General features: G+C 37.7%; 2 protein-coding genes and 1 long non-coding RNA gene across 4 annotated transcripts; 2 read left to right on the top strand and 1 right to left on the bottom strand.

The window, feature by feature from the left end:
* Window positions 1-11,761: 11,761 nt before the first annotated feature.
* LOC138840680 (uncharacterized) lies at window positions 11,762-50,677 on the top strand. Its single transcript, XR_011376203.1, has 6 exons — window positions 11,762-12,107; window positions 17,942-18,035; window positions 46,428-46,609; window positions 46,879-46,964; window positions 49,200-49,280; window positions 50,563-50,677. It is a non-coding gene; the product is annotated as an uncharacterized lncRNA (long non-coding RNA).
* Gapt (GRB2 binding adaptor protein, transmembrane) lies at window positions 21,609-27,203 on the bottom strand. Of its 2 annotated transcripts, XR_011376202.1 has the most exons (3): window positions 27,182-27,203; window positions 23,278-24,294; window positions 21,609-21,663 (listed from the first exon to the last, which is right to left on the bottom strand). XR_011376202.1 is itself a non-coding variant. In XM_070040946.1 (2 exons), the coding sequence occupies exon 2, from the start codon at window positions 23,890-23,892 to the stop codon at window positions 23,419-23,421; it is 474 nt and encodes a 157-aa protein (XP_069897047.1). In that variant the 5' UTR covers window positions 23,893-24,294; window positions 27,182-27,203; the 3' UTR covers window positions 22,615-23,418. The 2 variants fall into 2 exon arrangements, 1 of the variants encoding a protein (XP_069897047.1); XM_070040946.1 differs by lacking the exon at window positions 21,609-21,663 and having other exon boundaries at window positions 22,615-24,294.
* Window positions 50,678-52,873: 2,196 nt separating the features above from the next.
* Window positions 52,874-59,248, top strand: Plk2 (polo like kinase 2). Its single transcript, XM_070041213.1, has 14 exons — window positions 52,874-53,173; window positions 54,035-54,142; window positions 54,319-54,435; window positions 54,639-54,768; window positions 55,019-55,106; window positions 55,711-55,806; window positions 55,917-56,115; window positions 56,207-56,354; window positions 56,596-56,693; window positions 57,009-57,138; window positions 57,460-57,700; window positions 57,825-57,954; window positions 58,206-58,316; window positions 58,452-59,248. The coding sequence occupies exons 1-14, from the start codon at window positions 52,910-52,912 to the stop codon at window positions 58,641-58,643; spliced, it is 2,052 nt and encodes a 683-aa protein (XP_069897314.1). The 5' UTR covers window positions 52,874-52,909; the 3' UTR covers window positions 58,644-59,248.
* The last annotated feature ends 62,648 nt before the right edge of the window (window positions 59,249-121,896 follow it).

The raw sequence follows: 121,896 nt of genomic DNA, 5'->3' as shown, positions 1-121,896 counted from the left end.
AGTTCTTCCTGCTAGGACTTGTTTTCACTATTCTGGGTTTTCTATAATTCATATGAATTTTTTATTGCTTCTTCTATGTCAGTGAAGAATGTTATTTGGGTTTCGATGGGTATTGCATTGAAGTTGTAGATTGCTTTAGGCAGTATTGTCATTTTCATGTTTTTAATCCTTTCAAATCAGGGGCATGGGAGGTTTTTCCACTTCTTTAAATCTGCTTTAATTTTCTTTTTCAGGTTTTTAAAGTTTTCATTTTAGAGGTCCTTCACGTCTTTGGTTAAGTTAATTTCTAGGTATTTCAATTTCTAGCTATTAGAAAAGGAATTGCTTTCCTGATTTCAGTCTCACACTTCTCATTGTTGGTATACAGAAAAGCTATTGATTTTGTGGGGGTTAATTTTATACCCTAATACTTTGTCAAAGTTTTGGGTCAACTCACGTAGCTTACAAAGGAATCTGTGGGGTGCTTTAAATATAGGATCATGCCATCTGTGAAGAGGGGGAGATTTACTTCTTCTTTCCCTATTTAGACCTCTTTTAGGTTTGTCTTTTGCCTTATTGCTCTAGCTAGGAATTTCAATAATATATTGAAGAGGAGTGGAGAGAGATGGCATCCTTGTCTCATTCCTGATTTTAAAGGAAATGATTTTCACCATTAAGCAGAATGCTGGCTGTAGGTTTGTCATATACAGCCTTTATAATAATGAAGAATTTTCTATGGGTTCCAGGTTTCTACAGAGATTTCATCATAAAGCAGTGCTGGATCTTGTCAAATAATTTTTCTGAATCTATTGAGATAATCATGTGGTTCTTGTTCTTGCTCCTATTGCTGTGTTGAATTATATTAATTGACTTGTCTATATTGAACTGGCATTGCATCTTGAAATGAATTTAATTTTATCATAGTGTATGAATATTTGGTTAGCTGTTAAATTTGTTTGGCAAGATTTTTATTGACAAGTTTTGCATTGATGTTCATCAAGGAGAGGGTCTATAGTTCTCTTTCATTGATGAGCCCCCATCTGGTATTGAGATGAGGATTATACTGGCTTCATAGAATGAATTTGACATAATCTTCACTTTCAATTTCATTGAAGAGTTTGAGGAGAGTTGAAGTGAGTTCTCACATGAAGGCGTTATAGAATTTGGTTGTGAATCCATCTGGTCATGGGCTTTTCTTGGAATGAAGATCTTTTATTGTTATTTTCATTACATGTTATGAGCTTGTTTAGTTGGTTTAAATCTTCTTGTTTTAGTTTGGGTATATAAATATTTGCAAGAAATTCTTCCATTTCTTCTGGATTCTCCAATTTGTTTGCATAAAGGTTTGTAAAGTATTCCCTTACAATGTTCTGAATCTTGATTTTGTTCTGTCATGATGTTCCCATAATTATCTCTAATTTTATTTATTTTGGTGTATTTCTTCATTTTTTTAGTCAGATTTGGTCTGTCAATTTTGTTAAGTTTTTCAAAGAATCAATCTTTTGTTTTGTTGGTTCTATTTTTTTTGTCTCTAATTCATTTATTTCTGATTTAATTTTAAGTGTTTGTGTCTATACAGACAGTACATTTTAATATATGATGGAATAAGTTTTTCCATTATTCATTTGTTGAGTTTTGTTATTTAAATAACTTTTCATCTTAGAAGGTAGCTGTAATTTAAAATAATATTTCCCTCCTCAATTATACAGACTTCAGAAATACATGCACATACTCATACACAAAAATGTGTGACACATACACACAGAATCAACCTTCTTTTCTTTCTTTCTTTCCTTCCTTCTTTCTTTCTCTTTCCCTGTTTCTTTCTTTCTTTCTTTCTTCCTTCCTTCCTTCTTTCCTCCCTCTCTCTCTCCTTCTCTCTCTTTCTTTCTTTCCTTCCTTCTTTGCTTCCTTGCTTCCTTCCTTCCTTGCTTGCTTCCTTCCTTCCTTTCTCTCTTTTGCCAGTACTGGTGTTTAACTCAGGGCCTTGAGCTCTCACACAGATTTTTCTCTCAAGGATGGCACTGTACCACTGAGCCACACCTTCTCTTCCAAAAACGCATACTTTAAAGCAGATCCCTTGCAGAAATTATAAAGTAAAAAAACTTGGTTTCCAGCATTCTTCCACTCTTCTTCACAGAGGCTTCTCATTCTGGAAATTCTTCAAGATACTCAGTGTGCTCAGATCTCTCTTGCAGTTCACATTTGAATCTTTCCTTCAGTTGCTGGTCCAGTTTCTAGAAGATAAAGGCAATACCAGAACTTCCTTTTATGGACAATCAAAACCTACTTCTTTAGGAAAGTGTTTTCTTTTTGGGACAGGAACCACCAAGTGAGAAATTTTTAATGTTATGTGAGTAGCAATATATATTATGAACTGTGGGCCCATCTCTTATCTTGGAAATAGATAATCATATGTATGTCCTATGTCCATTTTTAAGTTTTGAAATTTTAACTTGGCATTAAAATTACTAACAAGTAATTTTCTCATCTATGCAAGTTAATGTGAAAACTGTTAGTAATGGCCCAATTTTGGGGAGCAAGTGAAGGGACTGAAAAGGAGAGTGATTGCATGCAACAGAGTTTGGGGCTTTTGTAAATCAGCATGCAAGGTAAACATGCAACAGAAATGGCTTCAAAGAAGGGAATTTCCTGAGTCGGAGGTTAGTATCTGTGGAGGCAAATCAGTACCATCTATGGAATATTAAGCAGATTTCTGTGCCATCCATGTAGGATCACAACATTAAAATAAGGGTGTTCATGTTTAAATTGTTTGCTGTAATGCTCTCCAGGTGACTTTTTAAATTAAAATGTATTATTATGGTAACATATATAAACACAAATATTAGAATTTTAATCATTTTAATACATGTCATTTCCCTCACAAGAAATAGGAAACATGGCCAGTTTGTTTTGAAGGAGAAGAATGTTAAATTGTTTTCAGAGAAAGGATTAAAAGGTGCACAGATGAGCCCAGTAATGTTTGTTGGTTTTCCATAACAGTGTACAGAAAAGAAGCTTGTGTGGACTGTGTAACAGATTGCAGGTGTTTAATATGCCAGTTGTGTACATCACTGGCAAAGATACACTTTCATGATGATAAATCGCCCCACTCTTAGCCTTGTGTTAACTGTGCTGCAGAATGCTGTTTAGCATTCCAGCTCCATCATTGAGCTCTGGACTTGGAGGGCCTCTAGTGGCTGCTGCCAGCCTCATTAGGAGAAAAAGGAGCAACTGCTTTGTCATCTGAAGAGCTTAATGGCCAGAATTTAAAAATGAAATAGTCCTAAGGCTGCTCTCTTTTGTGATAGTTAGGGAAATTTAGAGTGACTAATAGGCAAGAATAGTCTACAAAAACAAAACAGAAATAGTGGAATGTCTCAACTTTAATTGCATGTGCTATTGAATTAACACAAGATGAAAATAAAAAATGATCAATTTAGATTGTTCCAGAAAAAAATGTAATCCTATCTTCCTTTTAATGCTCATGTTAATATGTTGAGTAGATAATAAAAACATTTAAGTTCAAGCAGCCCAGTTATTGGTTATATAATCTTCCTATCTCTCATCAATATCCCAGTCAAAGAGTTTCTAAGGTAGAGACAAGTAATGATTCAGCCTTTAATGGGAAAGCAAATAGTACTGAAGCTTTCTTCTGACTCTTATTGGGACTTTGTGCTTTATCTCAGAAGTGTATTCTCCTCAGAACTGTTCAAGTTTAAAAAGCTGTTGAGAACCAGGTGAACCGACCAGGAGTTTTGTTATTTAAATAACTCTTCATTTTAGAAGGTAGCTGGAATTTAAAATAATATTTCCCTCCTCAATTATACAGACTTCAGAAATACATGCACAGAATGAAATTGAATATGAGAGGCACTGTGTCTTTCTGCTCCGTATTGTAGAACACAACCTATATCTCACAGCCAGAAAAATTGCAAAACATTTGCTTTCTAATTCTTTTAAATTAGAATTTCTTTCACTTTTTAAAATTAAAAAAACAGGTAAATGAATTGATCAGGGATATCTCAATTCGACTGAATGGAATGGTGCTTTAAACAGGGGAAAGGGAGATGGATAAAGGAAGGGTTAATCTTGAACAAGATGCATTGTATTCAAAACCTGACATGTTGAATTGAAACCTCTTTGTGAAACTTCTTTTTTTTTTTTTTTTTTTTGGTCTGGTTGTGGGGCCTGAACTCTGGGCCTGGGCGCTGTCCCTCAGCTCTTCAGCTCAAGGCTAGCGCTCTACCACTTGAGCCACAGTGCCACTTCCGGCTTTTTTCTTTTTGCTTATGTGGTGCTGAGGAATCGAACCCAGGGCCTCAGAGATACAAGGCAAATGCTCTACCACTGAGCTACCTTCCCAGCCCCTTTGTGAAACTTCTTAATTATGATACAAATATGATGATGATATCACCATCATAAGTTATTTGTTATCTAGCTGCTATAGTCGAGGTACAATGAACTAGAAAGGGCTCTGGGAAAGAGAGATAAGTCTTTCAGAATTAAAATGTACATATTATCACTATCACCAGAATTATATTTTCTTGGTGATACTTCATCAAAACAAGACTGAAAAAAAGAATGAATCCCAAAAGCTTTCTGACTCCAGAAGTAATAAGCTAGCTGGAAGTAGTAAGGGGTCCCTACATTCCTCAGTATTTCCAAACTCAAAATAAATGTCTTTATTCTTGACTGTTCCTCTTATACTTTATACCTGGGAAAGATGTGGAAACTCAATCAGTAAAATCAATGTATGTCAAAACAAGGTTCAGGAAAGCCAAGAAATTCTTTCAAATTCATCGCTAACAATGAAGGCTTATTTAAGATTGTAGATTGGACATCTGTATCTACCTCCTCCTCCATTTCCTAAGGACCAATTAAATCAGAAAGAAAGGATTACACACACGCATGCACACGCGCACACACATACACACACACACACATATGTAGAGAGAGAGAGAGAGAGAGAGAGAGAGAGAGAGAGAGAGAGAGAGAGAGAGATCTACTCATAAAACTAAAATGTGAGAGAGACTGTCAACTGAGGAGAGATTTTGAGAAGTTTCCAGAAGGTAGAGAGTAAGTGTGATGTTGAGTCTAGAGGCAGAGAGGGAGGAGGTTGCAGCTTATAATTCAGCCTGTATGTATTGCTACAAAGGAATAAACCATCTGTCCCCTAATAGGGCCTGGCAAGGCTTCAGCCTCACCACCCACTACAGACAGTGAAAAATGGGAATTAATGGGAGGTCTGACTACAGAATGGCTGTTTTCTCCAGTCCATCAATCCTGACAGCCAGATGATAGGCATTTATTCCAGAAGGAAGCTATGAGGGTTCTTTCTTAAAGAAAATTAACAAAAGCTAAGGGAGCTAGAGCAGCCAGTGTGAATAGTGTTTTACCAAGATTACTCAACATACCAGCTTTTTATTCATACCCTAATAAGCAATAGTAACAATTAATATATACTACTCTTGTTCACAAAGTTCAAATCAAACTTTATATAACTCTATTTTGAAATGCAAAATGACCAAGCAAAACTTATCAGGCCTTTTAAAATAGGCTTCTAAACTGTATTAAAAAGTAGACAATGAGGTTCAGATCCCACTACTATTATTTAAAAAAGGACAATAAACAAATTTTAAGAATTACTCATGCCAGGTACCAGTGGCTCACACCTGTAATCCTAGTTACTCTTGGGGTGAGATATGAGGATCAGGATTGAAGCCAGCCCAGGCAAGAAAGTTTGTGAAACTCTTATCTCCAAGAAACTGTTCAGAAAAAGCCAGAAGTGGCATTGTGGCTCAAGTGGTAAAGCTACCCTTGAGCCAAAGAAGCTCAGGGATAGCACCCAGTTCCTGAGTTTAAGACCCAGGACTGGCAAAAAAGAAGAATCTCTCATAAAGATATAAAATATATTGAAAAAGGTGTAAAATTAGTGCCTATGGAGAAATTTTGAGAAGATAGACAGAAAGTCCGAGTATGATTCATTTAAAAATGAACTATCAGAGAACATGAAAGTAAACTTGTAATTGAAAAATATAAAAGTCACTATTAAGTATTAAAGATCAAACAAAAAACTTTTCCAAATAACTCAAAAGTTTTGAATAGCCTGAAATTATTCTAAGCATTTTATTGACACAGCAAGGTCATTGTATAAATAAAAAATAAGTATGTAGCCATAGAATAGTGCAATTCAGCTATTTGCTCAAAGTCTTAGCTAAGGAACCACAATTAAACCTACTTAAGCATCTGTGTATAGTGACCCATTCCCGTAATTTCAAAACTCAGGAAGCAGAGGCTAAAGGACTGTTAACTTAAGGGCAACCTGGGCTACATAGTTCTAGGCCAGCGCAGACTACATAGCAAGACCTGTTTTCAAACAAACAACAACAAACTCAGTTTAGCTCTACAGTTAGTTAGTGAATTGCTCTGCTTTAATTGCCAGTAATGTTAGCTAATATTTATTGTGTGTTTTACATTGTAACAAATTATTCTCATTTAGTCCTCAGAACATTCTTCGTTGTAAACACTACTGTATACTGATTTTGAAATTGAGGAAACATAAACCAAACGGTTAAGAAAATCCTGTGGGTCACACAGGTGAGTGTGAAGGTGAGACTTCAATCCATGCCACTTGGTTCCTCCTCTAAAATATGAGGGTAAAAACACAAAAGGAAAGAGAGAATAAACTCTGCCACTGTGCAATTTAATAACTTAATAGATTTAGAAACTAAATAGAAATGAAGAAAATTTTAAAGGAAGTTTCTAAGCTGAAGTAGGACACAAAATTTCATCTGGAGAAGGTTTATTAGAATACCATGAGAATGTTTTAAGCTCTATCCTTAGATTTTCCACTGTGAAAAACTTAGCACAATAAAGAAAATTTTATATTGATGTTAGATTCATGATGATGGGGAAAAGCAGGGAAAACCAGATAAAATGATACTTGGTACTAGATACCATCTGATCTGCTGTCATGGTGCTAAAGAACTGTACAGCCAAGACTTAGAAATTTTTAAGGAAGGACATTTAATCTAGAATTTTGTTATCAGTTAACTATCAGTGAAGTTTGAAGGCAAAAAGGAGACAATTTAGATGTGTCAGAAATGAGATTTTACTTCTTCCTGTAAGTAGTTACTTGATACTCTGCTCAAACCTAGCTAAACAGACAGCAAATTAAAACAGAAAGATACAGGATCCAGGAAACAATGGCTTCAATCCAAAAAAACAATTTGCAATCAGAAGAACTCCCACATACAACAGATGCCAAGATCAATTAGTCTAGCCTGAAGCAAAGGTTGGAGGCCTCAAATGAGGAGCAAGAGAGAGAACAGGACAAGAAGGAAAATGAAAAATGGGCAATTTCAAGAGAAGCAAAAGCTACACGCTAGAAAAGAAATATCGTTCTAACTATTTCATCTGGTGAATATTAATAATATAATCAGTGTGATATTATATATCCTTTACATTAATATTCAGCCTAGGTACAGAGAACAGATGATTGTGGTACCAAATAGAATATAGGATTTAGATGTAAAATACAATTAATAATTATGGAAATGGAAGGAGGGGGGAAAAAGAGCTCCTACCAAGACATACTTTATGACTGTACATTTGGACCACATAGAAGAGCCCAGTTTGTGGTACAATGAGAACTGAAAACTAACACCTGAAGAAAGTAGTTATATTGTTCTTTATACAAAGGAGCACTTGGACACACCCACATGGACTGAGGTCTATCTGGAAGCAGTATCTTTTCCTAACTGACTCAAATATGCAATCTGATAAAATGCAGCAGTGGGGCTCACTGAACATTGATGAAAGTGAACTATGCAACTCGTGGGTGGACATGGGAAGGAGGGACTGGGAGAGATTGAAGGAAAGGGTGACATTGTTCAAATAGAAATACTCTCTTTATCTGACTCATGTAACTGTAACCCTTCTGTATATCATCTTTATATGATGATAAACTACTTTTTTAGAAAAATTTTATCTGTGTTTATAAGTGGCTTTAGGTGAAAGTAATCATGGAGACACTCAACTTAAATATGTTGAGATACTATTTATAGGTGATAAATTAAAAGAGTTAAGGTGCACTATTTAGTATTACAATGGCAGTAGAGAGCAAAAAACAACAACTAAACATGGGACAAAAGCAGAGGAATGATCAAGGGTATTAGTCCAGGTGAGATATCTATCATGTCAGCCAAAAAAATGTGGTATAAACATATTATTTAGATGTGTAATGGTGTTTATGAAATATTCTTTACACTTTTTCTAAATATACTTGAAGCTACTGAGGGTAACTTTTTCAGTGAGAAAAAAAAATAGATGTTAATTGGAATACAGTTAGGAAAAACAGACTCCACAGATGAGAAGTAGAAGAGGGGCACAACCCTGGGCTGCTGCAAAAAGTGGAAAATACTTTTTTTTTTTGGTCCAGTCATGGGGCCTGAACTCTGGGCCTGGGCGCTGTCCCTCAGCTCTTCAGCTCAAGGCTAGCGCTCTACCACTTGAGCCACAGCGCCACTTCTGGCTTTTTTCTTTTTGCTTATGTGGTGCTGAGGAATCGAACCCAGGGCCTGAGGCATGCAAGACAAGCGCTGTACCACTGAGCCACCTTCCCAGCCCCTACTTTTTTTTTTTTTGAGGAAAAAGAAAGTGTTTGGAGGAACCACAAACAAGTTTCAGAAGGAAGTGATGCCATGGTTTCACTTCAAAGAAATTAAAAAGAATTTCAAGAATGCATCCCAAAGTTCACAATGGAACTCGGGAAACATTTCCAGTTGCAGGCAGGATGAAGAAAGCAAAAAGCAAAGGAGAAAATATTAACGGTGAATTTTCACCAGGTGAATATTTGAAAGTTCCTGGTTAAAAGTTTCCTCCTGAGGATCTCTACTACTAGGATCTCTCTCTTGGTGTCTGAAGTATAAAAAGAAATCAACTGAGCTGTGATAGATTAAAAACCCATGAACACTTAATATGTCAGCTCATTTTGTCATATATTCATGTAAATAAGGTAACCTAAAACTACCAATAAGAATTTTTAAAATATGAATTTTGTCTAAGTTTACATAGATGTTAAATAAAGGTAATCTGAAAAAAATGTCATTAGTAATTTATAACATTTGTTTTTTAAAAAATATGTGTTTAATCTGCTGGTGTTACTTACTTTACATATTAAGTCATAAGTTTGTAAAGTTAAAAGCCTAAATTGAAGGTGGACACAAGTGACTCATACCTGTAATCCTATCTTCTTGAAGGGCTGAAAATGGTAGAATCATGGTTCAAGGGCAAATCTGGCAGAAAAGAACACACACACACACACACACACACACACACACACACACACACACTCACAAGATGCCTTCCCAATGCATGGCTGGGTGAAGTTGAATGGAGTGTGCCTATTATCTCACATTTCATGGGAAGCTGAGATTGAAAGGCTGACAGTTTCAAGCCAGTTCTGACATAAAGGTCTGTGAGACTTCATGTTAATGGAAGTCATCTTCCTTTCTCTCACTGCGTCGTTTTCTCTGTACTTTGTCTGCCTTTCATTTGTTGTCTGGTCTGTTTAATCTACCCATTACCATATTTTAAAATATTAGCTATTATACAAGTTTCTTTGAAATTTCCCACTGCCATGTAGAAGGTTGTGGTAGTTTTTACTAGATCAGTTATAATCTTACTGTTTTAAGTTTTATAGTTGAGCAGATATGAACCTCACAGCAATTGGTCCTAATAAGCCTGACTTAAGAACTTAATGGGCTCTTGGCATTCTTAAGTTTGATGATCTCTATATTTTATAATTAGAATACTGAAATTATTACTCCTCATATTTTATTTATTTAAATTTTTATTAAAGGATGTGTGAATGTCAATGTGAGCTCTATGATTATTCATATACTTTCTCACACACTGTCATGTATTCATAGGATTTCTCCCTCAGTATAGAAAAGGTAGCCTGCACATTACTTTTTTTTTTTTTTTTTTTTGGGTCCAGTTGTGGTGCCTGAACTCTGGGCCTGCGTGCTGTCCCTCCGCTCTTCAGCTCAAGGCTAGCACTCTACCACTTGAGCCACAGCGCCACTTCCAGCTTTTTTCTTTTTGCTTATGTGGTGCTGGGGAATCGAACCCAGGGCCTCATGCATTGCAAGGCAAGCACTCTACCACTGAGCCACCTTCCCAGCCCCACATTATTTTAAAATATAATATTTTTGTGATTATTAATACTAATAAGTAAGTAAAAATATATTACTGCTATATATTTGTTATTAGTTTTGATTTTGCCCTTTTGTTTAATACAGAGTCAAAATTCTCTTTCTTTGTTCTTTGAGATTCTGGTTTCTTGAAAAGCCCCTACACTGTAGATTCTGTAGCTAAATGAAAGTGCACAGGAGGAAGTGATCCACTCTTAAGTGGCGAGAATGCAGAATAATTATAAGAGGAGCATCAAGAACTTTGCAGGTGTCCTAAAGATGTGCCACTTCTGCTTCTGCTTTACAATTGTCTGCTGGTATTTTTTCCTTCCACAAAAATGCCACAGCCAAGCAGAAAAAAAGCAACAGTTGTAATTAAGATCAGATTCAATGAATAGAAAAGGGCATAAGTTGTAATGAATTGATCCCATATACATAATAATCATTGGAAACAGAACACAAGTGAGCAGGGGCATAGATAATACAACTAGAAATTTTAAAAAGCCTATCCTTCCAGTGTTTTTCTTTTTTCTTTTCTTTTTTTTTGTCTGTCATGTGACTGAACTCTGGGCCTGGGCGCTGTCCCTCAGCTCTTCAGCTCAAGGATAGTGCTCTACCACTTGAGTCATAATGCCACTTTCAGCATTTTTCTCCTTATGTGGTGCTGAGGAATTGAACCCAGGGCCTCAGGCATGCAAAGCAAGCACTCTACCAGTGAGCCAACTTCCCAGCCCTCAAGTGTTTTTCTTGAAGTGTTAGTTTAGAATGAGTTAAGAACTAGGGGATCTCATCTCTACAGTGGATGAGAACGTAGAAACCCCTTCTAATTAATATCTAATAGAAACAAAATTTGACAACCAAATCCCTCACATCATAAATATCAACAACCTAATGAAGTATCTTCCTTCACAACCTCCACCAGTTAAGAACTAATAAACCAACCTCTAGATTTTTTTATATATGTTTTTATTGTAAAGATACTGTACAGAGGGATTACAGTTACATGAGTAAGGTAATGAGTACATTTCCTATTGAGCATTGTTACTCCTCCTTTGTTTCTCCCTTACCATTCCTTCCCTTCCCACCTCCCCAAGTCCTCTCTCCTCCCCCCCGAAGTTGAGATTTTTAAAAGAAATACAGATGTCTTTGTTCTGGCTCAAGAGGTTTAGATTTTGTCTGTGGAAGAGCTCAAGAATCTGTGGTTTTATGTGACTTGGGAACTTTTAACAACTTGTCAGATGCTTAAAATATTCACTGTAGGCTGATTTTCCTCATTTTATAAAGAGATATTTTTGTATAGAATTAGAATCACTAGTGAAAAATTGTGAATCTCTAGGATTTTGTATAATTTTTGGAAGGATATACAATAAGAATTTTCCCTTTAGTTGGGATGAATAGGAAGAAAGGAGCCTGGACCATAAATTCTTTTTTTTTCTTTTATAAAGAAAAAAAGGTTTATTTAGCTTATAGTTTTGTAGGTTCAGGAGCATGAGGGCAACATTAGCATGACTAATGTTGTCATAATACAGATGATGGCATCATGGTGGGTGAGAGGAGGACTCAAGGGAAAAGGCACACTGATAACCATGAAGTCAGAGACCTGGATAGGCCAGTCTTGTTGGTTTAATAACAGCCTGATCTCTAACTAGAATCCACAAGAACTACACTAATTCAAAGATAAGAGACTCCAATGACCTAACTGCCTCTCTCTAGCTCCCGCTTCTTAAAGGTTTGACAGAGCAAACACACAGCAACCTAACCTGGTGGTGGAGCTTCCTCTTTGCTGCCTTTCTCTTTATTGAATCTCTTACTCTGAGCACATCTGGCACTAAGTCACCAAGTTGTTGCCACAGCCCTAGAGAGAAGCTGAGGTAATGTGGAATTTAGAGTCCGGCAAAAGCCTGGCACAGACTTCCTGCTCACAACCAGGTAAGGGGAACAACTTTGAAATGTATTTTCTAGCCTATGTCCTATCTTTATATGACTTTAGCTCCCCATGATAGACCCAAGTCACAGCACTCAGGTTCTGTCTTGTTTAAAGCCACTAAGTTTGGGGGTTGTGCAATGATGGGTAATCAATTCAATCTAGATCAACATATCCAGGATAAAATAGATCACTATCACCCTTGACTGTGTGGGGCCTCTGGTCCAGATCCCAATTTAGAAACATTAATGGAAGATCAATACATCTTCCCTGGACCTTAAATGTGAATTTAACAGCTCATGCATTACAAGCAACTGTGTAAAGGACAATGCACAATGAGAACTCAGTCTCTTCAAAATTAAACAGGAATTTTAAAATAGTAACAGCAGAGCCTTAACAAAATACAGGGCTCTTCTGAGTATTGAGTCCTGGAGCTGCCACCAGGGGTCCCATGAGTATCTTGAGAATAGGATTAAGATGCTGATAAAATAGATTCTGTACAGGAAGTAATCAGCTTCCAAAATCAAATTGCTTGCAGGATTAAAATTAGGCATAATCACTTAGCTGGGATAGTGTAAATACTGAACATTACCATAGCATAAGACTTTTCTTCTCTTGTAATTACCTAGCCATTGGAGAATTATACTATCTCTCAGGGTTGGAGTAAAACAGTAGCCTTATTGTGTCTATATATTCACATTAAAAAATCAGTGTGAACTCATGACTTAAAAAGAAACATATGTGTCTGCATACATATGTATACAAACATACATATACAGACCACTAATGGAAATAACTTACATGCAGAAGAAACACGTTATCGGTAGAGATGAGTTTTATTTGGGGTATTTATTAGGGATAGGGGTAGAAATTTAAGACAGGAGATCTTCTGTATCCCAGGCTGGTCTGGAACTTAATATGTAGCTCAGGCTTTCTTGATCTTATGATTCTCCTGTTTCATTCTCCAGAGTACTGAGATCATAGGCATGTGCCATAATACCCACCAGAAGAAACAAACTCTTGGGAAATCCAAGAACTCAATTTTTTATTGTCATACTGTTCCCCCCCGCCCCAAGAAAGGGTAAAGAAAGATCTGAACCTGAAATGGTTGTGCAGAAGAGGGCAATGGTGAAAGAATAATGAACCTGCATAATACCTTTCATGAGCCTGTTGTGATCATTTGATTTATTTTCATCAGTGTTATGTATGTGTATCCTTAATTCCTCATATCTTAGGAGGCAAAGCCCCTTTGATAATAAAATTCTTACAAATAATACATCAAATACATCAAATTTTAATAATGCTAAAAGTCTAGGTCAATGTGTCATAAATGCCAGGATATAAGCATTCCTTTGGATATAAGCCCAAGAATGGCATAATAGAATCATGTAGTAGCTCTAGTTCTAGTTTTTTAGAAAGAATCTCCAGCTTATTTTCATACTGAATACACTAATTTACATTTTCAACAACAGTGTAGAGGTACTTCATCCTATTCCTAACCTTGAGAACATTTGTTGTTTTTTTGTTTTCTTAATGATAATTATTCTGACTAGGGTGAGATGAAATCTCAAAGATGTTCTGATTGATATCTCTTTATGGGTAAGGAGGAATAATGACTATTTCTTTAGGTATTTCTTAGCCATTTCTTCTTTTGAAAACAGTGTTCATTTGCCTATTTGGATGCTTTGATCTTTTCTATTGTGTCTGTGGGAAGATACCAGGAGATAAAATAATGACAATAATAATAGACACACAAGAAGTGAAAACTGTAAAAGAAGTAGTGAAATATCAAATAAAATGGATCCTTAAGGGGAAAGTAGTCAAATTTTCTGTTAGTAATAAAAATCCTTGGCTGGTCTGAGAAAGTTGTAATTTTCATTTAATTTAGTAAAAGTATTTCAACCACTCCAAAAGTTGTTAAAAAATATTGTAAAAGCTTTTAACATGTATCAAAATTGTGTAGTGAGACCTCTATAAGGATATAAATGTCAACAGTGAAACAAAAAATTGAACAAATAATATCCAAGCAATAGAAGAGAATTAAGAGTAAGATAATAAATGTGCACCAATTGTGTGTGTAAATTTTGTTTTAGGGTGATTGTTGTACTTAAAGAATTGATTACAGTAAATTTATATTTTCAGTTTAAAAACAAAAAACCTTGCTATTTGACACACTTTTTATTTGACACACTTATTCATTCATTTTTTTGGTAACACTCAAAATTGGACTCTGGACCTTATTAGGCAAGAACTCTAGCACTCACTCCGCACCCCAATCTTGAGCTTACTTTACCAGGGCCAGCCTTGAACCACAATTGTCTTGTCTCTACCTTCTGAGTAGCCACCTTAAAGGCACACACCATTATGCCTGGCTATATTTGAATATCTTAGCCACCTTATTTTCAAAAGTACATTTATTAAGTATATTTGTCTTTAACTTAACATTAAACAAAATAGATAGTCATGGCTGTTCTTCTCTCCCTTAAGACAGTAAAAAGCTAGCCAAGTCCCTGAGTACATATAGTGGGTACTGATGGTAAGTAAGACAAATATGCAAGTAGCCTTCATGTTGTTTTTGTTGATGAAGACCAGAGGAGAGAAAGAGAAAAAAAGAGGAGAAAAAGGAGGGAAGCACAAGAGAATGTTGAAGACAGGCCGCGTGATCTAGAGATAGTGGCCCTTATCTCTCAAGTCCACAGCCAGTTTTCTGTACTCTCCTCTTCACTGGCAGGGATGGGAGCCTTCAAACGATTTCTCAAACTCCCTTGCCAGTTGGTGTTTTGTTGAATTAGAAAGAGAAGTGAAGGAAAAAAATAGTTCATTCTGCTTTGTGTTGGTGCCCCCTGCTGCAAAGGAACAACCATCTGGGATCTTGCTCACACAATTTTATTCCACCAGTGTGGTCTTGGGCTTGTGGTCACTGTGAGCTCTAGGCAGTTCCACTCAGTTGAGCTCCCCTGGCTCTATAAAAAGGGAATGGAATTTAGAGAGGGAAATGATGTGAAAGGAAAAGGGAGAGTGTTGGGAATATGGAAAGGAAAGGAGGTGAATATAATAACAGAACCTTATAGGAATGGATGGAAATGGCATAATGAAATCTATTGCTCTATACAATTAATATATCCTACTAATAAAAAGAAAACAGATTGCTGAAGCTGCTGATCTCTTGTTTCAGAGTCCTTTAACACCTTTGTGACCAATTCCTTTATTAAAATCCCTTCTACTTAATGTGTCTAACATACTTATTTCCTGTAAAATACTAAGAAAAAACGTACATTTCCGTGTCTTTTTTCAGCTTCTCTCCTCTCCTTCCGGAGTCTCCTGCATTTAGTGTTCAGCAAACATCAACACTCCCTCGAACCTCTGAAATGGTGGGATTTTCAGACTCTGGCACACAGGAAAGGTTATTAAGAAAGACCAGGGCTTATTAAAACTCTTACTAATTAAAAAGAGGTCCCCTTGTGCCATCCCACCCTGACCCAACCGAGGATATTATTTCTGCATCCATAGTGAAAATGCCTTGTGGAATGTAGTAATATTCCATGGAGAATCGCTTATGGAAAGTAGCATCCACAATGCATTTGAGCAGTGTTCACAAAATGCTGATGACTTTTGAGTAGAAATTTAGGTTGAACTTTGGTATATATCTTAATACCCTTTGTATTATATCTCATTAAACAATATACTACAACTTTTAGAAAATGAGAACTCACTTATAATCAAATCAGACCCAAGAGCCTAACAATAGAACCGTAGAAATCTTAGGGGAAAAAAATCTTGCGACTAAGAATTTAGCTTGATGGCTTAATGCTTAGCAGTAAATTGAAGGCTTCTCACCTGTTGGAAGGGCACATACCCCAGCCCAATCTCTTTGACCTCAGTATTCTTGCTCCTAATTTTCTTGGAAAGTAATGTGGGCAAAACCGTCATTAAAGGAACTTTTAACATGAGTACTAGTTTGGATTTTAAAAGCATGAAAACAGTGTTGGGAATTATTTTTGTTGTTGTTTTAGGGATTTGATGCACGTGTATTTGGTACTAGGGCTTGAACTTGACATTTTTGCATGAGGCTGCTGCTTCATCACTTGAGCCACACCTCCACTTCCAGTTAACTGGAGGTAAGACTCTCATGGACTTTTCTGTCTGGGCTGGCATCAAACCATAATCCTCAGATCTCAGAATTCCAAATAACTAGTATTACTGGCATGAGCCATAGAAGTCATTTCCTGCCCCCCCTCTTATCTTAATGTTTATGAGAACAGTGTAATCAGAATTTCTGAACTTCAGTTTTAAGTGCATGACTATAGAAAATATCAAAAATAACTTTTCTAAAATAAATGAAGCTTATTTTATTTAATAAAATATTAAAGATCATGAAATGTGGTATGGTAGTAGAAAAATCCAGCAATGATAGACAAGGAATGCAATTGAGATAAGAAATGCAGAAGTTAATTGAAAATTAATTGAAATACAGAAAGCTATTGAGTAATTTTCACTCAATTTTACAGCAACTTTGCAGGATTTTTATTATTTCTACATCTCTGTAGTGAATTTGCCAGTTCAGAAAGAATGAACAACTGTCCATATAGTATCAGAAGTTTGATTTAAATATAGGTACTGAATGTTTTATCATTTAGTTTTCCATTATATTGCTTTTACATATTTATTTGTGTTAGACAAGTGTAGAAAACTAGTCTCTGTGAAATTCACAGAACCACAATTTTTATGTTCTTTTCTTATTATTTTTTAGTGTCAAGGTGACGTATAGAGGGGTTAAAATCACATAAGGTAATAAGTACATTTCTTGTCAAACTTGTTACCCTTTCCCTCATTTTTCTCCTATTTTCCCTCCCCCCAGCCCCCACCAGTTGTACAGTTCATTTCCGACATATTGTCTTGTGGATGTTGCTGGTGCATTAGTTCATTATTTTTAGTAACAGCTCAATTGCTTTAAGTAATTTGATATTTGCCCTTTCTTTGAACAAACAAGCCAGAACAAATGATCAGGTCCTATAATAATGGGTCTCTTTTGTTGTAAGGCAGCCACTAATTCTTGTTTTTCTCTCTAGGTAAGCTCTGATTGTATACTTAGTACATTAATAATCTAGTTTAAGTGGCCTGCCCTGACTGTGAGTTCTTCTATTGTGAGCTTTCGTACCACCGTATTTCTTTGCTTCACAGCATTTAGTTAGGCTCCTAATTATGCATTTATTTGTTTATTTTGACATATCAGCTAGAGTAGATGTTTTTAATGTTTTTGACGTATGAGGTCCTCAATCTGTCACAACTTCCAGCAGCTAATAGCTATTAATGAATATTAACAGTGATTGAGTGGACAGTTAGACACATGGATGGCCTGAAAGACAAAGGAAAGAAATCCACAAGTGGGTAAAATACATTCAGACTGCTTGTATTGAGGATAGCTTCGTAAATGGCCTAGAATTTGATCTGGATTTTAAAAAGGAAACAGATGTAGGATCTCAAAAGTTCAGGGCCAGCCCTGGTAAAATTAGGGACATGTTACCTCACAAACACATTTTTTAATGGACTAGGGGCCTTGCTCAAATGACAGAGCACTTGTCCAACAAGTAGGAGGCTCTGGGTTCTCTTTCCAGTACTAGAAAAAGGGGAAGGGTGCAGTGAGGAGAGGAAGGGATCTAGGGGAAGGGAAAGAAGAAAAGCCATGTAATATGTGAGGGCCTCTAGAACCCTTTTCAGCTCTCCAATTTTTTTCTAATAAAGGTGATTTGTTAAGTAATTTTAAAAATAGCAAAGAAAAAAAAAAGAGTAAGATCTGGGAGTACACACTGAAGGTATGTGGTTTTGATTCATTTTACAGTTCTCCCCAGCAAGTGTTACTAAGAAGATTCATCCTAAATTAAACTTTGTAGCTATCTTTTTCAACATGCATGGAAGAAGATGATTTTTCTATGGTAAGTAAAGTAGCTAATTAAAAGAGGAAATGGAAATCAATTTTAAGCAAACTAAGTTTCACTTCCCCTCTGTGTTCTGGTATTACATATCTTTTGGACATACATATTCTTGAATATACTTAGGATAATATATCTTAGTAAGAGGTAAAATTAAATTCATTTTGCCCATTCTTCATACTTTCAAAAGCATGAGAAACATAAGAAACAAGCAATTGTTGGCACAGAGCTCAGGCACAGGTTTGTTTCATTATCACTTGGCTTCAATATCTGGAAAGACAACTAGAACAGCTGTAATGCTTGCTGAATGTACAAGACTCGTCAGCCCTACCTGACAGCAGGCCTAATGCACATCTGTGTCTGAATTTCCATCTTTCACAGGACTTTCTGTCTTTTGATTACACCTTTTCTATTGAGACCTACTTCATTTGTGCTTCTCTTCATTCCTCTTCTAAGATTTTTTTTCACCCTATGCACTTCCTTAGTCCTTTCCCAACCTTTTACTCTTGATGTTTTAATTAGCTGCTCTGGTAAATTAAGAAGTAGTTTTTTTAAAACTATATGTCTTTTGATTTTAAATAGAGTTGTATATTTCTTGCCTGGATATGGGAAAAATATATAAAAACAAACAAAAAACAAAGATGGCTTCCAGGCCATTCCTGTTCCTTCCCAGAGAGGATAACTACTTTGTCAATGAGTGCTCATTCAAGTAAGTCTCCAGCTTTCTTATTGTAGTGCTATTATTAAAGACATATCTCCTCTCGCTCCATCTCCCCTCACTTGGAATAACTCCTATACTGTTGGTTATGTTGTTCTCTTATCAGATAATTGAGTTGAAAGTATAGATAGTGTAGACAAATTCTGCCAGATGAAACAAGATGACAAAAGAGTATGCTTTAAGAAACAATGGCCAGAAGAGGACATACTGTATAACACTCCACTCATGATTGATTGTCTTCATTACTGAACTCCAGCCACCCAAGATCCACATGCATTAAGAAATCTGTAACTCAGCTCTCTTAGGACTATCTATACTTAACATTTGGAAAAATCAGCTTCCTTTGTACATGCAGAAAATAGAATGTTCAGCTAAACTAGAAAACTAAAAGACCTAAGAAAGGAGACTCAAATGATGTTATAAAGAAAACTATATCTGAGACAAGCAGAAAAGGTCAGATAAGGTGATATTAAGCGAAATGAACCCCAAGATAAGGACACAAGTGTTTTTGTTCTTGCTTGCTATTGTTTCTAACATATTTATAAGGTACCATGTGATTTTTTTGTTGCTTTGTATGTCCCTTCCCCACGGTATAATCCCTGTTTTCACTGTATTTGATGTTGGTATAATTTAGGGAGCAGAAGGGAAAAAACAAATTATTTAAATAGGGATACAGGTTGACCCATTGCAACAATGAGATGTACAAGAAGCTATGTCAAAAATGAACTGTACAATTTAGGCAGGGGACAGGGGGTGGGGGAGAATGTAGTTGTGGAGATGGGAGGGAAAGGATGGTAGGGTGAAAACAAAGGAGGAGGAAACAATGCTTGATAAGAAATGTACTCATTACCTTGCTCATGTAACCGTAACCCCTCTGTACAGTATTTTCATAATAAAAAACTTATTTAAAATAAAGAAAACTAGGGTTGAAAACAAAACACAACCAAACAAAATCCAAAAGTATTGGCCTTTATAAAGACAATAGAAATAGAGCAAGAATATGTTGAAAATTACCTGGGAGCTAGGAGCTCTAGATTCTAGTCCCAATTAATTGCTAATTCTCTGTGAAACCTCAGTAAAGCCACATTTGCATCCTGCAGCTCTGTATTCTCATATTCAAAGTGAAAGGGTCTGTCTCAATGATATCCAAGTTATTTTCTACAATTGAAGTTTCGTGTTGCTGATTGCTTCTTATTTGCTAATAATGCTCTAAAAAAATCTTATCCTGAGTAAATCACTCTCATCAGGAAAACTCATTTCAAACACTCCCTCCAGGTTTTTTTTTTCTCTAAAATTTTAACTTCTCTAAATTTCTGTCATCTCACCTATAAATGGGAAAATATAACAGATCTAAGAAACAGGCTTGTGAGTGAACTAAGAACCATGAATCTTATAAAGTGTATATTGCTTGGTACCAGTGCCAGCTACTTAAAGTGGTCTGAAGTTTTGGGGAATGCTCCATGAGGAGAGCCAAAAATATGTTTTGTTTTTGTTAGTTACCAATGCAGTATATTAAAAATCATGTTAATAGGTGAAACCCATTTAATTTGTTTCAATTCTAGCTGTCATTGACAAGTGATATGTCAAACATACAGTGGAGCTGGAGAATTTGCCTGAGACAACTGCTAAACTTTTTACCCTTTGCTGGGCTTCAATCTTATGCCTTTGACAGGCCCCTGGCCTTCAGGAGAGTTCACCTGAGGCCCATGTAAACATTGTCTCTGTCACTAACAAGAATTTAGAATAGATGTGGCAACTTCCATAATTTTCAGTCTTAACTATTCACTAAAGCCAATGGGTCCTATATAAGAGAATCCACTCTAGGACTGAAGCTCTAGTTTCCATGACAACAGCATAGGTCACTAGTTGCAGCCTCACCTTCATCAGACTTGATTGCACTTGACAATTTACCATCTACTGCATTTTTGTATGAGCCTCTCTCATTTACTTAAGTCTTCTCTCTATAGGGAGAAAGTTGGAGTATAAAACTCAAGAACTGAATATAGATAGAAAGCTGTGGAGGTCTTAATAAAAATGCTGGTGAAAACAGGGGTTATACCCTGGGGGAGAGACATTACAAAGCTGTTTTCACTGTATTTGATGTTGGTATAATTTGGGGAGGGGAAGGGAAAAAAACAAATTGTTTAAATAGGGATACAGGTGGACACATTGCAACAATGAGATGTACAAGAAGTTATGTCAAAAAACGAACTTTACAACTTTGGCCTTTGGCAGGGGTGGGGGAGGAAGATCAGGCAGGGATGGTAAGGGGACAAAAAGGAGGAGGCAACAATGCTTGATAACAAATGTACTCATTACCTTGCTCATGTAATTCTAACCCCTCTGTACGGTATTTTCACAATAAAAAAATTCTGGTGAATGCTGCTTATCTTATAACTCATAGATATGTCCTTTTTGAAATCAAGTACAATATCTTCAGAGTCAGAATCTTGTCTTCTACTATTCTACTGCAATGTGGAAATTCTTTGCTTCCCAAATGATGTTTTTCTGCCTCAAAGATTATGTTCTATTATCATAGGCATCAGATTGACTAGGATAAAATCCAAACTTCTTAACCTATCACAGAAGGCCTACATTATATCACATTTGTTTGCAGATATTGCCTTCCTCCTACCTTTCTCCATTTATATGTCATATGCAAGTGGTGTTGGTCTTCTTTGCATTTTTCAGGTTTCTGCTCACGTCCAATGGGCCCATGCTAATCCTTAGGGATGAAAATGACCAGAATTGCAGTGTCCTAGAGGGCTGGATTCTAGAGCTGTGAGATGTCACTGGTCTTCTGATGATACCTTGGGAGCTTTGAGGAAATCCTGGGAGCGTGTTCTGATTCTAAGGGAGGTGGCGTCATCTCTGTCAGAATAGACAATAAGACTGGTTCTGGGAAACCAGAAGCTGAAAAGGATTGGCAATTCAGGAGTTAATTACATGATTTTTTTCTTGCTAGGCGTAAACAAGGAACAAGTTTCTGTTGCTCCATATTGCTTTCTAATCTAATCTCCCCCCCCCTTCTCTTTCTCTCTTGTGTGCATTCCTGGGATTTGAACTCTGGGAAGAGTTTGGTAGGCAGGTGCTTTGCCACTTATACCACATTCTCATCCCTTTTCACCTAGTCATGCCTCCTACCTATCTAGGATCACAGGGGCACACAATCATAAATCCAGTCTTTTCTCTCTCTCTCTTATTTGGGGGTGTGGGGCTTGAATTCAGGCCCTGGGCTCTGTTCCTGAGCTTTTCTACTCAAGGCTCTACTCTACCACTTTGAGCCATAACTTTGGTGGTTAATTGGAGATAAAAGTCTCATGGATTTTCTGCCTAGGCTGGCTTTAGACCACAATCATTAGATCTCAGCATGAGTCACCAGCACCCAGCTTGAATCCAGTCTTTTTTATCCATGTCTGTATCACCATAGTTTACTATATGGATAAAGGTAATTTGCAGAGCACCAGCTTAAGAAATCCAATGCAGTGGATGGAAGCTTGGGTTTAGAGATGAATCTCAGTTTCATAATGAGCTTAGTATTCATTTAAATAGTTATGTATTGTCTTTTCTTTCTTACTAGACTCCTGTCCCTATTTTATTTACTGTTATAGCAATCCTTTCTAGCCCCCATGTGCCTAACACAATAATAAATTGATAGTAGAGAGTCAATAAATATATTCTTTAGTTAAATTAACAATGGACAAAATTTATTACATTTTCCCTAAAAGTACTTAACAAAGTGTAATTCTTGACAATTAAAAGATATTTACAACCTCACATAATGTCTTTATGGCTAAAAGTATGAATAGATTGCATTCTCTTTCTATTAAGCTGAAATTTTATGATATTATTGATTGCCTAACATTAAGTAATAAAATCCAAAACAATGTTTTAAACAATGTTTAAAATAGCAGAGCAATTAGATAAGCAGAAGGACTTATAGGACATCAGAAATAAAATGGTAAAGGCAAATTTACAATGATTCAGAAGACTCGTTATCATTTGAAACAGACTTGAGAGACAGCAGAGCCATAAAGGAGATAAGTTGAACATGTCCTAAGATACTAGTGAAAGCTGAGAGGTGAAGGATTAGAAGTCTCTGGTAAGGAAGTTAAAACCAAACATAAAAAGCCATGAATTAGTGGAAGGGTGACTCAAGTGGTAGAATACCAGCGTTGAATCAAAACAGTTAAATAAGAATGAGAGGCCATGAATTCAAGCTCCAGTATGAGTAAACCCCCAACACACACACCATGAATTCTGAATAGAATTGTAAGAATTATGTCAAAAGAATGGTTTTAAAGTTTTCCACAAAGGAGTGATGGAGCTATTGGGAATAATTTTTGAAGAAAAATCTGGTGGCTTCATGAACAATTGATTAAATAAGACCTGCTAAGATAATGTGACAATTCTGAACCGGAAAAAGCTGGTTGAAGTAGAAATAACAGACACACATAACAGGCATTATTTGAAGGAAGAATGAACATACATAGTATACATTAAAGCCCAAACAGAGAATTCACCTACAATTATGCTCAGAGAGCATTCCAAGGAGTGAAGAGAGGTGAGACCATTGAATTCACTAGAGGAACTTGGCCAATAATGATATTAGTACAGTAAAAGTCCCAGAGAATAATTTTCCTGAACGAATCTCAGTATTTGGAGAAGCTAGTATGAATCTGGAAGAATGTATATGTCTTCATCTGGAGGCACTTGAGAAGTCTGAAGCTTCTTGAAATTATAATAGGGAGACATCTCATTTTTGTAGATAGGCTCCGTGACATTGGATGGGCATGTGTTTTCATAAAGTCCCTTCTCAGTTTCTTCTTTAGCTTTGGGAAGACCTGCTTCCATATTTTCATAGTTGCTATGCATTTTTGTTTCCTTGACAGTAGGTTTGTGGTCTTGGGTTTCAACTGAGGTTTTTGACCTTGAGCCAATAATGTGGGTACCCAAGTAGAGATTTTTCATATAGGCTTTTCTTCTGCTAGATCTTCTTTGTAAAAACTTTGGTAGGATAAATCGTGTAGCCTTATGGCGTTTCCAGTGCCAAACACAACCAATTCCACAGAACACCAAAAACACAACAAGGGAAATGCCTAGAAGAATGGCCACTGAAGTATTTCCATAGCCTTTTAACATTTCTGCGTTAACAATGTTGTTCAGTAATTTGGTGGTGTGACTAATCAATGCACAGGCACACACTAATGCAATTCCTTGTACTTCAGTGTTGTTAAAGAATGAGTTGGAAGCTACTCTTTACCTATCTCTTTTTCATATTTGGAAGAACATCATCTGGCAAAGTTCTTATGCAAATATAGATGAGGTTGAGTAAACAGATTTGAAAGATGGCTTTTTTTGTCAATGATGCTGTGCACCGTACAGATGCTAAGTCACAGTTGCACTGTATCAAGAGGGTTCTAGTCCACTCCACGTCCTTCGTTATCAGTGAATCCCAAAATGAAACAGAAATGAGCAGAAGGTAACAGCAGAGTAGAAAACTCAAGAAAAAGAATGTTGAATGATCTGTCATCCAGAAATCTTCTATAAATAAAAAATATATTTATTGCATGTTTAGTAGATAATATAATTAAAAACCTAAGATCTACCTATGCATTAAATACCAGCATGGAATACATTCCTTATTATAATGTCATTTACAATGTGGGATATTGTGGGGAGAGAACAAAGATGGAAGAACTCATGTTTGCCCAAGTCTGGTTGTTTATCACTTAGACTTCAATGTGATTTTTATAGTAAATATGACAATTTTCTGCCAAGCACTAGTGGTTTATACCTGTAATCCTAGCTACTTGGGAGGCTAGAATAGAGAGGATTGTAGTTCAGAAAATAGCCTGAGACTCCAATAGCTGACACAGTGGCATAAGCCTATCACCTAAGCCTCAGCAGGAAGTGTAAAAAGGTGGATCCTAGACTGAGCACTTGCCTTGGTAAGAAGTGAGACTCTTAGACTCTTACCTCAAAACTAATCAGTGCAAGAAAGGGCTGGAAATATGGCTCAATGGTAGCACATCTGCCTAGCAAGTATGAAGTCCTGAGTTCCAAACTCAGTACCACAACAAAAGAAATATTTTTGCCTGCAATAAGACAAATAAGATAATACATATACAGTTATTTCTATTGTGCAATAACTCCTCTGTAACATCTACTCATTCTTCTTTGAATTGGGCAGGATTATAGTTTTGGCCCTAATCACTCTTCCCTCTGTAATCCCAAATGAATGTATTCTCTATTATAGCCTGATAATCTAAATAAATGATGGAATTCTGTGTCCTGTGTCTTCCTACATGATAAGCAGTGATCAGTTCATCTTTATAGTCCTAGACATAAAGACCAAAGAGTATAAAAACTTATTCAATCAATATTTATTAAATGATGAAATTTAAAATTCACTCAAATATTCAGAATCTAATCATTTAAACTGATAGTTTAAAAGTTGAAATGTGTCTTCTAAAGGGCTTATAATTTACTCTTAAAGCATGAACAGATTTTTGAAAGAAATCAAAATAGTTTTATAAACATTCCAATTGCCTAGCTTCTTATACCCTCCAGCAAATACCTTTTACTCAATTAAGGTAATGTTATAGGGGTTTATGTTAATGCTTCAAGGGATAGGTATTTTCAGCTGAGACATTGAAAGAGTTACACCCAACATTGTTAACAGTGCTTGTGAGATATTGGTCTTTATCCATTAAATGTCTTTATCAACCATATTTAATTAAGAGCTTATGTCCAGTCAAGTTCTAAATACTCTTTTGTAGATTATCTCATTTCAACCTCAGATGCCATATAAAGTAGCTGCTATTTTTTATCACCATTATACAGATGATAATAAAGGAGATTATAGATGTGAAGTAACTTTTTCTAAGAAGTGACTGAGTCACAATCAAGTAAAATTGTTTCCCAAATGTTACTCTTTAAAAATTCCTGTAAAAGGGTACCAAATTGGTTAGCTCTGCGGTTTTGAGGACTGTGAACCATGTATTATTTATCTTTGTATTGCCAGCACTAGCACTAGGCATGAGAAAAGTAATTTATTAAAGACAAATAACAAAAGGAAGACACACAAAATAGTGCCCCTGTTCTCATTTATTACTCACAAACAATGGTGAATATTTATAAATTTGCCTAAGGCTCAATGTGCAAGTTCTCAGTGTGACATTTCATATACCAAAATGGCCAATGACACACAGTTTCTTTATAAAACTTTGATAAAAATATAGGGATAGACACTGAAGAGCTACATAAGTTTTCATCTTTTGGGGACTTTGGGAAGTACAGTAGAGAACCCTTCATCAGGGCCAATACAATGCTTCTTTCAAAGACAAAAGTTTGTGGTCAAATGATTTTCACATTATGATTCTATTTCCTTTACAACAAAGATAAGAACTGATCTTAATATGTTTTTGTAGCACAAATGATCACACTTGTGTGTGTGTATTTGTGTGCGCCAGTCCTGGGGCTTGAACTAAGGGCCTAGATGTTGTCCCTGAGTTTTTTTGCTCAAGGATAATGCTCTACCACTTGATCTACAGCTCCACTTCTGGCTTTTTATGACTTAATTGGAGATAAGAGTCTCATGAACTTTCCTGCCTGGGCTGGATTCCACCACAATCCTGAGATAGCAGTCTCCTGAGTAGCTAGGATTATAGATGTGAGCCACCACACCCAGCATAAATGATTACTTAAATAACTATTTGCCAGAATATTTGAAATAAATTCATAAAGTAAATTGCAAATATTGATTAGTGTTAGTAAATTTATAGAAAAAAGCAAGACTTGTGATGGAAGTTGGGATGGGGTTCAGGCAGCTGAGTACAGCCACAGATTGCCCTTTCAATTGATTACAGCTGAATTTATTCTTTCCATCTATATTGCTCTATGAAGAATAGACATTCAAGTACATTCCTACCATGAAAATTGCTCATTGTTCACTGCATAAAGACAAAGTCATTTTTATAGCAGAAGAGCACTTTCCTTTTCCCTTTCCTGTGAGACATAAATTTAGACTGATAATGAAGAAATACGTATTTTAAACTAGAGCCCTTTCCAGTATGGCATCATATCTAAATGTGTTCCCCTTTGGCCAGCTTGGAGGAAAACTTTTTATTTCAGAAAGCAGTTCCAGCAGATTAATGAACATTTATCCATTTGATATAGATCACAGATTGATGAAAAACTGGAATTTGAAGGCAGATTCTGCTTTTTTGCTCAACCATGGATTTGGGGAGCTTTAAATTCATTTAGAGACATTTTATCAACACCACAGCTTGTAAATTGCTTTCCCCTTACCTCAACTAAGGCAGGTTTTCTAAGAACAATTTGATAAGAAATAGAGGCATCAATTAGTTAAAGATAAATTTATTTCCTATTAATTTTCATTACCAAAGACTGAAAATTTTATTCTTACCTTCAGGTTGTGTCAATCTCACTTGCTCATTTGGTGATGCTTCAAATTTGGTTTGTTTTAGAACTGTTCCTCTTTTTCACTTTGGTCAGTTACTTCCTTCTTCTCCTCCCTTGCATATTATTTTATACTTGCAAAGTTTCCTGGTTTTAAAAGAGGAAGTTCTTATCAGACACTCTAGAGTTGAGAGAAATTTGTGAATGAGGAAGTTTGGCCTTTTATCTTTAACATGTAATTTTTCAAATGTATCCAGAAATGATTTTAAAAGCCTAGAATTTTTAGTATTATTTTCAGAACTCAATTTAAAATTAACAACATTTTACTTATATTTAATTTCTTTTAAAAGGAGAGATTTTAAGTGTCGTACTACATAGGGCTTTTTTGTTTACATGATTAGGAGAATAATCTTTTTCAATATAAAAGAAGGATTTGCCTACAATTTTTCTTTAACAAGGTAGATTTAATTTTCTTCCCTCAGTGTGTGTGTGTGTGTGTGTGTGTGTGTGTGTGTGTGTGTGTGTGTGTGTGTGTGTCTGTGTATGCGTGTGTGTGCACACACACATGCATGCCAATAATGGGGCTTAACTTCTGGGTCTGGGCTCTTATCTCAGAACTCTTTTGCTCAAGGCTAGAGCTCTACCACTTGAGCCACAGCTCCTCTTTGAGCTTTATGTGATTAATTGAAAATAAGAGTCTCATGGAGTTTTCTTCCTCACGATGACTTCAAACCATGATTCTCAAATCTCAGCCATCTGAGTAGCGAGGCTTACAGATGTGAGCCACCAGCACCCAACTGTCATTGCATTTTATTTATTTATTTATTTATTTATTTATTTATTTACTTACTTACTTACTTACTTACTTACTTACTTACTTACTTACTTACTTACTTACTTACTTACTTAGTCGGTTGTGGGGCTTGACTCTGGGCTGGGGCGCTGTCCCTCAGCTCTTCAGCTCAAAGCTAGCGCTCTACCACTTGAGCTACAACGCTACTTCCGGTTTTCTGTGGTTTATTGGAGGTAAAAGTGTCACGGACTTTTCCTTTCAGGGGTGGCTTTGAACCGCCAGCCATGCTCAGATCTCAGCCTCCTAAGAAACTAGGATTACAAGCGTGAGCCACCAGCACCCGGCTGTCACTGCATTTTTAAAACAATTATATCTAGAAATAGTTTTCTTGTTTCTCTTTTTTCAGATGTTTGTGTGTATGGACTTGTCTTTGAACTCTTTCCAGGTATCTTTCCAAGATATCTTGTAAGGAATCCCAAGGCTCTCTGCTATTTGTTAAGAGCAGTATGGAAATTTACATTGTAGTATAAAACAGAAAAGCTAATTAGTAGCTAGCAAATTCTTTACTATCAATCAGTTCATGGGATTAGTAATTTAAAGCGATTGGAGCATTAGCAGGAGGTATCACTACCTTGCAAGTAGTACAGTTTTATTATGTCTACAAAGGGGTTATATAAATTTAATGTCAGGAAGTTAAGAAACTAGAGGTGAAGAGAGAAGGCATGAATGAAAAGTCAAAATAATATCAGTGTTGCTTTAGTATGTTAAATACTCAGTCTATTATTAGGAGCTGCCAAAATTAAATTGTGCAACTTAGGGGATGTGGAGGATGAATTTCAGTGGAAAGGATTTTAGATAATGTTTAAGGGAGAAATTCATTCCCAAACCTGAACTAAAAAAATAATGAAGGGTAGGGGTTTTCTTTGTATTTCTTATTAGCATCAGTTAGTTGTTTACAGGGATTTCATTTTGACATGTCCATTATATTCAATAACAAACCTCGATCAGATTCCTCCTCTCTGTCACTTGTCCCTATCTCCTCCCTTTCTTCCAAATTCACTCTCTACAAACTTCATTGCTCCATTTTCATGACCCATTCATCAGCTGTAGGGAATTTGGGCACTTTCTATAGCTTGGCTATTGTGAATAGTGCTGCAAAAAAACCTGTGTGTGCAAATGCCTCTCTTGCATCTAGACTTACCTGTCCAAGAGAGGTCTCCGTGGATCATATTTTGATTCTATTTTCCTTTTGAGGACTTTCCTTACAGATTCCCATAGTGTTTACACTAGTTTACATTCCTACCAACAGTAAATAAAGGTTTCTCTCCCCACTTTATCCACAACAGTATTTGTTGTTAATTGTGTTCTTATTGTGAGCCAATGTGACTGGAGTGAGATGAAATATTGGTGTTTCTTCGCTTTGTATTTCCTTTATAGCCAAGGATCTTAAGTATTTCTTCATGCATTTGTCATTTTGTACTTCTTTCAAAAATTGTTCAGTTCACTTACCCATTTATTAATTAGGTTAATTCTTTGCAAGTTTAGTTTTGTGAGCTCCCTGTATATAATAATTCCTTGTTAATAATCATATATCTATATGACAAATATTTCCTCCTTTTCTGTGGGTTATGTCTTCAGTCTAGTGACTATTTCCTTTGTTGGTTTTTAGTGCAGTTCCATTTTGTCAATTCTTGCTCTTATTTTATGAGCTATTCAAGTTCTCTCCAGGCCCCTATGTCAGTATGTTCTAGTATTTTCTCTATTCTTTCATATATTGTTTTAAAATTTGGGGTATTAAGGTGTTTGATCAACTTCCAATTGAGATTGACATGGATCATTTGTTGAAGGGGCTATCTTATTCCGATGTATATTTTGGGCTCCTTTGTCAAAAATAAGATAGCTATAGTGGCATGGATTGATTTCTGGGTCTTCTGTTCCATGGGTCTTGCTGTTCATCTGATTTTTTAAACCACTACCCTGCTGTTTTTGTTACTATAGTTTTGTAGTACAATGTGAACTCTTAACATTGTTATACCTCCTGCATTGCATCTTTTGCTCAAGATTGACTTTTGTGCTTCCATACAATTTTTAGATTGATTTTTCTATTTCTATGAAGAATGACATTAGAAGTTTGGTGGGGATTGTATTATATCTTTAGATTGCTTTCTGTAATATAGTTATTTTTATAATATTGATTCCACCAATCATGAGCATTGGATGTCTTTCCAACTTCTGATGTCTTCCTCACTTTCTTTTTTTCAAGTCTTACAGTTTTTATTGTAAACATCACTCATCTTGTTGGTTAGGTTTATTGCTGGGTATTTTATTTTTTCCAAGGCTATTGAGAATTGGATTGTTTTCCCCTGATTTCTTTCTCAGCCTATTTGTTACTGGTGTACAGAAAAGCAACTGATTTTTGCATGTTGATTTTATATCCTACTATACTGCCAAAGGTATTTATAAGATCCAGGAGTTTGGGGATGGTGTCTTAAGAGTTTTTAAAATACAGAATCACATCATTTACACATAGTTTGATTTTGTTCCTTCTTGGTTTAGATGCCTTTTATTTCCTTCTCTATTGCTCTGGTTGGAATTCCATACTATACTGAATATGAATGGAGAAAGACCTTTGTCTTCTCCTGACTTTAGGAGACATGATTTTAGTCTTTTTCTATTTAGTATGATGTTGGCTATTGGTTTGTCATAGATAACGTTTATTATGTTGAGGTACATTCTTTCTACTCCATTGGATTTTGTCAAAGACTTTTCTTTTTGCTAGTCCTTGGGCTTGAACTCATGCTCTGGGCTCTGTCCTTGAGCTCATGGCTAGTGTTCTACCACTTGAGCCACAGAGCCTTTTCTGGGTTTCTTTGAGTAGTATATTGGAGATAAAAATCTAACAGACTTTCCTGCCTGGGCTGGCTTCAAACTATGTTCCTCAGATCTCAGACTCCTAGTAGCTAGGATTACAGGCATGAGCCATTGGCACCCAGCATCAAAGGCATTGACATGAGGGTGATAAAATAGTTCTTGTCTCTGGTTTTATTTATGTGTAGTACATGTAAGTATTTATTTATGTATGTTGAACCCTTTGCATACCTTGAATGAGACTAACATGATCATGATCTTTTTGCAGTGTTGATGTTTGATTTTAATTTGCAAGTATTTCATTAGAATTTTTGCTTCTATGTTCATCAAAAAGATTGGTATATAATTCTCTTTTATTGTTTCTCTGAATAGTTTTGGAATGAGTAAAATACTAGTTGCATACAATGAGTTTAATAATATCCCTTCCCTTCCTAATTTGTGGAAAATTTGAGTTTGGTGTTATTTCATCTTTAAAGGTTAATCTATCTAGTCCTGGGCTTTTCTTTATTGGGAGGCTCTTCAATCTCATTGTTCCTGATTCTAGGGTATGAATGCAGGATATCAAACTCTTGCTCAGCTCTCTTGTTCATACCTTGAACCAGTCCTCTGGTCTACCATTTTGCTGATTAATTAGAGACAGACTGTCACAGACTTTTCTTCCTGGGTTAGTTTAAGCCTAGATCTCTTGATCTCAGCCTCCTGAGTTGGTAGAATAGTATGTGTGAGCCAATAGTGTGTGGCAGATAAATATCACGTATTTAGTATGATGACCACCTTTGGTAAGCTGATCTACTAGTTAAAATAGAAGACCACTTGGTTAAATGACAGGCAAACTTTTTCTTAAACTTTTTTTCAAAGAAAGATAATTTTATCTTAAACTTCTTAGTCTAGAAGTTTGTGAGGCTGTAGATAAAGAAGAAGGGAGTTATTAATAACTTTGGAACCATCCATTGAAGGGCATCTGGGTTGATTCCACAATGGATGAGTGGATAAAGAAAATGTGGTATATATACACAATTGAATTTTACTCATCCATTAAAGAGAATGATGCTGCATAATTTACAAAGAAATGGAAGGACCTGGGGAAAAATCATGCTAAGTGAAGCAAATCTGGCCAAAAGAGACAGAGGTCTCATATTTTATCCTCACATGTGGAAGCTAGAATTTATAAATAAATATATAAGTATATGCTTTGTATGGTTTGCAGGTGTACACAAATGTATTAACTGAACTATGGTATATTAAGGGGAAGAACTGAAATGGTGCAACCTCTTAGAAAGGATAATAGAGATTTCAACAAAATAAACACTAAGAAACAGGTGCTTGAAAGGGTTAGGATGGGGTCAAAGGGCGGGAGATGGATGAATGAAGGGGAAAAGGTGGGAGAATGCAGTCAAAAATTCAACATATTCTACAAAATTAATAAAAAGTGAGGGAAGGGGTGAGTTGGGAGTGATGGGTGAGAATGTGGAAAGGGAATCGCATTGATCATGATACATTACATTCATAAACTGCTTTTTGAAATAATAACGCCCTTGTCAACGACATAAAGATTATGTACACATATATGAAGGAAAATTAATAATTAAGTGCAAAATGTGTCAAACTAAAATGAAGTAAAGTTTGACCTTCAGCTAGTCAAAGCAAGACAATTCTCCTTTCTTGGATTTTGAATAAGGGCTGTGATGGACACACTTGATATTCTCAAGGGAAAGGTACCCTCCTAATCATTGCAATCAAGTTTCTGTAGGTTTAAAGCATTTTTACCTATCGTAAGTCTTATCTTAGATGAGAAACGACTTCACTGACTCTTCTTCTCATCATATGTAAGGTATCTATAATGAGTGGCTGTTTCCTGAAGTTCCTTCAAATGCTAATAACTTCACATATTTCTAAATTCAAAAGGCTGTACGTATAGAAGCGATGATCATAGTCAGCAGTAGATATCTGAAATGTGGTTTCAGGTTTAGTATACACTTCCTTTTAGTCCAACTTCCTTTGCTCATCGTGTTTCCTAATTGCTTTGTGGATCAGATAATATGACACGAAGCTTGCTTCAACTTCACTTGAACAACACTCCCTCTTCTTCTTCCCCTTTTACTCCTTCACATAAAAGTAGATAAACACTAACCACTGGAGAAACTATGATATATGAAAAATTAACCCATTTTACTTTTTCATAAATAAAACTCAATACTGCAAATTTGGTGAATACAGTTTCTTCAGACAAATCATCTACACATATTTTCATAGATTTTCATCCTTGAGATTATTGCAAACTAGATTACTAACAGTGAATTAGTCATTATTTGGTTCTCCAACATATTCAGCAAATGTAACCTATAATTTTAAAGAAATAACTGGATACATTTAGAAATTGCACACTGTAGTCAGGCTAGATTAAAAGCTATTGGATTCACAGAGACCTTTATTAAAAGAACATCATCAATTACTCTTTACCATGTCAAACTTGATGGGGCAGAAGGATTGGGTTATTAAGTATTTGGCCTTGAGACCCTGCTGACCTGACTGATTCTGGGTGAGAAATTCTGGGAGAGCCAGAGGCAATAATACTGTTGTAGATTTTACTCTTTTTACATAATGGGATGTTGAACTGTTAACTCTGTTCCCACAAGAAGCAGTAGAAAGTAAAGGGAGACACCAAAACAAACACCAATGAAGTGTCAGAGGACCTTTCTAGAAGGGCTTTGGTAATCTTAATACATTACTTTCTGCAGGAAATATGCACTGGAAGCCAGTTCATCTTCAGATGAACACTGATGAGTGTTTACCCAGAATGTGAGGGCACTAGTGTGGAGCAGAAATGCTTCAGGGTTCTAGGTAAGCCTGAGAGCTTCTGCTAGAACTGCTTCTGAATTTCTGTGTATACCACCATCTTCTCTTTAAAAGCAATAGATTGACTAAATTTACATTATTCTTTCTTCATTTAAGAGTGATAGGTCTTGCCACCTAGTTAATAGATCAACATTCTTAACCTTTTGGAGTTTGAACTCAAGGCCTCATCTTTGTAGGCTGGCACAAATGCCACCGAGCCATTCCTCTAGCTAGGTCTTTTATTATTGAGTTTAGAATAGGGTCTTACTTCCTGCCCTGGAATTAAGTGAGCCCATGAGTCTCCTTCCTGCCTGAGAATGGCTATGCCTGAGCCCAATCTACCAACTTCCAAGCATTCTATCATGCTGGGAATTTCATGGATATGTCACTGCATTCTGTGTGTCGCTTTGGAGATGAAGTTTCTTTGTCTGGTCTGGCCTGGCATTGTGGTCTTTCCAATTACAACTTCTCAAATAGTTTGGGATGACCGGCATATGCCACTGCACTCAGCTGAGGGGTGAGAAGGGGTCTTGTGAATATTTTTGCTTGGAAAGTCCTTGAATACTATCTGCCCAACTTCAGCCTCTTCAGTAGCTAGACTTGCAGTTTGTCAGAACTTTATGTTTGTCTTCTCATTGTTCTCAGAGTCTTTCTCCCTCTCAGATATTAACTATCTTGCTTTAATCACTCAATCATAACCCACTCAATTAAGATTTGAATAGACCCAGTGATCCTTAACTATAGCTGTTCATTAGATTTTTTTCCAAGAAGTTTAAAGAATAGTGATATTCAGCCACAAAAATTAAAGCAAAATGTTGAGGGTGAACTCAAGCAGTATTTTTAAAAGTTTCCTGGATACTTATAAGGCCACAGCATGTAGCTCGGTAATATGGAGTACTTGGGCCTATTTGAATGAATGTTCTCATACATAATGCTGTTAGCATGTTGAGTAAACCACTTACTTCTTTTCTTCTCCATGAAAAAGGAACTTGAAATTGTTGCAAAAGAAAATATAATCTGCAAAGTGCTCAAAGTTCATCAGAGGCATATATGTACATAATCAAATAATTATATAGACCTTGTATATAATATATAATAAAATAATAAACACCCTAGAAATTTGTGTGCTGATTACAGTAGCACTAATAATCCACTTCAGGATTTGGCAAACAACTCACTTAGCCTTTTACGTGGGCTTGTTTTTCAATCATCACAGATGTGGGGATGGGTATCTTTCATTAGTTTGGAGATGAGGAAATTGAAATACAATCAGGTTGAGTTACCTACGCAAGTTCGATCAGTAGTATAAGAGCTTAAATTCAAAGTTGGATCATGAGGCTTGAATCTAGAGTCTGATCTTTTAAATTCTTTTTTTTTAATTGTGAAAATACCATACAGAGGGGTTACAATTACATGGGCAAGGTAATGAGTACATTTCTTATCAAACATTGTTGCCTCCTCCTTTGCCTCCCCTTCCCATCCCTTCCCATCTCCTGGGTCCGCCTGTATCCCTATTTAAACAGTTTGTTTTGCCCTTCCCCTCCACAAATTATACCAACATCAAATACAATGAAAGCAGGGGTTATACCGTGGGGGAGGGACATACAAAGCAACAAAGAAATCATCTTATAAATATGTTAGAAACAATTGCAAGAAAGAAAAAAAACATTTAAGTTTATCCAAATTCCTCAGATAAAGTTCCCAATTTAAATCCACTTTATTCAGAGGAATGTGTCATTGATTCCTAGTCTAGTCCAAAATTTGGACCAAGCTTACCCTAGCGGCTATGGCTGTGGAGTCAGTGGCTCACACCTGTAAACCTAGCTAGTCAGGAGGTTGAGATCTGAGGATCACGGCTCAAAGCCAGCCCAGGCAGGAAAGTCTGTGAGACTCTAATCTCCAATTAACCACCAGAAAAAAACAGAAGTGGTGCTGTAGTTCAAGTGGTAGAACACTTGCCTTGAGCTAAAGAGCTCAGGGACAGTGACTGCTGGAAAACTCAAGGTTGTCAAAGGAACTTAGATTGCTCTAGCTAACATTGAAAGATAGATCTTCTGTCTTGGAGGGAGGTTAGAAGAATAACTTTAATATGCACCAGTAACATAAGCCAACCAGGTGCCAGTGGCTCACACCTGTCATCCTAACTACTCTAGTGGTTGAGATCTGAGGTTTGAAGCCAGCCCAGGCAGAAATGTCCATGAGACTCCTATCTCTAACAAACTATTCAGAAAAAGCTTGAAGTGGAACTGTGGCTCAAGTGGTAGAGTGCTAGGCTTGAGCACAATGTGGCTCAGGAACAGTGCCCTGAGTTCAAGCCCTAGGACCAGCATTTATTTTCCTGTCACCTCTGTGAAAATCATACCTGAGTTCATTTCACACAAGGCTCTTTTCACTAATGAAGTACTGTAGAACTGATGCAAATCTATCCTTACCATTTTACTACATACAACTTTATCTTTGACATAGTCATCTGTAGGAGGAAAAAAATAATAAACCCTACAAGTAACAATTTTGCTTCCAGTGAAGAGGCTCTAACACACACACACACACACACACACACACACACACACACACACACACACACACACACACACACACACACACACACACACAACATAGAGAAGGCTGCCCTCTGCTGGCCCATAATATTAGTGCATTTTTAACTTTTTTCCGTGTGTGTGTGTGTGTGTGTGTGTGTGTGTGTGTGTGTATGTGTATGTTTCTTTTTTGCTTTCCCAACCTAATTTTCATACGTACATCCAATTGTCTCTGTCTTTCTTACATGACACCAGATGTGTAATCATTGTGCAGTAAAATAACTGATTTTATTAAGAATTACTGATGCAGGATCAAATTATTAGCTAAACAGTGGGAAAATTTTCAAAAGTATATTTTAATTAAAAAAAATTTAAATAAAAATTAATGTAAAAAATAAAAAATTAACTTAATTAAAATTAAAATTATAAAAATATCTCAGAAATTATTAGAGACTGGGCCCTATATATCTGTAATATATCTGTAATAAAGTGGCTACCACCACCTTAACTCAGCAATCAAACTAATAGATACCATATGCTTACTGATAGGATGCTATGGAATTACTCAGTGCTCTCTATGATTATTTTTACTAGAAGATGCTAACTGAATAATGAAGTAATATAAGCAAGATAAGTGTCATACAAGTTTCTGTCTCCATAGATAGTTGCCCCCCCCTCTCTGTTCTCTGTCTCTGTCTTTCTCTCTCTCATTTATCTGGTCTTTTTTTTTTTTTTTTGGTCAGTTGTGGGGCTTGAACTCTGGGCTTAGGTGCTGTCCCTCAACTCTTCAGCTCAAGGCGAGCGCTCTACCACTTGAGCCACAACGCCACTTCCTTTATCTGGTCTTCTATGTGTGTTTTTTACTAGTAAATCATTCTTCTGGTTTAAACAGTAAAGCACATAAAAAAGATCAAAACCATTCACAATATATTCACAATAGGTGTGTGTGTGTGTGTGTGTGTGTGTGTGTGTGTGTGTACAAGTAAATAGAAGAAATCCTAGTATTACCTAATTCTTATTACACCTTTCAAACAAATTTATTTAATGCATACTTAAGACTAAAGAGCATATTATTTCTCCTCCTTTTTCACTTCAACTAAGTGTTTTCACCATATTGTACATTGCCCTACACTGATCTTCCCCCAGTTTGTTGACTGTTTTTCTAGTAACTATATCCTTAGCTATGCCAAAACTTTTTATTTTGAGTAATCCACTTGTCAAGTCTCTCTCCTATCTGTTGTACTCCTGGGACTCTTTTCAATAAGTTATTACCTATACCTATGAGTTCTAGTGTTTCTCTGACTGTCTTGCAATAACTTCAAAGTTTTGGGTCTAATGTTGAGGTCTTTGATCCATTTGGAATTGATATTAGTGCATGGCAAAAAATACAGTGATCTGCATACAGATGCCCACGTTTCCCAACACTAACTATTGAAGAGGCTGTTTTTCCCCCCTTGTATGTCTTTGGGTCCTTTATTTACATATCAGGTAACCATAAGTATAGTTTTATTTCTGAGTCTTATAATCCGTTCCATTGATCTTCAGGTCTACTTTTGTGCCAGTATAAAGCTATTTTTGTTATAGCTCTATAATAAAACTTGAGATCGGATATTGTGATACCACCCATGTTATTTTTTTTGCTTAGAATTATTTTGTCTATTCTAGGTCTTTTGCTATTCCATATGAATTTTTGGATTGTTTTTGTGTATCTCAGTAAAGAATATCACTGGAATTTAATTGAGATTGCATTAAATTTGTATTTTTGGCACTTACGGCCATTTTCACAATATTGATTCTACCTATCCATGAAGATGAAAAGTTTTCCCATTTCCTTGTGTCCTCTGATTTCTTTCTTTCTTTCTTTCTTTTTTTTTTTTTTGGTCAGTCATGGGGCTTGAACTCTGGGCCTGGGCGTTGTCCCTCAGCTCTTCAGCTCAAGGCGAGCGCTCTACCACTTGAGCCACAACACTACTTCCAGTTTTCTGGTAGTTTATTGGAGATAAGAGTCTCATGGACTTTCTTGCCTAGGCAGGCTTTGAACTGCGATCCTCAGAGTATCTAGGATTACAGGCAGTGTCCGGCCTATCCTCTGATTTCTTTCTTCAATTTTTTAAAATAGTTTTCACTATAAAGGTCTTTTACATCTTTGGTTAGGTTTATTCCTAAGTATTTTATATTTTTGAGGGTACTGCAAATGGAGTTGATGTCCTCACATCCTTTTCTTCTTGTACATTGTTGGCATACAGAAAGGCTACTGATTTCTGTGTGTTAATTAGTATCTCACTACTTTGCCAAAGTGCTTGGTCAATTCTAGGAGCCTGGGGGTGGAGTCTTTGGGATCCTTCAGGTTATAAGACCATGTCATCCACAAATAGGAATAGTTTGACTTCTTCTTTCCCTTTATGCCCTTTTCTTGCTTTATTATTCTCACTGGGAATTCAAGAACTGTATTAAAGAGGAGTGGAGAATGTGGATATCCTTGCTTGATTTTAGGGGAAATGGTTTAAGTTTTTCACCATTCGGTATAATGTTGCCTATTGGCCTGTCATATATAGCCATTTTCATTTTAAGGCATTTCCCTTCTATTCCTAGCTTCTCTAAAGCTTTTAACATGAATGGATACTGTATTGTCAAAGGCTTTTTCTGCAGATATTGAGATCATCATGTGGTTCTTTGTCTTGGCTCTGTTGATATAGTGTATGACATTTACTGATCTACATATGTTAAGCCAGCTTTGTATCTGTGGATGAAGGTTTCTTGATCATAATGTATGATTTTTTTAAATGAGTTTCTGGATTCTTTTGCCTAGTATTTTATTGAAGAGCTTTGCATTGCATCTGTGTTCATCAGAGAAATTGGTCTATAATTCTCCTTTTTAGTTGGATCCTTGGCTGGTGTTGGCTTCACAGAATGAGTTTGGAATTGACACTTTCATTTCCATTTCATAGAAAAGTTTGATGAGTATTGGCGTTAGCTCCACTTTAAAAGTCTCATAGAATTCAGACATGAATCCATCAGGATTTGGGCTTTTCTTTGTTGGAAAACTTCTGATTTCTTCCTCAAACTCATTGTGTGTTATGGGCACGTATAATTGGTTTATATCTTCTTGATTCAGCTTAGGCAGTTTGGATGGCTTTAGAAATTTGTCCATTTCTACTTGGCTTTCCATCTTATTTGAGTATAGGTTTTGAAAGAGGCTTTTATATTAATTTCATTTCTTAGATGTTTGTTGTAATGTTTCCTTTGGCATCTCTAATTTTGTTTATTTGAATCTCTTCTTTACCAGTCTAACTAGTGGTCTGTTAATTTTATTGATTTTTTTCAAAGAACCACCTTTTTGCTTCATTGATTTTATGTATCTTTTTTAGTCTCTATTTCATTAATCTCTGTCCTAATCTTTACTATCTCTCTCCATTAGTAAGTTGGGTTTTGGTTTGTTCTTTGTTTTTCTAGCAGTTCTGGTTGCATCGTGAGGTTATTGTGTTGTTTCTGTTTTCTATATAGGTGTATTTAGAGCTATGAACTTTCCTCTCAACACATCCCACGTGATGTTTTCATTTTCATTGAATTATAAAAACTTTCTAATTTCCCCCTTTATTTCTTCAGTGACCCACGTGTTATTCAGCAGTGTGTTATTCAGTTTCCATTTGTTTGAGTGTTTATTGCAGAAATTTGTATTGTTAAGATCTAGTCTGATTCACTATGGTCAGATAGGATGCAAGGAATTACCTCAATCCTCTTGTATTTGCTTAGGCTCTTTGTATGTCCTATGATATGATCAGTTTTGGAGAATGTTCCATGGACTGCTGAGAAAAATGTAAATTGTCTTATTATTATCTGTAGATATTTATTAAGTCCATGTGGGATATGGTACCATTTAATTCAGAGTCTTCTTTGCTTTTGTTTGGTTGACCAGTCATTTGGTGAGAGTGGAATGTTAAGTCTTGCACTATTACTGTGCTGAGGTCTATCATGTTCTGTAAGTCCAAAAGTGTTTAGTGCTCCATTATTTGGTGCATAAATATTAACCACTGTGATTTCCTCATCAGGTATCATTCACTTTCTTTCTTTTTTTTGGGGGGGGTCCGGTCGTGGGGCCTGAACTCTGGGCCTGGGCACTGTCCCTCAGCTCTTCAGCTCAAGGCTAGTGCTCTATCACTTGAGCCACAGTGCCACTTCTGGCTTTTTTCTTTTTGCTTTTGTGGTGCTGAGGAATCAAACCTAGGGCCTTGAGCATGCAAGGCAAGCGCTCTACCACTGAGCCACCTTCCCAGCCCTAATCATTCACTTTCTTACTGCGTAATGACCTTCCTTGTCTCTTTGTACAGTTTTTAATGAAAAGTCTATTTGATCAAATATCAATATGGCTACTCCTGCCTTCTTGCAAGATGCATTTGCATGAGAGATCTTTTTCCTTTCACTTAGAATGTGTATGTATCTTTGCTATGAGATGGTTTCTTGGAGACAATAAGTGGTTGGATGTTATTTTTTGATCCAATCTGCTGCTCTATCTTTTGGTTGGGGCACTGCCTACATTAATATTTAAGGTTACTATGGAAAGATGTATCATGTTTCCTGCCATTTTTGTTTGTTTCCTTGTACAGTAGTTTGCTTCTTTCCTCTTCCTATGTTTATTAAACTAGTCTTCTAGGTTGTCTTGTCTAATTTTGTGTTTCCTTGACTTTGATTGTTTCCTTTCGATTGTATAGTTCCCTATAGTGTTCTTCTTAATGCTGGTTTAGTGTTCATGAATTGCTTTAATTTTTGTGTCATGGGAAGTTTTAGATTCACCATCAATTGTGAAGGATAGCTTCACTGGGTATACTAGTTGGGGTTGGCAGTTGTTGAACTTCCCTGCTTGAATTATATGCTCTTCTTGCATTCAGAGTTTGTATGGGGAGATCTGCAGTGACTCTGGTCTTCTTTTCATTTTAATATAGCTCTTTCTTTGATTTTTCTGCATTTAAAATTAATTCCTTATTTTTCAAATCCAGGGATCCTGGATCCTGCCTACTAGGAGTTTTGTATACCTCTGTCAGGTGGGTGAGATTGGGGAAGTGTACAACTCTTATTTTGCTGAATAAGTTTTCAGTGTGTTTAGTTTTGAATTCTTCTTTTTCTATCCAGATCATGCATAGATTTTATCTTTTAGCTGAATCTGCCCATTTTTGTATTTCCCTTTGCTATGGTCTGTGTGTTCGCTCCATGCCTTTGATTTTTTTTGTTTCAATTCCTCTATTTTATCTTCAACTCCTGATACCTTATTTTCTATTTCACTTTTTCTGATGCCTGTGCTTTCTACTGTGGCTTCCAATAAAAAAAATTGAACCTTTCATGTTTCCAAACTCTGTTGATGTCAGTTCTCAAGGTGTTAATTTCATCTTTTAATGAAGTGTGTAGCATTTCTTTCCCTCTCTCTAGATCATTTTAGGTTACCTGTATACTCTTGGTCATTTCCTCCTTGCATTCTTCTGTTTCTGGATATCCCTTTTTATTTCTTCGGCTGACTCATCATTGCTTTAATGATTCTTATCCTCCATCTCTTCTTCCTCAAGTTCACATGAATCCTTCCCTGGGTTGTTGTTGGTTTTGAATTTGGCATGTTGTATTCATTACTCACAAGATTGGCAATCTTTCATTGGAATTTATACATTTGGATTTAGGGACTGTCAGGGGCGTTCAGATCACTATTAAGTTCGGTGGTGGGGGTGTTATTCACTGACTGGATCTTTGTCAGACTTTGTATTTGGCAGCTTTCAGCTCAGGCTGGTGCGGACAGTTTAGTGAACACTGGCCGGTTGTTAGGGCTCTGTGATTGGTGGAGTGGTCTGGTATCCTAGCCTGGGTTTAAGCCCACAGAGGTGAATTCATATTATGTGGTGCACAGCAGTCTAGTGTCCTGGCCCAGTTCTGTGTCTGGAGAGTCATAGTGGGAGGTCATTCTGGCTGAGTCCTGGCCTGGTATCTACTTCTAGAGGGAGCAGGAAGTAGTGTTCCAGCACTCTGACCTCATTTGAGTTCTGGAGGGGTTGGATTCCCACTGTGCAGTTGTGGGAGGTAGTCCCCACCCAAGACTCGGACAGGTGTCTACTTCCCACAGGGTGAGGAGCTGCATTCCAGTCTTTGGACCAGGTGTAAGCTGTGGAAGGAGCAGGTTTCCACAGGGTGGTGCAGGGAAATCATTCCCATCTGAGTCCCAGGCTGGCGTTTACTTCCAGCAGGGCTGGGCGCTGTGTTCCAGGCCCTGGGGAGGGGGCAGGTCCCTGAAGGACAGTGCAGGGAGACTGTCCCGCTGACTCTTAGCAGGTCAAGTGTCTCCCTTTCCTGCCTCCCCCATGCCTGCAGAGAATGTAGGGTCCCAGCATCACATTAATCCTGTGCCCGGTGGCTGCTGGTAGTTGTAGTTCTGAGGCTGTGACTTAGGTTGTGTCCGGGTGGTCTACCGCAGGAAGCCGAAGTGGTGGGAGAGAGGGCTTTGCCCGCTTCCAGTATGGCGACTCTTCCTCAGGAGGGAGGCAGTGGGTCTTGGCCAAGCACTGTGGGTCATCACCTGTGCTCTCTTTTTCTGGCTCTGACTGACCAGCAGCATCGTGGAGCACGTTTTCTGTGTCTGGATGTGGTGGTTTTGTGTGCCTGTTCTGCACCTCTGCATGTTTAAGTGTGTCCCTGTGGGGCTGGGTTCACAGCATGGCTGCAGCACTGCAATTGTGGGTGAGCCATGCTGCAGGCCCACGATGGGGGAAGGGGACTTCTCATTTATCTGTCCTGTGTGTGGCAGGTGTAAGTTCTTCTTTCTTGTGATTCAATGTTTATGTGTTCTTGTCATTTTCTTGAGGGTAAAGTACATGTTAGGGCCCCAAATCTCTGATCCGAGCGAGCCAGGGTGATTGCCTGTTGCTACTCTGCCGTCTTGTTTTCTGTCTCTTTCATTTCAGTTTTACATCTGCCTCCATTTCTAGTGTGGGTATATCATCATTTATTTCACCAGTTCCCTAATGATAGGAACTTAGTTCTTGGCTATTGTATTACACATACGCTGCAATGAAAGATCCCGTATGTCAAGGGTGAATAGACAGTGTCTACTCATCTCAAGACTTTGCAGATAAACTCTGCACTTGTTTACTAAACCGGATATAGAAAACACGTCTATGCCAGCAAACCAGTGTGCTTATTTTTCAATAAAGCTATACAGAGCTGGCATTGGGCTTGGTCTGAGTGTTTTATATTTTGCTGATGACTGATGAACATTGTTTCATATGTCAGATAATATTCACAGGATAAGCTCTAGTAAGTGAGCAATGGATTAGGTGAATAACCAACTTTAATAGTTTTTGCCAAATTACTGACTTGCATTTCTACAGGACTGTGTGGAGTGCCTGATAATGCATATGGCTACAGGATATTCTGACTACATTTTGAATTTTTACCAGTTTCATAGGTGCACAAGGTATCTTTGCATGAGTATAATTGCAATTTCTCCTCTTCAAATGAAGTTGAATAAATATAATAATTGTTTTCTATTGGCCAATGATTCTTTAATCTACTCATAGGGAAATTTTATATGCTAGAAAGAGAAATTCTTTCCCTGTGCTATGTGTTGAAAATTCATTTCCCAATTTGTCATTTGTGTTTTACTTTACTTATGGTGTAGGTATTCATGATTAATCAATGAAATTGGTACTTTTATTATATAAGCACATTAATGAATCATTTCTATTAGGTATTTTCTGTTTTGTGAGAAAGTTACACAACCAATTACACTCCAAGAGTATAAAATAACTCTCATAGTGCCTTGAGTTTGCATCTTATCTTTCATCTATTTAGATATAAACAGATAGTAAAGTGTTTTCATTTTACAATAAAAAGTTTTCACCTAAAGAATGAGGAAAAGCTGAATCACCTTTAGCTTGTTTACATTTGATAATATTCACTCAACACCTTTTAATTTAAATTGTAACAAATGGACTTTAGGAAATAATAGTACCTTATACTATAAATTAGTGAGATTACATTTTCTATGGATGCTGCACAGCACATAGATTTGGTCCGTTTGGAACCTGTTTTAAGCTGCTGTAACTGCTTTACAGCATTGATTGGTAGTACAACTTTAGACCAGCAGGGGGAGGTCTATGTCCACTGAATTAGATAAGTAGTTGCAATTTGTTCAATAGTGGAATGGGAACTATCTTGCTCTTTAACATGGTTAGTAACAATGGGTAGATGATAGATAAGTAGGCAGCTAGATGAATGGATAAAAATGAGAGAAAAGGTGAGTTTTAGACAATATTTTGATAAATTTTAACACAATCCTCAACAAGGATTATTGGCAGGTCTGTCACATTTTTGTATTCCTTAAAATACACAGAAAATATATTTAAAATATTTGATTTTTAAATTTAAATCTGAAAGTTAACCCTTTCTTTTATATTTACTTTTTATTTTTTTAAAAAAGAATTAGGCGCCGGGCGCTGGTGGCTCACGCCTGTAATCCTAGCTACTCAGGAGGCTGAGATCTGAGGATCGCGGTTCAAAGCCAGCCCGGGCAGGAGAGACCATGAGACTCCTATCTCCAATAAACCACCAGAAAACCGGAAGTGGCGCTGTAGCTCAAGTGGTAGAGCGCTCGCCTTGAGCTGAAGAGCTGAGGGACAGCGCTCAGGCCCAGAGTTCAAGCCCCACGACCGACAAAAAAAAAAAAAAAAGAATTAGGCATTAAATTTCACTGTTCTGCTAATTAAATAATCAATGATGGATATAATATGTGGTTTGGGTTCTTTTTTTGGGAGGGGGGGGTGGTCCGGTCGTGGGGCCTGAATTCTGGGCCTGGGCGCTGTCCCTCAACTCTTCAGCTCAAGGCTAGTGCTCTACCACTTGAGCCACAGTGCTACTTCCGGCTTTTTTCTTTTTGCTTATGTGGTGCCCAGGGCCTCAGGCATGCAAGGCAAGCGCTCTACCACTGAGCCACCTTCCCAGCCCAGTGGTTTGGGTTCTTTTTGCTTTCCAGATTGGGAGTAAATAAATGTCCTCTCCAAAATGTGTGTGTTAAAACTTCATATCCAACATTTTTTTTTTTACAGCTTTAAGAGAAAAGGTCTTAACAGGATATAATTAACTTATAGGGGCTCTGCTGTTCTGAAATAGCTTGTTACGATCATAAGAGATGTTGAAGGAAGAGCCCTAGCCCCTTCCTTCCATGGCAGAGTATAGCAAAAGACCCTGTAGGATTAAACTTTTGCCAGCAAAAGTTGATCTTGGGCTTCCATTCTCCAGAACTATGGGCAATACAATTATATTACTTATACATTATCCAGACAGAATTATTTTGTCATAATAGCAAATGTTTTAAGTCCCCAAATTTTGAGTGTTCTACTTTGTCATTTGCATCCTCAGCTCCAATACAGCCCTCAGTTTTTGAAGAAGTCAGAGTTAAAAAAAATCAGTTCTGTAGCTGTGGAGGGGGTGAGGAGGGGACAGCCCTAGACGCTAGTGAGAACACAGAGCTGCTTCTGACAGAAGCTGTGTATTTACCTGTGTTGGGATGACTGTCCATGTGTTAATGAGTAGAGCACTCAGAATTTGGGGGCCTTAAAACATTTTTTTCAAGGCCCCCCAAATTCTGAGTGCTCTACTTTGTCATTTGCATTCTGAGCTCCCATTCCTCAGCATTCCAAGGAGTTGGGGGCGGGAATATCAGTTCTGTGGCTGTGGACAGCAAGAGGGGAGGGGACCACCCTAGATGTTAGGATGAACACAGGAGCTGCTTCTGACACACGCTGTGTATTTATCTTTATTAGGATGTCCATCCTTGTGTTAATGAGAGCTCAGAATTTGGGGACCTTAAAACATAATAATAATATCATATTAGCTGAGATACCTAGATACATATTTCAACTCAAACTCAGTATGTCCCATTCTGCTCCTACAGCTTCCTAGCAATGTACTCATATACCAAAGTGTTCTTTTCATTGGGCACTTCTTTCACATCATGGCCAACCAGAAGTGATTTGCTTTTACCTGGATTTAAGGAATGCAAATTGGGACTAACCATCCTCTGAGGCTTCCCACATAGTTAGCATTGGCTTTTAACATGATTATCTCTTTGCTGCATTCCTGTAATCCAATTTTAGAATTATGTGATTGTCAGTAACCTGTGAGCCTAGGCAGGTAAGTCAAATGAGGAAATGCCTTGGGTTACAAGATTTTATTCTCTAAAACCCCAGATCATCTACATCCAGAAAATCCCAGATGCCAGCACCTTGGATCAAGCATTAAGATAATGGTCTCCACCGAGGATCTTTGCCATATCACGGTTGAGAATTGGCCCTGAAGGCCTAATGATGCTACATGACCTTTTGCTGATGGCAAAAAAGCCCAAGAACCTCTCCTCACCTCAAAAACACAGGTGCATGACTTCCCATACCCAGGCAGACACTGTAGAGTGTCAAACCATTTGGGGAGTGCTACAAGGGGATGGTCTTAGTTTTATGCCATCTAGTAACCCCAACCAACTGGGTAAATCCCAAGCCCCAATTATTTCTACTCAGTAGGTCCCCAACCAACTTCTGGCTGCCTCCCTTGAATTGAACATTATTGCTTAGGCCCTTATTCAAACTCCCCACTTTCTTTATCAAGGTGAAATTCTGCTTTGTTAATATATCCTGTATTCTTCAGGATCACTTTGTTCTACCCAGGCAGTATTTTAATCTTTATACCCTAAGAGTGGAGAAATGACTGAAGTACCCCAGCCACGGTAACAGGTAAGTATACCCTTCTGTCTCCTACATTTCTTGCCTCACCCATACAAGGGAATACCATTCTAAGTTTTGCACTTGACTTTTTGTTATTTTGTTTTTAATTTTAAAAAGTTTAAATCATATATTTATATATATTTATCATATATATTTATATACACACACATACTAGATATTCAGATTTTATTGCCAGTTTTATAGTCCTTAATTCGGTTTATGCTTAACATGCTTCATCCAGATTGTGTGACTATCAGCCATTCATTGATTTTTCACATAATAAATTTCCCATTATTTGAAAGTCTCACTATTTACTCATGTATTTTTTCTATTTGGGGACATTTCTGTGGTGTGTTTTTATGTTCTCTGTTTTATTTTATATTACTCATAAAGCTCTCATGTCTATGCTTGCATATCCATCCTAGTATACAAATGGAATTATAGGGTATAAAGTATATATGCTGGGTTATAGGGTATAAGAATAATCAGTTTAATCTCCTCCTATAATTGAATAAGTAAAAATATTGATCTTCATCTTCAACAACTAGGCTTCCTTCCTTCCTTCTTTCCTTCCTTTCTTCCTTCCTACTTCCCTCCCTCTCTCCCTCCCTCTCTCCTTCCCTCCTTCCTTTCCTCCCTCCCTCCCTCCCTCCCTCCCTTCCTTCCTTCCTTCCTTCCTTCCTTCCTTCCTTTCTTTCTTTCTCTTTCTCTCTTTCTTTCTTTCTTCTTTCCTTTCTTCCTCCCCTCCCCTCTCCCCCTCCCCTCTTCTCTCTTCTTCTCTTTTTTTCTTTTTTTTCTTCTTCCTCCTCCTCCTTCTCTGAGCTTCTTTTGTTTAAGGCTAATATTCTACCACCTGAGCCACAATTCTATTTTTAAGGGGGAGTAGTTCATTGGAGATAAGAGTCTTAGGAACTTTTCTGCCTGGGCTAACTTTGAAGAAGGATCCTTAGATATCAGCCTCCTGAGTAGCTAGGATTACAGGAGTGAGCCACTGATACCTAGTCTAATTTTCTACCAATGGAGTAAATTGAGAAAGTCTTTATTTGCATTTCCCTGACAATATTTTTGAAAAAAATCCCATCTTACTTATTGCTTATAAATATGTAGTTCCTCTTCTATCTTCTATGAAACGCTTGTTTCTGCATTTCCCTCATTTTTCTATTAAGACATTTTTCCTTATTAGTTTGTAAAATCCCTTTATATATTCTTATATAATTTCTCTGATTGTCACATATGCTACAAAAAATAATATTTAGCTGGGTGTTGGTGGCTCATACTTGTAATCCTAGCTATTCAAGAGGCTGAGATCAAAGGATTGAGGCTCACAGCCCAGGCAGAAAAGTTTTTAAGACTCCATCTCCAATTAACCACAAAAAATGGAAGACTGTAGGTATGGCTAAAGTAGTAGGGTGCCAGTTTTTAGCATGCAAGTGGAGATACAGCAATAGGCTCTGAGTTGAAGCTCCAGTACCAACACATACACACACACACACACACACACACACATTAATTGGGAGCCTATTAACTCTAGAATCCTAAATTCCTACTTAAATAAGCCAAAGCTAATGTAAGCATTAAAACAAAACTCAGCAGTTCAAGACTTTAATCCAAGATACTCAGGAGGCTGAAATCTGAGGATATGGTTTGAAGCCAACTGGGGAAAGAAAGTTTGTGAAACTCTTATCTCCAATAAACTACAAAGAAAAGGACAAAGCCACAAGTAGAGCTATGGGCGAAGTGGTAGACCTCTAGGCTTGAGCAAAAGAAGCTCAGGAACAGCACCCAGGCCCAGAGTTCAAGCCCCTGGATTGGCACAATGAAACAAAACTTTAAGCTTAGCCAACTAGAGATTGTCAACTAATTTCTAGATAGAGTCTTTAGCCAATCAAAAGCATCAACCTCTAAGGATATTCCATTTAAGGTATCAAACATACATTCTTTGTCTTGTATTAGTGTGATGCCCTGAAATGTTGATCTCTTGTCAAGAGAAAGAGGAAGTTTGCTTTCTTGTCAAGCTCCAGAATGTCAGTAGACCTGTGCTTGTGGTCTGAAGAAAATAGAAAACATTTCTTAACACTAACTATAATAAAAGATTGATAGATTTGACTAAGTTGAAATTTAGAACTTCTGTCTAGTAAAATCACCAGTGTACAGATTGAGAGTATGTGTTTGCATATTAAATTATATATTAAAATTGAGCATGTCTATTTTTTTTCTCCTGTGCTATCTTAACCTTTGGGTCAGCTTCCTGCCCAACTCTGCACCAAGGCAAGATAATGTCTTTAAGACTGTTAACCCTCCCTTTTCATGGCTGAAGACATCAAGGTAAGTATGACCAGGGTACTTTGAAAACTTCCAGGGACATCATAGTCCATAGCCTTTACAAGTCTTGTTCTAGCTCACAGGAATGGAGTCCAGAAATCTCGAGTCATTGCTCTAACCCTGAAAAACACCCAGCCTCTTGTAGCCACTGATGCTCCTCAACCCAGCTCTCTTGCAAGCTGAGGCAGATTTTAAGTTCAACACCAGTGTGGGCTGCATGGGGAGACCCAATCTCAGAGAACCAATCAACAAACTCTGCCCAGTCTTTCTCCCCCAACCCCAAACACACTCTGAATTTCAGAAACAACTGGTCTGTTTGATAAGAGTTGAAAACACCTTCAGGCAACAGGCAGTGTTTTTGTTTTTGTTTTTTAAATCCAGGACCAGATTCCAGCCTGAGATTGCAACTAGTCTAACCATAATTTGACCAAGACTACTTGACATGTCTTCTTGCCTCCTGTTTCTGTCCAATGCTCTTGTTAGCTCATTGAAGAAAGGCCTTGGTTTCCCGGTCCTCAATATGGCTAGACTAAATAAATTCTTTCCTACTTCACCATGACATATGATTTGTTTCTTTGGCCAGACCTGGTCCACTGGCAACCCTCAAACTCAGGCTCCTCTGGCCTAGAAATTTTATATGATTCTCACATTGTGAGATGTATTTTTTGTTTTTTTAAAATATGGAAACAGCAATTGGATTTTAATTTTTTTTCTAACATATAAAAGTTACCTCGATCTCTAGATCTATTTTTAGATTCTTTGTTCTTTCCTCCTGGTCACTCAGTCTATCTTGTGAGAGAACCAAACTCTCTTAATTGCTATAGAAACATTGTATTTTGTGATAGATAGTAGGAAAAAATATTTTTTTCTTTATTTTTTACAGGGACTTGGGGTTTTTGGTTTTTGATACCTTTCAATTTCATATAAATTCAGTTTATAATCTTCCACTAAAAACTCTATTGCTATTTTGGCTATATCTACACTAAACCTATAGGTCCAAGGACAATTATTTTGTAATTAAAAGGTTTATCAACAAGGAAAGTGCATTTCTTGTTGTTGTTGTTACATGGACTACAACTTTTGATTCTGTCCACAGGATGGCACCATAACCAAATAAAAGTTTGATTTTCACAGTTGGACAAGTGTTACTACTTTACTAAATATGTTAGATTTGGTGGAGCTGAACTTTACATAAGATGTTCACTAATCTATCAAATACTGAAATACTTCATAAAATACATTTAACGATGTATACAATCTGGTCTTTACACTTTACCCTTAACAGGTTATATATCAACTCAACCAACAAAAAGGAAGACATGGAAAAAGACTAGCTCTGACAAATTAAAGTCTTTTTCAAATCAGCAAATCCATCAGTCAGTCTGCCTAAAACTGAAGCAAAGGTCAACCCTAGGTTTATAAATAAAGAAAAAGATGATGTAATTCCCCATTTCCACCTTCGTCCATGTCTTTTTCAAGCTCTGGTACTCTGGGGTTAAAGTCTACCTTCACTTAAAGCAAGCCTGGACTTGCCTGGAACTGTTTAAACACTGAAAAGGAAAGTAAGAGAAAACACTTTCCCTTTCTACCCTGGATTACCAACAAAGGCTCCTCTCTACAGTGTATTAGGAACATTTGAGGGAGTGTGTTTTTGTAAATGTTCTATTCATCGATATCACCCCTGTATAAAGTAATAGTCTGGAGCACACTTTTTCTAATATGAGGAAATTTCTTCTGTCAAGGACCTTTTGGATATTTATAACATCACTCATAGGCCATACAGCATTATTAATACAGACAGGTGACCATTAGTAGCCAACAAAAGCATATAGGAAACTCAGGATTTTGCCCTATCACATACTGAATGATTTCATTAGGTGCTTAGACTCTTAGGCTAGATGTTCCCTGCCTCTGCAGGTGTTTAGCAAGCTGGTTAATCCAAATTTTGTTGGAAACAGCAACAGAAACTGTTCACCACATGAACAGCTCAGATAAAAAGATTGTTTCAATTAATGCAAGTTGGATGATCTACTAAAAATACTTAGTAGGGATACTTAAATTCTTCAAGGCCCAGTGTCTTTATCTGCAAAATTGTAGTAATATAGGAATCCGATTATGCCATCAAAAATAGTCCTCTGCTATTTATGATGAGTTCAAGCCGATTATTCTGAGAAAATAAATGGCAGATCCAAGAAGCCTTAAAAATGGAACGCTACCATTCTGTAAGCGAAGTTCATACACATGTCAATAAACTCCACCCGCCTCTGGAAATCTGCCATGTTTGAAGGACCTAGGGTAGAATTTAGAAGAGTAGTGAGGGTAAAATAACCTCTTCGCAGCACTATTTCACTTGAAGTTGTAGGGCTACATAAGATCTTTCCAGGTACCAAGCAGCGCTCCACACATGTTTTCCCTGTTGTTCCCAAGGCAATAGAAATGCACGCTCATTTAGGAAAACTGAACAGGAAGAGCTGAACATTGGGAACCAGGTCGTGTTTTAGCTCACGTACCTTCAGCCTCCCCATCCCCCCCCCTCACTTCCAGAAGGCCTTGGGTGACTCTTCCAAGGCAGCTACGTGTAAGGAGCTATCCGAACCGCGGATTTTGAATAACACACGCAGAAAGGGAAGTGATCGAGGACTCTTCACCCCCAAATCGTCCTTAGCAGCGCGGAACACACTCTCCAGCACTAACCGAACGTTCCACGCGAGGGCGCCCCTGCCTCCCGGGCTCCGGGCCGGCCTGGACCAACCTCCGCTGGACGCCAAGGTCGAGGGTCAGACCTGAGATAGGGCCATCCCAAAGGGCGCTGGGCTGGGGCACGAGGGCCTCCCACGGTTCCCCCCCCCCCGGGGGCTGCGAGCCGGTGTGCGTGGATCAGGAGGGATGGGGACCCGACCCCTGGCCTTCCACCTGCCCTCCCCGCCAGCCGCCCGCAGCTGGACGGGCAGCGTTAGGTAAGGGCGCTGGGCCGCAGCCCCCCCCCGCCCTCCTCACTGCCCCCCCCATGGCCAAGGTGCGTCCTCGTGCACGGTGGACGGCGTCGGGGACATTGACACGATGCATGGCACAGGGGACAGGTGGCCGGGCGGTCGGGAAGGCCCCGGGGGGACCCGCGTGCACACCACCTGCCGGCCGGCCCCGGGGTCACCCCCAGCCCGCCGCCCCCAGGCGGGACCGGGCGGGAGGAGCCGCAGCCCTTGGGTTTGGGTGTTCAACGCCAGATCTGGGAGCTTTCGAAGAACGGAGCGGAGAGCCGCGCACCCGCGGCCGGCCAGACGCTCCGGGGAGCCTCGGGAGTGGCCGGGAGCGCTGCCCACCGCGCGCGGCGCGCCGCGGGGCTCGGAGGGGGACGCGCGGCGGCCAGCGCGCCCCTCCTCGCGCCCTCCCCCCCCCCCCCCCCGCCCCGGCCCCGCGCGCACGGGGGCGGGGCTTCAGCCGTGACGCCGCCGCCGGAGTCGAGGCCCCGCCCCCGCCCCGCCCCGCCACGCCCCCTCCGTATATAAGGCTTCGCCGGGCGTTCGCACTTGCACAAGTGACGCTGGGCAGCGGCAGCCAGCGGTCGGCAGCGGCGGCGGCGGCGGCGCGGGGCTGCAGGGTCGGGGCCGTCTCGGACGGGCGGCCGAGCCACGATGGAGCTCTTGCGGACTATCACCTACCAGCCGGCCGCCGGCGGCAAGGCGAGCGAGCCGGCGGCGGGCAGACCTGGCGCCGGGGAGTCCCGGAAGAAGCGGCCGCAGCCGCCCCCCGAGGAGCCGCAGCCGCCGGCGCCCGCGCCCCCGCCGGGCGCGCACCACCACCACCACCACCACCACCACCCGGGCGCCGAGGTCTCGCGGATCATCGTCGACCCCACCACGGGCAAGCGCTACTGCCGGGGCAAGGTGCTGGGAAAGGTGAGGCCGGCGGGCGTCGAGGCGGCCGGGGCGGGGGGGGGGGGCGGCCTGCCTCGGGGTCCCCGCCCGGTTTCCTGGGGCCGGTTGCCGCGCGACGCGGGTCCGCCACCGCCACCTGCCCCCCAGCTTCCCCGGGCTCTGCTGCCCTGGTCCGGGCGTCCACCCTGTCTGACCATCCTGTCTGAGAGGCGGGAGGGAGCGGGCAGAACTGAGCACACCGGCCACCTGCCCCCCCCCCCCCCAGCTACCCCGGGCTCGGCTGCCCTGGTCCGGGACGGCCACCCTGTCTGAGAGGCGGGAGCGGGCAGATCTGAGCACACCCCCCACCTGCCCTCACCCCCCCCCCCAGCTTCCCCGGGCTCTGCTGCCCTCGTCCAGGACGTCCACCCTGTCTGACCATCCTGTCTGAGAGGCGGGCAGATCTGAGCACACCGGCCCCCTGCCCGCCCCCCCCCCCCCCCCGGGATCTGCTGCCCTGGTCCGCGACGTCCATCCTGTCTGAGAGGCGGGAGCGGGCAGATCTGAGCACACCCCGCTTCCCCCCTCCCCCCCTCCCCGCAGGTGCCTGACAAGGCTCTAAAGACATGTTGTGTTGTTTTTTTACACCCTTCCAGACCCCTTAACCCCCTCATAAAGATTCGTTTTGTCCAAGGAACACAGAAAATGGACTTATTCCCACTCACTCCCCCCCACCTTCCTGGGATGCATTTCCTTTGCCTGAAGGTCCTTTGAACAAAGTGGACGGTGTCCATCTGTCCACCTTCTGCCCTCCCCAAAGTTGACTTGTTTATTTATTTATTGAAAACCTCAGCCCTGCATTTTTTGGGTGCCCCACTCACACTGGCTTTTGTTTCCTCTCAGGGTGGCTTTGCAAAGTGTTACGAAATGACAGATTTGACAAACAACAAAGTCTACGCTGCAAAAATTATTCCTCACAGCAGAGTAGCCAAACCTCATCAAAGAGAGAAGGTGGGTATGACTGTCCAGTCAAGTATTTTCTTTGTGTTAGAGGATGGCCCTACCCTGTTAAGAAAATGTCGTCTGCTTGTGTAAGCACTGTGTGTGTGTGTGTGTGTGTGTGGTTTTTTTTTCCTCCCCAGAGATGATGGCAGGTTACTAAGCCTCCATCTTTCATTTTCCTTTAGATCGACAAAGAAATAGAGCTTCACAGGATTCTCCATCACAAGCACGTTGTGCAGTTTTACCACTACTTTGAAGACAAAGAAAACATATACATTCTTTTGGAGTACTGCAGTAGAAGAGTAAGTGTAAACTCCTCTCAGTACATTCACTTCTAGTATTTAATCAGATTGCTTTTTATGTGGGATTTTTTGTTTTTAGCTGAGGCAATTAATTATTAGACTGCAACATCAACTTTCATTACTCATTTTGCATAGGGAAACAAACCACTTATCTTGGTGGCTTTGACAAATTCTCTTTCTCTTTTATCTTTTTTTCTTTTTAGTCTATGGCACATATCTTAAAAGCAAGAAAGGTGTTGACAGAGCCGGAAGTCCGCTACTACCTCAGACAGATTGTGTCTGGACTGAAGTACCTTCACGAACAAGAAATCTTGCACAGAGATCTCAAACTAGGTAAGCCCTTAAGCTCCAGATGCTGACTTTTGGGTTAGAGAAGAGGTATTCTTTCTCCACCCCCACCACCCCTTTCCCTTTCTACCTGCCAAATGTGTTCTTACCTGTAGTCTAGCCTGTGAAATACTGGCTTTTCTAAATGGGTGACTTTATCAGAATAACTAGCTGCCTGCCCCTAATGTAGATTCATGCATAATTGATTAAAACACCTTCCCAAGAGAACTCACATTCTGTTTTGCATATTGTGTAGGGAACTTTTTCATTAATGAAGCCATGGAACTAAAAGTTGGAGATTTTGGTTTGGCAGCCAGACTGGAACCTTTGGAACACCGACGGAGGTAAGAGTCAGAAAGACATAGTCCTTGACACTACAATCTATAAACTTTTAAAACAACTTTTAAAATTAAATATGGACTAGCCAGGGTATGTTATAATCTAAGTTGATTGTAATTGGAAAACTCCTATTTTTTTTTTTTGGGGTCCGGTCATGGGGCCTGAACTCTGGGCCTGGGCGCTGTCCCTCAGCTCTTCAGCTCAAGGCTAGCACTCTACCACTTGAGCCACAGCGCCACTTCCGGCTTTTTTTCTTTTTGCTTATGTGGTGCTGAGGAATCGAACCCAGGGCCTCAGGCATGCAAGGCAAGCGCTCTACCACTGAGCCAACTTCCCAGCCCCTCCTATTTTTTCTTGAAATACAAAAATGCCATGGTACTTTTGGTCTCAAATGGTTTCAAACACTTGCTGGTTTGAGCTGAAAAAAAATATGGGTTAAAAAATGATCAAAAGTTACTTGGTCAAATACCTTTGGTCAAATGATTCCACATAGAAGCTCAGTGTAGTACCTCCAAGGCTTTATTCCCCAGTGAGTGGTAGCCAGGGAAAAATAAATTTAACAAAATGTGAAATTGTTACTAATGAGATGTTGGTATTTTATCTTTCTAGAACAATATGTGGTACCCCAAATTATCTCTCTCCTGAAGTCCTCAACAAACAAGGTCATGGCTGTGAATCAGACATTTGGGCCTTAGGCTGTGTAATGTAAGTAAACATACCAAAATGGCTAAAATGCAAATTTTATTTAGATTTTATAGTAATAAAAGAGTTCCTTTGTGGCAATTCCTTTAAAAAAATGGTTTGTTTGTACTCAGGTATACAATGTTACTGGGAAGGCCTCCATTTGAAACTACAAATCTAAAAGAAACTTACAGGTGCATAAGAGAAGCTAGGTACACCATGCCATCTTCGCTGTTGGCTCCTGCTAAGCACTTAATAGCTAGCATGTTGTCCAAAAACCCTGAGGACCGCCCCCGTTTGGATGACATCATTAGGCATGACTTTTTTTTGCAGGTCAGTGCACACTCTTTTGTGTATTTTATTGCAGGCCATTGATCTCAATTACCCTAACAGGTTACTGAAGGTCTTTTCTGATACTCCACAGGGCTTCACTCCGGACAGACTTTCTTCTAGCTGTTGCCATACAGTTCCAGATTTCCACTTATCAAGCCCAGCCAAGAATTTCTTTAAGAAAGCTGCTGCTGCTCTTTTTGGTGGCAAAAAAGATAAATCTAGATATATTGACACACACAGTAAGTTACAAGAGTACTCTCTTTTTGTTATATCCAGTATTATGTTAAATTTGATAATTAGTTGAGACTTTCTCATGTTAGCATAATTTGGACAATATTTTGTATACTATTGACCTTTTTATCAGTGCTCTCTCATGGTGGCTCATAAACTACTTAGTAATGCATGTGGAAGAAATATGGCTTGCTCTCATCCTTCCTTGTTGAAGTAAAGACTAACACAGTTCTTTCCCTTGATTTATAGATAAAGTATCTAAAGAAGATGAAGACATTTACAAGCTTAGGCATGATTTGAAAAAGACTTCAATAACTCAGCAACCTGTCAAACATAGGACAGATGAGGTATGTTGGAAAAGAACCAAATATAAATATTTTAAGTCATTGCTTTGTAAATTAGCAGCTAAACTGTGGTTATTAGGGTTCAACATGATATATTTGTTGAAAGTCAGCCCTTTAAAAGGGAGTCAGATCTCTGTATCTTTAAGTTTAAGGATACATGCAGTTTATATTACTGCACTATCTCTTTCCCTGACTCAGATCCATTGCCTTTTGATAAGCTTTATAAGCAGTTGCCACCACCTCATATTTTCACCTGGAATATCAGCCTTAAATGGATTTGGATACTTGGCTCACTACATAATTCTTCTCTGCCTTCAGGAACTCCAGCCAACAAGTACTACAGTTGCCAGATCCGGAACCTCCGTGGGAGAAAATAAGCAGCAGATTGGGGATGCCATCCGGATGATTGTTAGAGGGACCCTGGGCAGCTGCAGCAGTAGCAGTGAGTGTAAGTGGTTTGTAATCCTACTTTAAATCATAAAACTTTTAGACAAGAGCCAGATACAAAGGCTCCAAGCCAATTTATTTCTCAGCTTAATTTAACATAGGAAAAACAAAATCAGAGGATCTGGGGGGAAAAAAAGCACAGATAAGCCCCGAGGTGTCTCTCTCTCTTAAATTACTAGAGGGAGAATTAGCATCTATCAGAACATGAGGTTAAATTGTCAGCAGTTTTGTAACATCTCTCTCTCTCTCTCTCTCTCTCTCTCTCTCTCTCTCTCTCTCTCTCTCTCTCTCTCTCTCTCTCTCTCTCTCTCTCACTTTTCAGGCCTTGAAGACAGCACCATGGGAAGTGTTGCAGACACCGTGGCTAGAGTCCTCAGGGGATGTCTGGAAAACATGCCAGAGGCTGACTGCATTCCCAAAGAGCAGCTTAGCACTTCCTTTCAGTGGGTCACGAAGTGGGTCGATTACTCTAACAAATACGGCTTTGGCTACCAACTCTCAGACCACACAGTTGGCGTCCTTTTCAACAACGGTGCTCACATGAGCCTTCTCCCAGACAAAAAGTAAGTGTGTCTGATGAATGAAATCTGTCAGTTCTCTTGGCTTACAGTAAAGGAATCCGAAGACAGTAACTACCTGCTTTAATTTTTCTGTTTTTTCTTTCCCTATCATTCTTGATTTTTTTAGGACAGTTCACTATTATGCAGAGCTTGGCCAGTGCTCTGTTTTTCCAGCAACAGATGCCCCAGAACAATTCATTAGTCAAGTGACGGTGCTGAAATACTTTTCTCATTACATGGAGGAGAACCTCATGGATGTAAGTACTGAGGCTTTAGAACATTGATGTTTGAAGTGGCCGATGGTGAGCAGCATCAGCATGCCTGTGAGAACTGCAGCATCTCCTGTCCTTTTCTAGATCTACTGAATCACAGTCAGTAGATCTAGAAGTGGAGGCAAGAATCCTCAGGCTGTTCCGATGCTTGCTTAACTTAGAGAAGTGTTTGCAGAGAAAAACAGGGCACATACTGCTCAGTCTTCAGAGCACTAACTCCTTCTCGCCTTTTCTAGGGTGGCGATCTCCCTAGTGTTACTGATATTCGAAGACCTCGGCTCTACCTCCTTCAGTGGCTAAAATCTGATAAGGCCTTAATGATGCTGTTCAACGATGGCACCTTTCAGGTAACTGCATCCTTCATGGCAGTGTGTGTTTCTAAAAAAGTAATTTTTACCAAGCTAGTTTAATTTTTTTTTGCCTAAATGTTCGTAATTTTTGAATATGTAGAAAAATTCTAACATCGTGTTTAATTTTTTAAGGTGAATTTCTACCATGATCATACAAAAATAATCATCTGTAGTCAGAACGAAGAATATCTACTCACTTACATCAATGAGGATAGGATATCTACAACTTTCAGACTGACAACTCTGCTGATGTCCGGCTGTTCACTAGAACTGAAAAATCGAATGGAATATGCCCTGAACATGCTCTTACAGAGATGTAACTGAAAGACTTTGTGAATGGACCCTATGGGATTCCTCTTTTCCACTGTGAGATCGACAGGGAAGCCAGTAGAGTGATCTGGAGCATGTTGAAGATGGAAAGGTGTTGGTACGAAAACAATTACTCTGTGGCCTGCTGAACTGTGTGGAACCAGTCAGGCTGAGGCATACTTTTCTTGACTTTGGACAAAACAAGAATGAACCAGAATGCAGTTTTCCTTGAGATACCTGTTTTGTGTGTGTTTTTTTAAAATGGTTTTCGGATAATATTGCCAGAAAGGTGCATTGACTCTTCTCTCTGTTGAGAGCATTTCAGCCAGAGGATTTGGAACTGTGAATATACTTCCTGAAGGGGAGGGAGAAGGGAGGAAGCTCCCATGTTGTTTTAAGGCTGTAATTGGAGCAGCTTTTGGCTGCTTAACTGTGAACTATGGCCATCTATAAGTTTTTTTTTGTTTATTTTTGAATATACTTGTGGCTGGAAAAGTGCATTCCTTGTTAATAAACTTTTTATTTATTACAGCCCAAAGAGCAGTATTTATTATCAAATGTTCTTTTTTTATGTTGACCATTTAAAACTGTTGGCAATAAAGAGTATGAAAAGGCAGAAACAGTGGTCTCCTGTCTTTACTTCAGTGTATCAGTATCATCACATTATTTCCTCATGGGTATTTGGCACGACATTGGGAATGGAAGCAAATTATAATGTCAGATCTTCAGTTTTTCCAATGACAGTATGCAGGAAGACGGTCTGCAATACCAAATTAGGAACATTCTGAGTGAATTAAGATTGAGTAGAGTCTAACAAAAATACCACTGTTCTCAGAACCAACTGACTAGCCTCTTGCTAAATCCCAAGTTAATTTATCTTTAAAGAGTTTCTTCAAAACTCATTGAACTTGAGTTAAAAAGTAAGTTTCCCATGGAAACAGGCCTCTGTTAGTAACTGTCAATAGGTACAGGAAGTTTATCTTAATATGGGCAAAACTTTATTCATCAAGATACACGCACCACCTGAATGTATTACTCAGCGTAAACCTGCCTAAACACTTGCAGTGCCGCTGGCAGTCCTCGTACATAATTCAGTAGTGGGAAATGCTTCGTAAATAAGTCACTTCATTTTCCTTCAGGTGCATCGTGGGTGAGGGACATCTGAGAAACAAGCTATGGGACTCATTTTCTAAAGTGATCCAGGAGGCAAATCTAGTTTTCTCTTTTAGGGGGATTTTCTTATTGTCAAATGTGGAGAAAAGTTGCTCATCCTGTTACTCTGAACTCAGAGTGACCTGCATCACATGCAAATAATCTTTTTGATCAGTTGTAATTCCCCTACAAAGAAAACACCATCCAGTGGCAAGAAAAGCCCTTTAGTGTCAAGTTTTGTTTATATTGGGATCCTGTATAGCAATAGTAGTTGTATACCTAAAAAAAATTCTGAATCTACACTTGATATGATTGAGCAAAAACCAAGTTTGGGGATTTTTTATGAGCATTTCCCAAGTCTCAAGTTTTGGCCAAAATTCTCTAGCCATGTATGTAAATTAATACTTTGTAGGGCTTATAGTAATAGCTGAAAAAAACAATATTATTGGTGTGTAAATGTAGAATCTTTTAAGTTTTATGAACAGAGAAGAGACAGTAGATTGCAAATAGTGAAATATGTTCTTTCCTTTGGAATTTCACAACCCATGACTATCACTTTAAGGTTTTGAAATACATTTATCAAAGATAAAAAATATGAAGCCAAAATTATGTTTATCCATAACTGTAGGTCCTGGTTGTCTACTGCTACTGGAAAGCAGAGAAAGCCTGAACCTCTCTTTGGTCTCTAGGAGTCTCTAGGGAGTGAAGGAGAGTGTATTTGCTATGATATGATGATGAAAGTGTTCACTGAATGGTGTGGAATCAGGTAGAAAGAGCCCTAGGCATTGAGTAGACTCCAGAAAAGGAAATCTGTTGTTATCAAGTTTGAAAGGATCCATGCAGCTGAAACAGAAATATGAGATGGTGAAGACTTTTTTTTTTTTTTGGGTCTGGTTGTGGGGCCTGAACTCTGGGCCTGGGCGCTGTCCTCAGCTCTTCAGCTCAAGGCTAGCGCTCTACCACTTGAGCCACAGTGCCACTTCCGGCTTTTTTTTTTTTTTGCTTATGTGGTGCTGAAGAATCGAACCCAGGGCCTCAGGCATGCAAGGCAAGCGCTCTACCACTGAGCCACCTTCCCAGCCCCTGGTGAAGACTTTTTAAGCCATGGGAATATCCTGTCCAGAAGTCTACGGCTGAGAGTCCAGAGTAGAAGTAGCTGCCTAATTCTGAAGTAGAGCAGGTACATCTGGAAGAGTCAGATGTGATGTGACCCACATATATCTCAAGACATTGAGGCTACAGCCATCCTGAAAGCTGAGTAGAGCTACTAGAAGATTCTAAGGAGGAAAGTAAAGCATTAGATTTGGATCTGTAAAATTCCTTCTGGAGCCATTGGTAAGATGGATGAAGAAGATAGAGAAAACCCAAACAGTAGAGAAATTACTTTGTGATCCACATGTAAAAAAAATCAGAGACTTAATAAAAGGTAGCAAATGAAGAATTAGTATCTCCTCTGACCTCTGTGGTTCATTACAGTATTCCTGGCACTGTTAAATCCAGGAACAATAAAATATTGAATAAGCGAACAAATAAAGTTAGATTTGAGAAGTTCTTTGAAAAGAATTTAGATACTAAGAAAGAGGGCAGGCTGTAGGAAGTCTGGCTAGGATCATCAATGGGGGAGAGGTGATACAATGTTTGTATTTCAGATGCCAACTATAATAAGGACCATGGAAAGAAGAGCCTGATACTTAGGGAAATACAATGAGATGAGGACTTTGTGAATTGGAAACATGTAAAGTTTCCCAAGTAGTTCTAGAGAATATTCGGTTCTGCCTGTCTCTTGAGAAAGCAAGATTTTGGAACTCAGGTTTTGGATAACACGGTAATAGAATGAATTACTTTCGTCCCTTCTACCCAAAAGCATTTTATAAAGTACAGATGAAATCTCCATAAAATAAAATGGTGTTGATAAATCTTTGCCATGGAGTAAGCAGAGTAAAAGATCCCCAAGTAAAGTACCTTTCCAAACAGAGTCCGTGAATTCCAACTCCAAATAATATGTGTTTTTACTGGTCACACGATCCCAAGGATGTTTCTCCAGTAGCCATCACAAATCCTTGAAGAGTACATATGAGAGAGAAAAAAAGACAATCTCTGAAGATAAACTGTCTACTAACTTGGTACAGTCATCACCCTTAAAGAACTATTTCTCAATGTAAGTAACCTCATGTCTGCTAGCGGAGAAGCATGCTCCAGTGAAAAATTGCATCAGTCCTGAGTTCAAGTTCCCATTCAGCCATGTAATCACTGGTTAAAAACCTAGCTCTAGAAATTGCAGATTATTTATCTGTGAAGAGAGAGGAACATAATAGTAACAAAGTAACATGCAAACCAAATAAGTAGTCACACACCAGGCATTTTGTGCTTCCTCTGCTTCTTTCCACACTCATCCTAACAGGAGACCTGATTACCTAAGAAAAATAAACCACTGATTCATTCTTGTTTTTCTCCTTTTCAGTTTTCCTTTCTGTGTCAGTCCTGGTCTAGTCAGCAATACAAACACTATTTAAGGACTTCTAAACAGAGGGAATCTTATGGAGATCTTTGGTTACATAGATGACAGGAGAGCTCAATAAGAGGTAGTGAGGCAACTAGTCAAGTAGCTGGAAGCCAATAGTACCCCAATGGCAAGAGGGATCGGATAAAAGGCAAGGGTACTAGAGTTCAGACTGTGGTTTTCTTACAGGCCTAGAACCATAATGGTATGGCCATCAGCATTTTGAGGTTAGAGAGCAAAAGTAGCCCCTGCTTGACTTCATTATGAATTTGAATAGGAAAGAAAGGAGCTGAAATATTCTATGTTCTTTGTTCCTCTGGCCTTCCAGTCTCCTATTAACCAAATGAGCTAGAAGCCAGTAGATCAGCCTGAGCAATGTAGTTGCAAGGGTCATTCTTACATTACATGCATGTAAGCCTTGGCAGGCAAAAGCATGGCCCGCTGTGATGGATTGAATACAAAATATTCTATAGAAGCTCAAGTGGGTTGAGATCCATCCCAGTGCTATTTTAGAAGATTCTTGCAATTTTAGCATGTGGAGCCTAGATGGAGGAATTAGGCCTTACTGAGTGTACGGCCTAAGGGATATCTTTCCTCTTTCCCCTTCCTGTCTTGCTCTTGCTCTTGACTTCCAGGGTATTATACTGTAAACAGCTTTCAGTGCACATTCCTACCACACATTCCAGTGCCACATATTCCCACTGTCGTGAAATGTGAAAAAAGTACATGGACCAAATCCATGGACTGACCTCTCTGAATCCATGAGCCCAAACAAATAATTCCTCCCTGTAGGTTATTAGCAGCAGGGATTTGATCATAGGGAAGTAAAAATAAACATCACACTCGCTTTCCTTCCTTCCTATTCTCTTCCATTAATTTGTATCACTTTGGTGTTTACCCTCCTCTTAAATCCCAACATGACTGAACTAAGTGCTAAAAGGTATAGTAGTTGCCTGATCACAAGGACAGGTGGAAGAAGGTTTGGAGTAGGAATAGAATGTGAAACATTCTGGCTGGGTTCAGACCTTTTTTATATTACAGGTATTTTAATCTAATGAAAATGGTGACTAGAAGTGAATAGATATGTTTTCATGTACACAGAGAAATCAATTATTGGCATTAATGGCAATTCCATGCATGATCAAGTCAATATGTAATAAACCTTTAAAAACAGAAACTGGTAGATTCTATCTTATTTTTCCTGCACTTGGAAGATACTTTAATTAGTATATGCTTCAACACGTGGTTTTTTTTTCCAGCACTTCTTTAAGCTTTATTAACTTTGGTAGTGAAAAGCATCTTTTGTTTAAATTACCATTGTTTAATTATATTAGTGGACTCATATTAAAAAGTTAAACTTCCATGTGCAATGCTGGAGTCTGATAGCACAGTCATCGATGTTCAGAATCCAATTGAATTGAGTATATGGATTTTGCCTCTGGGATAAGGCTTACACTACCTTTATGTATAAGTCAAAGTAGATTTTAATGATGGAGGTAAAATAACTTCACTTTTAATGTTAGTTACTAAGCAATCTCTGATATGAAATATGGAATAATTAGATACTTTAGCACAGATCATGCAAGTTAGAATGCATTTTCTGTTCTAGGCTTATAAGAAATTAGTACTGCTAGTCGTTAGGTCACATGTCCAAATGAAATAAAATGCCCAGTGTCTTTCTTCCGTATTTCTTCAGGCTTGGTAGCAGCAGAATGATCTTTAATATTGTGATTTCAAAGTCAGATATGCCAAAAGGGTCTCAGTGGAATATCAGTTTATCATATGGTTTGTGTGAATCACAGAATTACATTTTTGAGAATTTTAGAACAACAGGAACTGTTCAAGAGCTAAAGAATTTCAAAGTTCATGTAAGTGATACAGTAGCCTAGAGGGGAGTGTAGATGCCACTAGAACTAGGTAATACCTTACATAGTGTATACTGGAGAATTATTAGCCAGTAGCGTTTTCTGAGGTAGGGAGGATCTTCATTGGTTGAATTTTCTGGCTCTCTGGTGCTTCCCCACAAAAATTTCAAAACATCAGAGGGACGTCTCCAAATATGGAGATGGAAAGAGGTGCGGAGAGCACACCATTATATTCCCAACATAAAGTTTAATAATGACAGAAATAACATCAAGAAAAAGGTAATAATTTGTTTTAGAACAATTTGGTAATAATGAGCTTTCCTTCCTTCCTTCCTTCCTTCCTTCTTTCCTTCCTTCCTTCCTTCCATCCTTCCTTTTTTTTCCCCTTGTAAGTCGTTGGGCTTGAACTTGGGGCCTAGGCACTGTCCTTGGGCATCTTTGTGCTCAAGGCTAATGCTCTACCACTTGAGCCACGGTGCCACTTCTGTTTTTCTGATGACTTATTGGTGATATTGTCGGGCTGGCTTTGAATCACCATCTTCAGATATCAGAGTCCTGAGTAGCTAGGATTACAGGTGTGAGCCACCAGGACTTGGCTTAATAATGAGTTTTGAGTGTCGATTATCTTTAACCATTAAACATTCATTTAAAAATAATCTAATGTGTAATAACATTACACATTAGATTATTTTTAAATGAATGTTTAGCAACTGGCTGCCCCATTTCCTTAAATTTTAATAATCAGTTCTCATGAACTTGGGTAGAACACAATCTCATGGTCATAGCAATATTTGAAACCTGGGAGTAAAGACAGACTCTGAGAACTAGATAGTCAGTCTATGCTCTAGAAAAACGGAAAGAAGGAGGTTGGGGTGGGGAGACTGTAGTAAGAAAATCCAGTGTATGGTACAATGTTAAGAAGACTGAGGGAAGGGGTGGATAGGGAAGGGATGGATGAGACTGTTGAAAGGCATGATGTTGATCAAAATACATTGTATTCCTACGCTGCTTTGTTAAATGGTAGCTTCTCCCTTTGTACAACTATACAGTTAATAAAAACAGAAATAAATACATAATAATAAGACTTGATATTTCCCTCAACTTCTCACATAGTATCATACAAATATCATACACGAAACCTCAGCTACCCTAGGTGACAAGCCAGACTACTCAGATCAACATAATGTTTTTTCAATGAAGTATCTAATTTCAAAAGACTTAGAGCCAAGCATATATGTAATGAAGACAATCAAAATCATGGAATTAATATCTTCTATAGAAGACTTATACATATTAGGTCTAGCATTAGAACTATATGTTAGTATTTCATATACAGTAATGTATTAGATATATAATTCAAACTAAAAGTAGATTATTAGTAACTGATAAAGGATTTTGAGATTTATCTACACTTTTTCATAAGAACTTAAATTTATCATGTCGACATGTTTTACCTATTCAATGTGTAAGAATTCTTTACTATTTGGAAATATTTGTCACATAAAACAACTGTAAAGGAAGTCAACTAACTATATTGCAAATATAATATTAAATACTCAGTGAAGTTTAATTAAGCTTATAAATGGCATCATATATTAAGGTCTCCTTAAATTGTTAAGGTAAAATAAAAAAATAGAATGTGAAATTGTAAAAGTAAACTTGCAAGTAAAAGAACAGTGCTGGAGACAGGGCTTAAGTGGTACTTTACCTGCTAAGTAAGCACAAGGGTCTGAGTTCAAACACCAGGACTGTCAAAAGAGAAATAATGAAATCCTCTTATTAGTCTAATAGATGCTAACAAAAACCTTCAAATGAATAAAAATACAAAGAGGAAACAGTTGTTTAAATACACTGAAAGTATTTATTTTATTTATTTATTTATTTATTTTATTTTATTTGTGAACATACTGTACAGAGGGGTTACAATTACATGGGCAGGATAATGCGTACATTTCTTACCAAGCATTGCAGCCTCCTCCTTTGTTTACCCTTCACCTCCCTTCCCAGCCTCCCCCCTCCCCCACCCAGTCCCAATCCTTCTCTCTCCCCCCTCCCCCCCAAAGTGTTTATTTTAAGCCAGTGCATTTCTATACATAAAAGCTACCATCAAAAAACATTTCATGGGTGATTTGTTTAATTTAAAATTTGTGTTTGGAGATCAACTCTAGTGCAATGTTCTAAGTAAGTATGTAATTTTATCCCTGTGTAAGTGCTTTTGAGACCATGATGTGAGCCACAAGCTAGTAGAATGAAGTGTGTATGCAGATTATATGAGAGAGGTAAAGTTTTAGAGCTGAGGTTGTAAATTGTTAGAGTAGATATATTTGGATTACTGAAGGTGTTTGAGACTATCGTTAATCATTTAAAAATAATTGTCATTTAGCTGTTGAGAGATTTCAGATAAAAGTGAAAATTTCCAACTTGTGAAGAAATACCTGATTCAACATTGGTGGGTTTGTATTTCCACACAAGAACAATCATCTGGTATTTAGAAGGTCCTGCCCCAAAGGGCAAGCTTTCTGCCCAGTCCTCATGTGAACGCCTTTCTCAGTTGTTTTTCTAGAATTTTGAATGTGAACCCCTTTCATAGAGTTAGGTTAAACTCTTGGGGATCTACTTTCAAATTTTGGTAACAAAGGCAGGTTGTATTTCTAGAAATTTTGTTTTGAATGACTTGAGGTAAGTATTGTCTTCATCCAAATTTTTTTAGGGGAGGGCCTTAAATGTACAAAGAGGGTTCATTGTGATATGTCTACATATGCATATGTAAATTTTGATAAATTTACTCCCTCTGATAATTTTTCTTACCCACTTTCCCTCTCTTCCCTCCTTTACAACATGATCATGGCTTTCATTATTTTCATAATGCATATGAAATACTTTGATTATATTCATTTCTCTACTTTTTCTTTTCTCCTTTTCCTCGCCTACTACTTCCCACCCTGAAACAATCTCCATTTTATACACGTCATTCTTCCTAAGATACAGATTCTATATATGAGCAAAAATGTATTATTTGTCTGCAAGTATGGTTTAATGTGATCCCTAGTACCATACATTTTCCTGCAAATGTTCAGATGATACAAATATTTCATCTTTATGAAGTTTTTAAACTGTTACTGATTTTAGAAGTTCAAGTAATATGGACGAGAAATATAAGAATAATTCCAACACAGGCAAGTAAACATCTAAAAGAGTCTTTGTATGTTTCTATCAAAACATGGGGTGATTTCTTATCCTCAGAAATCACATTTTGCAAGGTCATCATAAAGTTGTCCATCCTTCTTTTATTTCATGAGAACATTTAGGATAAAGCGTCATTTAGAGGCTTGGTAGACTATGAATAAGAGATCACCTTTCATCATTGTACTGGGCTCAAATGTCAACTTCATTATCAGGTACTGCAATATAACACCACTTACCTTCTTCTACTTTTTGGTTGACTCAGAGGTTCTGAAATAACCTGTGTGGGCCAGTGTGCCTTGACTTTTACTGTCTGTTACCACATTGCTAGAATAACATAATCATTAGCAATGAAGCAAGATGTTTGGCTGATTTAAGGGGCAGCAGAAAGTTGTACTTGCTACATATAGATTTGACCTCAGATAAGCCTTAACAAGACCAACATTGATGTTTCCATTCACTGTCTGGATGTTTTTGCCACAGAAAGACTAAGGATTAAGCTCCACAGAATATTCTCAATATTGATGAATCATAGTTAAAGGTAAGTAACTGGAATAGGCATGAGAGGAGAACTAAGCTTTTTTTATTATTAATAAGTTTTTTATTGTGAAAATACTGTACAGTGGGGTTACAATTACATGAGCAAGGTAATGAGTACATTTCCTATCAAGCATTGTCGCCTCCTCCTTTGTTTCCCCTTACCATCCCTGCCCTCCCATCTCTCCCTCTACCCCACCCCCAGCTTTTGGTTTTATCCAAAAGTATACTTCTGGTTGAATTCTGATTTTAAACATGCAAATTAATAAATTTTCAAAGATTGGATGTTCTAAAAATCATGGTTAACTTCAAAAATATTCATTATATTTTTGCTTAACATACAAAACTTCTGGTAAAAAGCCTATTTCTGTAAATAAGAACTTATGTATGATTAAAACAAAACCCCAAACAAGAAAATTATGAGAATATATGATGTGGCAAAAAAGAGCTTGGAGTTTTAATCAGCTACATCAGGCTTAAAGTAAATAGGCCAATTGTTTGCTGAGTTATCATGAGCACTGACTGTTAACTTCTCTCTTTTGGAAAACAAGGAAAATAGTAAAAATGTTGGCAAATATGATATTGATAAAATTTGACTACTTCTGACCAACAACAAAAGTCATTTAATGTCCCAAATGATAACAAATAAGAAAAATAAAAAGTATATGTTTGTACAAGCTGAGCATTTTTATACTCATCTTCAATTCTAACCATGAAGGAGGTATAGGTTTTGGTCTCTTGTTGGTCCCATGCAAAAACTTGAGGAACTCTATCTAAAAAATAACTAAAGCTGAAAGAGCTGAGGGCATAACTCAAGTGGTAGGGTATTTGCTTAACAAGTAGTATGCCCTAAGCTTAAATGATAGTACTACCAAAAAAGAGTAAGTTTTCTTTTATATTAACAGCCATTATTAATATTTCCTTATATATATTATCTTTTTGCTTTGCATTGCATGAATAGTTCCTAATATTCTCACACCCTACAGATTATATCTTATATTTAACAACAAAATTCCTATTAAGGTTGTTTGCTAACTGAATTAGGGAATATCCCCAAAGGGAAAGCAATTTGCTCTTTATGCTTGGTAAATCGTATGAAAAGTAAGTCACATAAATATTTTCTGAGGTTTTCATTCTCCCTTGATGCCTTTTCTTTCATAGGGTTCTCTTCTTAATTATCTTCAAAAATACTTCTCAGCTGTGTCCTTAGGAATATCTAATTTGATATTATCAATTATTTGATAAATGATTTTAGGGAAAACAATGGGACAAGTAAAACTGAACAGGTTTTTTTTATGAGTCTAAGTCCCTTGAGAACTTTCCTATTTCTGTATCTTTAGAAATCTTCTAGAAAACAATTGTGTGGGAAGAATTGTCCAAACATACCTTCCTTGGTACAATGTTTTTCTTGGAATAACTTTTAATATGATAGAGAGTGTTCTTTGGAACATAGTTTGTCAGGATATGCAATGCTTCTTCTATATGCCAAACTTAAGCGTTAGGAGATCATGAACCTGCTATATAGGCTAGAGTTCAAGCTTAGATCCTTCTAGTAGTAGAATAATATTTAGCCAAATAAGACTTCAGTATATCTCTGACACTAAAGTTCCAGAGTCTTTAACATCTTTATCTACAGCTTCACCCAGCAAGAGATTTTTTCTTCTAGAGGGAAAAATTCACTGTCCATAGACCAATCTGATGGTCACATAGCTGAAATAAACTTGGAATCCCACCATTCCAGCCAGATTATAAAGATTGGCCTAGTTGACTGTTGCACATTTAGATTTCCTTCTGATGGCAGAACTGAAATTCTTTAAAATAAATTTAGTCTACTTACACTTTACACCCCTTGGTGCAATTAGTTATGCTAATAAAGAAGTGAAACTGTAGGCACATGAATTTCAGAAGAGAGCATGTTGGTAGCCCTTAATGCTAAACAGTGCAGCTGTCAGATGGTAAAGCGTCCTCTTCCCTAAGCTACCCCCTGGGAATAATCTACCTAACAGAGCATGTGGATGTGTCAGGCTGAATATATCAGAGCAAGGTGTTCACACTTGAGCTTAGTCTAAAGAACCAGAAATGATTAGATTCCTAAGTTAAAAAAAATAAAATGATGGTGCCAGGCAAGCTTCAATTGAGTTACTTTAAAGAAGCCAAGTGTAATTGTATATTTTCCATTCAACTTAGAAGTGTGCTAAAATGCCCACTACGTGTTTTGGTACCAAAAGGCTGGCAATTGATGAAAAGGCCCATTTATCCTTACTAATAGTTGATAGATGTACACTGATGAACAAGAGGTACACACAGATGAATGGGGTTGTATACATCTCAATTTATCTGGGAAAAATTCTAACCATTCCTAAACCAGTCAAAGGTTCCTGGATTTGGAAGATAAATTGCATGATTATCCTATGAAATATTGTTATGCCATGTGACACTTTAACTAAGATACATCTCTCATAGCCCACTTCCCATGTTATTGTACTGTTGCTTTCTATTGATTCCTCTATGAAAGATAGGTACATTTTTTCTTGTGTCTATGCTCTTGTTTTTATGCTTCCTTAATCAGAATAGTAGAAAAGCAAATCCATCGAACACTTCATTCAGATACTAATACATATTAAATGATATTTACTTCATGTGATTAAGACCACTATGATTATGGTGTAGAATTATTAACAATAGTCAATAGCACAGGTACCATATGGGAAATGAAAAGGAACAAAATGGCTTCATTAGCCACTAACTTCTGGCATACTCTGACTCATAATCAATAATTGTAGTTTCAGCTTAGAGATATATGGTGTCTAGCTCATTTTAGCCATAAAGAGAATAGGATAAGGCAGAAATATAGAGTCCTTGTTTCAAATGGGCACAACTAGAAAAATAATTTTGAGAGGAAGAATAAATGAATTTGAAATATGCCCTGGGAATAATTGATTTCATTGATTTTAAAGTTTTAAAACATGCTGTGGGGTAGTGGTGAAACTCCTATGGAGATAAGAGTTTAAATATAGCTACACTTGCTTCTTTGGTCAATATTAGCTGAAATGCTAATGTAAACTCAACATACCAAGGTGTCTTAATTGTTTACCTGGAAAGGGAAGTGATAAAATTATATTCTTCTGAGTTCCTCAATACATCAAAAGAATTTATCTACAATATAAGAACATTGTCAGTGTACTGATTCACTTAGAATTGCAATTGAATTGATGCATATTATTGACTTAGTTAAAAATTAAAAGTAAGAATGACTTTATACAAGACTAGCAGCTGGCATGCTTCCGTGACATGGCTAGAACTCTGTAATGTAGACAGCAAATGAAAGTTTTTGAGAGTAATGGCTTTTTTCTTAGTATCTGTGGCATAACAATACTATGCTGTTTAAAATTCCTCTTTATTTTATTGGGGAGAAAAGCAAAAATAGAAATTAAAGTGAGGGGCTATAATAACTAAAAATTGTTTTTTGTTATATGCATTGAAAGTTTTCCAGAATTGACTAAAAAGAAACAAGTTAAAAAGTCTGTAGACTGTTTTCTTGAAATTCTAAAATTTTGAGATGCAAAAAATAATTTGTTATCTGTGATAGCACAGCACCAAAATTACTGAGTACTAGGTAAGTACTGCTGCATTAATTCAGCATTCATCTGCTGCATTAATTCAGCATTGAAATGACCAAAGTAACTGATTGTTTTACTCATTTCAGTCAGTGACAGAGAAATATCTTTATTTCTGTATATGTTTTAGTGATATTTGCAGTAAAGCCCTATGAACTTTTCAGAAAGGCATTAAATATATTCATTTTCATATATTTTATTCTATCATCATTATTTATCATATTACCTATTCATATTATATAACTGACACTGTTCCAGTACCTGTCCAGGATGGATACAGGTTAAACATATGTACGGACAAGTTTTGTGTGACCATGCAGCAGTTTTTAGTCAATAAATGTGAGGGAATCTCAAGGTTGGTGATATTCCAATTTACCAATAGCCTTAACAATAATTGTGGGCTATTTCCCACATAGTGTATGCTTGTTTTAGAGTTTATGAAATGTGTAAAAAAGTAGTTTACTGGCATGTTTATAGAAAAATTATTACTCACATTGTAAAAAAATAAAAGCAGCAGAATAAAAGTACATGTACCAAAGTGTCCAAAATGTAAGACAGATACTATGAAGAAAAAAAAATGAACATTTAAAAAAATTTTTTGAGCTAAGGGTCACATATTCAGAAAAATAAACAAATAAAATTTAAAAAATGACCAGTTTGTTTGTTGCATCAGACAGCAGAAGTTAGAGATAAATGAAGCACTTTGGCAGGTGTTTCGCAGAGTAAGTATAGTTATTTATCAGAAGATTTTTGGCAGTGTATTGATTTTTTTGCCCTAAAAATAAGACAAAGAAAACACCTAAACGATACTCACTTTAGAAAAATTTACTTCCTATGGAATAGTCAATAATGTATACTACTACTCATTATGTTCTTTACTAGTAAACTTTAGATTCTTTAAGAAAAATACTGTCGTGTCATTTCAAGGACAACCCTGATACTTGCACAGAAAACACTTTGTTGGTTCAGGTGCATTCAATAATCCAATCCAATGTAAAAGTTTGTACTTCTTATTTTAAATTGTCCTCTCAAGAATAGCCATACCATGTAAAATTCACAAGCCTCGGCCCTCTGTCTCTGCAACTTAATGATTTTGGCCCAGTGACCGGCTTGTTCAAGTGGAGTCGTTCATTTGGAGGACTTCAGCCCTCTGACTGCTGTACCTGATGCCCTTTCTGGAGAGGTGACATTTCTAGAGTTGCCATGAGTGGAAGGCCTGCCAACCAAACTCATGAAGACTGTCATTGTGATGTTGAAGTCACTAGGCCCAGCTACAGTGCTGTGTCATTGCTGAATTACATAGCACAGTGGCACTTTCCGTGTCAAAGCAAAGCCTGATCCAGGATCTTACATTGTATTCTAAGCCAGTGTGGATAAAAGAGCATATGTAGAGCAAAGCAGACAATGTTTGCATCCATAACATGAAGCCTCAGGCAGATGGAGCAAGTTGTAAAAATGGCAGCATCTCTATATCTGGAAAATCTGTATTTACTGCCCTGATGCTGCAAGTGAAAAAGAATAGAGAAATAATGATAATAATAATAGTAGTAACAAATATAACACTAAAATTGATTGGTTTGGTGTGACAAGAATACCTGGTGGAAGCTTAATTTCAGTTAAAAAATTACATTTAAATGTTTTCAAATTATGTTCACATTCTATTCCCAAAGCCCGTTCTTCTGGGCTCCTTTGTCTTAGTTACTTACCATGACCAGTATATCACTCTGGTACTGTTAACACTGAACAAAGAAATTTGCTTGAAACACATATATTTAAGAGATATAAAATCACACAAGTGTGTATGTGTGTATGTTATGTATACACACACATGTGTATATGGAGGCTTGTAGACTTGCAATCTGCCTACAATTATTGCCTCAAAAACAAAGTCTGTCAGACCACACTTGTACTTTCTTCTTTTTATTGGGAATATTGGAAAGCAATATTTTCTTATCTCTATGCCCTTAAAGATGCCAGCCACATGAAATAAAGTAAAACAAAACACCAAGAAAAAGAAAAATGTCAATTGTATGGTTTGAGTAACTGCTCTCTCTACCTCCTTCCTGACACAGTTGTCATTGTACTGATGTATGTTTTTAGATTACTTCATAACTTATGCACTAACATTGAATGTAATACAGTGTCTATTATTTCTTGGGCCAGAGACAATTACATGCTGTTTTAGGGAGATAAACACAGGCCATACTAATGAAAAGTATGACATACTTCTGATAATGCACACATAATGAAAAAGTGAAATCAAAGACATCATAAGTGGAGTGAGAAATGTTTGAAATGTTATTTACTTTAGAGCATACAGAGGATGTAGTTGGGACTGCTTTGGGTTATGAGACTATTAATTGTAGAACATACACTGGTGAATGTATTAAAAAAGAACAGAAATTCAGTCCTCACAGTTTTGGAGTGTGTGAAATGCCAGGACCCACTCTCTGTTGTAACAGTGCACTATGGGTGCAGAATCTTGTGTTCTCTGTGGGGAGGAACATTGTCTTCATCTGGCAGAAGAGCAGAAGACAATATATATACTCTTGCAGCCCTTTGCATAGTAGCCACAATGGCAAAACCCTATTGATCTAAACACCTCCCTGAAAGGCTCCACTTCCTAACACTGTTGTTTTGAGGATCAGATTTTCAACACACATTTGGAGCACACATTCACACATAGCAAGAACAGAATCCATTTTTCATGTACTGTTTTTCTAGGTTTCTAGGTCCAGCGAGAGGGTAGAGGAGGTAAAAACAAAATGGATAAAGATGAGTATTATGCTGATTTTCCTCTTCCAGTGAAATTCTTACGTTTCACTTATTCTTGGAGTCTGAGGGGGAACATCTCACTGGCCTGCTGATGGTTTTCTTGATGGTTTAGCCACAGGCCTATTCTTTTCTTTCTTCCTGTTTTTTTTTTCCCTAAGCCCTGGAATAAATACTAGGCACACAGGATCCATAGCCCACACTGTCACATCCAGGTACCATCATAAGTAAATGTCCTGTTTTCTCACTAGAACTTTCCCCATGCAAAAGTAAGAATATATTCCAGAACCTTCAATGGCTAAAGACATAATGCACATGGCATATTGTATACAAAGGGGGAAATACCAGCTCACTCCCATTCTGCATGGTGCTCTGCCATGTGAATTTTTAAAATTTTATTTGATTGTAAAGATGCTGTACAGAGGGGTTACAGTTACACGAGTAAGTTAGAGTACATTTCTTGTCAACAACTGTTATTCCCTCCTTTGTTGTTCTCCCACTATCTCTTCCCTCTCCCACCTCCCTCACTCCTCCCCACTCCCTGAAGTTGTAAAGTTCATTTCCGTATAATGTCTTGTGGGTGTCATTGTTGCAATGGGTCATCCTGTGTCTTTGTTTCAGCATTTTGTTTTTCCCCTTCCCCTCCCCAAATTGGACAAATGTATATACAAGATGCAGGGTACCAAAATCAAGTACAGTGACAACAGGAGATATACCATAGGGGGAAGAATATACAAAGGAAATAAAACCATCTCATAGTACATTAAAAATAACAACAACAAAGAAGAATATCTTGTATCTTGGGGTTCGTTTTGCTTAGCATCATCTTATATATTCATATGTGTATAGCTTTTGGGCTTTTCTGTTCATCTGCTGAAATTATCCTAAATGTATACTAATTATTTTAAATGAGGGAAACCATGGGGAAAAGAATGAACAATAGAGAAAGTAAGGAACTGTATAGAGGGTCTAATGCGTGTCTCTTTTTTTTCTTTTGAAAGTTGGAGTTCATGTTAATATGCTTCATTTGATATAGTCCTTTGCACTAAGGATTTGGAATCTTGAGATTCCTGTTTAGAGCATCTTCTACATACTCTAGTTTTTACAGATGAGGGAGATCATGTGACCTGTGCCATGTGAATTTGAAGTATGATGCTTTCCATGGAAACAACTCTTCCAGGTTTTATCCACTACCATCTCTACTGGGAATCAAATCCTGAGTGTTTAGGGTGGGGACTGAGAGCAAATCTAAGTGACCAATAGCAAACTGACCAGTATCATGAACGGTCCATGATTGATTGTGAAGTCCTACATGTATCACAATTGGTTTGTTCAATTTCCTTGTTTCTTTGACTAGCTCTTGATTATATCCCTGGAAAAGCAGGGATAAAATCTTTCTTGTAAGATAATATACCTACTGAAAAGGTGGTACAAATAATCCATGATAGTGAGTAGAATAGTTATGAATCAGTAAACATCAGCTATTTTGTTTTTCTTAAAAACATTCACAGTTGGAGAATTTTTTTCTTTTCTTTTGTTAGTGGTCCTGGGGCTTGAACTCTGGGTGGCTTTTTCTGGATAGTTCATTGGGCCTTATGGACTTTCCTGTCCAGGTTGGCTTCAAATTGTGATCCTCAGATCTCAGCCTCCTGAGTCACTAGGATTACAGGTGTGAGCCATGGATACCTGGCTAGGAATTATAATTCTTAACACAACCTACTTTCAAGTTCACCCAAAAAAGCCCCTATAGAAGATGTTTTGCATGTGCACAATAAAAATTATTACATCTTTGCAAGTTTTTTTTGCATAACATTCTCTGACATTTTTTTGCAAATTTTTTTTTACTGATTGTCCCCTTCATTTCTTTTTTTTTTATTGTGAAAATACTGTACAGAGGGGTTACAATTACATGAGCAAGATAATGAGTACATATCAAGCATTGTAGCCTCCTTCTTTGTCCCACCCAATCCTCCCCTCCCCCAAAGTTGTAAAGTTCGTTTTCGACATAACGACTTGTACGTCTCATTGTTGCAATGGGTCCACTTGTATCCCTATTTAAACGATTTGTTTTTAATATATACCTAGCTATTTTTTTTTTTTTTGCCGGCCATGGGGCCTGAACTCTGGGCCTGGGTGCTGTCCTTGAGCTCTTCAGATCAAGGCTAGTGCTCTACCACTTGAGCCACAGTGCTACTTCCAGCTTTTTCTGCTTATGTGATGCTGAGGAATTGGACCCAGGGCCTCATGCATGCAAAGCAAGCATTCTTCCACTGAGCCACCTTCCCAGCCCTGCAAGTTTTTTTTTTTTAAAGTAGTCCTTTGAGAGCTAACTTTTCTTCAGTGAGGTAATGCAATGTACCAGGTAGGGGTTACGCTGTAACTTACTAATAAACTTTTTTACTATAGTCAATTCATTTGGTCACTTCTACAAACCTATGCATTTATGTTTTTATTTGAATTTTTTTTGCTCATAGAGTAAGGAATGTCCTGATTGAGCTGCTACATTTGCCTCTGTTACTGATTAGGTACCTTGATGAAAGGATATTTATTGACACACTGTAAGTCATAGTCTTAGTATTTTTATTCAAGATTTCCCTTTATGTGTTAATTGAGAGTAATCACATAACTTCAAGAGATACAATAGGAGAGATTAATGAAGCTCATTTAAATGCTCTAAAATGAAAGTACTCTATAAATAATGATGATGTGTGGTAGGTAAGCACAAGGTTGAGAACTTTGTTTTATTCTCCCAAAATAAATATTGCTAATAAACTATTCAATAATGTAAGAAGTAGCAAATTACCTTATGATCAATTCAGGTTTGAAATAGGATCCTTTGCTTGTATACAAGACAGGTGAATTTTGTCACAATGAGAATCTACATGTTTCTATTAGCAGAAAGCCATGATAGGAACAACTTTTCATCTTAATTCTATCTGCTGTACCTTCCTAAGAGTAAATCAATGAAATTTGAAAAAGGCAAAGCTAAATTTTATCTTATTTTCAAAGAGAGACTTTGAAATAATGAAGTTCACTTTCCAAAGTGTGCTTTGGTGGTACAGAAATGAACCCTCATGTTATGAAACCACCTCAAAGGGCTTCACTGCATTGGCAATCTTTTATTCATGAGTAATAAGTTCCAAAACATATTTAAAAGTATAATGATGAATATGCAAATGTAACTTTTGTTTCTGTCTACACATAATTGAATAGCTTATGGATAAGAACTAGTGCATTATCAGAATGTGATTGCTGAACTAATTGAGTTTTCATGGTCTGCTTCACATAGGCAAGATGACATAGAATCAAAGTTTTATAAATACATTTGTACAATATGTACTTTCTGGATCAGGAGAAACAAGTTACATTCAACACGATTACATCTTAGTATACTATTTTAAGTTCCTCACACATTTTTATTTTTTGGCAGAGTGCTGTGATTTGAACCCAGAGCTTCACTTGCTAGGCAAGCACTCTATCACCCCGGCACATTGCTGCATGTTTTGTGTTTTTGGCTTTTTCAGACAGTGTCTTGGGCTTTTCCACTCTGGTAGGCCTTGGATCACAGTTTTTCTACCTGTGCCTTTCACTTCGTTGGGGTTACAGATATGTACCACCATGTCCAGTTTGTTTGTCAGGTGGCTTGCAAAGCTTCTTTCTAATTAACTTCAAACCAAGATCCTTCTGTTTCTACCTTTTGAACAGCTGGGATTATAGATACTCACCAGCACACCCACTCATTATGCCTACATTTGCTATAATAATGGTGTACAATTTTAAGATAGGAAGTCACTCCCTACATAAAAATCACTTATTTTTAACATTGAAAAGGACAAGTCTCTACAGAAGGAATAAAATCAATTCAGAAGTATCCTGAGAAAAAATAAGAAAACTGGGTTTTATATTCATATTTACATGTTTATATATTCATATATATGCATATATATTGGATATATACGTATATACATATACATATATATGTATATATAGCCAAAATATATATTAAAAAACAAGCATTATAAAATGTATCAAAATAATAGATGACATTTATTAGTACGATTGACAAATACAAGAATAGTATCCCTGTATTCTGCTGATAAAAATCAGGTCCTTTTTGAAAGAACACCACACTCCAGATAAAGTTATGTAGGTGTCACCTTGTTTAAGACACTGAAGTACATACTTTCCATATTTTCAATGCTTCCATGTTATTGTTTCAATTTTTTCTTTAAACCTTGAGGTTCAAAACTCACCATGAATTAAAGAATCAAATTTAGTATTTAGATTTGAAGTAGTGAACTATCTGGGGTATATTGTATTAGAGTCGATTGGTGGTTTTACAAGTTTAAAGAGACACGAAAAGTTATTGTGATTGGAGCCACGAGGATCTGTCTCTTGTTTGTGGGTGGTTTAAGCAGTGATAATAAAATGTCCTCTGCTGAGTCACAGTGTACATCTCCTAAAATAGGTATCTACCATCTCCAAGACCAACAGCCAAAAATATCTCTTTCCTACACATAAAATCTACTGTTCAGATTTACTTATATTCTGTGTCCTACCTTCCAATACATTGATTACGGTGTTCATTTTAGAGAGCTTTGTCATTCTCTGATTTCAAATGGTTTAAAATGCAATGTTGATACTATTCCAAGTAATAAGTTTAAACCATTAAAATATTTGTGGATTTGAGCTTATGGTGTACATATTAGCTTTTTTTGAATAACTTAAAATAATCTTTAGTTTACCTCTGGGTAAGACAGGCTTATTTGTTAGACATCCTTTTAAGCATACCATACTAAGGTAAAGGATATTTTTTAGCAACTTAGTACTCAGATATTTTCACAATTGTAGCTGGTTATGAGATTAAAATACGCCAATATATCTGTCTTCTTTAGTAGAAGCTGACTGTAAATTTGGTTTTTCTTGCTGAGACATTTGCAAAAGGAAAATGCTTAACATTTAGACTTCCTGTTATAAAATCCATGGTGACTCTCACCTTTATTCTGGACTGTGCTTAAAATAATCTGGTTGACTATTATTTTATAGAATGGAGTAGAGTTTTAATATTTGAGGTCACTTTTTAAACCATTGGCTCCAAATATCCACATACAGAAAAGGGATTTTTTTTTCAGAAGGTTTGATTTCTAAAGGATAAGATCCTTGTCATGCATATTACAAAATGCATTAACTTTGATTTATTTTCTTAAGCATATACCTCTAATTTATGTAAGTTTCTGATACAACCTTCAGTAGGTTCTTGTTCTCTACCAGTAAATTATAGAATATAATACATCAACATAGACAGGTGCTTGTGACTCACACCTGTAATACTAGTTACTAAGGCAGGCTGAGATAGTTCAGAGCTAGCCTGGGCAGGAAAGCCCATTAGACCTTTTTCTCTAATGAACCAAAAAGTCAGGAATAGAGCTGTGGCTCAAGTGGTAAAGAACTAACCTTGATCAAATAAGCCTAGGGACTATGCCAGGCCCTGAGTTCAAGCCCTAGGACCAGCACATACACACAAAAATAGGCCAAAATATTTGAAAGACAATTTGATCAGTTTTTTTGTTAAAAAGTCACAACTTTAATAGATGGGAAAATTAGCAGTATAAAATAGAGAATTTGCAACTGACTCAAAAATCCAAAAGTGTTAGCCAGTTCTGGGGCATTTTATTTATAATTTTGATAGTTGATTCATCCCGGAAGGTAGCATTGATTTTGATTTTCAAAAATACTGGTGCTAGAAGGATGTGTGACTAACGTGGTAGAGATCCTGCTTTGCAATTGCAGGGCTCTAAGTTTAAATCCCAGTACCACAAAAAAAAAAGAAAAAGAAAAACAGAAGGAAAACATTGTGTTGAAATATTTCTCTCAGTTACTGATTGCTCTGGGAACTCCTTAAATTTTTTCCTGAAGGAAGTACTTCACTTGTCTAATTCTGGGACTTTATTGACATCAAGCTCTCCCTTTAAATTGTTTTAAAAATATTTGAATATGGATAGAGAAATGATACCCGTATTTAAGTTTAGCTTTCACAAAGCCAACTGACAAAATTAAATAAGACAAAAGTAGAGCCCATACTTGCATTCAAGAAGCCAATTGATTATTACAAAGAGAAATGACTTACTCAGAGTTCACATAAAAAATGACCTAGGTTTATCTTGAGAATAAGCGAATGCGAATTAGAAGGCAATGAGCTCACAAAGAAATTGAATTGTGTATCTAACATTCAGGCTGCCCCAGTTTTTGTCCTCTTTCTTAATTCTACTCTGTAATTCAGGAATCCTATTTCTTAAGTTCCTAGGATCATGGTTATAGTAGCAGATGCAGGTGCAGGCCTCTAGCTCAAATCCGGAGGCTGAGAAGGGAAAAATGCAAAAGCCTTTCTAGTCCTTTTATGGCTCTAATTTCTAGTCCTATTTTTGTGACTCTAGTTCCCACAAGCCAAGTCAATAATGGGAAAAGCCTTTAGGGTCTTAATTACCAATCTGTACCAAGTAGCCCTGGCTACCAACTTGTGCTCTGTGTGCAAAGGTTGGTAACAAATTTTTGGTTTTGCTAATCTCTTGGGTGCCTCTGTATCCCATTTGACTTGTCCACTCTTCTGTCATATATGTAACAAAAATATTACTACAGTGTTCATGTTTGGAAGTTGTGAAGTCTGTTTTATCTTCCTTAGTGGCTTCTCACTTTAAAATAATGAAAGACTGCTGTGAAAGAAATGAGGGTTTCCTTCAGTGTTCAAGAGAATTATTGCACATCCTGTATTTCATTCTTAGGACCTAACTGCAACTGTGCATGAGTTGGTAACTTCTCCAAGCCCCAATTCCTGACCTATAAAACAGTATTATTACTGTTTTGAGACACTCAAAATGAACCAAGGTTATGACAGAGGCTGAGAGGTACAAGCAAGAATTAGTGCTCTTGTTATGTCACTTGTTACCAAGAAGAGGTGAATTCTTCAGGAAGAGATATATAAAGGTCAGTAATACAATTTTGTACTGGAAAGAAGAAGCCTAACAAGGCAAATTTTAAGAAAGCATATTATGATTTAGCACAAAGCAGAATTTATCCATCAGAAAATAGCTGGCATAATTTAAAAGGCTATCAAAGGAAGTAAGAGGCTTCTAACTTAACTCCTGAATGCTGTAGCACCATTCTTCTATGCATTATTGTTATTATTTTATTTTTTCAAATACTCTTTACCCTTTACAAATATAATGAATTCTGGTTTCACTCTTTGATCTTTGACAAGCTAATTACCTCAAATTAATCCTCTTTTTATTCCTTTTCTATTTTTACAATAATAGCACCTGTTATAATAATTTTAAGGATTAAATCCAGAAATATGTGCCTAAAACAGTATCTGGTACCTAGTAAGCTCTGAGTAAGTCTTGGCAGTGATGATGGTCATCAGAAGGATGATAAACTTTGTGGTCAGTCACTAGAGTCCTACTTTTGATCACCCTATTCCCAAATCCTCCTTAGTGCTATAGATTCAACTCAAATTCTCATAGTGATGTTAGGGAGGAGAGGTTAATTAAAGTTTAGGCAGTAGAAAGTTCAGCAAGAAGTGAAAGTCAGGGAAAGCAACTGCTAGTTCTTTGCTTTGCCATCAACATCCATAGAATCAGGAAGATCAAACAACCGCAGGAAAACAGCATCCAAGTTTACAACTGCCTGGAAAATGAAAATACAAAATTCTTAAGGAAATATCCAAAGTCACCAATGAACTTCAATTTAGCTACTGGCTTGCTACAGTTAAAGGAAAAATCAGATGATTCGCTACTTTTGAATTTTGATTAAATGCCCGTGCTTGGAATAGTCTAAGGAAATCACATGATTATTTCTTTTGCATTTTATTTAAGTGTCTGTGGTTGGCAAAATCTATGACAGGGAACTTCTATTTTTCCAAGCCTGAAGACACAGAAGAATGACAAGAGAACAGAAAAATCTTCTATCCTGTGTAGACAATAGACCCAAGCTACTTCTCTGAAATAGTATTGCAATTGTCTATACTCCCTTTATTGGGCGGTTTCTTACATAGTTACATACATTCTTACACTGTAGCTATTTGTGAATGTGGATGATATCTCTCCCTGAGTATAAAGTTCCAGAAATGTGTAAGTTTCTTGAAGTTAATAGATCTCGATAAAATATTTATTAAGCATATTTGTGTATTAAGATATTTAGATTTTATGTTTGTTCATTAATTGATTTAATAAAGATATACAATGAAGCATATCTAAATTGAAGAACCATTCAGATAAATATTTGAGTTGTTTAATAGCTTCTAAATAGTGCTTGCCATGTTTCAGTAAAACCAAATCATTAAAACAAATACTGACATCTCTACACAGGTTGAATTCCAATTTTGTGCTCTACACAGGTTGAATACCGACGTTAGGGTCTTCCCTTTGACTGACTGCCATGTAGAGAAATGATGATCTTGTTGTGAAGCACCAAGAATACCTCATGAGGAATTCAGTTCACTTTTGGACTTCACTTCTTACTCTATGAAGAGTAAGGCTGCATGAAGGAATATTAAAGTGCGACCTCAACTTCACTAGTACAAGAAACCTGGAGTCTTCAGTCTGAGAAGATTGATGAGGCAGGTATCTTACTATGTACATAGTTGTAGATTATAGAACGAGACTACTTTCAAACAACATAGCAGTGACCATGTATAAGAACACAGCTTGACCATCTATAAGACTTGGCAGTGTATTAGGAGTTTAGATCTAATGGTATAACTGCACAATTCTAGCTGTCTCTCTGTCTCTCTGTCTCTCTCTCTATCTGTCTGTCTGTCTGTCTCTCTCTCTCTTTCTGTCTCTCTCCTTTATTACCTATGTGTCTAAAACTCTTCATTGATACTGTTCTTAATTTCCAAATCAGATTCTATTGGGTGGAAGAAAAGAAGGTGACTATTAGTAGAGATTCAATTTGGGAAATTATGAAAAAATCACTAGGTATATCCATTGGCTTTCTCTGTTCATGAACTTATTCAGCTTCGTTTTGCTTTTTAAATTATGCCCTTGAAAAAAAATCAATGCATTTTACAGTTCATCAATGGAGTGTGTACTGGACTATTTGATCTACATAACTTACTCTTTTAAAAGGAAACATATGAAGGAATCCTCGCTATTTTGGGAAGTACAGTGATAGCTTCATCTTGGAAAACATTTATTTTGGAGACTCTATGAAGAGAGAATATTAGTACTAACTCACTAACCATTACAGGGAATACTCCATTAAAAACACTGACTACCTTTACAAATGTTAAAGGTAAAATTATTAGGAAAGTTGGTGTCCCAGGTCTTTCTTGATATTTGCTTTTTCCATATTCCATGTCCCTTACAATCTGCTTGCACAAACTTGAAACTGTACCTAATTCACTCACTTTCAATTCTCACTCACCAAGACACATAAACCTCATCCAGAACAACACAGGCTTCCATGGCCTGGTAACTGTAGTGTTTGAGGGGTCAGAACATTTTTCTAAACAGCCTTAAATTTGTATGAGCACTATGCCATGGTGTGAGGAGTGAAAACTTTAGCTCAAAAATATGACGATGCTTACTCCTTGTTCTTCCTGCAGCAGGAGAATTTCATCCATTTTCTCTACCACTTTCTGTATCTATAATATGTGAGAAATATCACTAACTTTGTGCATTTATTGTAGGGACTAAGTGGGATATCTGTAACATTGTCTCATTCTGGCAGTAGAGTGGCTCTTCAGATAATATATGCCTCCTTTTCCAGCTTCCTCTTCAGTAGGGTTTTTCCTGGACTATAAAGTAAATAACTCTTTTACATATTGTTATAATAATAAGTAAAGACCAAGGGAGAATGAGTCTATATTTCTTTTGAAGATAAAAATGAAGATTAAAAACTATTAATTTCAATATAAATTCTGGCTTTTCTGATTTCAATTTGCATTTTTAACTGCTCTTTTGTTTTGCCTAATTCTCAGGCTGCTTTGGTACTCCATGTCTCTTCTTTGTCCATCTAGTTGTGCTAGTCTGAAATCTCACAATCGCCTTTCACAACCCCATTCCTCACATTGAAAAGTCAATGTTCCGCTAGAAAAAATTCACCATTTTCTATGTGAGCCCTCGCATCACACATCTGTGAGCTTCCTGATTACCTCCTAAGAGCTATTTTAATCAATATTTGCATCTACATACAAAAACAAATCTACCCTAGAATAAAGCAAAGCAACAAACGTTTGTTCACTGAGGAAAATAATTTAACTAATTTCTGTACATTATGAAAGATAGATTGTACAGTTTCTTATTAAAAGGCACAAATGTAAAGTGAGGTCACAATATTAGAATAAGGTATTTATTTACTCATCGTTATTCTTCAAAGAGTGCAACAGTGTAATATTTGAAAATTTCTGATTCTCTACATCCTGTAGATATTGTACAAATATCAATTCAGTGAATTGATTTTAATTCTAGATTCATCCTTGGGGACAGGATTTTCTTATGACTTCATTTAGTACTGAAAGTCCATGGAAAGAAATTTTACTTAAGAATGACATAAGCGTTCAGCAACATTTCCATAGCTTCAGATAAAGAGAATTGGCAAGAATTAAGTTTTCCCTAAAAATTTTCAGACTGCTTTTAGATTCAATGTATATATTCTCCTTCTCAAGCCTCAAGCTGCTTTTACTGCATTGTCTCCTGATGTCACACCTCCACTCTGTCACTACCCATCCCTACCCAACCAATTTTTAAATCCAGTTATCACTGACAAATATCTTTAAGGTATACAATGTCTTTCCTTGATATGCATATACATTATGAAGTAATTCTTTTAATCAAGCCAATTAACCTGTCCAGCACAGCATACATTTAACTTTTCTCCCTTCCCTCCCTTTCTCTTATTATCTACTCAGTAAATTTTAAGCATATAACATATTAATTACAAACAGTGTGTTATATGAAGTCCTTCAGTATAAGAAATGGAAGGTTCCCAACCCAATAAAAGTTGTCTCTCTTGCTCCTGGTGAAGTTTCAGTGGACTTTCTCTGGGCTCAAATCATCTCAGTAAATTCCACTGCAAAGGTTGAAGTGACTTACCTACTGTCACAGAAACTGGTATCTCTACAACAACTCCATGAGTGGCCTTCCACATGTTGATTTAGAGATTGAAGCACTCTCTGTCCTCATCTAGGTCCTTATAGTCTTTCCTTTCCTGTAGGCAAATGTGACAAATACCCATGGATAAAGCTCACAATTTGTTACAATCCCAAGTGGGAAGTGAAAAATATAATTCTGGCTGAGATTTCCTTATCCATTTATGAAACTCATGATTTCATTTTATACCAAGGAAGCCTGCAAAACAGTCTGGTTGGGTAGCTAGGGAAAAGAAAAGGGTGAATGCATAATTTCTACAGTGCTTACCCTGACTTTTTTTTATTTTATTTTTATTTTTTTTTAATTTTATTTTATTTGAGAACATACTGTACAGAGGGGTTACAATTACATTGGCAGGATAATGCATACATTTCTTACCAAGCATTGCAGCCTCCTCCTTTGTTGCTTACCCTGACTTTTAAGGCCTTATGTGATCCTGGTTTTCTCCCCAACTATATCACATACAACTGCTCCTAAGTTTTCAGCATACTTCCCTCCATTTGGGCTTTTGCAGAAATTTCCCTCTGTCAAGGATACTCGTCTCTATGTTCTGTCATAGCTGATGTCTTCATGGCTGACATCATCATGGCTGATGTCTTTATGGCCAGCCATACTGATGTGGCCATCAGTCGTCACAAGTAAGTTGTGGCTACCTTATGTTTCTTTAAATAAATTATTTTAGTTAAATATTTACTGTTCTCATGAGTAAGGCACAAACCTGGGGCATTAACTCTCTTATTCAGTGCTAGATATACAGAGTTGAAAATAGAGTGCATTTACTTCAGAGGGTAATAGAGTGAATCATGCAAGTTACAATTATGAAAAAATATTTAATGATATAATTTATAAATATTAATGTACAATAATATGCCAGATAACAGTATTTCAGGGAACATCAGACTGTTAATAGGACAGTGGTCTCCTAAGGTGAAATCTTCTAGAGAGACCTTAGCCACCTTACCTGTCTGTGGCATTTGAACAACAAAAATTGCCTGCCAGTACATTTGTTAGAATTATTTTTATTGTTAAGCAATGTATGATTCCATAAATATTTTGTAAGTTTAAAGCAGAACATAATAAAAGTCATAAGTTTATTGTAGCATTCACATATATATCTAAGTGTTCATGGAAAATATGACAGAAGACACATGGCATTGAATAACAAAATTCACTAGATGACAAGATTGGTAAAGCAATTTAGGGTCCATCTTAACAGACAGTATCATCTCAGCACTGGCCTGCCAGCCAAAAGAAAGCAAATCTTCTTCCTGTGGCCTGTTACATCAGAATTCATAGGAGGATATTGTAATTATGAGTTGCAAACAAAACACTGCAAAAAAGACACTTCCCTGCTAAGTAAAATCTGAATATATATCAACTTCTATTTAACTGTTGGAATTGGCTTACATTCTAGATTTTTCTATCACATTTCTAACATTAATATCCATAGAATAAGCTGAGCAAATCTTGAAAACAGCTGGATATACTGTAAGCAGAATAATAACAAAACATGAAAGAAAGATTCCTGATAAAGGCAATGTATCTGAAAATATATCTACAATATAAGTAAATGACCCAAGGAAACCAGTTTTGATTTTTTTTTTTAGTTCAGCTTCGAAATTTCCTGAGTATTAAATTAAAATTTCCTGGATTTGAGTGATATTTATTTATAAGAATGTTAATTCACTGAATAAATGTAAGCCTTCAGTTTCTTAGACAGCAGGTACACAGACTGATTAGAATTGGTTTGTGGAAATTGGCCAAGATTACATCTAAATATGGGAAATTATTCCATAACAAAAAAGACCTGGGCTGGGAAGGTGGCTCAGTGGGAGAGCGCTTGCCTTGCATGCCTGAGGCCCTGGGTTCGATTCCCCAGCACCACATAAGCAAAAAGAAAAAAGCTGGAAGTGGCGCTGTGGCTCAAGTGGTAGAGCGCTAGCCTTGAGCTGAAGAGCTGAGGGACAGTGCCCAGGCCCAGAGTTCAGGCCCCATGGCAGACCCTCTCCCCCCCCCCAAAAAAAGACCTAAGCCTCATTTCCATATAAAAGGAAATATGGAAACTTGAAGGGGTAGAAACTGAGTTCAAATGTAAATGTTAAAACATAATATGGTTCACGAAGTAGGATATTCATAGGAACAGATCATAAAACTCAACAGGTATGTGCACATGATCATATAAAACAATATTTTATGAAATGAACTCCAAGAAATGGAAACAAGAGATTTATGCTGTTGTCATAGTTGTTGCTGCTTTTGTTGTCTTTTCCTTTTGTCATGTTTGTTAGCTTATTTGTCTTTGGGGAGGTAAAGGGGTCACAGAAAAGATGGGACAAAGGGTGGACAAATATAGCAGTGGTATTCAGTAGACTCTTTGGAAATAAACTAGACAACTTGTGGGTGGGGATGGGAGGGAACTACTGGAAGAGAGTGAGGGAGGGAGAGACATGGTGCAAAAAGAAATGCACTCATTACCTGACTTAAGTAACCGTAATCCTCTGTACCTTACTTCTACAACAACAATAAAATATTTTAAAAAATAATAATATGGTATTATTTGTAAACCCAAGGCAAAATCAAGCCCTTTACATAGGTAAAAGTGATGTGTGATTTTTTTCTTCTTTTGCAGTAGAAAAGATTCATATAATAACTGACTTTGAATATATTAATCTTCGATATACAGATGAATGTCCTCTCAAAGACTCTATAAATGTGCTAAGAATTGTTGGTTATGGCATGAAACTTTTGTGGCAATTTTTTTTGTCAGTCATGGGGCTTGAACTCTGGACCTGGGCGCTGTCCCTCAGCTCTTCAGCTCAAGGCTAGTGCTCTACCACTTGAGCCACAGCACCACGTCTGGCTTTCTGGTGGTTAAGTGGAGATAAGGGATGGTAAGGGAAAAACAAAGGGGAGGTAACAACGCTCAATAGGAAATATACTCATTACCTTGCTCCTGTAACTCCTCTGTACAGTATTGTTACAATAAGTAATAAAAAAAAATCTCATGGACTTTCCGTCTGGGCTGGCTTTGAACCACAATCCTTAGATCTCAGCCTCCTAAGTAGCTAGGATTACAGGCCTAAGCCACGGGCACCTCGCTGCCATGTAATTGTTAAGGCATAGTTCAACTGGTAGAGTATGTGCCTAGATAGTACAAGGCCCTGAGTCCAAAACATAATAATCCAGGCAGGAAATTATTTTAAGCATTTACAAAGTTTTCTAGGTAATTATTTTTTAAGTAATATAGTGTAACAATTTTTTTTTTCTGGTACTAGGGCTGGAACTCACTTGCTTACAGCTGGCATTCTACCATTGGAACCATACCTCTGACACACCATTATTTTCTGATTAATTAGAGAGAGTGAACAAACAAGAGAGAGAGAGAGAGAGGGAGGGAGGGAGGGGGAGAGAGAGAGAGAGAGAGAGAGAGAGAGAGAGAGAGAGAGAGAGAGAGAGAGAGAGAGAGAGAGAGAGAGAGAGAGAGAGAGAGTGTCCTGTGGATTTCTCTGTCTTGATTGGTTTTGATCTGAGATCCTCAGACCTCAGCCTCTTAAATAACTTAGGATTACACATTTAATTAAAGGGATATTGTGGTATTTTTGATATCCTGGGAACAATCCCCCACAGACACTAAGCAATTACTGTAAGTAACACACAGGACTTGATCTTGTTTGCTTTGAGGCCAATGACACGATCAGATCACTTTACAAGTGATGTTAGGAAGGCTGAAGGAGTTAGATGAAGTCAGGGACTTTTGGGGGGAGGGGTAAACCTGAAGGACCCATCTGAGAGGTCCTACGATAGAAGTGGAAGGAATCATGCTTCCCCTTAAAGGGTTTAACCCAAGAGAGTTTAATGAATGAGCTCAGCTCCTGGAGGAAGTTTGGGCTGAGTTATAGGAACAAGTGGATGGTGAAGCTTTCAAGACATGGTAACAATGAAAAAGCCCCTACTACCTGGACAACTGGAAGTAACGGTGTTAATAGATCCCAAGGGAAGAGATGTGGCAGTGAGGAAAAAATGTGTAATCTTAGAGGAGCATCAGAACCAGAAAAGCAGGGAAAGCTGTGTAGGGGTGGGGGGGGGGTTGGCATTGGGATGGGGAATCAAAAACTCTATTTCCTTGACTTACAGCCTCTTCCTATCTCATCAGTAAAGGCCACCCAGAAGACACACACAAGTAGGCAAGGTTAGCCCTTTGGAGCCTAGACCAGTTCGGAGAAGTGAGGTAGTTTGATCAGGAGGGGGAAGGCAGCTGGCCAGCACGGGAAGCTTAAACTCAGAAAAAGACAGGACTATGTTGGGGATCACAGAGCTGGACTCCAGAGGAATGTTAGCAACTGTAACTAAAGAGATTTAAAAAAAAAAAGTGTTTTTGTTCTATGACTGAAAATTAGAGAATGCTAAAGTTTTAAGTAATGATTTTAAGGGATTAATTATTGAGAAGATTTTATCTTCAGCAATTTCTGTCTCTTTGAGAACAGCTCCACTGGATGGACACAGAATAGGGCTTGTGCCCTGCACAGAAGCTCTTAACTAAAGATGTAGGTAAGGTGGAAAACCTGCTCCTTCTACGGCTCTCATTCATCTAAATGTTGGCATCATCTTGCAATTTGCCCACATTTGCCACAAAAAAAATAAACTGAAAAAAATTTGGAATTTTTCCCATAACCAAAATGAAGTTGAATAAAGCCAGAAATTCAAAGGCCATGGTGTCTGAAATCAGAGTATTTATGTTCAATAGGCTACAAGAAGTAGAATATTTAATCAAATGATTGTCTTAAGTTTGTATAGATTGAAACCAATATATGAACTTAATTTTTTAAGAAGTCTACTATTTTGACTCCAGGGTAGCCTGGAAGAACACTTTATCAAATTTTATCTTACTATGCTTTTCAGCTAATCATTGAGATCAACAAGAATATTCTGTTCTCCAGCTTTTAACTGGCTAGTTTAACAGATCCTTCTAAAAGTTTTCCAGATTTCAAGTTACATTTAAAATTGGATCAATTGTCTGAGAAGGAATAATTGGTTCTTTTCAACTTTATGGGACATTAGACAGGAGTCTTACTGTTCCAAAAAGGAGAGGAGAGAGGTGAATGGACAGAAAGCCTTGTTTATATCTACTCTGATTACAATTTCAAGATCACTAAAATAAGAAAAAAATTATTTTGGTGTTTTCAAAACTAGAAGAGTAAGGTTTTCATCACATTTTTTTATATCCCAAACTCTCAGCAGACAATACAATTTCTTTCTAAATTGTTGGAGCTGGGATTTCCTAAAGTTTCTGGAGTTTGGGAGGTAGGTATAGAATTGTTCAGTTTGCTTGCTCAATTGGTGCTCTACCACTTGAACCATTCTTCTAGCTCAGATTTTTTTGTCAGTCGTGGGGCTTGAACTCTGGGCTTGGGCATTATCCTTCAGCTCTTCAGTTTAAGGCCAGCACTCTACCACTTGAACCACAGTGCCGTTTCCAGTTTTCTGAGAGGTTTATTGGAGATAAGAGTCTCTGAGAGGTTTATTGGAGATAAGAGTCTCAATGACTTTTCCTGCCTGGGCTGGCTTTGAACCATGATCTTCAGATCTTAGCCTCCTGAGTAGCTAGGATTACAGATGTGAACCACCAAGGCCTGGCTAGCTCAGCTTTTTGGTGGTTTAATTGGAGATGGTGTCTCACAGACTTTTTCTGACTGAACTAGCTTTGAGCGACAATCTTCTAGGTTTCATTCTTCTGAGTAATGAGGATTACAGGCATGAACTTTCAGAATATAGCTACTTTTAAGATATTTAAATATGAGTTTCTTTTATATGTTTTACAAATAGATCTGAGTACATTCATGACTATCCTGGAATTTGTTCATATTAGAAGGTCATTGAGAAAAGATCCATTGGTTTGCTTATTTGTTTAGATGGCATTGCAGCTATAAAATATCTAATAAAATCTATAGTCTCTTTTCTCCAATTCTGAACTCCAAAAGATCTGATAAAATGGAAAGACTATATCTTATTTGGTGACAAAAGCTTAGTTGGCCTGAACTGTTTGCCAACAGAAGCTGAGATGAATTGATAAAAGTCTATTTATATTCTTCGTTTATTCCTCTCAGAGTGAATATTCATCATTTTAATGCAGAAGTTTGGTAATGATGACACCTCACATCGGTGTCATAAGAGAATGCTACGGAATATATGACATGGAATACATCATTGTATTATGATTTAACAATTCATCCGAATCACATTACAAAAACAGCTGGTTTCCAAATTAACAGGCTCTTAAAGATCCATCTGTTAGGCTGAAGACTGGAGTTAACAGGAGACAATTACTAACTGAAGTCCAGCTTTTTTCATAAAGAAGAGTAAAAATATTTCCAGTTTTGTTTATTCTCTTATCTCTTTGAATTGTGCTTAATAAAAAAGATGCTCAATGTATATTATTGAATTGATTGATGGTTGAGTAGTATCACTGAAGACAAAGATAACTAGATAAATGAAAATGTAGGCATAAAAAGATATACCTTATGAAGAGGAAAGAAACTAATTTTCCAAGTGAATAAGTTTTGAAGAATTTCAAAGAGGTAAGGTATTTAAATAGAAGGCTTAGCAAAAATACCCTTTATTTCAAGAAACTAGATTTTTCTTTCATTTCTGTATGGAAGTAGTCTAGGATGATATCTGCAATTTCTTGTCATTTTTTTCTCTCTTTTTTTTTTTGGCAGGGGGAGGGTTGAGGAGCATCAGGATTTGAATTTGTGTACTAATGCTTGCTTGGCTCTACTGTTGAACCATGCTTCCAAGGACTGCCTTTTGCTAAATATTTTGGAGATAGTCCTTATAGAATTTTTGAATCCTCTGAATATCAGCCTTCTGAGTAGCTAGGATTTCAGACATGAGCCACCAGCACTAAGCAGGATGCCCATAACTTCTTAAACACATTTTCTTATAGATGAAATAATTGAGATAAAAAGTTTATTAGATAGCAGTCCTTTAAGTGAATCCAGCTTAGTACTATTCAATCATAATTTACATTTAATCCTCATAAAACCCACAAGAGGTAGGAGTACAGCTTTTTTCCTATTTTACTGATAAAAAGATTTCTATGTAAGTCAAGACTCTTGTTCTAGGTTATATAATAATAAAGCTTAGAGACAGTGTTCAACTGAAGCAGAGCCCAGATTCTCTGTGCTTAAACACTATATATTTTGTTCTATAATGCTATGATGTCTGTGATTAAAAAGAGTATGTAGTCCTTCAAATAGCCATATGCTATTATATAGCATGTAATATACATCTTCTTCCGATGGTTTACTTGGGTTTTATCAATAAGGTCCTTCTAAACATAAGCTATATCATTAGCAAAGTATCAGCTACAGTGAACACAAACTTGGAAAACAGTGCTTTAGATGAATGTCGTTTTTTGTTTCTCACAAGTAAGAAGTTTGGATGTAAGATGTTCTCATCATGGATTTAGTAGATTAAGTATGTCAGGTTGGTTCAGTGTCTTGATGGTTTATTTCCTGGCTTTTCCCTCATAGGTGCTGGTTGTCTGCTGTAGTTCCAGCTTTTACATTCTAATCTAAGGCATTAACTAGGAGGGAGGGAAATGGGTCACCTATTACTGCCCTTTTGTCAGAAAAATGTTTCTCTGTAAGTATAGCAGAAGTTGTCTAGCTTATAGACTCATTATAACCGCTAGGCACAAAAAAAAGGAGATTAAAGGTGAAAGTCGTGATCGTGTGTCCATCCAATCCATCATAGAGAACAGTGAGCAGCTAACTTTTAATGAGAGGATCCACATACTACGTATTTTAGGTGTTGCAATCCAGCGTGGTCTCTAGCAGCTACTCAATTGTGCTGATATTTTCTAGGAAATGAAGCCCACAGATCAAATGAAGAAGCTATCTGTTTTCAAAACAACAATGAGAAAACCAATTTTACCTGTGGTTATAGTTTGCTGACTCCTACTCTGGAACTTGATACATTGCTGTGAACCCAAATGGCATTTCACTATAGCATGGGAATATGTTGCTGATCGTTAGGTAGAAGCTAACAGTATCTGCAGTTGAGGACATGATCATTCTCTTTCCCTAACCCTTTTTTCTGTTTCCTATCCCAAGTATGCAGCTGGGGTGGGGGTGGGGGTGGGGCTCATGCAATGTGGCTGTCAAGGTAACAGTGCTAGCTTTTGCTGCAGTCCATCAGGAGATCCTGCTGGATTTAGTCAAGCAGGCTGGTGGCTTGCTTTTGCTGTTGGTCTACAAAATTTGAACTCTGCCTGATTTATTTATTTTTTGTTTTGTTTTATTTCTTGTCTGTACTGAGGCTTAAACCGAGGGTCCTGGTATCCTTTCACAGCCTTTGTGCTCAGTGCTAATGCTCTTCTATCTGAGCCACAGTTCCATTTCTGGCATTTTGCTGGTTAATTAAAGATAAGAGTCTCATGAACTTTCTTGCCCTCAGATCTCAGCCTCCTGAATAGTTAGAATTACAGGCGTGAGCCACTACAAATGGCTTATCTCTATTTGCAATCATGACTGGCTGCTGAGTATTAATGAATACCACTTGCCCATTATCTAGTTCTCTTTTTTGTTTTTATTATTCAGCAAGAGGAAGTAATATACCAAAGAATTTTTTTGGGGGGGGGAAGAAAAGCATTTTTTCTAGTTTCCTAAGCAGCAAATATTAGGTAAGGGACGATGTTTTGTTCAGTGAGATAGGCATGGGAGAGTTCTTCATAACAGCAGCTCCTACTGGCAAGAGCTATTTCCTTCCTGCTTAGACAGAGCCATCTTGCAGCCACTGTGCACTGAGCAAGAGAGTAAAAGCCATTTGCCAAAATGACTGTACAGAAATGAGGGAGGAGCCTATGGACTTGAATGACACAGTGGTTCTGACTACACCAAAGTGGAGCTGCTCACTTCTGGACATGTTGCTATACTAAAGAAAATCAAGCTCTTCTGCTGTTTAAACCATTGCTTGGTGGGAGTTTTTCTGCTGCTTGAAGTAGGGTATTTTCATGGCAGATACACGTAAGGAAACTTGCTGTACCCAAGTCGATAAAATAACTGGCTCTTTCCACTAGACATTAGGAAAAAGGAAACTCTTCATTGTCTGCTACTCTGTGGCAAGAATTTAGAGTACCTAGTCAAGGTTATTCTCCTATATTCTTTTTTTATTACAGCTTTCTGGTGAAGATTGTCTTAGTGTGTACCTTTGCAGAGAACACACTGTTAGGTGGTGGCTGGGATCCTGATTTTCCACTTTGGTTCCCACCACACCTTATTTGTTTATTAGGTCACAGAGGTTTCTTAAAACTCATCTAAGCAGTTTAGAGTGATTGTGACTTCATTTTCTCAGCTCAAGTGTTGAATACATTTTGAGATACTGAGTAAATAAGTTGACTACAGGATTAGGGATTTTTTATGATATTTCAACTGGTTTACACAATTTTTGCATATATTACTTCTTATGTTATATACATATGAGCAATAAAGTTGAACAAAAATCTCTCATATATATTTTCCTTTCCCTTCAATTGTAGCTAACCTCTATGGTATCACTCAAAGTCCTGGACTCTGAATGTAATATGCTGAATGGGACTTTTTAAAGCATTTCCTGAAAGCCAGATGTTTCGATCTTTATTCTTCTGCTAGTTTGAAAGTGGAAGAATTTATATAGAAATGTTCCCAAGTAATAATCACTTCTTGAAATCTATTTGATGACCTTTTAATTTCCCTGAAACAAAAAGTCTTGGAACAGAATACTTTATACTTTTCTTATAATCATATATTATCAATTTCTTAAACCTAAGACTTTAATCATCTCACAGTTACCATAAAAAGAGGGTAGCATTAATAGGGACCTTATTTCAAATGAATACTTCCCAAACATAGCAGTTCTTCCGAATATAAAAATGTTAAAGTTTAAAGCAGTACCTGAAAAATAGTCTTTGCAGAGACTGCTGGCATTTTGTTCCTCACTCTCCAGGACCGGCCCTAGCAACCAAGACTCCTCATTGTGAAACCAGTAACCAGTGATGTCATGTCTGAGAATTTCACTGTGCACTTACAGTGGGAAAGAAAGCACTTTTATTTTCTGGTCTCTCTTTTTTTTTAAAAAAAGGAAATATCATACTATTTCTCACTGTTGCATGAAATAAATGTACCTTATACCTGAGTTCTTCATGAGATGCCTATAGAACCATTATGAGCCACATCTCTACACCAGCAGTAACTACACCAGAGACACTATGCTCCAAAATTAAAATAATAGTCTTTTTAAAGAGAATAATCCTTATTTAAGAGATTGCATTAAAATTATATCGAGGAACGATTCCCTTCTTTCCTTCCTTCCTTCCTTGCTTCCTTCCTTTCTTTTTCAGTTAATCCTGTTGCTGGTGGCCCATGCCTATAATCTTAGCTACTCAGGAGGCTGAGATCTGAGGACTAAGGTTCAAAACCAGCCTAGTCAGGAAAGTCAGTGAGATTCTTATTTTCAATTAATCACTAAAACATTAGAAGTGGACTTATGGACAAGAGGTAGTGTGTTAGCCTTGAGCACAAAACCTCAGAGATATTGCAGGCCCTGATTTCAAGCTCCAGAACTGGCGCATGTGTGAGCGTGCACCCTCCTGCCCTCCCCCCGCCCCCACAATCAAGTAATTGTACAAAGGGATTACCATTAAACATGTCATGTTATAAATACCACACATCTTGATCAATACTACCTATTCCATCATTTTCCCCCCTTCCCTCTCAACCCCACCTCTCTCCTCAATAAGATTGGTGAGAGATCAGCTAAATTACAAGGAAGTCTTTTTTTTTTTTGGTGTATGCAGGATATTTCCTCCAACTTAATGCCCTTAACACTTGATATTTCTGTATCACTTCAAGACAGTTTTCTATCTCAGCTTCACAATAATGGTCATAATAAGTAGGACTTATTAAACTCCCACCATGTGCCAGCATGGCCTGTAACTGGCCCCCACACAGCGCTTTCATGTAACTTCAAAAAAGCTCCCTCTCTGGTGGATATAGGGCTCAAAAAGCTAGAGCACTTTGCATAGATCATAAAATCCTTCAGCACTTTCTGGGTTGAACCAGCCCCATATTTTAGTCCAGGCTTGGAGAAAAGTGTGGGCTGGATTTTGGTGTCCTGCTTGCTCTCTCCATATAGCACCCTGCTTCGTAGTGTAACCGACACATACAGACACAGTGTGAAGTGTTTCATGTGGGTTGAAATACTTAATGGGGAGGATAAGAACTCTATAACTTGAGAACTATTATCAGAAGCCACGGGCAGCTTAAATACTTCATCTAACGGGGATAAAAGGATGAGGGAGGGCCAAAGGCCTGATTATTTTCCCAAGCACTTCCTAGTTCTTAAGTGGACTGAGAACTTTCAGTAGAAGAAAATTTAGAAGAACCATGAGAACGGTGTATCACGGCTCAAGCGCAGAATTTATAAGCATGGGAGGGAAGGGATAGGATTTGTGATGACCTGGGAAATCAAGCCTCATAAAAGGGGTGTGGCAACAGTTACTACAAGCCTCAGAAAGAGGATGGTGGGACTGTCACAGAACATCCAGGGTGATATTACTATAGCCATCTTTCCCCTTAGGTAAATTAATGTAGAATCCATAAGACAACAATCTAGGAAACATGGCTTTATACTTACAAGTCACTCATGGACTCCATATTTTCCTAGGATTATTTAGTGTCATTAGGTATGCCAGTGAGCAAGAGACAGAATAAGGAAGAGATGCTAAGTGTTACATGGGGAAAAGAAAGGTGTCACGTGGGCAGCCACAGAAAGCACACAGGACCACATGAGTTTGAGTGACTTTCATGACAAGGAGCACTGCTAATGAGGGGTGACCTGGCTCCATGGAGAAGCACAGAGAAGAGGGAGGTGTGTGTGGGAGTTCAGAGCTTAAGACGTTAGGTTTATATGCATGTGTTCTGCTTCAACCATTCTGTTTTGGAAATGAGACACAGACTATGATAAATCAGAAGGCTTTGTACCAATAATAAGAGAGGGGTAGGCATCTTCAGGAAATGGGAATAACTCCAGTAGCTGCTGAGGACAGTGTGTTCAGGAGATGGTGAGTCGACCAATCTGGCCAAAGCAGTAAAGTTGTCTTGTGGGTGAAAGACAAGACTGGGAAGTGGGTAGGAGCCAGATTGTAGAGAGTTATGGATTCCAAAAAGGAATAAAGCCGTTTTAGAACATCTTTGATTTGCTAGGCAATTTAATAGACATAAGATCATTCCATCCTCAGTGTAACCCTCATTTAAAAACTTTTATTTATTATTGTGACTCTCATTTTACTGATCAGGAAGTTAAATTTCATGAAGGCTAAGAAACTTACCTAAGTTTAAAACTGTACAGATTTTAAAGTTTGAACTCAGTGCCTCTTGGAATTCTTGCTTAGTTTGCTTGGTAATGATTGATGCTCTACCACTTGAGCCATACCTTTAGCCCTGAATTTTGCTGATTATTAGAGATGGAGTTTTGCAGACTTTTCTTCCCTGCCTGGCTTCAAACCATTTTCCTCCAAGTTTCAGCCTTCTAAATAGCTAGGGTTATAAGCATGACACACTAATGTGTAGTTCCGATAGGGAATTGAACTCAAACAAGCTTTCATACTAAAGCCCAAATGTTTTATTATCCTGTGAATCTAGATTTTAACAACTGTGTTCTTGAGACACATGGTAAAAAAATATCCAAAACCCATTTAAAAAATCTCTGGTGAGCTAAATTAAAGAGCCTAAAGGCATAGAATTTGTTTTGTGAAGTAATTTTAGAGTAGAGCCTGGACTGTGGTGGCAAAAGATAGACATAAAGACTTCTCTGAAATCACATAAGGGACTTGGCATCTAACCAAATAGTAGGTGAAGGAAAGGGAAAATTCAAACAAAGCAGTGAAGTCGATTTAAGAGAGCCTGGGGCTTGGTTCTGCTGCTCGGAAGGAATGTAAGCTTTCGGTAACAAGGATGTCTTGAAATTCTTGTCCTTGCTTGCAAAGCGAAGGGATTGGATCAGGGATTCTTTAAGACTTTACTCAGCTTTAACGTTCTAGGTATCTCTGACTCAAAGATGAGTCAAAGGTGGCAAGCCTGCTACAATAATAGGAAAAGGGGGCAGTGAGTTTTAGAATGGGAAAAGGATAATTTCAGCTTTCAAAGCAGCTTCTGTTAGATGCACCTGCACCCTCCACCTTGTTCTCCACCTCAAAGATCCTTCCAATTCCTTCTTGTTCTAATCCCTTTGTCACCCATCACAACCTACGATCCAGTTTCTGTCTTCCTGCTATGGTGCATACAATATTGAATATCAATCTTTGTCATATAGTATGCCTTGTTGCACTCTAGTCTAAAGCTTCTAGTCTGTCTACTCATTCTTCTTAAGAGAAAAGAGAAGCAAAAATCTAGAAAATATTCTATATAAGGTATTAATTAAAGAAATAGTTCTCATTTGACATGAGGAACTCTGTTTCTTTGAGTCATACTTATAAGACCCCAATTATTCACAGAACCTTTCTAGAATTTTTTTTTGGGGGGTCCGGTCATGGGGCCTGAACCATGAGCCTGGGTACTGTCCCTCAGCTCTTCAGCTCAAGGCTAGTGCTCTTCCACTTGAGCCACAGCACCACTTCCGGCTTTTCTCTTTTTGCTTATGTGGTGCTGAGGAATCGAACCCAGGGCCTCAGGCATGCAAGGCAAGCACTCTACCACTGAGACACCTTCCCAGCCCCTCTGGAAATTTTTGAAATTCTCTTTAACAAATACACAACGTAAAAAGTTGGAAAACTGGTAAAGATGGGGCACCCTTTCCTCCTTAGTAACTTCTTTAGTAGTTTTTGGTTTGTTTTAAAATAGTAAAATTCTCTAACACTTTAACATGTGACTAAAATATTCAAATATATTACTGGCATGACTTTGTTCTTTAGTACTTACCCTGTCGTAGCACAGCTAATACTTGCTGAAAAGGTGCCCATTGCAACACATTAGTAATCAACCTAAAACAATGCTTGAGAAAATAAGCTGCATCTGATGTTCCAAGATTTTTGCTGACTCAAAAGGGCAACAGGAAATAAGGCAGTAAACTCTTCCTGACCTTCTAGTTCTGATGAGATTTAGGAACAATAGAAAAGATTGGTCATCAGAGTGAATTCTTAGTTATCTTCCCAGACATTTTCTGCAATAATTCAAGTTGCATCTCAAGAAACATTTCTGTCTGTTAGATGTCTGATGTGACGTTTCTTTAAAGACTTTCTTTGGTGTTAAGGAATTTTAATTCCCAGAATATTGGTTAAACACATGATCTGAATAACAAAATAGATCTGTTACCAATTTCCTACCTCTACTACTTAGTGGCCTCTAAGTCTTAGGCCATTCATATGATCCTTGTGTTTCTTCTGATGAGTTGAGTTAGTTGTTCCTGAAATGAAATTCTACAGAATTATTTAATCTTCCAATGGAGAAATGGATATTACCTAACAACAGTTGTGGGTGCATGGAATTGGGCAAATGTCGAAACAATTCTCACATAGTAAGATCAGATAAAAAGAAAAGCATGTACTCAAGGCCACAACATTTTTTAATAACAGAAAAGAGTCCCAGTTTTTAAGCTTCAATACAAGTGTGATATGCTGAACCCACCAGCTGAGAAAAGGCAAAGATCTCCACATTGGCCTGCTGCCCCTGTTAGCACTTACGAATTCTTAAGTAATCATAATAAAAATAACCTGTTTATGTCAGAAGGGCAGAAGAAAAGTGAAGATCCAAACATCTGAAATTAAGCTACAGACTCCAACTACCTTCACCAAACTTGAGAGCAAAGTTAACAGGAACACCAACCGTGCTTTTCTTTTCTTTTCATTTTTTAAAAAAATTTTTTTGGTCTGGTCGTGGGGCCTGAACTCTGGGCCTGGGCACTGTCCCTCAGCTCCTCAGCTCAAGGCTAGCGCTCTACCACTTGAGCCACAGCACCACTTCCAGCTTTTTTCTTTTTGCTTATGTGGTGCTGAGGAATTGAACCCAGGGCCTTGGACATGCAAGGCAAGCGCTCTACTACTGAGCCACCTTCCCAGTCCCCCAACCATGCTTTTCTTGGCACCTGCCAAAAAGGATCCTTTAGGTGAGTTTGGATACTTTGCATAGTTTAGCAATTATCATTTTTGTTTTTGTTGTTTAGGAATTAAAGAAGATCCATTATTCTATGTCTTTTTATTGAAATCAGAAGTTGCAAGATTTCTGCCAGAGGCTGGTGGCTCATGACTATAATCTTAGCTTCTCAGGAGGCTGAGATTTAAATGTCAAAGTCAGAACCCAGCTAAGGCAGGAAAATCCTTGAGACTCTCTTCTTCATAACAAGCCAGAAGTGGAACTCTGGTTTTAATAGCAGTACACTAGCCTTGGACAGGCCCCAGGCCTTGAATTCAAGCCCTGATACATTCAGGAAGGCAGGAAGGCAGGAAGGAAAAGAGGAAGGAAGGAAGGAAGGAAGGAAGGAAGGAAGGAAGGAAGGAAGGAAGGAAGGAAAGAAGGAAGGGAGGAAGCAAGGAAGAGAGGAAAGAGGGAGGGAGAGAGAGAAAGAAGAAAGAAGGGAAGGAAGGAAAGGAGGAGGAGAGGGAGGGAGAAAGAAGAAGTAAGAAAGAAGGAAAGAAGAGGTAAGAAGGAAGGGAAAATGAAAGAAAAAGATAGGAAGAAAGAAAGAACAGAAAGAAGGAAGGAAAAAATCCATGACTGTTTTGTCTTTTTTCCTCTGATATTTCCATCCATCCTCATAATTGCTATTCTCACCTCAGTCATTGAGTTATATTATTGCCTCATGCACATGCTTTTCTTGGCTGCAGAGAAAGTAGAGAAAGCAGAAGGGAGGGTAAACGAAGGAAGAAAGCCCAAAGAAGGCAGAGCAGGTTCTTCCCCTGCTGCAGGCATTATCTGTTTCCGCACTGAAGTCTGTGGTTGCCTGCACAGGCAGGCACAGATGAGACTCTCTGACAAGCTAGGTAGGGCTCTAGCTTTGCCAAAGTCAATCTGTGGAGTTGCTAACCAGGTTTCCCCTTTGAAGAAAACAGTCCCAGAAAGCTTCAGTGTTCTTAACAGCTTAGAGACAGCTGTTCTTTCAGATTTTATGTTTTGTTGAATGGATTGGGGAAACCAACTCCTTACTCCCTATTTCCTCTAATATAAACTGATTACAATTTTCCCGCCAGAACCAGTGTCACCCTAGGATACCTCTTTCTTTTCTTTTCTTTACTGTTTGCCAAATGCTCATCATGGCATTCAGTAATGCCCTTGGTTCAACAGCCTTATCTGACTTCTTTTTAATCACATGCTGCTGAAATGTGAGACTTCTGTTTATAAAACCATATGGAGTTCACATTTGAAAACAGGCTATTCTCCAAGTCGATAGTCATCTTGTAGTGAGACACAGTCTTGAACTACAAAGTGATGATTACCTTTTGGGTGAGGCTTTGGTTTTTCTTATTGGCAGATAGCTTATTTTCTTAGTCAAAATTATAGCACATAAGCCTTATTTTCACCAACAAATTCAGAACTTTTGCAAAGAATTAAAACCTAAACAAATATATAAGATGTGTCATTTCCTACTGTGGAAAAGCACTCTCTATTTCCATCTTCTTCTTTTTTTTTTTTGTCGGTCGTGGGGCTTGAATTCTGGGCCTGAATGCTGTCCTTCAGCTCTTCAGCTCAAGGCTAGCATGTTACCACTTGAGCTACCACGCCACTTCCATTTTTCTGGTGGTTTATTGGAAATAAGAGTTTCACGGACTTTCCTGCTCAGGCTGGCTTTGAACTGTGATGCTCAGATCTCAGCCTCCTGAGTAGCTAGGATTACAGGTGTGAGCCACCGGTGCTCGGCTCTATTTCCATCTTCTTATAACTCACCTGTTTCTAATCTGACAATAACCATGAAAATGAAGTCTGTTTTTGAAGTATACCACCAGATGAAAGACACACAAAAAAAATCTGTACCACTATCTTTAATCTTTGGAGTTGAACTTCAGTAAAGATTAATAAGTTTATCTTCTATCAATGAAATATTCAGAGAATAAAATGCATTAGGGAAGAAATATTTGTATATAAATTTATACAGACTTTTTGTTGAGTGTGACAGAGACTGAAGGGATAAAACAAATGAGAACAACTTCTCATTTTTCACTCTTATGCACGCATGAAAGAGGTTTCAGTTGTATCTTATTTTACTTGTTCTTTGTTTTTGTTTTGCTTGGTTTTCGCCAGTACTGAGGTTTGCACCCAGAGCGCATCCTTGGGAGGCAAATGCTCTGCACTTAAGCCACATCCCTGTTTTACGTTAGTGATTTTTTTCATGTAAGACCTTGTGATTTTGCCTGGACAAGCCTCAGTCTGTGGTCCGACCTTGAGTTCCCTGGAATAGGTGAATGACAGATATACAACACCCTATCTAGTATGTTGATTGAGATGGGATCTTGCTAACTAATTCTGCTTGAAATGTGGCCTTAAACTGTAATTTTCCCTAATCTCTTCTTTCCAAATACTAGGATGGGGGAGTGGGGGGAGAAGCTACCATACCTGACCCGCAAAATGGCGTTTTGTAAAGACACCTATAGCAATGTATTTATAATAGATTCTATGTTTGTCACACACATATCCTTTCCACTGGTATTTGGACACTAACACATTTGAATAATTTCACAGTGCTTCCATGTCCTGACATGTTACTACTGCAGGTAAAGTTTTACAATGAGAATCTACTAATGTTCCCAAAGGTTTATGGTTTTTAAATGTTTGACTTTCATGTAGACAGGCAAATATAAACTGTAGCACCTCATTCTCTAGAGTCATAAAATTATAGTGGGCTGTATTTCCTCTTTGCAAGTAAAAATTCATAAAAGGACTCTTTCTCCCAGCTCTCAGTTGTCCAGATGTCTGCCTAGTTAATAATTCAGCTGCTTTCCTTCAGCTAAATAAGCGAGATAAACTTGTCCATGCTGGTACCTTCCAGAATAATCGAGTACAGTAACATAAGAGAAACAAGCTTAATTTGAAAACAGACTGTTAAAGGTCAATCTCAGAAATGACTCCTAGAATAATGAGAATGTGTTTCTATCCCACGTGGAATGCATTTTACCTTTTATTGATGGCCAGTGCACATTATGGAAACCAAGGAGAACATCCAACACAAAGGATAGTTATCTAGGGGCAGAGAACGTTTAGGGTCGTTAGCAATCTCTAAGACAGGTATAGTATAGTTCCAGCACTCAGGCAGAGAAGGCAGCAGGATTGTGAGTTCAAGGCTAGCCTGTGCTACAGAGTGATTTCCAAACTGACCTGTATGGCACAGAAAGACACTGCCTTGAAAAACCTAACCTAAAAGAACCCAAAGAGTTTCTTCTAAGTATTTAGGTTGATAATTTAATGACTCATTTTCCAAATAAAGACTTTGAGGAATAGAGTCTGGTGAACAGTTTGGAACCCTTGGTGGAGAATTATAGAAAGCCATAAAGAAAAACACTGACTCAATTTCTTGGAGATCTGGAGTTTTTCAAGTGTGCACTGCTTTCTTTGGTTTTGCAGTATAGTAGCTTTAAGACTATGGAACTATCTTATCCTGAACAAATAGATCTCAAAAGTTGCCTAACGGAATTTGGTATTTTATAGATAGAGCATATGTAGCAAAAAAGCTACTAGAATATTGAAAAATAAAACCTGTATTATTCTTGTAGCACATGGGCACAGGGATTTAGGTTTTAGAAATAGCCATCAAGGTTTGCATTATTTCACATGGTCACTTAATTATAGAGGAAAATAAATTATTTAACTTCATAAGAGTTGGAATGTTGATCTGCATCTTATTATTTCTCACCTCTCATTTGAGACAATTCGATCATTTCTATTACTTTGGCTGGCACAATACATAAAGAATTAAGGTAAGTACTTTTAATGACCACCTATAAGTAGTTTATTTTCTATGACAACTATGGAAATATGAAATGAAATAGCCCCGATTTTACTAAATAGATTCCATAACAAGTAATTGATGACAGAAAATGAGAGTTTCCTTGTTTGTTTCTGCAGATTTTCACTCCTTTTTCCATCAGTTCTCATGTGTATTTGTCCATCTCCTCTCTAGTGACTATCATTACTCTCAATTCCTATAACTGACCATTCCCCAAATAGTCATGAATTGTAGGGTCTTGCTCTCTTTCAAATATGTAAAGATATTGCTGTGAGCTCACCGAATGTGAACAGAGAGGGCCTGAGGAGACAATATTGTAAGAATGTTTTTGATACTAGTGCAAGCCATGATTAAACATTACATCCTATTAAAGCAAGATACAAAATACTGGAGGAAAAGGGGGAAATGGGACAATGCAAAATCATAATCAAATATTCTGCTGTCTTCCTCACATATTGCTCAGACAACTTATTTCTCACATAATCCTCAACCTTGAGCATACTGACACTCAAGTTTTGCTGAATGATGCAATCTGAAACTTTCCAATAACCATCGTGTGCAGGACAAGAACAAAAACAACAGAAGCGTTTTGCTTGCCACGAGGCTCATGGAAATTGTATTGTCAAGTCTTCTTGTCCTTCTTGAGTTCTTACATCCATGACCATCAGAATTTGAGGTAGGGGTGCAGTTGTAGGTTGAGGAATCTTGGCTATGGAAAAGAAAGTCATGTTTATCTATTCCTGTTTTTATGTGAGGGCAGAGGGCTCCCCTATTATTAGTTTTAAGTCTATTCCTAATACCAGATGAACAGAGACTCTCTAGGCTGAGCTTGAAGAAGAGCTTGCAGCCAGTGGGTCTGTTCAAAGAGTCAGTGAAAAGAGCAGGTTTCTACTATCTAGAGGCCAGGCAGAGGCTTATGCAAGCTCCAGAACCCCGGGAGAAGGAAGGAGTTTTTTTTTCCTTCTTTAAGGAGCTTTGCATAGGAACATTACTTCTGCAGAGTCTAACACACTGGTCATACTAATGTCACCTCTGTGATAAATCCTATTCTACTCTCAGGCCATTCTATCACAATATAAATTGTGCCTGGGGTCTCTGGAATGGGCAGCTGAGCTAAGATCCAATATCTTCATGCTTCCGCGGATCCTCATTCCACAGTACCCTGTGATCTAGACCTACCACATGAGTTTGTTTCTGATATATAACTAACTTGGGAAACTTTAAATTATTGATGACTTTTATAATTTATAATTTTATAATTTATAATTTATAATTTATAAATATAATATAACTTAGGAGACTAACTGGCCCATAGAATGTGTTCCATAACTACTTGAAGGTAAGATGTGGAAGCGAATGGCTATAATCCTAGCTACTCAGGAGGCCAAGATAGTCCTCAACAAACGTTTGCAAGATCCCATCTCAACCAATAATAAAAGCTAGGCATAGTGACATGGGCCTGTCACCTTAGCTATGAGGAAAGTGTACATATGAGAAGTCTGGTCCAAGCCTGCCTTGCCATAAACATAAAACTATATTAGAAAAATAACTAAAACTTTTAAAAAGAGCTGGGGGCCTACCTCAAGTGGTAGAGTGCTTGTCTAGGTAGTTTAAAGCCCAGATTTCAACCTCTAGCACTTGCAAAATAAATAGACTCAGTGGCTAGAACCTAAACTTGCTTGATGCTTAAGAAGGGACGCTACCTCTGGGTTTTACTACAAGCTAGCTCATCCATTCAACACATGAACTTGCTACTAAGCAAGGCCTAAGACCACCTACTGAATACTTATGGTGGTAGAAAGCCACCTCAAAATAGATGGGCACATTTTCACTTTTTCATTTTCTGGATCAATGTTTACTAATTGTGGCCAGATAGGACTGAAAGAGAGATTGTGTATTTCTCAAGGTTCTGTTTCTCACTGAGGAAAGATGAGATTCTAACATCTAATTCACAGTTAAATTGTCTGCTTTTAAAGAAATGGTGGCAGGCAGGAGTCAAATTTAGACGTTCACAAAAGTCCTAGTTGGAACACTGGTACATAAACAACTTGAATGGAAACAGTAAAGTTCATAACCTGGGTGATTATTTATTTTCCACATTTTGGTCTAAGCACCTATCTTCAGAACAAATAGTTCTATTGAAATAATCTCTGGCATAAGTTACAGTGTACAGAATCTTCACACTCTAGAAATAGCTCATTTTAATCTAATTCATGGCACAGGGTTTTTTTTTTTCTTGAAGTTGCATAAAGTATAGTGGTTATTTGGATGAAAATCATGCAGTTTTCTTGAGATTTCAACAGCTCTTTGTTGGAAATTTTCTTACAGCCCTTTATAACATCTATTCATGTATTGCCTCCTGAGCCAGTAATAAATGCTATCAACTATTTGTGAAAATAAAACCCAAGCTTCACTTGATCTTCTTTTGAGAATAGCCAATAGCAGTCATGCCTCTGCCTATTTTCAAATCTATATAAACTCTAAGTATTCCTATAATTGAATCAGCCAAATAAGCACATATTTATTGAGCACTATTGTCCTAAGGGCTAAAAACATGGACGTAAACAAGACCACAGAGATTCTTGACTCTTGGGGCATATAAATGGAACAAGAAAACCAATTATTAAATAAATAATTATCAGTACAAATAAAGATACCATCAATGTCTTAGGAAACTGGTGGGGATATAATTGTTAGTACAGCAAAGGATTTTAGAGAACTCTAAGATCTGGAGATCTTAGATTAATGTTGGCCTAGCAATAAGGAGAGACTCGGGCTGGGAAAGTGGCTCAGTGGTAGAGTGCTTGCCTTGTATGCATGAAGTCTTGGTTTTGATTCCTTAGTACCACATACACAGAAAAAGCCAGAAGTGGCACTGTGGCTCAAGTGGTAAAGCACTAGCCTTAAGCAAATAGAAGCTCAGGGGGAGTACCCAGGCATAGAGTTCAAGTCCCAGGACTAACAAAAAAGAAAAAAGAAAAAAAAAGGAGAGACTAAAAAATCAACCATTTTTTTCTCCTTTAAGCATTTTATATACTGTGAGATAAAGATCACATGACAAATTCTAGTTTATAAATCCTTGGTAGGTGCAATGCAAGAGCAACTACAAGAAGATTGATTAGAGGATTTTACCACATCTCAGAGAGGTGGGCTTTTGGATGTCAATATGAAAGTACACATTGTGTGTATACACAGGAGAGATGGGGTAAAGGCCAATGAATAAGAAAGAATGATGTCATGTAATTCCCCATGAAGAAAATCAGGATTATACCCAGCAGTCTATCTCTGGTGTATTGCGGTTATGGTTGCGGAGTGAATTCAACTAATGTTCTAGATAGTAAAGTTGCTTAGAGTTCAGCAACAGCAACAAAAATTACTGTGCGATTTTGGGTGAGAATTATCTGACTTAGTTATCTTCTTTGACAAAATTAGGTAAGTGCTGGTGTTGCTCTTAATGATGTGTTTTTAATTAATGAATAGAATTCAGACATTCAGTTCTAAAATTCTAACACAAGTGTAACCCAAATCATTTGTATTTGTGAAGTCTTCAGTCAAATCTCGTCTGTTTCTACATTTTGAAGGATTTCCTCTGTTCCAAGAATTATTATGAGCAGAGGAGATACACTGGCTTGTTCTTAAAATTTAATTCCAATGTTTTGCAAATTCAAGAGGCAGTAGATTATAGTGCTAAGTGCCAAGCTTTGGAATCAGACTTGGATTTAACTTTCATATAGTCTTTTATCATGTCAACCCAGGCACATTAACTTTCTGAATTTCATTTCTTTGCATTAGGCAAGATTGTTACTATTTTGAAAGAGGCATATTCAATATCTGTTTTTCTTCTTCTCTCCTAATTCACTTCTTTTAGCCTTGTCTATAGGTAGATGAAAAGACAAATTCAGTGTTCCATGCTTATCCAGGATTATGTGGCAAAAGGGATCAGTTTTCTGTCTTCAGCTTTCCATTTGATGTAATTTCTATTTCAGATACAAAGTATGGCAATTCCCTTCTGGCCTGGTTTTATGGAGCCATAGACTTTGGGTTGAGGAGAAATATCCTGTTTCTTACCAGGGGTGCTTCTATTTTTCTTTCTAGAAGTCAGGTTGAGCTGTCTCGAGAAGTTCTAGCTTGCCTCACCCCTCTAATCCCCCAGCAGTCAATTTTGAGTCACTGCTCACCTGCAGAGGCTGTGAGAAAAATGGTTTCCATCTCTCCCCAGTCCAGTATCGTTGTTGGTTTTCAACTTGACATTGAGGGAATCTTCTCCTTTCCCCAAGTGTTTTCTCATGTTAATGCCACCTTCTGACTACATTGAGAAGCCAGTTCACAAGACAAACAAAAACAAACAAACAAAAAACACCTATGTCATTCCTAAAGTATCTTTGGTATGGCTGTCACTTTTTCTCTACTCCTGAGATCCAAGCTGCTCTTAATCTACAATAGAAATGTCTGATTCTCCAGTGGTTCTCCAAGATATGCACAAGCCCTTCAAAAATTCTTCAGGATTTCCATTCCAGGTTTACCCTCATTTATTGTTTTTTTTTTAAGTAAATGTCTTCAAACTAGATTATATCTATGATATTCCTAACAGGGGCTCCCAAAGGCCTAGCTTCTTTATGCATAGAACCATATATAATGAATCATAATCAACATGGACTCCAACTGATGGAAGTAGAGGCTATTACTGTGTTCTATATTTTTTTCTTTCTCCCCCCAGTTTCTCTTAGTTTTCGGCACTGTGTGTTTGTATGTAAGACTGTTCAATGTGTGGAAGGGAAAGGGAATCACAGACACAGCAGGACAAGGGATGAACCAATGCAACATTGATACTCACTTGACGCTAGGTGGGATAAGAACCTTATAATTTGGGTGGGGAGGAGGGAATAGGGAGGGGAGAGTTGGAGACGATGATGGAGGGGGTAACAGTGTTTAAAAACAAATGTACTGGTACCTTACTTATGTACCTGCAATCCCCCCTGCTCATCACCTTTTTAATAAAAAAAGTAAGCGTCTTCATATTATATTTTCATTAGGACTTCTAAATTTCTTGATATTGTGATCTTTAAAGAATTCTTACCTTCTTTAAGTAAAATGTTCTAGCTTCAACTGAAGGGTTCAATATTACATTTAAGGAGTTGGCTTAATTTTAGAGTAGGAAGGGTATTGCATAACTAATTCAAGTTGTAAGCAAATATCACAATAGATGTGTTCTCTTTTATTATAGATGAGATATTTATAATCCAGAGGGTGTGGTCAGGTCACAGTTTTCTGTGGTACCCTGGCCAAAACTCCAATTCAGGGCCCTTGATGCTCTCCCCAAATTATCTTATACTAGAATCTTGCCATGAGCCTTTAGTTAAGAGAAAATATGCGTATACTCTCTAGGGATCAAATAGGAAATGATCCATTTTGGCCATATCTTATATTATTGAAGATGATATCTAAAAGATTAAAAGAGAAAATGTACTGTAGTACATTTAAAACTATCATATTGCTATACCTAATATTATGGCAGTCTAATGATATAGGAATAGAATAAGACCTATATGGTCTGCTTCTGTTTATGCTTTGCTGTGCCTGCTGATTGGAGGTTGATTATGCATTAGTAGATGGGGATTATGTAGGCAACAGCAGTGATGAACAACCAATTAACTCATGGCTGATGTCTACACTTGGTGACATACTTAGCTGTCTCCCAAAGCCTTATTTTTTTGCCAGGTGTTGCAGCCTTAGAGCTGGAAGCCTGGCCATGCCAAAGGTAGGCTCTCCATACAGCAGAGCCTCCCAGCTGCCTACTGTCTAAACAGGACTCTCTTTCTAGAGACATATGCTTGTCTGCCATTCTGGCTGCTCTTGTGTGAAGCTTTCTGTGCCTGTCTCAGGTTGGCTAAGGTACCACACTGAAGAGAAAATGTTCCGAACAGATACATTCTGTAATTATTTTAAAGATAATCTTGTAGCATTTGGTCATCCTGGCTACTATTTTTCTGTTAAAAACTTGATGTTGGGGCTGGGAAGGTGGCTCAGAGGTAGTGTGTTTGCCTTGCATGCATGAGGTCCTGGGTTCGACTCCTCAGCACCACGTAAGCAGAAAAATCTGGAAGTGGTGTTGTGGCTCAAGTGGTAGAGTGCTAGCCTTGAGCTGAAGAGCTCAGGGACAGCACCTAGGCCCAGAGTTCAGGACCCACGACCAACAAAACAAAACTAAACAAAACAAAACTCTTGATGTTTTTGGAATCTTTCAGGTCTGAGAAGAATACAGGATTCTGGAGTGACACTGCCAGATTCAATTACAGGTTATTTAGGCATTCCTTCAATAATACAGTGTGATGACCAGCCACACACCCTTGATGGGATACAAGAAGTATGTATTTCTAACATGTCAGGACACAAATTGGGGATGGCACTGTTGATCTCAGGAGGAGATTGATCAGTGACTATTGATCAGCATAGGACCTGCTGGACTAGCCTGTGCGTCTTTAGTGAGTACTTCAAGCTGCAAATCCAGTTTTTTGCTGATTGGATCAGATAGGTTCCTTGTGCAATCACCCTCAGAACCAAACTAATGAGGGAGCAAGGCAGGTACAATGCCTTCTAGAAAGGACACTAACATTACCCTGTTGAGCCCAGTGTAGAAAAGGATATATTAAGCAATAGATAAATCAGCAATAGATGAAAAAAATCACAGATTAAACAATGTCCAAAGTAGTGATCTTTATAAAAGAAAATGCATCATGAAATTCAATTTTATGATCATCTTTGTCATAAAATAGCATAAGACACAACACCTCCTAAATGGAGTATGGTGTAGAAAATTAACTTGAAATTGCTATGTCAATAACATTGACTTTGACATCCATGGACAAGACATAGCTCACCATTTATATAGGTATTTGGTTATATTCAAAATAAAGTTTTGAATGAGTCTCCACAAGGACTTACATATTTTATTAGATGTTTTTATTTCTAAATATCAAGCAAATTTTGTTGTTTTCATAGATTTCCTTCTTATATTTTTCTATTTATTGTTGGTACATAGGAATTCTACTGTATGCATATCTGTGTAAATATCTTTGACTATATCTGTATCTAAATTTCAATTCTGCATATGTTCTTTTGGAATATTACTTCAGAAATGCATTCTCTTTGGATTTTTTTCATGGCCAATAATGGGGTTTATTCCCTGAATATTCATTCTTTCCATTCATAAATGGTAGTTTGTCAGAGATCTATTAATTTTTTTGGGGGGGTCCGGTCGTGGGGCCTGAACTCTGGGCCTGGGCGCTGTCCCTCAGCTCTTCAGCTCAAGGCTAGCGCTCTACCACTTGAGCCATAGCACCACTTCTGGCTTTTTTTTTTCTGCTTATGTGGTGCTGAGAAATCAAACCCAGAGCCTCATGCATGCAAGGCAAGCACTCTACCACTGAGCCACCTTCCCAGCCCCAAGAGATCCATTAATTTTTAAAACAGAAATGATAAGAAAAAGTCACAACCTTTTATTCCCTGTCATATGTCACATATATATATTTGGAAATAGATATGTATATATCACATGCATACTTCATTATTCATAGCATTAAAAACATGGCATTATATAGTTTGGGGGGCTGGTCCTGAGGGTCTGGGTGCTATCTTTTGAGTTATACTCAAGCTAGAACCCTACTACTTGAGCCATAGCTCCACTTCCAACATTTCTGATGCTTAGAGATAAGAGTCTCATGGACTTTCTTTCCCAGGCTGGCTTCAAACTGTGGTCCTTAGATTTCAGCCTCCTGAGTAGCTGATAGGCATGAGACACCAGTACCTGGTAGTATTATACAGCTTATAGAGTATGAGAATTATATTCTTTCAGTACATCCTTACACTGAAATCCTTATTCTGCTGTTTACCATCCATAAGACTCCAGGTAAGTCATTTAAATAACACTTCTTTACTGATCTTGAGGTCTGGCAAGGGAAAACAGCCCAAATACACCAAGATAGGGTTGAAGTAGAACCTGGATCTGTGACTAGATCTGAGTAGAAGTTTGTGTAGCCAAACCAGACTCAGACAACTGCACTAAAATTATCCCCTTGCCAACAAAACTTGGCTTTGGTATTTTCCGTATTTCTTTGTTTTTGTGTATCGATCTGGAACACTAAGCTTAAATATTAAGTTTAATACTTAGGAGTGAATCTTTGGCTTGCCTTGGATGTAGTATGTTCCATGGAATATGTACTTAAAGCTTCTTTGTGTGTGTGTGTGTGTGTGTGTGTGTGTGTGTGTGTGTGTGTGTGTGTGTGTGTGTGTCCAGTTGTGAGGCCTGAACTCTGGGCCTGGGTGCTGTCCCTCAGCTCTTCAGCTCAAGGCTAGCGCTCTACCACTTGAGCCACAGCACCACTTCCGGCTTTTTTCTTTTTGCTTATGTGGTGCTGAGGAATCGAACCCAGGGCCTCGAGCATGCAAGGCAAGTGCTCTACCACTGAGCCACCTTCCCAGCCCCAATACTTAAAGCTTCTTATACCAGCACTTACTGACTCTGGGATCTTAGACAAGTTAAAAGGCTCTTTGAAATGTATTTTGTTTATTTGCAATTAGGATTTCCTAATTCTATTTGCTTTAAATCCTTCAGATGAGCATCTGATGATCACAGACAATAGTTCATTTAAAATATTTTATTGTGCTAAACAATACTGCATTTCACACAGAATTCAGATTCAAAATAGAATCCTTCCAATACAAATCTATTGATTTGACTATTGAGCTCTGTGTGTTTTTATGTTAGAATTAATTGCTAAAACAACTTAGATTTATATTGAAGGTATAATGATGTAGCCTCTTGGAATATATAATAAGACTGCCTTCTATTATTTCTCTGCTCCTACAGTCTTAAGTTTCAAAGTATGAGATATGTAAAGCGATAACAAACAAAGTAATCCAACTCTCAGCAGCTTGGAATGGGGAAATCTTTGTCATCTTGACTCTGTTACATTTCAGCAAATTGACTATTAATCCTATTTCTCAGACAGGCTCAATCAACAATCAAAATATCGTATTGGTACCTGTCTTGTCAACACTCTGCCTGATAAACATACTGCTCTCTGTTGCTTAAAGCTTGTAAAATAGTTTCAGCATTTTGTTTTCTCATATAATCCCTCAGGGCTCCTTCAGCTAAATACAGTGTATCTATTAGGGATGGACATTACTACTCCACCCAGTGCTATTATTCATCACAATCATTTAGTTCTCATGAAAGTTACACTTTGAATTTATGAGAAAATTTCCTACTAGTAGGAATTATTTGCACCTGGACTTATCTTCTATGTGAAATAATGGTGTCACTGAAACCCACAACATAGGCTAGTACCAACTATATTAAGTCACTTACTGCGGGAAAAACCTGGTGTAGATCCTAGAGAATGAGGGCAAAAGTAGAGGAGAAAGATTTAAAACCTGCCCATGATAGCATTTCAAAAACAAGATTCTCCATGCTAATTTGAAGCGAGATTTAATGTCATTTTTCTATTATATGCATATGTGAATTCCTCTACTGTTTTTGTGTTTTGTGTTTTATTTTAATTTTATTGTCAACGTGATGCACAGAGGGGTTACAGTTGCATAAGTAAGGTAGTGAGTACATTTCTTGTCTAACTTGTTACCCTCATTTTTCTCCCTCCCTCCCTTCCAATCCCCCCTAAGTTGTACAGATCATTTCCAATGTAATGTCTTGTGAGTATTGCTGTTGCAAAGGCTCCCCTTTTGCCTTTTGTCTCACTATTTTGTTGTTCCCCTTCCCTTGCTAGTTTGGAGAAATGTATATACAATGACCAGGGTACCAAAATCACAACATTATTTTTCATAGCTAAGATATGGAACCAACCCAGATGCCCCTCAGTAGATGAATGGATCAAGAAAACACACACACACACACACACACACACACACACACACACACACACACACACACACACGCACAATGGAATTCTATGCTTTCATCAGAAAGAAAAGACTTGGGAAAAAATCATAGTAAGGGAAGTAAGCCAGACTCAAAGAAATATAGATCCCATGGTTTCCCTTATTTGTAAGAATTAGTATACATCTAGTATAATCTTATCAGATGAGCAGAATAGCTCAATAGCTATGTCCATATGACCATATACGATGATGCTAAGCAAAATGAACTCCAAGACATGGGAACAAGAGGTTTTTTCCTTTGTATTGTTGTTCTCAATGTACTATGTAATTTTTTTCTTTTGTGTTTTTCCCCCTTATGGTTTATCCTCTGCCATTTTTACAATGTCTTCCTACTTGTCACTTTTTAAAAATTTTCCACATTCTTATCTGAAGACTCATCAAGACTTTATGATTATATTACTGCCTATGATAACTTTTTTGATTCAATTAATATTGAACATACTTGAAATACCCCTGTAGACTTTTTGTAAGTGATTCGTTTATTATGACCCTCAAACACTTTAACATCTTTACTAATTCTATGTTTTTAAGAGTGAGAAACTGAAGGGTCAAAGATGACTGAGTTTGAGTCCCTCTGTGGGTGAATGAATCACCAAATCGGGGGCCTAGGAGAAGAGAATCAGAGTTTGAAATCAGAGTAAAATGAAGGGGAGGGACCTCTGAAGCACCGAGTTAACAAAAAAAGAAAACTCACATCCGGAGCTCAAGAGAAATCTGAGCCACACAGAGAACATTTGGGAAATTATACTGAAAGCTATAAAGCCACAGCAAATCTCATCATGCCAGAAGATAGTAAAGGATTGACAAGAAAGAAGCTAGGACTCAGCCCTAATCTTATTAGTCAACTTCCAATATTTAGGACGTTCATGTGTTGAAACAAAATTAAATTAGGTTAACATTACATAGGAAAAGTCAGGGGAAATTACATGTTATGCTATTTTGAGGGAAAAATAGGTAATAACTGGACATTTCAATGGCAACATTGAAGCACAATTTATCAAGATGTTGGGAAATGGTATGCTGGTGGTTCATACCTGTAATACTGGTTATTTAGGAGGCTGAGATCTGAGAATCAATGTTCAAAGCCACCCTAGGAAGGATGTCCATGACTATCTTATCTCCAATTAATAAGCAAAAAAAAACCCACCAAAACCAAAACCAAAACCAAAAAACCAGAAGTGGAAGTGTGGCTCAAGTAACAGAGTGCTACCTGTCAGTGAAAAAGTTAAGGAACAACACCCAGGCCCGAGTTTAAGTCCCACTTTGGGGTTGCAGAGAGCTTTCTAAGAGGAACCAGCTCAGTCCCTTGGCTTTCAGGTCTTTTTGCTCTGAGATTTTGTCCTTCAACATATGTTGCACTTTTTTCCTCAGTCTGTCAACACCTTAAATACAGAATTATTCCACAGAGAAGCAGTGGGGTCTCAGTCAATATTACTAATTGCTAGGAGAGTGGAAAGTTTTGAAGGTGAAATGAACAAATGCTTTCTGATCATACCTGTTGGAAAGACATGTTTTTCAATGTAGAGGTTGGGAAGGGATGTGAAGTGTAAACAAAGGAGGAGGCTGCAATGCTTGATAAGAAATGTACGCATTATCCTGCCCATGTAATTGTAACCCCTCTGTACAGTATGTTCACAAATAAAATAAAATTAAAAAGAAAAAGAAATTAGCCCAAATAAATGTGAAATATATGATGCCGTAGAAGAAGAGCTTAGTTACTGATTAAAAAGAAATTCAAATATAAGTGCCAGTAAATGATGTTCTAACTGTATAAAATTCCTTTGTTATGATAGTTTGTAGGAAGGCCTAACCTATCACCATGAACAAATAATACAGGTAGGTGTGCATTCATAGATGTATGTGTACACATGCACAAACATAAACATGCATTCAGGTGTAAGTTTAATATTTTCTTTATTGCTTTGTGATAGTTTCTATGTATCACCTCTATGTAGGTGAGAAGGGTCATATTAAAAAGACGGATTCTGCATGAGGCTGTTTCAAACTGAACACACACATACACATAGTCTAATGTTGTAGTGGAATTTAGAATGATATTATATACTACAAGCTAAATATTGAACTCTTGGGTCTGTAGCAACTTAAAGCATTGCAGCTGCTAACTACTTGATATTAAAGAGGAGAGCAGTCTATGAACAATGGCATCTTTGGTCAGGATCCTTAATTAGATCTAATGCCAAAGCAAGCAGATGGTTATTAAAATTTAATTATTTAAAGGTGTTCATCTAGTTGCTCAAATTGAAGCATGCAAGCCCTGGCTGAGGTGAATTGCAGCTGGAAATGTGTTCTGTTTTTCCTGTGTTTGAAAGGGCCTGTTAGATAGAAAGGATAATTTCACTGGTATTGTGTACCATTAATGTTGCAGAGTGGCTGCTTTTCTTCCTTGCCGCTATTTCATTTAAGATAATTGCGTTCACTAAAGCTCACAGTTATAGTGTTGATCTTTCAATGCAGAAATAGTGGAACTAGGTTATTTGCATGTGCCTAGCGGCCATTTTCAGGGCTTATTTCAAAAGCAAATGATAATACACAGATTCCATGCACTGGAACTAAAATTAGGCGTGTATATGCTGATATACTGTTTCTTTTACTCTGTTTGCAGCTGTCCCCAAAATGATCTTTTCTTGACACTGAGCTAAATTGGCCTAAATTCAATTGAACAGAACAATGGTGATTGCATTCTTGGTTGGTTGTTTGGAGGATTAACAGATTGTCTTTTCAGAAAACTGAGGCAACTACAGATGAAGGCTCCTAACAGTCTGTCCTTGTGTCTGAGGTTGCAAAATGATTGGGAGGGAAGATTTCCTATAGAAGAACAGGTAGCCTTTCTTGCATAATGAACCCTGCTGTGAGCAAACCACATTCCTGGTGGGTTGCTGTCTCTTCAAAATATCTGTGCCTTGTAGAGGTAATAGGTAAGATGGTCAGGTCAGTTGCCTTTGTTTATAAATCAATTCCTTAGAATGATAAAGCCCTAAAAACTATAGGCTGAGTCACAAAGAACTAGAATGTGTTGCCCATCCAAATAAACTACATTATATGATCATCTTCAATGAATTCCAATCTAGTAATATTAATAATAGCTCATATCAATATTAACTTTGTACTATGTACTTTTACACAGATATACAAACTCATTTAATTCTCTCAACATAGGTACTATCCTAATATTTTGTCCATTGGTCATACGGAAAAACTGAAGCTCAAAGTCTTTAAGATTACAGTTCATATAGCTATTAACTTGATAGAATCAGGATTCCAACCTGGTCAGACAGACTCTACTCTCCCAGCTCTTGAACATTATCTTGAGGTTATTCCCAGTTTTCAACACTGAGAAATGTTTCTTTAAACCTTTCTTTGGTTCTTTTCCTTTTAGGCTGCATCCTTGCAAATGTATTTTCATTTCTGTAGTTTTTTTCCCCCCTCTCTAGTTTCATACTTTCCATTTGATCTTTTTATAATGAGACTATATTAAGCTTTATCTGGTACATACTTTTTCAGACTATTTCATATAAACCAAGAGCGAGCTTTGTGCACAGGTTTGACATTTATTTATTCATTTGGAAATCTAGTAAATGCTATATTTTATCATTGGTATGGACACACTTCTATTTTATTCCTTCTATTTTTACCCCTAATTTTAGATTTTGTTATTCTTTTATCTCTACTTTCTCCCCTACACCCGGCCTTTGAGTTATTTTATTTTAACAGTTATGAGTGCTTACCAACTATCACAGACTGTTAGTTTCAAGTGGAGTAATATTAAACTTAAGCAGAGATCCATTTTCCAAGTTCTCTCCAAATAAGTATATTTACCATTGTAGAGTTTACCCAGTCACCCTTTGTGGCATTTCTGGCTGTCCCAATATTTCTTAGATCTGTTACTTCTCTCTACAGTGACATGTCATCCCTTTCTCAAACAACTGATATAGGCTGCTAACATATCCACTTCTAGTTGTATTACTTTTAAATGTTTTCTATTGTGGCTTGTGGTGATTTCTCAAAAACTACTATTCTGCTGAGACTGGGGGAGTGGCTCAAGTGGTGAAGAGCCTGCCCAGCAGACATGAGGCTCAGAGTTCCAATTCTAGTTTTGCCAAAAATAAAACAAACAACAAAACAAAACACCAAATTGTCTTATATTTTAGCTTGAAACCATTCAGCATTTCCAGCTTCATGTGATAAAGCACTATGTCTTTGACTCATTCATCATTATTCTGGGTCTCTGACCTTAAGCTCCACTCAGCAGTATTGTCATGTTCTTCTTCCCATCAGAAGCACATCTCCTCTTCATCTGGTTGAACACTTGCTACCTTTTCAGAGTCTACTCACAAGGTACTCTTAGCATGCCCTACCTTTCTTTCCTGAGGTTTCCATTGAAACCACTTCCACTAGCATGGCTAATTCTGTTTTCCTCAATTTTGAATTTGCTACAGTGGCTCAAAATGATTTGCTGTTTATTCCTATCGTCACTGAATTGGGTTTTAGTCAATTTTCTGTTTAGGTTTCATCTACTTAGCTCAGAGCAGAAACAAAAAATATTTATGGAACAAAAATGAAGTTTCCTTGAATCTTTTGGTAAGGGTGAGACCAAGAGTAGACAGTTCATTCTTACCAAAGGTTTGAATTTATGGAGAAAAGCCAGGTTGTGTCAGATAGTCTTAGATTTCTTTTGGTATATTTTGAATTAGACTTGTTTTGACATTATTAACACAGGACTAACCTACCCCAAGGCACATAACAAAATTATGTTTTTAGAGCCTTGCTCTGTTTATATGTATATCTCCTTTTTCCAGGAAATGTCAGGGCTGGTGCTGTTTTCATCAGAGGTCCTGGCTTCTGTAGATCTCCTGCTGGTCCTAAGTGAGCTACAAGTAGGTCAAGTGTCTCATTCTGTGAGTCAATGGCTTTGCCTGAAATAGAAGTCAGACAGATACATCACTTCTCTCGAGAGCTGATCAGAAAAAAAAACAGCATTTTGATGTAACACAAAACACAGCTAGAAATCAACAAAGATGCTAATATACCCACTGAGAAATAAGAGGCAAGAATTTATGATGAAGTGAGAAAGTAGGCTTATTGCTTCAAAGGAAGCAATACATTATTGATGCCAAGAAAAAAATCATTTCAATGCATTTGGGGAAAGCAATACCCATAAATGTGATTTAATTCATCTTTTATAAAGATACTGTGTTGTCAATTTAAAAATATTTTTATGTGACACTTTTAAAATCTTAGGATTTTAGGTCAGAGGAAGATTCAGTTTTCAAGGACTAAATAGAATTTGGTCTTCCATGATCTGGTGCTTGCCTACCTTTTACCTGTATTTACTGATTACATGTAACAGTTTATCATGATCTGTAAATAGCAGACAAACACTGAATACTTCTCATAACTCTGTGCTCTAGCTTATCCTATTTCTGTCATCCTATTTGTCAGCTTCCCAACCTTTGTGTTCACATAATGCCTGATACAGCCCGTATTCCCACAGTTACCAAGATGTCTTCAGATATTTTTCATGATCACAACTGGATGGGGAGAAGAGGCTGTGCTACGTGGCATCTCACTGATAAAGGTAAGGAATACTGCTGAAGAATCTGCAACATCCAATTCTGAAAAAATAATTGTTCAGTTCACTATGTCAATAAGGCAGATGTTGAAAAATCTTGGTGCGGGATACCTGTTACAACAAATGCACTGAGTTTATTTCAAATGTTTGAGCAAAGAAGGAAGTACCTAAAAAGTATATTTTTAGCTATTTCACATTAGCAATTAAAATTTTAATGTATTATTCTCGTGTAAAAGATTGGGTCAGTTTTGGTCAACAGAATACAACCAATGAACCTAAGTATGCAAAGAAGGCTTTTAAGGTTTTAAAGATTCTAGCATAAGCATGCTCATTTCAATGCCAGATATAATACATTAAGACTTGACTAGATTGCTGCCTCAAATATTTTCTCCAAGGATCAAAATGTCAGATTCCAGGGGTAATTGTTAGTGCCTATCTATGTGGATAAGATCTGAATTTTTTGAAGTTTTGGAATATGGTATTGTGCCTTCTTGTTAAATGTTCTTATATTAAAAGACCTAGAACTACAGGAATCTAGTAATCAAGAAGTGTATGGTCTTCAGCAACCATTCCACCAGTCTTGGGTGAAAGAATGTGATATACCTGGAAAAAAACAACTTCAAAGGAAGAATTCCTCTGCCATTGTAAACCTTTGTTCTTACTTTCTTACTTGTGGAAAGTAGACATCAGTTCTTATATTTCTCTAACTGAAGTAGACTTCAGTTCTTATAATTGCCTCTACAGAAAATAGAGGCTGATTAGTGTGAAAAGATAACTTAGAAATCAATGTTGTAAGGTAAATCATCCCAGAAGCCACATTTTAAAATATACAATATTGGAGTCTTTATTATACAGTTAACAGGCTGCAGGCTGCCAGCTGTTACAAAGGCCTGCAGCATGCAAATACACATAAACAGCTAGGAGGCACGATAAAGAGGAAAGAAATAACAAGAACAATACCAACAAGCCAATTCAGCTCCAATGGAGAGCTGAATTGGGATGCCATGCTGACTGGAGACGAGCCAGGAGACAGGACACAGGACACGATCACAGAGACACACATGGCATAGAGTCCATCTGCTAGGCTGGTCTGGGCCTAACTAGGTCAGCAGCGCAGGGAGCAGATCCTCAGGAAATTCCCAGTCCCAGGCACTAGACTGACAGATTCAGCAACCTATCAGCCAAGTGCCTGCCCCTGCCTCCAGGGATCTGGGCATGCCCATTACCTGGGAGGCAGGTGATGGGGGGGGGGGTCCTTCCCCCAGCATGAAAACAAGATGTCAGCCAGACCTATAATCCACCATGTGGCCAATATGGCACAGGCCAGACCTGGCCTCCTTACTTCATTCCCTCCTTTTTTTCTTATGTACATGAAATAAAATCATTGATTTCTTTGTAAAAGGACTGAATTTTTGCCTAGACCATTTACTCCTATAATTTATGGAGTCTCCAGCAGTTAAAAGTTGGCTCCATGTGGTTGGTCCCCCTACAGTCCTGCTACTTTGTCCTGCTTTCCCATATCAGGCAAGTTATGATTTATAAATCTATGTCCCACAAAAGAATATCCTGTATATGGGAGGCAGATGATGGGGGGGGTTCCTTCCCCCAGCGTGAAGATAAGATGCCAGACCCTACCATCTACCATGTGGTCAATATGGCCCCCGCCAGACCTGGCCTCCTTACTTCGTTAACACATTGTTCATCTATTTCTCATAATGAACAGTAATACAGTCAGCATAAAATTGCACTATTGTTCAAACAAGCATGAGGAAGTAAACTTCTACTTTTGCTTGTTTCTTGTTCTATTTTTAAATCCTAAATTTGTTAGAAATGATAGAATTAGCTTTGAATGAGGCTGTGCACACCTGCAATACTAGCACTTGGGAGGCACAGGCAGGAGGATCAGCCTGGCCTACATGGAGACATAATAACATCTCGTCTCAAAAAATCAAAATAAAACAAAAAAGGCTGTGTGTGTGTGTGTA

Source organism: Dipodomys merriami, unplaced genomic scaffold (genome assembly GCF_024711535.1).
Source record: "Dipodomys merriami isolate MVZ:Mamm:240054 unplaced genomic scaffold, mDipMer1.0.p SCAF_30, whole genome shotgun sequence".
NCBI lineage: Eukaryota > Metazoa > Chordata > Mammalia > Rodentia > Heteromyidae > Dipodomys > Dipodomys merriami.
The sequence above is the reverse complement of the archived record's forward strand: the minus strand, read 5'-3'. Positions and strand labels throughout refer to the sequence as shown.

Coding starts and splice junctions, on each gene's coding strand:
- Gapt (XM_070040946.1), bottom strand. CDS start 23,892: ATGTTAAAAGGCTATGGAAATACTTCAGTGGCCATTCTTCTAGGCATT.
- Plk2 (XM_070041213.1), top strand. CDS start 52,910: ATGGAGCTCTTGCGGACTATCACCTACCAGCCGGCCGCCGGCGGCAAG. Junction 54,436..54,638: donor TGGAGTACTGCAGTAGAAGA/GTAAGTGTAAAC, acceptor TTTTCTTTTTAG/TCTATGGCACATATCTTAAA. Junction 55,107..55,710: donor CCTTTGGAACACCGACGGAG/GTAAGAGTCAGA, acceptor TTATCTTTCTAG/AACAATATGTGGTACCCCAA.